The sequence below is a fragment of the Schistocerca serialis genome, chromosome 6 (assembly GCF_023864345.2).
Source record: "Schistocerca serialis cubense isolate TAMUIC-IGC-003099 chromosome 6, iqSchSeri2.2, whole genome shotgun sequence".
In the NCBI taxonomy this organism is placed as follows: Eukaryota; Metazoa; Arthropoda; class Insecta; order Orthoptera; family Acrididae; genus Schistocerca; species Schistocerca serialis.
The window spans coordinates 91834726-91978904 of record NC_064643.1 but is presented as its reverse complement, the minus strand read 5'-3'; the positions used below and the strand labels follow the sequence as shown (position 1 = coordinate 91978904).

Below are 144179 nucleotides of genomic sequence, written 5' to 3'. Positions count from 1 at the left end.
TGTCAACATCGTGTGGCGGACAGTGGACGTTAAGGCGAAGGTGCTTTCCTGTCTGGAAGTCTAACGCGGATAAACATCTAATGACACCGGAGTAGTTACACGCAAATTTTAATTGAGGCGACGACCATAAAAAACTGTAAGGGAGACATCGAGTTACTTAGGGTAGTGTAGGGTGCCACACTACTACATTAGCTAACAGTTGCACGTACACAGGTCGGCCATTATGTTTCTGTCTGTGACGTATTGTCGTAGGAATTACTCTAAACCAGTGGATCCGACCAAGATTTATCGGAGATTTTCCTCGATCTTATGGCATATACGTGTACTGTATTTCCGGTTGGGAACCACCCGTCCCAACCCCATTTTCCTAGGAGATCTAAGGCAGCCCGCTGTATCTTAGAGTTGAAAATGGAAAAAAAAAATCGAATTTCTCCGTCGCTGAGAATTCACAAATACTGTATGTCATGCGTTATTACTTGTTTATACGCAGAGGTCACGTGGAAGTGCAGGTATCGATTGCTGAAGTTGAAGAGGGGAGAGAACTGCATCAGTGATGTTAATTTTCGATGTAATGGAGAAATGTATGAATATTATATGAGGAAACGTTACGACAGTGTTCGCTTCTATTAAGCTTGGCACTTTAGGATCCCAGTGTCGGGCACACATGTGTCATCATAGTGACGAGCGAGTATTAATATTTCAGTTTTGCCCCGTGTCAAATTTAAACGTCGGCAGTTTGTGAGAGGAAGGAGAAACAATCTCATTCTTGTGTTGTTAAAAGGATACGTTTACCTACTAGACACTGACGTTGACTACAAGGCAAAAAAATGGTTCAAATGGCTGAGCACTATGGGACTTAACATCTGTGGTCATCAGTCCCCTAGAACTTAGAACTACTTAAACCTAACTAATCTAAGGACATCACACACATCCATGCCCGAGGCAGGATTCGAACCTGCGACCGGAGCGGTCACGCGGTTCCAGACTGAAGCGCCTTTAACCGCACGGCCACACCGGCCGGCACAAGGCAAAAAAGCAAAGCTCCGTAACTTGGTCCTTGTGAGGCAGTCAGGCTCGACCGAGCGCCTTGTCATCCTCTGCCACTCAGGGCCGTGGGGTCAGCACACCGCTCTCTGGCCGTTGTCGGTTTTGTAAGCTGCAATCCTCCCACCAAAATCTCTGGTGGTACCGAGAAACGTACTCGGGTCCTCCGCATAGCTGCCAGAAACGTTCGCCACTGAGCTACGAAGGTGGACGGCTCTGACTGCAATGGAACCTGCATTCACGTCAACACCGGCATGAAGTCCTGTATGCACACTCATCAGCAAGAGAGAGTGGAGGTGGGCGCTTGCTCCCTCCTGACATCTGGCGGTATCGATTGTTTATTCCTTACCAAATTCTTACTTGATTCGAGCAGTGACTGAGTGTGATTCTGCTAAACTGTAGCTTCATCGGTTTGTATACATCTCGCGTTTGCTCAGTTGTAACTCCGCCCAAGGAAAATGCAGTTTCCTCGGCGCGGCGGCCGTTTCGGAGCTGCTATGGAGTCAATTTTTAGATGTGTAATTTGCTATTTTCTGCGTGTTATTTTTGTTCCCGTCCAACTCGAGTTTCGCAATCAGCCTAATTTACTTTTGTAGGTTATGTTTTTAATTTTCAGTGTCAACCAAAGTCATTGGTGTTTGCAGACCAGTGATGGTGCTTTACCTCAATAAAGCGGAACGCGTCTTGCGAGAAAAAGACACATTTTCTTACAGTTATAACGACGGAAGGAAAATACCCTCAGCAACTGTAAAGCAACTACGGACAATGTGGTCACACTAACGAAGAGTTTTAACTGCTGTATGTGGCTTGACAGGCAACGGCCTTGCCGCAGTGGATACACCGGTTCCCGTCAAGTCAGCAAAGTTAAGCGCTGTCGGGCGTGGCCAGCACTTGGATGGGTGACCATCCGGGCCGACATGCGCTGTTGCCATTTTTCGGGTCGCACTCAGCCTCGTGATGCCGAGTGAGAAGCTGCTCGGCCGAATAGTAGCGGCTCCGGTCAAAGAAAACCATCATAGCGACCGGCAGTGCGGTTTGCTGACCCCGCGCCCCTCCTATCCGCATCATCAGGTGAGGATGACCCGGCGGTCGGATGGTCCCGATGGCCACTTGTGGCCTGAAGACGGAGTGCTATATTTCTTGACAAATTTAACTTTTCAGTCGCGAAACGTTTTCCCATTCACCGGATGTGAAAAACGACCATTTTAGGACCTTGCCACCCCTGTGATAAATTTCTGCGGATGTCTACAATAGCATTCTAACATATCCTTTCCCTTCCGATCACTCTTATCCACTATCTGAGTTCGTCAACTAAGTTTAGACTACTTATTTTACTTCAATTAGTAGTGGCGGAAACCGTATAGAGAGTGTTACAACATGCACTGAGCGTTTGTGTTCTTATCTCGATCTTGTTGCCCTAGAGACAAATAAAAAACTGTCCGCTGGGATGTGGCTGAAAAGAACCGAGCTTTACATATGGAACAGTAAGCCGAAAACAAAGATCCATATATTTGGACAAGGACATTGACTTTATGAATTGTAAATAACTGTAAATAGCGAGCGCTTATCTGAGGAGACAGTTCCTGATATGGGTAATCAACAAGTGACCTCACGGATAGTATAGTACAGTAATACCTCTAAAACTGATGCAACAGCGACGTTAACGAATGTTACGGGCAACATTCTTGGTTCAGTCTGAGTGAAAGACACACAGCCAGTTTATACGAAACCTAAATGCAATTCATATTAATGTTGCGGAAGGAGAAGAAGTAGAGGAAACCAAGGATAATTTCTTACAAATGAAAGTAAAATTATTGAGAAAAACTGTGTTTATTAACCACGAAACGTACTAATGCTACCTTCATCATAGGTACCAACAGCCTCTTACTTGAGAGAGCACATTTTGTAAGTTTTATTTGTTGGCACGCAAGTGACTTTCACTTGCATGGGAATACTTTCTGTATTCATGTTTCAGTGATTTCCGATATCATATGTTTCCACGAGGAAAAAGATTGTGGATGGGAGGTACAGCGCTACTGGAATCTTTTAGAATTTACAGCTATCATACATGTTTATTTCCAAGGAGATAAGAGGCGAACAGTGAATTAGTTGAGAGATTATAAACCGCAAGCTTTCAGCTAACTACGACTTTACGGTCTGTGAGGAAGTGTCTAGCATTAGGCGAAGTAACGATCGCTACTGAAATGTACCTTAGTGCACGCTCTGATTCCCGTAAAACACAAATAATCAAAGGAGTTTTGGGATTTCACGACAAATGGCTACAGCTGCACTTCCTTCTAGCCTGTGTCTTTCACATTTTCCGCCTTTTTGAAACTGTAGGGCCCCTTTTTGAAACTGAATGGCCTACTGATTTGATATGTCTGTCTGTGTGGCGGATCGGGATGGAAGTACATTTTTGCGAAGATGATGTAATTATTTGTTGTGAAGGTGTGGGGCAGCAACCCTCCCAGGCCCCTCGCTGAGAATGCCATTGATCCGACTGCAAGTTGTAACTGGAACTCAAATGTATTACGGACCGTGATCGACAGTAACAATGAACGAGGAGTACACACTGCTAAAATAGTTAGGGTCCTGCAGAGGTTAAAGCTCTGGAGCTCTGAAATAAATCCAGTGTACAGAAGCTCCATCTAGGACCCAACGGAAGGACTGAAGCTACACATCTTAAACGACAGTGGAGTTGAGGCTGACGTCCCACCAACGGAGTTCACCCTTTCATCTCTCAGCATGTACGGTGCCACTAGCTTACATCTGTGGAAAGTTGACTGTTACATCAATGGGCTCTGATGATTTTCCTATACGGACATCAGTTTACAGGTTCACAGTTAAATATAGCTCAAAATCCTAATTGACTGTAAGAAGTAGACAAGAGCTTGTTATTAAAGACTGCTAGAGATGTAATGTTGAAGGGACGCTCAAGGAGTTTCCACTCGACGACAGTGCAGTCCAGAGTCGGTATGCAAACCAGGCGTTGAGGCAGTCATCACACCGACGCACCCGTTTGGTAAAACACTGTATCCTGTTGCGTGAAGAAGTCCGCAACTGGCTGCTGCACGTCCTCGTTCGATAGGAATCGTCGGCCTTTCAAGGCGTCTTTTAAGGGACCGAAGGCGTGATAACCGCACGGCGAGAGGTCACGGCTACAGGATGGGTGATCAAGTGTCTCCCACTAGAGTTGGCGTAACTTCTGCGTTACGGCGTTTACTGAATAGGAGCGTGCGTTATCACGAAGCAGAACTATCCCTTGGCGCACAGTTTCACAGTGGTGGTTTTCATAGACAGGCACACATACACATTATTTTGAAATAATTTACGTGTTTGCTGCCGTGTGACGTCGTGCACCACCGCCGATATTTCGACAGGAGCACACCCTGCCATTCTCAAGGCACAAATGCAAGGAGGAAACAATGTGCGAGGGAATTTGAACCTCGGTTCACAGAGGAGAAACAAGGAAGATACCGCACAGAGAACAAGTAACGGCAAAGTCAACACACAACCAAAGATAAACAACATCAGAAATATCGATAGTGACTATTAATAAACAGGTGAGGTAGCCCCAATTCTGTTCCACTGTTTTTTGATAAGAGAGAGAGCCGGATTCTAAGCAGCATTTAGACAAAATCCACCATCTCTGTTTATAAGGTTGCTTGATAGTTTGATTTCAACAGCTTCCTTAATGACACTATCCCAATAGGTGGACGTGCAAGCCAAAATCCCGGTATTGTTGTATTCCATAGGATGACCGGTGTCAAGGCAGTGTTCTGCAATAGCGGATTTGCTAGGCTGTTGCAAGCGTGTGATGTTCAATACACCGGTCTTCCACAGTCCTGATTTTCTGACCAATATATGACATGCCACAACTACAAGGACTACGATAGACACCAGCCTTATGCAAACCAAAATCATCTTTACGGACGCCAACAAGGTCTTAATCTTAGAATTCCCTCGCACATTGCTTCCTCCTTGCAGTTGTCCCTTGAGAATGGCAGGGTGTGCTCCTGTCGAAATATCGGCGCTGGTCGACGACGTCACACGGCAGCAAACACGTAAATTATTTGAACATTCAATTCGCCGGGAAAAGTTAAGGTCTCACATAAACATTACACATTCTCCGATGCATGCATATCGGGGTTTTTCCTTTAGCAGCCAAGAAAATAATAACAGCTCGTCGATCCTGTTCGGACGCATTTGGTAATAAAATCGCATTAGTTCACGTTTCCGCGAGCACGTCAGAAGGACACAAATGCCACACCACGTGCATGTATACTCGCTTCGGGGTCATGCTACGTTTCATACTCGTTGCAGCAACGCCCTCAAATGGAAAGTTTATGATCGCCCTTGTAACATATTACACTTGTTGTACGGGTGAAGTCGAGTTCGTGATAGCGACCATTTAAACACTTTAAAGTAAGATGGGAAGAATCTATGTACGCAGTGATAGGTCAGGAGTAGGTCAATATTTGACCATTTTAGATTCGAGTACCCCTCATCTGTTCTTTCCCATTCCACTGCTGTCGCTCTGTGGAGAAGCCGGATTTCCGTACCTTTTTTCTATACTTGACTTCCATTGCGTAGACGCTTCTCATTGCCGATTTCATTTCACTTCGATCTACGTCTACACACCTACTCAGCAAACTACTGCGAAACGCATGGCGAAGGGTACTTAGCACGGTACAACATGTCAGGGTATCTTTCCGTTTCAGTCGAGTATGGATGGCCTACCTTCAGCAGTCTCGCAATCCAGGTTCCTCAACGTAGCTGTGATGCTCTCCACTGTATTAAAGAAACCTGCCATTACTCGTGTCGTTAGTCCTATGTTGTATGCGTTCCCCACAAGTGAACAATATTCTAAGATGAGATGCACATTGATTCCTCTGTAGAGTGACTGCATTTTCCAAGAATCCTGCCAGTGAATAGTAGTCTGTCATTTGCTCTGATTATGAATTAGCTAATGTGATGGTTCCATTACAATTACCTATAAGCTGTTGCAGCCAGGTATTTGTACGAGTTGACTGATTCCAGTTGTGACCCATTTATATTGTAATCGTGTTTTCTGAAGTGCACAGTGATACATTTGTAACATGTAAAGGAACCAGTTTTATACGTTATCGAGATCTGTTTGAATATTTGTGAATATTTTCATTCAAATACTACTTCACTGTAGATAACAACATGTTCAAAAATTACTTGGTGGCTATTAATAACTGTCACTATTCTCTGCCATGAGTTTGTTGGCGGACGCCTGAAATTAATTCTACTTCTGTCGATTACTCTCCATCCAAGACGAGATGCTACGTTCTTCTCCACCAGGAACAGCCTCAATACACCCATTCATTCAGTTTGAACACGCCATATGATCGTACTCTTGTCAATAAGCGTTTGTGTGATAGTGAGTCAAATTCATTTCCGAAATCCTGAAATACTACATTCACACGCTTGTCTTGCTCCACGGTTTTCAGGCTGTCATGTGAGAAGAGCGAGAGTTGGATATCTCATGACTGGTGTTTTCGAAATCTATGCTGTATGGCATAATTCTGTACATAGGTTCTGTAAGAGTTGTCGGACAACGATACCGGAAGGTCCTTTCACGCCACCCTTCTTGTGCGCTGACGTGACACATGATACCTTCCTACCGCACAGCGCAGTTTATTTGTCTGTTGGATCTACGGTTTATATTATGTTTTCCCAGAGGGACTACCTCAGCTGCAAATTATGTATAAAAATTGACAGCGGTCCAGTCGGACTCTGGTGACCGTGACCCGCCCAGTTTAAGGGTTAAGCACGATCTCCGCGACGGACCTCTGCCAAGTCTATTATGATACAACTAGCCAAGCACGTAAGAACTTCGACGCAACTCTGGACTTTCAAGGCAAACTCATTACAACAACAACGTCAAAGTACATGCACTTTATACCGACCAGTACTTTTCAGCTCTAGAAATGTCTGTCGTGCAAGGATTTGATCGGTGTTGTTTCCAGCTCTAATGAAGTGCATGTCCTGCAGAACAAATTTGTGTTCTTTTTGCACACAGCGGCAGCGATGATGATTACGGCCACATGGCAACTGGAGCAAACTCGAACCCTGCGCAGCGGCTAATAATTTTTTCACGTTGTAGCAACAATAACTACGACTTCAACTACAGTACCAGGAACTACTGGAACAGAGGATGACTAAAAACAATAGGATGTTTCACGGCAACTGCTACAGCGGGATGCGAATTCTCTGCAGCAGACACCACTCCATGCGCTGCAGCCAGAAAAAGAGTGCTAGGACAGTTACCAGTAACTCATGCACCTTCATTTCAAGGCACGAGCCGTTTGCGACGTTGTAACGCAATGCCCTTGTCCTTCGTCTAATGACTCTGAAACTTTAAACGTAAATAAGCAGCAGGAAATCACTATGCAGATTCGTCTCTCAGGCGAGAATCGTTGAAGGCACTACTGGCAGTGTACACGCCAAGGTGAATGACCTCTGCTGTACCTGCAGCAATTACCAAACATTTCAATCAACAAAGACGTCGGTATAATTTGCACTTGGCACAATTAGATTTTTTATAACTGATTACTTAATTATTAATTATTCTGTATAGACCGTGGTCGTCAGTTCGTCTCTAACATGTAACCAGGCATTCCGCACATTTTACGTTACGTTCAAAACGACACACATGCTGTAAAACATTGGGATAAACGCTTTTTCTACTTACAACACAAACAGTAGCAAAAATAGTAGCGACAGTCGAATACAACAGAGTTTACATCGGTTCAAGGAAAACAGAACACCAGAGACAAATATAGCCAGGTAGATTTAACTGAGAGCCTTGGCAGGATTGGACGCCAGCAAAGAAGTGGGACAGGCAGGGAGAGAGAGAGAGAGAGAGAGGAACGTAAACAGTACAAGTAATGAACAGGTGGAGACGGAAGGAGACGATGCTAACAGAGAAACTAAATGAGAAGGAAGGGATAAAAATATTTTGAAAACAGGAAAGGGGAACGTATATCACAGCTAGGAGGAGAAATGATCCAGAAACAGTGGAACATTGTAAAAACTACTACACTGTATTAAGAAAAGTTATTAACAAGTACAGAACTATGTCCATTATGTCTGAGATTAGCACATCTGATGACAAAAATAAAAAAATTTAGAATATTGTTAAAAGGTAAAGATGGAAACCGAGAGCTCAGGAAGACTGTATTTCTATCAAACTCAATGAAAAGTTTGTTAACAAGATATCAGAAGTAGGAGAAATTTTAATAATCATTTTTAAGTGTTGTAGAGAAAATAGGATCCAATTATTTATCAGAAAACGCAAGGCAGTATACGGAAGAGGCTACACCTACGCAATTACATAAAATTGAAATTACACCCACATCTCCTACTGAAATTAGGAAATTAATAAATTCACTGCCTGCCGGAGTAGCCGAGCGGTTCTAGGCGGTACAGTCTAAAGCCGCGCGACCGCTACGGTCGCAGGTTCGAGTCCTGCATCGGGCATGGATGTGTGTGTGATGTCCTTAGGTCAGTTAGGTTTAAATAGTTCTAAGTTCTAGGGGACTGATGACCTCAGCAGTTAAGTCCCATAGTGCTCAGAGCCATTTGAACCATTTGGATAAATTCAATCAAAAGTAAAATCTCACATGGAATTGATGGCATTTCCAACAGATTTCTAAAAGCTTGTTCCCAACAGATAAGTAGGATTTTCAGCCACATATTTAGTAGCTCACTGAAACAGGGCATTTTTTCAGGTAGACTAAAATACGCTATTGCTAAACCATTGCATAAAAAAGGGGATAGGTCTGATGCAAACAACTACCGGCCAATCTCACTTCTGACAGCTTTATCCAAAATTCTTGAGAAAGTAATGTATTCAAGAGTACCATTCATGTTTAAGAAAATGAAGTACTAACAAAATGTCAGTTTGATTTTCAGCAAGACTTTTCAACAGAAAATGCTATAAATGCTTTCACTGATCAAATATTAAATGCATTGAATAAGCAAACATCATCCATCGGGATATTTTGTGATCTCTCAAAGGCATTTTATTATGTGATACATGAAATTCTTCTTAATAACCTTAAGTATTATGGTATGAGTGGGAGAGTGAACAAATGGTTTAATTCATATTTAACTGGAAGAAAGCAGAAGGTTGCAATTAACAATACAGATAGTCTACAAAAACCAGCAGAGTCCTCTAACTGGGCAGGTATCAAGAATGGTGTCCCACAGTGTTCAATCTTGGGTCCTTATTGCTCTAAATATAAATTAATGAGTTGCCACTCTATATTCATGAAGTTGCAAAGCTAGTTCTTTTTGCTGATGATACAACAAGTATAGTAATCTCACCCAACAAACAAGAATCAGCTGAGGAAATTGTAAATATTGTCTTTTGGAAAATTTTTAAGTGATTCTCTGCAAAGGTACTCTCATTAAATTTTTAGAAAACACAGTATATACAATTCTGTACAGTAAGTGGCATAACACCGTTGATAAATGTAGACTATGAACAGAAGTCTGTTGCTAAGCAGACTGTTCAGAATTTCTGGGTGTGTGCATTGATGAGAAATTGAATTGGGGGAAACAGATTGTTGATCTGTTGAAACGGTTAAGTTCAGCTTCTTTACGCTGTTAGTGTTATTGCAAATTTTGGTGATATAAATATCAGTAAATTAGCCTGCTATGCCTGTTTTCATTCACTGCTTTCATATGGCACCACGTTTTGGGATAATTCATCATTAAGAGAAAAAGTGTGTAATCAGAATAATAGCTGGAGGCCAACAAGATCACCTTGCACATATTTATTTTAGGAACTCGAGATATTCACAATACCTTCGGAATACATATATTCACTTACGAAATTTGTTATCAATAACCATCCCATTTCGAAAATAACAGCGAAGTAGGTAGCTGCAACAGTACAAGAAAGGATGATGTTCACTATTCTGGGTTAAATCTGACTTTGGTACAGAAAGAGGTGAATTATGCTGCCACATAATTCTTTGGTCATTTATCAAATTGCATTAAAAGTCTGACAGATAGCCAACCAACATTTAAAAACAAAATAAAAGGATTTCTGAACGACAACTCATTCTATTCAATAGAAGAATTTTTAGAGATGAAGCAGTAACTGAAAAAAGGATTAATTAATTAATTATTTTGTGTAAAGAAAACTTATGTTAAAGCGACATGTTCCACATCTTTATGAAATGTCGTGTCTATGAGGGAAAACGTCCTGTGGGGAGACCGAGTCGTAGATGGGAGGACAATGTGAAGGCTGATTTGAGGAGCCTAGGTATTGAACGTGAAGGGAAGGAAATATCCCAAGACAGGGACAGATGACGAAAATACGTTGCTGCGGTAATGGAGTCTCGAGTCCGGTATGACCAGTGTGTGTGTGTGTGTGTGTGTGTGTGTGTGTGTGTGTGTGTCTATGATCTACATCTACATCTACATCTACATCCATACTCCGCAAGCCACCTGACGGTGTGTGGTGGAGGGTACCTTGAGTACCTCTATCGGTTCTCCCTTCTATTCCATTCTCGTATTGTTCGTGGACAGAAGGATTGCGGTATGCCTCTGTGTGGGCTCTAATCTCTCTGATTTTATCCTCATGGTCTCTTCGCGAGATATACGTAGGAGGGAGCAATATACTGCTTGACTCTTCGGTGAAGGTATGTTCTCGAAACTTTGGCAAAAGCCCGTACCGAGCTACTGAGCGTCTCTCCTGCAGAGTCTTCCACTGGAGTTTATCTATCATCTCCGTAAGGCTTTCGCGATTACTAAATGATCCTGTAATGAAGCGCGCTGCTCTCCGTTGGATCTTCTCTATATCTTCTATCAACCCTATCTGGTACGGATCCCACACTGCTGAGCAGTATTCAAGCAGTGGGCGAACAAGCGTACTGTAACCTACTTCCTTTGTTTTCGGATTGCATTTCCTTAGGATTCTTCCAATGAATCTCAGTCTGGCATCTGCTTTACCGACGATCAACATTATATGATCATTCCATTTTAAATCACTCCTAATGCGTACTCCCAGATAATTTATGGTATTAACTGCTTCCAGTTGCTGACCTGCTATCCATGGAACAAATATTAATGTAATGTAATGCACAACTAGGATAAGATGGGAGCATTTGCTTTGCTCATTGACCGAGAGAGAAACTGGTTATATAGTTGATTTGAGAGAAAAACTGGTCATTTTCGTTGATTTTTACGAAAAAATGCTTCAGATTTTTCTTAAATGCAACTAGGTATTGAACTATGCGGAACAGACTTCGGCCTCAGAGGAGTAGGTTGAGACTCCCTTCCTTTTTCTTTCATTTTGTTGACGGGCAAAACTAGGACACTAGGCAGCGGAGACCTTATGTTGCGATTACTGTGAGACGGCAGGAACGTGCTGTGGTGCGTGTGCACCGAGGAAGCGATGGCGTGAGAGTGGTGTATGTATGGCAGTTATGTGACTTAAGTGGCCGCAATCATCCTAACTGGCCGTACGAAGCAGTGACACAGTGAGGCAGACGAATGCTGCAGATGTACCGCACAGGCCTGCACTAACCTTCTGAAGTTTTCACTGCTCGCGCCATGCTAGATGACGTCGCAGTAGTGGAGTCACTGAGCGAGAGTGCACAAGTGTACCTTCCACATCCTCTGGAAGCACAATCTAAAATTTATTTCCGAAAACAAACACTAAACTATTTCTAATCCAAATAAAATGTCTCCTCTTCTTTATTCCTTATTTAGGCCCCAATACGAAGTTCCCACCTCAGTTTAAGTAATAACGGCGACATAGTGATCATTCCTGTAGCTTCTTAGTACATTAGTTACAGAAAAGTAAGTAGCTAATAATACCGTAATGCTATGGAACCTGTGTTACCTGTCAAGTCACCATTTTGAGACACATAACGTTGACATTCTTTCACACGTCACTTTGAATTATATGAACTTGTGCTGTGCCCTCTATCCGCAATGCCGCAGTACATTTTACTTGGTATGTTTACGTTATCGATGGATGACTTGGAGGGTGATACCTGTTTACTTTATCAAAATACACCTCGTATGTGAATACAGGAAGTGACGTATAGTTTGCTGACGTGGAGAATCCAAAGTACGGGATGGTTATAATTAAATGTCCGCCACTTGAGAGAGCTTCAATGAAAAACGAGTGATCGTAGAACAATGAAACTTTGTGTACACATTTGTAAAGGCTTGTGGATGAAAAAATTACGAATAAACCATTGAAAGAAACACATTCTAATTTGTCCATGAGGGGGAGACGTTTTTGATTTGAGTACCATGTTTTACGTTCCAGGTTACAAGCGTTGCTCAGTGTGACGGCAGTTTGGATGTGAAGTTTGTACGGGTACCATTTCACAACTGTTCGCAGCAGTTTTCGAACGGTGGGCCATGGAATAATGTTCAGTTGTCGTGGCGCAGCTCGAGCACTGCTTGAAGATCGCATACTGAGACCAGCATTCTCAGCAGTGGCAACAATAACTTCTTCAATAATTTGTGGCTCAGTTGGGGGTCAACAGCTCCCAGTAACAATTCTCTTAATCGAGAGTTAATTCGAACTTCTCAATCAAGCGATATCTGGCGCTCCGCAAGGTAGTGTCACAGGCCCTCTGCTGTTCCTGATTTACATAAATGATCTAGGTGATAATCTGAGCAGTCCCCTTAGATTGTTTGCAGATGACGCTGTAATTTACCGTCTAGTAAAATCATCAGACGATCAATTCCAATTACAAAATGATCTAGAGAGAATTTCTGTGTGGTGCGAAAAGTGGCAATTAGCACTAAACAAAGAAAAGTGCGAGGTCATCTACATGGGTACTAAAAGGAATCCGATAAATTTTCGGTATACGATAAATCGCACAAATCTAAGGGCCGTCAGTTAGACTAAATACCTAGGAATTACAATTACGAGCAACTTAAATTTGTAAGACCACATAGACAAAATTGTGGGGAAGGCGAAAGAGAGACTGCGCTTTGTAGGCAGAACACTTAGAAGATGCGGCAAACCCACATACGAGACAGCCCACATTACACTTGTCCGTCTTCTGCTGGAATACCGCTGCGCGGTATGGGATCCTTACCAGGTAGGACTGATGGAGGACATCGAAAAAGTGCAAAGAACGGCAGCTCGCTTCGTGTTATCACGCAATTGGGGTGAGAGTGTCACTGATACGATACGTAAGTTGGAATGGCAGTCACTGAAACAAAGGCGGTTTTCTTCGCGGCGAGATCTATTTACGAAATTTCTACCACCAACTTTCTCTCCCGAATGCGAAAATATTTTGTTGACACCCACCTACGTAGGGAGAAATGATCATCATAATAAAATAAGGGAAATCAGAGCTCGAACGGAAAGATTTTTCCCACACGCCATTCGAGAGTGGAATGGTAGAGAAGTAGTATGAAAATGGTTCGATGAACCCTCTACCAGGCACTTAAGTGTTAATTGCAGAGAAACCATGTAGATGAAGATGTAGATCATATTCATCAATCCTGATGCGGAAAGAGGACATCTCTACATTCCTTTAATGTGTCGGTGCCCGCGAAGAGCAGCTTCAATACTGCTGTTGTTTTGGTGAAACAGATTTACGAGTGAAGTCCTGCTTACCTTGTCGAAACCCATGCTGAGTGTCTATAGCTGTAATGCACACTGATACTTGGTTTCAACCCTACGTCGCCGTACCAGTCCCTGCGCATAACGGTGAATCAGGTCACTAACTCTACTAACAACGCAAATCCTGCAGCGCACAGAATCTGATCATCATTGCTAGAAAGTTGGGTGCACATACGGTAAACAGTTTTCCGTCTACACTGGCTCTAGAAGCGAGACTCTAATTATAACGACACAGTAAAAGATAGACTTAATCGAAAAAAATCACATTTCATTGCACTGACACCCGGAAGGCTGAAGTTTTTGATCTGCTATCCTGATTTAGGCTTCCTGTGATTCCCGGTAAGTAAAATAGACTATCAGTATAGGTCTAGTCGTTGTGTTGAATGCGAGCTGACGCCTATAAACCAGAGAAAGAAGTCGATAGCTTGAGACTACTACATTAAATATAAATATGAGAGTATGCTGAAGTGTCTCTGAAATTCTTGTATGTGAAAACTCTTAAAGCTTTTTAAATAAAACAACATATTTGGAGGCCTCTGACGCTTGAAGGTCCCAACTGTAGCGTGTAATATGGCGGTGTGCAACGAAACTGTGTCGGTACGTGAGAGCCAGCGTGCTGTAATTGAGCTCCAAATTCGAGGAGTTCGTCAACACATTCCGCATTGACAATGCCAGACCATAAACAAGGGCTGTGATATCTGCAACAATCGACTTCTTGGATTCTCTGTCGTCGTTCATCTGCCACAGTACTTGGCACATTTCGAGTTTCATGCGTTCCAAAAACGGAAACAAGACCTTCGAGGACTTCCCTTTTATAACGATGAAGCGGTGCTAGCAGAGGTGAGGTTCTGGCTCAGTCAACGAAGTCAAACATTCTACAGCGATTGTATCAACAAACTGGTCTCTCGTTGGGACAAACGCGTTTGTCGCCAGAGTGACTACACTGAGAAATAAATGTGTAGACATGAACACTAAAGATGGAGAATGTTAATACCATTTGTTTTATTTCAAAATCTCTAAGAGTTTTCACATACAAAATTCTGAAGCATTACTTTTCAGCATGCCTTTGTGTATGTAGTCTATTGTATCGTGTCAGTATCAATGTTTCTTTCTACGATTCCATATGAAATCGAATGCAACTGGAAAACGTATAGTAAACAATGAACGAGATTCGTCGGGACATTTCTGGGACCAGCGCACAATTACTTTTTTTAAGAAACACTACTGTCATAATGTGGCCAATTCTAGAACACCGCTGAAGTGCTTGGAGCCCCTACTAAGTTCATACGAGTCCTTACCAAATTCGTACGAAGGAAGGTGCTGGAAAAACTGCAAGTTGTACTGCTATATTGTAACTGGTCGTTATAGCTCATACGAACATTTGTGAGTTATGCTTTAACGGGGAGCTTAAGGCACAAATGAACTTTTTTCTCATTAAGTTGCTGGGCGTAAATTTGGGGAATAGATATTCGCTGTTGACTGTGTATCCATTCTGCTGCCTCCGTAGGTTTTATGGGATGAGCTCGGAGTCATCTAGACAATCATTTTTCCTTGGCACTGTATGAGTGCAAAACAGGAGAGGATGCGACTAATATTCTTGCGAAATACATTGCGCCCAACGCTTTCGATGGGTTTTCGGGGAATGTACTGTACATAAATAGTTCCTTCAACAAGACTTTAGTTGACAACTTGTTGCCGGCCGGGGTGGACGAGCGGTTCTAGTCGCTACAGTCTGGAACCGCGCGACCGATATGGTCGCAGGTTCGAATCCTGCCTCGGGCATGGATGTGTGTGATGTCCTTAGGTTAGTTAGGTTTAAGTAGTTCTAAGTACTAGGGGACTGATGGCCCCAGAAGTCAAGTCCCATAGTGCTCAGAGCGATTTGAACCATTTTTGACAAGTTGTTGAAGTGAGGAGTAGGGCGCTATGATAATGTTGACGTTAAACTCGTGCTTCCTATTGTTCGATGACTTTTCTTCCATCAGATTACCAAATATAGGGCTTCGGGAGAAGAAACCATACGTTTTGTTTCTACATGAAATATCACGATAAACTATGAAAATTTCAAACCGAGATTAATCACACGTTTGGCAAGATTTCTTCAAACCAAAAACCGATGAGTATGTATCTCATCCCGAGATCTTGGTAAAATGGCAAAATATATTTGATATCACCACTAGTTCTACAGTATAAATTATTGTCAATACAAAATAAAAACTTGTATTACAATTACCAACTGTTCTATGGTTGAGATTTACTGTTTTACAGTGCAGTCGTTGCACATGTTCGACATGTAGTAACATACTCGTGAGAAGATCGAAAACAGTCCAAACCACCAGTCTTAACGTTCTCGATTGCTAACTAGAGGCTTTCTTCACTCCACTGCCCTACATATGTGATTATTAAGTAATTTCTAGACGTCATAGGCAAATAAATAAATGTAAAAATTTTATTATGAGAGTTCATCTTACGACAAAGAAAATTAGCGTCTTTCCGAGGTAGACAGGTGATGCAAGTAGAAATACGTGTTGCAATATGACAGTAAATGGGAAGTAATTGTACGCACAGATACTCCACACACACGGTTATAACTGATTAAAATACATATTTACAAATAACGATTTTTGTTTTAAATAGATCTGTGATTTTCCAATAACTTCAAGGAATGCAACCAGGTGACGTTGTCGACAATCGCCGATAATTCGACGGGTGACCACCCTATCATTTTCAAGGCATAAAGGCAGCAAGTAAGCGCTGTGCAAGAGAATTTGAAACCTCGGTTAGCGAAGGAATTCCGTAAATTCTCGAAAACAGGCAGCCTCGGTTGCAAAATCTTATTTATTTACAGGAAATTACGCGTTTGTCGTAAAAATTAATGTGGAAAACCAACATTCGTCAATTATTGCTGACATATAGTGGTTTTGTACATTAATTTTTATGCCAACCTGATGGTGCCCAAAGAGAACGAAACGCATCATTTCCTGTAAATAAAAAGGACTTTGCAACCGAGACTGCCTTATTTCAAGAAACCCACAACCGGTCGCTGTACCAGGCGCCCAGTGTCGAATGGAACCAGTTTTCAATTCCGGAAAGTTAAGACGCACGCACACACATACAACACATACATACACACACACACACACACACACACACACACACACACACACACACACGCACCGCTTTTGACAAGGGAGAGAGCGGCATTCCTCAGAAAATTTAAGCAAAAACCTCAATCTCTATTTACAAGGTTACGTGTCGAAGGTTACGAACAATGTCGCAACAGCCAGAAGTGTGCGCCAGAATTTCGGTGGTGTTACATTCCATAGGATGACCGGTAGCGAGAGAGTGTTCTGCAATAATCGAACAGCTCGGCTGTTGTCAGCGGAGGCAGGAAAACACATTTCACATCACATTTCCGCAAAATATTATCACTCTTGTTGAAAATGCTCCCATCGTGAGGCAGAATGGCCGTAGGCCTTGGCGCCAGCACGGTATTTTCAGTGGTATTGCAGTTGTGGCATGTCATATGTTGGTGAGAATATGAGGACCTTGTAAGACATGTCTACTGACTACTGAGCATATGACTACAACAGCAGAGCAATTTGGCTGTTCCAGGGCCTTGTCTTGGCACCGGTCATCATTTAGAGAACAACAACACGGAAATTCTGGCATGCACTTCCAGTTATTGAGATGGTGCTATTAAGTGAGCAGTAGAAATTAAATAAGGAAGTTACCTGATAAACAGAGATGGAGGTTATTGTGTAAATTCTGCTCCCTCCCTTGTCGAGGAACAGAGGGACAGAGTTAATGCTACCACGCCCGTTGATGATTAATTTTAACTGTCGATAATTTCTGGCGTCGGTCGTTTTTGGTTGTGTTGTGCCTCTGGTATTTTCAGTGTATGTGTGTGTGTGTGTGTGTGTGTGTGTGTGTGTTTTCTTTCCTCTAATGCTCTGCAAACCGGTATTTCAAATTCCCTTGCTCAGCGCTTACTTGCTGTAGTTTTGCCTTGGAAATGACATTGTGGTCACCTGTCGAAATATGAATGTTATCGATGACGTCACCCAGCTGCGTTCCCGTAAGTCATTTGAACTTTGTTAACGCCGGGAGGAACTCAAGTCTCACATCTGCGAATATTTTACACCATAAATTTTAATATATACCACAATTTTTTTGCTACCAAACACGAGAAATACATAACTGCACATACCGTTTGCCTCTCGAGACCCGGACTCAAGGAAGCAGTGGGACAATGAGTGACGCACTGAAGTCTCTCTTGACTCAGTGAAGCGACACCGGCAGATAGGCACCATATCTCGACCACTGTCTTCTCACGATTCACTCTCAAAAAAATTCAAATGGCTCTGAGCACTATGGGACTTAACATCTCAAGTTCAAAAATGTTCAAATGCCTCTGAGCACTATGGGACTCAACTGCTAAGGTCATCAGTCGCCTAGAACTTAGAACTACTTAACCATAACTAACCTAAGGACATCACACACATCCATGCCCGTGGCAGTATTCGAACCTGCGACCGTAGCGGTCGCGCGGTTCCAGACTGTAGCCCTTAGAACCGCTCGGCCACTTCGGCCGGCTATCTCAGGTCATCGGTCTCGAAGAACTTAGAACTACTTAAACCTAACTAACCTAAGGACATCACACACATCCATGCCCGAGGCGGGATTCGATCCTGCGACCGTAGCGGTCGCGAGGTTCCAGACTGTGTAAGTAGGCTGTTTAGGTTCTTATATTGGTAACGCCACGTAGCGCTCTGTATGAAAATCACTGGCTGTGCTGTGTGCAGTCTGTGGCTGGATGGCATTGTTGTAATATTCGCTATTGTAGTGTTGGGCAGTTGGCTGTTAACAGCGCGTAGCGTTGCGCAGTTAAGAGGTGAGCCGCCAGCAGTGGTGGATGTGGGGAAGTGAGATGGCGGATTTTTGAGAGCGGATGATCTGGACGTGTGTCCATCAGAAACAGTACATTTGTAAGAATGGATGTCATGAACTGCTATATACACTCCTGGAAATTGAAATAAGAACACCGTGAATTCATTGTCCCAGGAAGGGGAAACTTTATTGACACATTCCTGGGGTCAGATACATCACATGATCACACTGACAGAACCACAGGCACATAGACACAGGCAACAGAGCATGCACAATGTCGGCACTAGTACAGTGTATATCCACCTTTCGCAGCAATGCAGGCTGCTATTCTCCCATGGAGACGATCGTAGAGATGCTGGATGTAGTCCTGTGGAACGGCTTGCCATGCCATTTCCACCTGGCGCCTCAGTTGGACCAGCGTTCGTGCTGGACGTGCAGACCGCGTGAGACGACGCTTCATCCAGTCCCAAACATGCTCAATGGGGGACAGATCCGGAGATCTTGCTGGCCAGGGTAGTTGACTTACACCTTCTAGAGCACGTTGGGTGGCACGGGATACATGCGGACGTGCATTGTCCTGTTGGAACAGCAAGTTCCCTTGCCGGTCTAGGAATGGTAGAACGATGGGTTCGATGACGGTTTGGATGTACCGTGCACTATTCAGTGTCCCCTCGACGATTACCAGTGGTGTACGGCCAGTGTAGAAGATCGCTCCCCACACCATGATGCCGGGTGTTGGCCCTGTGTGCCTCGGTCGTATGCAGTCCTGATTGTGGCGCTCACCTGCACGGCGCCAAACACGCATACGACCATCATTGGCACCAAGGCAGAAGCGACTCTCATCGCTGAAGACGACACGTCTCCATTCGTCCCTCCATTCACGCCTGTCGCGACAACACTGGAGGCGGACTGCACGATGTTGGGGCGTGAGCGGAAGACGGCCTAACGGTGTGCGGGACCGTAGCCCAGCTTCATGGAGACGGTAGCGAATGGTCCTCGCCGATACCCCAGGAGCAACAGTGTCCCTAATTAGCTGGGAAGTGGCGGTGCGGTCCCCTACGGCACTGCGTAGGATCCTACGGTCTTGGCGTGCATCCGTGCGTCGCTGCGGTTCGGTCCCAGGTCGACGGGCACGTGCACCTTCCGCCGACCACTGGCGACAACATCGATGTACTGTGGAGACCTCACGCCCCACGTGTTGAGCAATTCGGCGGTACGTCCACCCGGCCTCCCGCATGCCCACTATACGCCCTCGCTCAAAGTCCGTCAACTGCACATACGGTTCACGTCCACGCGGTCGCGGCATGCTACCAGTGTTAAAGACTGCGATGGAGCTCCGTATGCCACGGCAAATTGGCTGACACTGACGGCGGCGGTGCACAAATGCTGCGCAGCTAGCGCCATTCGACGGCCAACACCGCGGTTCCTGGTGTGTCCGCTGTGCCGTGCGTGTGATCATTGCTTGTACAGCCCTCTCGCAGTGTCCGGAGCAAGTATGGTGGGTCTGACACACCGGTGTCAATGTGTTTTTTTTTCCATTTCCAGGAGTGTATATTATGACTTTCGAACACTATTAAGGTAAATACATTGTTTGTTCTCTATCAAAATCTTTCATTTGCTCACTATGCCTATCAGTAGTTAGTGCCTTCAGTAGTTTGGATCTTTTATTTAGCTGGCAGTAGTGGCGCTCGCTGTATTGCAGTAGTTCGAGTAACGAAGATTTTGTGAGGTAAGTGATTTGGAAAGACATAGGTTAATGTTAGTCAGGGCCATTCTTTTGTAGGGATTTTTGAAAGTCAGATTGCGTTGTGCTAAAAATATTGTGTGTCAGTTTAGTGTTGATCAGAATAGGTAAAGAGCGAAATGTCTGAGTACGTTCAGTTCTGCTCAGCTGTTTGAAAATCAAATAACGTAAGGGATTTACCAGCACAGTAATTCACTAATTTTTCTAAGGGGACTTTTCATATGTCGACCCTTAGCCGGGGATACCTCACTGGAATCTTCTGATTTTTTCTTGTAGTTTGTGTAATTAGTGTAGCTATTGTTTATTGCTAGCACGTAATCATAGAAAAAATTTCCTTTGTAGTTGTAGTTTTTCATTGTTGTACAGTAAAGCAGTTGTGGCATGCATGTAGATTTGCACCAAGTATTTCGCAGCAGCGCTTGCAATTAACTAGATATTATTTTCAGTGCTATGTTAATGTGTTTTCTTATTTTGCTCTTCAAATTGTGCTTTTCTGTGTTATCGTGTGAAATATTCTGTCAATAATGGCGTGTGAAAAACGTAACACTAGGCTCCAAAGAAAACTGAGAAATAATAGTGCCGACGAGCGTAGCTTATCAGCACCACTGTGTAATGAATTAACAGACATTCAAAGTGGTAATTTGCTAATTGTGCATAGGGAAATACAGCGGGCGGCAAATAATGGCGTAAACAGTGAAACAATTAGTGAACAGGGAAGCATTATCAATCTATTGGTCGGCAACCGCTCGCCTGAGGAATCCGAAATGACAGGAGACAATCTCGCAAATACTGTAGTTTCAGGTTTTGGGTCCTCACCATTTTATCAAATAAGTCAAGACACATTTTCTGCTTGTCAAAATGTGAATGTTGCCGGTTCAAATTCACTGCCGAAAAGCACTGAGGTACATGTTTCAGACACCAGTGCACTGTTATTACAATTAATACAACAAATGGGACAAATACAGCAAAAGCTTCAAAAGTTAGACACAATGGAACAAAATCTTCGAACGTTAGACACAATGGAACAAAATCTTCAAAAGTTAGACATAATGGAACAAAATCTTCAAAAGTTTGACACCACGCTTGAACAAACACGGTAAGATTTAACTACTGAGTTACATAAAATCTAATCGAAATGTCAAAAAGTCTGTAATGACGTAAAAACACAAATTTGTGAGCATTTCCAACCAATTTTTTCGCGGCATGAAAATACATTACAGAATCACGAAGCAGCCATAAAAGAACTGTAAACTATTGTTCATGAAAATTATGAGACCTTGCAAGCTAAGATTGACTCAGTTGCATCTACCGATTCGGTTACGCAACTTGCAAAAACTCAGGAAAACTTAAAGGACACAGTAGATACGATTTCAACACAAATGGACACTCTGAAGCTTGGTTCAGAAAAACACACTGAGGAAATAAGTTCACTATCGGAGAAAGTAGCCGAACTTTCGGATCAGTTCACTAATTTATCTACAAAGGTAGATGATAATCTGAATGACACAAGACCTGTATCCTTCACTGAGATAGAAGAGTACGAACAAATTAGGAAATTCAAACAAAATCAGAATCAAATTAATACGCAAAACCAAAGAGAAATCCGGGAAGTACAAGATCAGTTGACACAGGTAATACAAGAATTACATATTTCAGAGGACACTCGCGCTCCAGTACGGGAAGAGGGACATAGAAATACGGAACAGCCACAAAATAATAACGCAGGGCACTTCGGAAATTATGTAGGAAATTGGCAAGATACGCCGAATTTTGAGGTGGAACCGCTGAAACGATGTAACAATGACCGACATGCGACTCGCCGACATGATGATTTTGACTATAAGCTGTTTATTACTACACATAAATTCCAAACATTTAAGAATTCCAGCAACGACATTCATCCACAAGCGTGGCTTCATCGATTCTCTCATTGTTTTCCTCCCAACTGGTCATTAGAACACAGATTAGAATTTATGTGTGGCTATTTAGAGAATGAACCAGCTGTAAGAATGCGATCGGTCATTCACGATTGTCACAGTGAAGGAGAATTTTATCATGCCTTCCTCTCAGCATTTTGGTCTAAAGCTACACAAGACCGAGTAAAACATAGCATCATAATGATGAAACATTTCGAACAATCGGAATTTTCTAGTCTTGTCAAATATTTTGATGACATGTTACATAAGAATCAGTATCTTTCAAACCCATACAGCCCCTCAGAACTCATCCGCATTTGCTTAATCAAATTACCTGAACATTTACGACACATTATTTTGGCAGGACTTTGCAAGGACATTGAAGCTTTTCAGGGACTGTTACATGAATTGGAAACTGACATTGACAATCGCGGGACGCGAAAACAGGAACACAACAATTACAGGTCACAACCGTCACAATTCCGCGATGAAAGAAATAATAACTGGACATGACAAGGCTATTCTCACAACACAAATCTTGACCAAAACAGACACCACCCATACGACAACCGTTGGCAGAATAATAGTTACAGAGAAAGATCGCATTTCTGTAGTAATGACTATCACAGAGACAATCAGAGAAACAGACAATATGAGAACCAAAATAATTATTATCAAGGGAGACAGAATAACTTCAGACGCAACGGTCCACCGCGCAGTTACGATTCAGGGACAAATTCTCCACCACATGACAGACAAACAAGAAACTATGGAATCTACAGACTTGACGACAGACGATATAATCGTAGCGACAGACCTGAATTTCATCAGAACTGGCGGGATTCAAACAAGGCAGGGCCTTCTCGTCAAGGTGTATTTGTAGAAGTTAGGTCTCCTAATCCCAATAACGACGTGCGCCAACAAAGAGACAGACAATGACTCGCACTGCAGGCAGCCACGTGCGCCGGCTGGCTCCGAGAAAGATAACATAGACGCTAACCTTGAGAAAAATTTTAGCATTCGTTACCGACTTACACAACATGATAATTGCTTTGAAGTTGAAACTCTGTGCACTAGGAGGGGTAAAAGGATTGCACAACATTTCACTTGTAAAACCGTTTATTGAAAGATAATCTGTTTTTTTAACTTAGTCTTTGCTATAAAATTTTTCACTTTACAATACTAGTATGCTTTGTCAGACTTAGAATCTGTTAACACGCAAGAATGTTTGAAGTTAAATATCCAGTCAAAAACCAAGAGAACTTATTTAAACCGAATTTACAAATGCATTGTTATAGTGAACAGATGACACAGTGTTATTGTGTGTGTACATTCTTGCTTGTTAGTTGTATGATTACTTAACGACTATAAGGCTCACATACTTAGAGCATATACCAGTACTGTTGACGAGATATTAATGCAACATTTTGATTTACTTGAAAATACATTCTGGACTTAAAGTACTTTCTGAGAGATACCAGATGACACAGTGGTTAGTTTATTTGACAGCTACACGATTATATCACGACGCTACTAATGAGTGACACGATTTATATTATTGCTTTTGCGCTGTATCTGTTTTATAACTGCACAGTTTTTCTGAATTCTTCTGGAAAGTAAAACATGTTTTAGTAGTAACTTTTGTGATATAGCTACAATGAGACAGTCTTTTCCATAGCACAACAATACGTTACAGCACAGTACTTTCTTCATCACGGCAATAAGCGTAATAACTAGGATATCTATACGCAAAGCATTTCACTTTTGTTTATGATGAGGTGAGTACATTGACTTCAGCAGAACTTTTCTTACAGAGGACGATAACTACGACACTTCCACAGAATTATCTTACAGCAAGATGCACATTTAGCACTACAGGACACGCATTTGAGTGATTAATTTTGTACTTAAAACATTTATTTTTAAAGATTTTTGAATTACAAAGAAAGTTTTCTGTGATACATTTCATTCCATTGCTGTAATCTGTAACGCCTGAGGGTATAATTACATTAATCCTCAGGGGGGTACACGCTTACTTTGTGTACCATGTGTGTGGCAAGCACAAGGAGCCCTAGCTAATATGGTGTTTCCTTATACAACTTTACACATCGGTACCATATTTCTCCAACACAGAATTACACAGCTATCTGATTATTTAACAGAGAAACAAACATTTTTTTACTACGTCAGTGACAGATGTTTACGCAATTACACAGTTGGATAACTTCACACTTATGAAACTGTATTTTGTATGTACTTTATGAACTCTTCATATTTTTTCAGAACCATTGTGATACTATGAGAGCTTTGAATGATGTATTTGGTATGAGATCATGATTTTTAAAGTACGTTTGAAGTAGATGACACTATTGAAATGAGCAGAGAATTTTTTTAGGTTTTGAAATTATTGCAGAAAGCTACGACGTTTTTGAGATTTGGCTGAGTTTTTATGATGTTGTTATCATGATGACAATGTGTATTGTGCTGTTGAGGTATGTTTATGATCAATAAACTGATGCCATATGAGGAATTTGATTATGCTATGTATTTATTATGATGAAATATTGAAGTGTCGGCGAATATGTATATAGATAATAAGGTAAGGAATAATGAGTAGTGGTTGGGCACTCTGATTTGAGAAAAAGGATGTTGCAAACCAAGAATCATACTTTAAGTGTTATGAAATGTGTGAATGTATCACAATGCTGTCGAAAATTTTTTGGACACTGTTATATTTATAAGATTTTGTTTCTACAGATTTGTAATGCAAATATTTCGACCTATGAAATCTTATTTATATCAAACTGTCACTGTAGCGGAAACTGATGTAAATATTTCGGTAAGGAAGATAGGTCACCTTGACATAATGCATTGTAAGCACCCAGCTGTACGACAGTCGCCTGGAAAAAAGCCATTAGTATGTGCCTTTCAGAGGCACAGGTAGAGAAAAAAAAGAGGCCATTATCCTCGCTATTGATATTCCTTTGTAGAAAGCATCACAAATACGACACACTCATTACTTGGAAACATATTGTACTTTGTACTACTTACTGAAATGCTTATGAACTGATGAGAAATATTCTTACATCTGCACACTTGATTATGACAAGTGTCTTTCTACGAGAGTTGAGAGAATTTCTACTAACTTATGAAATGCCACATGACTATTGTATGATACTTTTATGCTTCGCTTTAGATAGTTGCTTATTGCATTTGATATCTGGTTTCCAGCTATCTTGCAGCATTGGTTATATAAAATAAAATTAAATGTATTTGCTAATGTGAAAACTTTCTGTCAACAGATGTATTAAATAATAATTTTATGATCCACATTCTTCGAAAAAGGAGCACTTGGAAAGGAAAGAACAACAAGAAGGAACTAATAACAGTAACTGCATTTTTTGTAGAATAAGCATTTGTGCTGCACCACTTTAAATACATAGACATTAAGATGTGAATATATATTTCCCTTATCTGCATTGTTGTCTTTAGTGTAATATTTTTTCAGCTTGAGCTTTGTCATGTTTAGGTATAAGTTATAGCATTTGCTGCTGCTGTTTGCCAGGCATAGTGTTACTGAATTTGACTTTGTATTACTCTGTTAAGCCAGTTTTACTATGGATTTATTTTTCTTGTTTGCTGCACGTTGCCTTATATTACTTGTAATATTGCAATTGCTTTGATAATTTATATATACTGCTGCTTGCTTTGACAATTTCCATTTTTTTGTCATTGCTGTTTGTGCTGCTGCATTGCCTCGTCCCTTGGTATATATATCTGAGCTTAGTAGATTTAAGTTAGCTTAAGATGGGGTAGGCTATATAAGAGAACAAATTGTGATGAATTGGAAGAAATGCATTGAGAAGTTATAAGAAAATGGTTTGGCCAAAAAAGTATTTTGAAAGAGGATATGAATAAAAATGTAGGGTTTACAGACAACAGGTTTAGGTAGGATTTTGTTGGAAATAAATGATGAGGTAAGATAATGGAAATAAATGATGAGGTAAGATAGTGGAAAATAAATAAGGAAGTAAGAAAAATGTGAACAGAAAGCATGTTTGGATAGGATTTTTTTGGTGGAAACAAATGTTGAAATAACAGGAAAGATCTATGGAATGAAGTTTTGGGTTGGACTGCAGTACCAAATGTTACACTGAAAATGAACCCTGTCTTTACTTTTGTATTATTCCGCTATGTGTCTATGTACCCTTGTGTATTTGTCTTTTTCCTGTCTTTATGTGTTTATCTGAAAAGACTTATGTTGTAGAGTTTTTCTAGTACTCAGTTACATTCACTATGATGAGGAATACTGTTATCCTCAAATATAATTTGCATTAATAATATGTCATTTTCTTTGTAAAGATGTTTATACATTATTAATTCTGTTCTGTTTCAATTCTCATGTGTGAAATTAATGTTTCAAAAACTATTATCATTATTTTATTTATTTACTTATGTCATAATTCCTGTAACACTGATGTATATGTCTATTTCTATTCTTTTGTAAAGCCTGTATTACTACAAATGTTATCTGTACTATTGTGTTCTTTAATGATGTATTTTGTACCTCTGTAATTGTATTCTTATGTTGTAAATTTATAATTGTATAGACACCAGTTCTTCAAATTAAGTTACATTTCCCTGCACACGTTTCTGTTGGTCATAGTAATGCACTATATGTAAGAAGTTGGGACTGATAGTGTTTGCACGTGTGTTAATAATTCAGCAAGGGACTGGTTAACAGCATTGCTGATTCTAAGGACATTAAAAAAAAATTGTGAGTGCACAAGTGGTGGTTTATGGACTTGCTATTGCTTGTTCTAAGGACAATTCCAAAAACTTTGTGAGTAGACAGGTGGTGGTTCATGGACTTGCTATATTGTCCACAAGACTCTTTGATGGTGATTGTGCACCTGCACAGTTGCAACGGATGGCTGCTAGCCATCTCTACAAGGACTGCAGTGGGTCTACACCTTTGATGACTTATCAATAGCATTATTTCTACAAGGACTACAGTGGGTCTGCACCTCTGGTGGCCCACCAATACCATACACTCTACCAGAACTACAGTGGGTCTGCTCTTTGATGACCTACCTACCAACATTCTTCAAAACTTCGACTGACTCTGCGGTGGGTTTGCTCTTTTGTGGCCTATTACCTGTCTGCACGTCAAGAGTCAGCACTGTCTTTCCATTGGAAGGACAACACTACTTCTTCAAGACTGCATGGAAATCCACTACTTTCGTGTGCATTCTCTTTTACCGCTCAGACTTTGAGAAAAAAGAACACTGCAATTTTACTGTGATGAATGATCAGGACTGTCTTTATGGACTGTGAGAAAATTTTAGCTTTTGACCAACATTGTTCAATAAGTGTGTGCATTTGATTTCTTTGTTATTGTAATTATGAAAATTTTTTTCAAATCTGTATTGGCCACTGCCCAAAACAATTTGCAAAATTTTTTGTGGGGAGCATGGGGGCTATGCAAGTGGCTATTTAGGTTTTTATATTGGTAACGCCATGTAGCGCTCTGTATGAAAACCACTGGCTGTGCTGTGTGCAGTCTGTGGCTGGGTGCCATTGTTGTAATATTCGCTATTGTAGTGTTGGGCAGTTGGCTGTTAACAGCGCGTAGCGTTGTACAATTGGAGGTGAGCCGCCAGCAGTGGTGGATGTGGAGAAGTGAGATGCCGGATTTTTGAGAGCGGATGATCTGGACGTGTGTCCATCAGAAACAGTACATTTGTAAGAATGGATGTTATGAACTGCTATATATATATATTATGACTTTTGAACACTATTAAGGTAAATACATTGTTTGTTCTCTATCAAAATCTTTCATTTGCTAACTATGCCTATCAGTAGTTAGTGCCTTCAGTAGTTTGAATCTTTTATTTAGTTGGCAGTAGTGGCGCTGGCCGTATTGCAGCAGCTTGAGTAACGAAGATTTTTGTGAGGTATGTGATTTGAGAAAGGTATAGTTTAATGTTAGTCAGGGCCATTCTTTTTTAGGGGTTATTGAAAGTCAGATTGCGTTGCGCTAAAAATATTGTGTGTCATTTTAGTGTTGATCAAAATAGGTAAAGAGCGAAATGCGAAATGTCTGAATACATTCAGTTCTGCTCAGCTGTTTGAAAATCAAATAACATAAGATGTTTATCAGCACAGTAATTCATTAATTTTTCTAAGGTGACGTTACATCATTTCTTTGCCACGTAATCCAGTATGTTTTTTAAACTGCTTTTAGACTTCAGTTTAGGGTATCCTTTCAGAAGCTTGTCGTATGTGTCGAAACCTCTTACGTAATAATCATCGTACATGTTCTCCCGTGTGTTGTCCTCAAACGCCGTGATGATACTTGCAACTTTAACCTTCTTCTTGGGAGATGGTTGGTATTCACTGCCACTGCTTCCATCGCCTCTTCCCGCACTTACCGTAGCACTACCGTTTGCAATGAGTTGTTCGTCATTATCATCCCTATCATCATCATTATGTGTTAGTGTTACAACAGTATCTCTTTCTTACTTATGCTCATATTTCTGCACTATAATAGATACCAGAAAACATGCGAATGATTCGTCTTCTACACCACCAATACCATCTTCACAAAGAAGGGTTCTTCGTAACTTCGTCTCAACCAATCACAATACATTAGCAGGATTGATTACCAATCTCCGAGCCATCTGACGCTTCAATACACAAATAATGTCACAAAACGTAACTTCAGAGGCACACTGCACCGTCCCTACTGGTCCCGACTGGCGTACCGGCAGGTCAGTGTGCAATGTGGCATGGTATACGCAGAGGCCTCTAACGGACGACTGCAGAGTTTTGCAGATGCGGGAGTATCACTAGTGCAATAAGAGACCCTTACATTATTTCTCACACGATTTTGGTGTATTTGTGTTTGTTAGAGCTCAGGTACTTTCTGGTAAGAACTCCTCGACGTCTCCCACAGCACGAATCACTTTTCTTAATACCTGCACACGTGAGCGTGGATACCGCCTAACACTACTCTCATGTTAGATTAAATACCAGCCCTAGTACAACTGAGCATCGCTCGCCCGTCCCTCGCCTGCTACCACGCCACGTTCCCTGACCCCAGATCTGCTCTGGCAAGACATCGCCCGTCGCCACACACGGGCAGTCGACGCGCTCCGCGGACGAGGCCACAGTAGCTGTGACGTAACGGATGACGCTTGGCGGCAGCGACCCACCAGACCAAAGGCGGCCGTGGGGCAGTGACTGAACAGTTGGCCTGCTGCAGCGCCTCCACGACGCAGCTGCCCAGAGGTGAGTGGCGTGCGCTCTTCTGCGACTCCATCTGGCTTCGGCTATTTGTGCTTCAGGCGATTTTGTACGACTGACGAAGGTTTTCGTGTACTATTAGGATCACAGTTTTGCTTTGTTTGTCTTGGGTAAGCAAGTGTGATCTTTGAAACCTTAATAGTATACAAGGTTCCGTGTTCTGAACCTAGATGGGCCGTTTAGATCTGACTGACCACCGTGTCATCCTTTGCCAGTGGTGTCATTACATGCGGATAAAGAAACATCGTGAATCTCTAACAGTGTCGGGGCCGCCCGAATTGCCACCCCCGCCGCCCCCGCCATTCAGCCCTCACACTATTCGTTTCTTTTGTCAGTCGACTCGACTGAGTCGAGTTATCCAGTAGTTGTGCTATCCTATATAGCACACGCGACCTCGTCATCGTATTTTATACGTTTCTGTCTGGCACATGGATAGCTAGCACATACCTACGAGAAAAGCCGTGGCCATTCCAGTGATCTCGATACGTTATTCTGTCTCTCATTTGTTCGAGAAAAGTCCCGAATATTCTACTGTTTCCTTCTACAGAGAACCTTCGATACGTAGCGTTATACATACGGATTATTATCCGAATAGGAAGCTAGTTTACATTCAGAAGCAGAAATATTAATACTGAAGAATGAATAACTAAAAACTCCTATTTGTAGCAAGTGCAAGTTTGAAGATTAGTTAAGAGTGAGTGTGATTAGTTGATTGTGAAGTATTAATAACAAATGTTTAAATGTGTATCAGTTTCTAAGGGACCAAACTGCTCAGGTCCCTAGACTTACTCACAACTTATGCTAAGAACAACACACACACCCATGCCGAGGGAGGACTCGAACCTCCGGCGGGAGGAGCCGAGCAATCCGATACGGGGCGCCTCAAACCACGTGGCCATTCCCCGCGGCTTATTAATAATAGTAATTCATAGTAATTTCTCAGTAAAAACATTGTTACGGGACTCGTAACAATATTTTTACTAGTAACGTAACAGTAGTTTTAAACGAGTTAGGTATGAGAAAGTATTGATGCGTATATCTCCGGTAATAGATTCGAGGAGATTCCTAAAAACTGCGATCATGATGATGATGCTATGACATAACGGAAAAGAACTGTTTTTATTCCAACACTGGACCTTGTTACAACTGACATGAGAGAACGTTTTGATGAAGAAAATATTTATCATTTAAAATTCAAGATATTTTTGCCCTCACAACTACTGAAACATGACGGTAATGATCTGGCACATATATTGAATCAATGCTTAACTCAACTACGATTCTTTGAAGAAGAATCACTCTTTGTGATTAAAAAGAGGGTAATGGGAAAGATTCTTCAATACAAGCAAATGAGCATAAACGCCTTTAATGATCGTGATTCTGTTATGCAAGCGCCGTCTGTTTGTCCTAGATCTGACTATCCTACTTTGCACACGCTGTACAAAATATTAGCTTGTCTACCTGCGTCTATTGCTACATTAGAAAGAAGTTTTTCAACACTGCGGCGTACAAAGACATGGCTGACGTCGACAATGAAGGAAGATCGACATAATGGCGTAGTTCTGTTGAACACGCACCCTGACATTGATTGTCCTACTGACGATGTAATTTACCAATTTTCCAGGAAGTATAGGCCCATAGAATTCATCATTTACGGAATAGAATCACAACTGTAACAATTTTATGTCATAAGATGGCATTGTCTTGTACACGTGTATTATCAGTTTAAATAAACCTTCCTTAAACTTTGCATTTGACTTGCTTATTTTTTTATTACGGTAAAAGTGAAGGTAGCTCAAGATATCCTTAACGCCCCGTTCTTGAGGTTTTTCTGTATCCGCCACTGGTCCCAAGCGACTGGTAAAAAGCGTATGTGAATCCTTCATATAAGAACGGCAATAGAATAGACCCGCAAAATTACAGACCAATATCCCTATCATCAGAATCCTTGAGTATATTCTCAGATCGAACATAATAAATTTTCTTGAGGTCGATAAGCTTATGTCCATGAACAGCATGGTTTTCGAAAGCGTCGCTCATGTGAAAATCAGCTAATCATTTTCTCACGTAATATACTGCGAACTATGGGTGAAGGGCAACAGGCAGATTTACATATTTTTATATTTCCGAAAGGCTATCGTCAGGAATGCCTCAGCGAAGTGTGATAGAACCGCTATTATTCTTTTCATACGTAAATGATTTGACAGACAGGGTGGGCACCAATCTGCTGCTGTTTGCTGACGATGCTGTGGTGTACGGTAAGGTGTCGAAGTTGAATAGCTGTAGTGGGATACGAGATGACTTGACAATATTTCTATTTGGTGTGATGAATGGCGGCTAGCTCTAATTATAGAAAAATTTAGCATAAACAAACGGGTAATGGTCGGAGATCATACCGAGTGAGGTATCGTTATGGTTAGTACACTGGACTCCCATTCGTGAGGACGACGGTTCAAACCCGCGTTCCGACCATTCTGATTTAAGTTTTCCGTGATTTCCCTAAACGCTTAAGGCAAGTACCAGGATGGTTCCTTTCATAGGACACGGCCTATTTCCTCTCCATCTTCCCTAATCCGAGCTTATGCTCCGTCTCTAACGATCTCGCTGTAGACGGGACGTTAAATACTAACCTCCTCCTTCAGACAGCAATGGTATTGTCCTGCTTGACACAGTCACGTGGTCTAAATAACTGGGCGTCACTTTGCAAAGCGATATGAGCATGTGAGGATTGTGGGGGAGGGTGGTGGGTTGGTTAAGGGGAAGTCGAATTGTCGACTTCAGTTTATTGGGAGAATTCTAGAAAAGTGTGGTTCACCTGTAAGGGAGACCGCATGTAGGACACTGGTGCGACCTGTTCTTGAGTACTGCTCAAGTGTTTGGAATCCGTTCCAGGTCTGATAGAAGGAAGATATCGAAGCATTTCAGAGGCGAGTTGCTAGGTTTGTTACCGGTGGGTTCGATAAACATGGGAGTATTACAGAGATGCTTGAGGAACTCAAATGAGAATCCCTAGAGGGAAGACAACGTTCTTCTCTAGAAACAATTGAAACAAAACAGCCCTCGGTCACTATTTTTAACGAATTAACCGGGTTTCAACACTGCTAGGAGTGTGCTGGCCGAAGTGGCTGATCGGTTCTAGACGCTTCAGTCTGGAACCGCGCGACTGCAACGGTCGCAGGTTCGAATCCTGCCTCGGGCATGGATGTGTGTGATGACCTTGGGTTCGTCAGGTTTCAGAGTTCTAAGTTCTAGGGGACTGATGACCTCAGATGTTTGCTAGGAGCGTCTTCCTCAGAATTTAAGTCAAAGAATGGTCTATAACATGGTCACAGAATTATGACTAAAAACGTATGATGCAGAGTATCTTACGGTAGTCTGTTTTACAACCTCCACCACGCAAGTAACGAGCAGCACTTAGTGGCTCGCCATCACAGCTTCCTTTATCTTAAATATCTTTGTGACTAATGCCCTTTCAGGATATTTATTATGTTATAAATTACATGCAAGTACTGCCAGTCTTTCACGAGGATTCCGTACTTATACTCGGTATCATACGTTTTTAGTCATAATTCTGTGACCATGTTATATAGTCCATTCTTTGATTTAAATTCTGAGGAAGACACTCCTAGCAGTGTTGAAACCCGCTTAATTCGTTAAAAAATAGTGACCGAGGGCTGTTTTCTTTCAATTGTAACTATTCACGGCCTCTGAACGTGCAGCCATGTACAAAATTTTGCCTCTCTAGAAACATTGCTGATAAGATTAAGAGAACTATCATTTGAAGCTGACTGCAGAGCTATTCTACTGCCGCCAAGATACATTTCGGATAAGGACCACGAAGATAAGATACGTAAAATTAGAGCTCATATGGAGGCATATAGATTACGTTTTTCTGTTGTTCTCTTTGCGAGTGGAAGAGGAAAGCAATTGACTAGACGTGGTACGGGGTACCCTCTGCCATGCGCCGTAAGGTGGACTGTGGAGCATCGACGTAGATGTAGATGTATATGTAGACATGCGGTCGCTCACCGCTCGCCCATTCGTTGTCGGGTTTCTTGACTCTGGAACCGCTACAAATCGATCAAGTAGCTCCTCAGTTGGCCAAAGTAGGCTGAGTGCATCCCGTACCAGTCTTCCCACCGAAGAAAACTCCCTGACGTTGTCAGTTACGGAGGCGAACGAGTGTTATTAATGGTTCAAATGGCTCTGAGCACTATGGGACTTAACATCTGAGGTTATCAGTCCCCTAGAACAGAACTACTTAAACCTAACTAACCTAAGCACATCATACACAACCATGCCCTAGATAGGATTCGAACCTGCGACCGTAGCGGTCGCGCGGTTCCAGACTGAAGCGCCTAGAACCGCCCGGCTGCACCGGCCGGCTGTTATTAATGGCAAGTACTTATATACAATCGATATAAAATACCTAAAAGTTTCAAAGGTTTAGCGTCTTCCTTCAAAGTACTCATGCGCGTTGTGTGTAACACGTTACCAGCGATTGTGGAAGTAGTAGGAAACCTTTAGCAGCCACAGTTCTGTTGATAGTTGTAGCGCTCTATTCCGCTAAGAATCTCTAGCAGGTGTGAAGCGAATGCTACGAGGTCTTTCAAGTCAACCCGAAGTTACAACGACTTTTGTCCGGCAGAATAGTTGAGGGTACAGCTGTTCCCAGTCCCAAGTCGGTCACAGCTTGAGCTGTATGTACCCGAGCGTTGTCTTATAAGGTGGTGTGTGGGCTGTCGCCCGTTCTTTCTCAGAGATGGTCACAAGTATTGTTCCAAAAAATCAACAGTAATACAGCGTACTGAGGGTTTGCTGCTGGGGAAGGACACGTGTTATGGGATAACACCACAGTGGTACGCGGAAACCAGCATAACTTCCACATTACTGGGTCTCTGACGAACATTCCATCGACACTGTGACCAGTATTGACACCATTCTTTTGATTTAGCTAATGACTCTTCCAGCGTAATGATACGGTACAAGAAAGAGTTCCAACTGAGTGCGAGCAGCGTGCTTCCTCCAGATGATGTGGAACTCATGGTGAAGAAGTTCTCTCGAGCCCAAACGTAACTCCAGAGTGTGAAGCACAGTCCTGTGGGCTAATCCTGTGTTTCTGGCCAGCTCAGAAGCCGTTTGGCGTCCATCACTGTCCAGCAACACGGGAGGAGCTGACACTTCCTCACTCATACGGTCACGGGCTGACAGACGACTATCTGTCATGTTTCGGGGTCCGTCGATGAAAACTTGTCACTGTTCTATAAGGCAGTGTAAATTCCTCGCAAGTCCCTTTAAGCTGTTAAAGACACTGTCGTGCTCTACAACCACTTGTGCATTCAATTTTTATCCAACTCCGTGGATCTCTTCTTTGTAAAACATCGTGACAGCACCGCTACACTAACCTTCACGTAACTGTGCATGTGCGTGATGTAGGAAGGAAGTGTCAGTTTGCGCTGAGGTAAGGAAAGTGCGTATATCTAAGATAAGCCGCATTATTTTATTCCGTTGAGTTGCATCATCTGACTGAAATAAGATGAGGTGTCAATAAATAGACTCTCACTAACGGGGAACTTTATATACATTTTAAATATGAAATTATGTAATTAACTATTTACACTTCGATGCGTACTTTTCTAGTGAAATTTTAATGATCCCTCTCATTCCAAAGAGTATCCTGTTTCCTTCTCATACATCAAAATATTTCCACCTATCAAACAATTTCTGTTCCCTTTCATTTATACGACCAACTCTTGAGTACTGCTCGAGCGTTTGGGATCCCTATCAAGTCGGATTGAGCGAGGACATAGAAGCAATTCAGAGACGGGCTGCTAGATTTGTTACTGGTAGGTTTGATCATCACGCGAGTGTTACGGAAATGCTTCTCTAGAGGAAACGAGGCGTTCTTTTCGTGAATCGCTACTGAGGAAATTTAGAGAACCAGCATTTCTGGCTGACTGCAGTACAATTTTACTGCCGCCAACTTACATTTCGCGGAAAGACCACAAAGATAAGATAAGAGAGATTAGGGGTCGTACAGAGGCATATAGGCAGTCATTTTTCCCTCGCTCTGTTTGGGAGTGGAACAGGGAGAGAAAATGCTAGTTGCGGTACGAGGTACCCTCCGCCACGCACCGTATGGTGTACTGCGGAGTATATATGTAGATGTAGATTCAGCCGAGCGAGGTGGCGCAGTGTTTAGCATACTGGTACTCACATTCGGCACGACGACCGTTCAAGCCCGGATCCGGCGGCCAACCAAACCTAAATGGTTTTCCGTGATTTCCCTAAATCACGCCAGGCAAATGTCGGGATGGTTCCTTTAAAAGGGCACGGCCGACTTCCTTCCCCATCCTTGGCTAATCCGATGGGACCGACGACCCCTAAATCAACCAACCCTTTTGTATTGCAAGTATACAAGTATGGATGCCGCAAAATAAATTCGTCTGCCAGAATAACAGTACGTATGGTACACCAATCAGACAGAATGTGGTTTATGGCAGTTCTCAAAATCCCGCCTGAGAAACAACACACAAACAGTTAAAAATACGAAAATAAAGTGAAATTTGTCAAAGAGAGACATGATTCGAGACCGCCACTGTTATGTTAGTTAATGGGGTTCATCGATCGAAAGAGACTGTGTATCAGTGCTGTTCAAAAAAATATTGTTTCTTGAACAATGAATACGGTTGGAAGTTCTCCATCGTGTTTACTATAACAGTTATTACACTTAGGTCTACAGTCTTCATTAGGTCTACTATCTTCATTTGATAAATCTGAATTTACAAGAAGTCAGTGAAACTTGAATGTCTAAACGACCAGTCGCGGTCTGCCGAATTCAACTCGAAAAAAAAAAAAAAAAAAATTCATTTTCAGGAATTGTCTCTGCCGTCGGTATTTGTACGGATCTGTGAAGTATCGTGTAGCCTGCGCTTCTCTGATAACTGCTGGCCCACTGGTTATTACTCGGCCGTTTGCTGTTTGTTTACGACCTGCAACACATTTCGCAGAAGTGCCGCCAGTGCTTTGATTTTCTGCTCCATAGCCCTTTTCTCTCTGCGATGAGTGTATTTCTAACCTTTTACTGACCACTCAGAAAAAAGATGGCCTTAATTTTACAGGGTTGCACTCACATGTAGAACGAGCACTAAAACGAAGGCTACTTCTTGGTTCGCAAAGTAAGTGCGGTTTCATATTCAATCCACAGGCTCTAGAAGGGGTCATAGGAAAGGTAACAACGGCCTCATAAATGTGTTTTTCCATTGCGTTCATAGACAATAGAAATGCCGTGAACAGACGACGTACAGTTCCGTCTCGCTTAAAAACGGGATAAACTGCATTATTGCGGGTAAAATATACGAGTAGCTCAGGTGAATAACTTCCCTCTTCAGTCGCAAATAACGTTATTGTTACATTATGCACGGCGTTTCGGTTGCTGTGAATCCATTGTCAGCATCACCTGTTATCAGCAGTGAACATTTCTTATCGGTTTATCCCATCTGTGACCCTCACGTCCAACATGGAACCATTATCTCTGTCACAGGGCCAACAGCTATCCTCATCCCAGCCAGCTTCTATTTGCTATTTTCCATTTTATCTGCTGTCTTTACCCTATTATTTCTCGCTGTTTCCAAGACCAGTAACCTTCTTCTCCAGATCTAATAACTTCACCGTTGCTTCACTTTACCGTGAGTGGTGAGAAAGGTACTTGACGAATGTTAACAAAACTACCATTACACTAACACCTATGTTCATTACCATACCAATTATTATCATTATTATTACTATTATTGTTAGGAAACGATAAACAGGCGATTTTCAGTCTTTCTTAGGCTTCCTCTTATTCTCCCAATATTTCTTTATATTCTCCCCGAAGGCCTTCTTTCTTTCTTCGGCCCACTTTGGTCGGTATGGTTTTGGTTCTATCTCTGCAGTAAACTCTCACTTATAAATTTTATTTCTGAATGTATCTGTGTCTGATGTATTTGTTGCATCAATTTTTGCTTGTGTCAAATCCTTCTTAACTTCCGTTACCAAGGGTATCGATGCTATAAGTAATGTCACAACGTCCAATAGACGCTTAGTTAGTCTGTTTCCAGGTAATATGTCTATAAATTATTATTATTCTGTGTAACTCGTGAACTATGTACTCAACAATGTTAAGAGCTAGCACGTTCTCTGGTGATTCGTGCTTACGTGTAAGAGATGATATGGAGGTCGTAGTTCTGCCACGCAACGTAAACGAATAAGTAACCGAATAAAAGTACTGCATTATAAGAACATTTACCTTTATTCTCTTGCCTGTAAAAGCTAAATGTTTTGCTAAACTATATCTGATTCCAATGAAACCACTTAATTGATTAAAAATAATGGATGTAACAAGCAAATATATACAGCAACTTGTTACGCGACGAACATGGTAGCTAGAAACTTCTTAGATTATACAGATGCTTTTCTCTCTCTTGTTTCCCAAGGCCCTCATCGAACCTGTAAAATAACAGAGTACAGCTGTGAAATGCCTCACCTAATAACGGTACATACCAATTAAACAAGAAAAATTTAACACTAAAAGAGGAGCTAAACAAGAGAAAGTATCTCATCAACTCTAATAATTTACAGAAGATTTACAATATGCCTTCAGCGGACTGGACTCGGGTGGTACGTGAATGACAATTGCGAGAAATAAATTCAACCGCCTGAGATTTGTCGACGACATTGTGCTCTTGCCGGATAGGCCAGATGAAACAGAAGGGAAGCTAAAGCAAATCAGTGATGTGAGAAATCAAGTTGGCCTCCATATTACGAGTAAGTAGTCGTCGAACCTCGTGGTTTAGCAATACAGCATGTGTTTGGAAACCGAGTGATCGCAGCATCGAATCCCGACCAGTACACGGAGTCCGCCTCTGCTCTAACCTTTACCTCTGAACGATGTGACGAGTCGCCAGGAATGACACGTGGTTCAGACTCCACGTTAAACCGTAGCTCCTCTTCCCACGCTTGGGTAACTGGTATAGATTGGGGACACGGAAGTTGCTGAGCTTGCATCCAGTTGAAAGACGCACTCGTTCATGGAGCTACACGGGACTGTTATTATTAGTATATTACAAGCGAAAACACACACAACACTGGTGTCATTATCTACAATATTTAGTACTTATTTCAGAAACTGGTTTTCAGCTGTTACGCCATTATCAGATACAAAAATAAGTATATAGTGCAGTGAAATTTTGTAGGATCAAAGGTTGTAAACTAGTGAATCTACAGACTATCTCAAATTCCAGAGTTGAAAAAGTTGATGTTAGATTTAGCAAAAAACGAGAGGAATTATGTCAGTGTAAATGCGATCTCAGATTATTTAACTACGATAAAATATGTGACGTAACTAATGAACTATATCCAAATTTCAACATTGTTCATAGCACAAAATAAATTGAACAACAAACTTTGATGACATGTTCCAACGGCGCGGCTGACCAACCTAATCTTGTCTTTCACACGTCGTAAATTACAAACAGATAAGATACATTAGTGAGATTAAGCAGTTAAGTAAAGCGGCTGTGATTATATAAAGCAAATTTTTTTAACATTGAAAGAGATGATTTAGTAACTGAAATAAAGGAAAAATTGGACATGTGAGTAAGAGGGGCAACTTACAACATGGCCCGGAGGGGATTATGAGTAGTATCTGCAGTTAGAAGTGACTGGTCATTCATTTCTATTATTCCCACGTAGTCTGTCTTCCTTCCTTTACAGATGCGATGGAATACTTCATGTGGCACCTTGTAACTATGGCATTCTTTAAGCATGTGGTCTGGAAAAGTAGATTCTTCTTTTCTAAGTTTCCAACTCCTGTGATGTTCCTTTCAGCTAGTGCATATTGCCCTGCCAGACAGACCTACATAGATTTTGCCATAATTACAAGTAATTTTAGACACTGCACTCTTTTCCAAAGCTGGAGTGCTATCTTTACCATCGGGCAAAAAGTGTCCAACAGTCTTGCGCACACAAAATTATGTTTTTAATTTCCTGTCTACATACAGTAAGACCTTACCTAAATATGGAATGTGCACCGTTTATTTTTTCCTTGAGGCCGTAGTTCGAGGACAGCTTAAAGATGAGTACACCTGTCGTTTCTACTTTCTGTGAATTGTTGAGTCCAGCCAGATAGGAGAGTAGCCATTGTTTGATGCTATTCGTTTGGTTGCATCCTACAAAATTTCACTGCATCACATATTTATCATTGTACCTGCTGATGGCGTAGCTACCGAAAACCGGTTTATGCATGTAGGACACTTTGTGTCATTTAGCATCAGTCAGCAACCAGTAATTGGTATCCATTCTAAGAATGGATGCAAACAGTATTGGAGCTAGAGATCTGTTACGAAGGGGGATATACCGGTATCAAAGACGAAAGATTTTCAGTTTGTGTACCTTAGCATATGGCTGTCACATTTGGTCTACATACATAAACATCAATATAAATCAGTATGAACCAGAGTGTATTGCAACACAGTGTGTTCAGCAGATTGCTCAAAAAACTGTATACTCGCGACCTTGCGTGGGCCTACATTCAAGGGGCACACAATAGTAACGTTTATGAAACTAAAACAATTACTTTACTTCGAAAGAGAGTCAGAGAAGAGCTGTCTGTTCGAAGGTGATTTGCACACCTGTGGAATCAAAACTGCTGCTGGATAACATAAAATACCATGTCATGGCATCCCGCGTCCTGTGACATGCTTCGACCTCCGTTGATAAGATATTCACAAGACGATCGAGGAATTGCTGCTGAAGCCAATCCAACTCTTCGACTATGACCTTCGGGGTCATCCAGTGTGCAAGAAGGGTTCCTGCAAAGGCGACCTGCATATTTTAACTGATACAGCAAAAGATACGGCAGGTCATTCTATTCGGTTTATCACTTGCTGCTGAAGGAATATTTTCACAAGGTGGGCAAGGTGTCCTCGTGCATTATCGCCTTAAAAGATGAACCTAATTCCGCAATGTTGGCTGTAGGTCTGGGTAATAGGTTGAAGGATGCTGTAGCGATACCGCACAGGCCTGAAATGACCCAGGACAGAGCTGAGAGGCGTCGGGCATCCGGACGCTACACCAGCCCAAAAAGGCTACTGGTCAACTTTCCCGTTGAACCCGTGTGACTGCATGTGTGAGGCGTGCGCTGGATCCTAGCTGCTTCCACACCACTTTTCAGTGACGATCATCAGGTGTCAAGCAAATCCTGCACTCGTCAGTGAACAGAATCTTAAGTTGCTGATCCAGGTTCTATACCAGGTGTCCCTTTGTTCATTTTCTTCACGCGGCAGAATTGTACCGAGAGAGGTGGTGCAGTGGTTACAGACTGGGCTCGCATTCGGCAGGACGACGGTTCAAACCCGCGCCCGGCCATCCTGATTTAGTCTCAAAATGGCTCTGAGCACTATGGGACTTAACTTCCTTTTCGTTTTCCGGTAATACTTTCCCCTTCTAGAGTCAACCATTTTGTTGTCAATTTGGTCCTTCTGATATCAGATCTCCTCATACCAATTTCCGCTCATTACCACCTAAGGACTTAACAGAACTACTTAAACCTAACTAACCTAAGGACATCACACACATCCATGCCCGAGGCAGGATTCGAACCTGCGACCGTAGCGGTTGCGCGGTTCCAGACTGTAGCGCCTAGAACCGCTCGGCCACTCCGGCCGGCGCTGATTAAGGTTTTCAGACATTTCCCTAACTCATTTCAAAGAAATGCCAGGATGGTCGCTTAGAAAGGACACGGTCGATTTCCTTCCCCATCCTTCCCTAATCCGATAGGATCGACGACCTCGCTGTTGGTTCCCCTCCCCCAAATGAACGAACCAACCAGCAGCAGTATTATACTTTTGTTCGAAACGGCAATGTAGTGGACGAACTGAACTGTTTTGTAGTGTTTGGGTCGTTACAGCCCTCCAAACTGGCAACATAAAGTCACTATAATTATTTATTACGTCCAATATCTCGAACGTAATGAATTACTATATAAGCATTTAACAGAGCGCATACGAATGCTTTCATTTGGCAACATGTCAACTAGTAAACAGTTCGGACTCTTGCTGCATTCTAGTCGGGGTGTTGCAAACCATGATTTGTCATCAGCTGGTATTGTTGACGTCGGGCAACCAATTTGAGCAGATCTACAGTGTTGTGTGTCTCAAGCTATCGGCTGAATTTTCGGGTGACTTCCCTAGCTGACAACTCTTGGTGACTTAACGTGACAATGTGCTAAAGGCCTAAGTTTCAAACCATGCTTCGAGGCGTGCACACGAGCTGCATTGTCGTGTTCACGTCTGGAGACCCAGCGCGCGTCACTGAGCTGCACTCAAAGTGGTTTACTTTTACTGCAGTTCAGCTGGATTTCCTTTAGTGAAAAAAGTATTGAGAAACAGGTTTCCGGTCACAAAACTAAAACAATACATGTCATAACGAAGCTGTAAAATGTTTTCGAGTAGTTTATAGCACGTAGGGGCAGGGTTGAAGAAATACGTTAAAAAACGAAACAAGAGGAAGCGATGAACTGGCCGAAACTCAATCACTGAGGTGGTAATGAGCGGAAATTGGTATGAGCAGATCTGATATCAGAAGGACCAAGTTGAGAACAAAATGGTTGACTCTAGAAGGGGAAAGTATTATCGGAAAACGAAAAGGAAGTAGATGGTAAGTCAGTTTGTAGTCATGTGGAGCACTATCATGGCCAACAACAGCGTGGGACAGAGACCGAGAAGCTCGGAGAGGCCTTTTCCCAGCAGTGGAGCACTAATGGCTGACGACAGAAACCACTACAGCGTCTCTCATGAGACAGGAAAGGTCAGTTTCGCGCTAAGTCTAGTCAAACCACATCGCCGTAGTCCGTGTCAAAGGGCTCAGTATCAGCGTGTCAGCGATTTCAGACGGGACAGTCACGTGTCGCTCTATTATGGGTTTGTCATATTTTGATGTGCCGAATAAGGTGATAAAAATTAGAGAAATTTGTACGCAAGCTATCGTAGACTACATATGCCAGCCCGTGGACTGAAAATGATAATGTGACCAGCATCAAACGAAAAAAAAATTACTTTTGAATGGGTAAAAGAAAAAAAACACTATGTTACTGACCACAGGTATTTCAACCAAAATTGATGTTTATTATTGAATGCTAGTTATCATGTCTGGGGCCATAGCAGTGAGATGTCGCGTAACTATACAGGGCGAAGAAAAATTCACGCACTTCGACTTCGCAGCGTGATTCCTCACATGCTAGCAATACAAAAATATATCTCACAAAATTTCGCCCTGCGCATATTTCGGGCAGTAAATGGACGTTAAAGATTGGCAGTCTGACAACAGTGTAATCACAGGTGCGATAACACACTGTCAGCATCCAGCAGCTGTGCTCTGCAATTGGTGAACTGGACTGCCTTTTGGGTTATCTTGCACGAGGTCGACGGTTCGATTCTGGGTCGACGCTTATTTGTTTCAATTACCTAAATGGCGTCTGCCTAGTGTGACATCAGGCGTCTTAATCGTCATGCAGCGATTACAGTGGGTCTTCTAGAAAACATTTACAGTTAGTTACTACGAACACGGAAACAGAAGTGCAATCGTTTTCAGTTGTCAGTTTTTAAAGAAGCCCTCTGCATGTCGTGGACGCGAATCGTTTCGCACCACTGCATCTACCAGATTCCAAACTTGTTTGGTGTGTCCCCTCCCTCAATGATCCCATCGGTTAATACCAGCTATAATTCCTGCCGTGTTCAAGTCCATTACATTTCGTTAGTGCCTTACGTCACTAGTGCTTTGCAATAATTTTGATGGGACCGTTGGGAGAGAGTCCACAGAAAACAGGTTTGGAATCTAGTAGATTCAGCGGCGCAAAACAATTCGCGTCCACGATGCGTGTTCATAGTACGCAATAGCAAATGTTTGTAGAAGAACCACTGTAATCGCTGTATGACGATTAAGACGCCAGTTACCGTACCATGCAGACTACATTTACCTAACAAAAAACAAATACGCCTCAGCTCAGACTCTAACCCTCGACCTCCTGCATGCTAAACCTAAAACGCTATCCCCTGCACCAGCTGCACAGCACTATCGTATATACTGACAGAGGTAGTTAGCGTACGTGTGATTACAGTGTTGCCAGACTGCCAGTCATTAATGTCCATTTACTGCCCGAAATACGCACAGGACGAAATTCTGTGAGAGACATTTTTTTATTGCCAGTATGAGGAATCGCTCTGATAAGTCTGAATGCGAGAATTTTTCTTCACCATGTGTTTTGTGACGATACGATTCGCAAGTAATATTCATTACCTTCAACAATTAAGTGGTGTCGCTGGAATCACATATAGTTTAGCAAGGCATTTTGATTTTTATAGGCGCAAGAATAAATGTAAATGTGCATTCAGTGCGGTAATGATGATTCTATTTAGTTATGCATTTGTGTTACCAGGCAGAATTATGGTCTACAGATACTCTACTACACCTTAGCAGTGCCGCAGGGGAGTGTCATAGGACCGTTGCTATTCACAATATACATAAATGACTCTGTGGATGACATCGGAAGTTCACTGAGACTTTTTGCAGATGATTCTGTGGTGTATCGAGAGGTTGTAACAATGTAAAATTGTACTGAAATGGAGGAGGATCTGCAGCGAATTGACGCATGGTGCAGGGAATGGCAATTGAATCGTAATGTAGACAAGTGTAATGTGCTGCGAATACAAAGGAAGATAGATCCCTTATCATTTAGCTACAAAATAGCAGGTCAGCAACTGGAAGCAGTTAATTCCATAAATTATCTGGGAGTACGCATTAGGAGTGATTTAAAATGGAATGATCATATAAAGTTGATCGTCGGTAAGGCAGATGCCAGACTGAGATTCATTGGAAGAATCCTAAGGAAATGCAATCCGAAAACAAAGGAAGTAGGTTACAGCACGCTTGTTCGCCCACTGCTTGAATACTGCTCAGCAGTGTGGGATCCGTACCAGATAGGGTTGATAGAAGAGATAGAGAAGATCCAACGGAGAGCAGCGCGCTTCGTTACAGGATCATTTAATAATCGCGAAAGCGTTACGGAGATGATAGATAAACTCCAGTGGAAGACTATGCAGGAGGGACACTCAGTAGCTCGGTACGGGCTTTTGTTAAAGTTTCGAGAACATACCTTCACCGAAGAGTCAAGCAGTATATTGCTCCCTCCTACGTATATCTCGCGAAGAGACCATGATGATAAAATCAGAGAGATTAGTGTCCACACCGAAGCATACCGACAATCCTTCTTTCCACGAACAATACGAGACTGGCATAGAAGGGAGAACCGATAGAGGTACTTAGGGTACCCTCCGCCACCCACCGTCAGGTGGCTTGCGGAGTATGGATGTAGATATAGATGTAGATTCTGAGAGTGTTTGCTTTCTGTTAACATTGTTAGGTGCATAATTTGTGAATTATACAGAATAATCATGATAATAATAACAATATATTCATTATACTTCTCTATTATGTAGTTCATAATTTCAAAGTGATAATTACTTTTCCCTACATCTACATCTACATACATACTCCGCAATCCACCATACGGTGTGTGGCGGAGGGTACCTCGTACCACGCCTAGCATCTTCTCTCCCTGTTCCACTCCCAAACAGAACGAGGGAAAAGTGACTGCCTACATGCCTCTGTACGAGCCCTAATCTCTCTTATCTTTGTGGTCTTTCCGCGAAATATAAGTTGGCGGCAGTAAAATTGTACTGCAGTCAGCCTCAAATGCTGGTTCTCTAAATTTCCTCAATAGCGATTCACGAAAAGAATGCCTCCTTTCCTCTAGAGGCTCCCACCCGAGTTCCTGAAGCATTTCCGTAACACTCGCGTGATGATCAAACCTACCAGTAACAAATCTAGCAGCCCGTCTCTGAATGGCTTCTATCTCCTCCCTCAATCCGACCTGATAGGGATCCCTAACGCTCGAGCAGTAATCAAGAATGGGTTGTATTAGTGTTTTATAAGCAGTCTCCTTTGCAGATGAACCGCATCTTCCCAAAATTCTGCCAATGAACCGAAGACGACTATCTGTCTTCCCCACACCTGCCATTACATGCTTGTCCCACTTCATATCGCTCTGCAATGTTACGCCCAAATATTTAATCGACGTGACTGTGTCAACCGCTACACTAGTAATGGAGTATTCAAATAGTACAGGACTCTTTTTCCTATTCATCTGGATTAATTTACATTTATCTATATTTAGAGTTAGCTGCCATTCTTTACACCAATCACAAATCCTGTCCAAGTCATCTTGTATCCTCCTACAATTATTCAACGACGACACCTTCCCGTACACCACAGCATCATCAGCAAACAACCGCACATTGCTATCCACCCTATCCAAAGGATCATTTATGTAGATAGAAAACAACAGCGGACCTACCACACTTCCCTGTGGACTCCAGATGATACCCTCACCTCCGATGCACCCTCACCATCGAGGACAACGTACTGGGTTCTATTACTTAAGAAGATTACTACTTAAGAAGGTGACATTCATAAATAGTTCTGATGATTTTGCTCTGTCAGATTGTTTTGATAAATAATTTGTAACTTAGTGAGTTCAGCCTGGCAGTCTGTATTATCAGATTATCAGATTTATTTCCTGTTTGTTTGGTTTTCTTAAGAGGCTTTGACGAGGCAAGAGTCAATGACAGGTAGTGTGCTAGTCGTAATAACCTTTTTACACAGGAATTTTACACCTATGAAAGTGTGAATCGCCGGCCGCGGTGGCCGTGCGGCTCTAGGCGCTTAAGTGCGGAACCGCGAGACTGCTACGGACGCAGGTTCGAATCCTGCCTCGGGCATGGATGTGTGTGATGTCCATAGGTTAGTTAGGCTTAAGTAGTTCTAAGTTCTAGGGACTGATGACCTCAGATGTTAAGTCCCATAGTGCTCAGAGCCATTTTGAAAGTGTGAATCATTTACAGGTGGTACGTTTTTACAGATATCCTTTGAATTTGAACTCGTTGAGGTCATTCTTTGTAGGTGTGATAGTCTTCAGGAACATTCGTGTCATTAGTGCATGGAAATACCATCGGAAGGGCAAGCTGAAGTGTTGTATTCAAGATGCAGGGACTAGGTGTAGCTGTCTCCCCATTCGCTGGTTGTTGCCATATACTGTGTGTAAACTTTTAGATGGCAGACCTCTCCCTAGTCCTTAATCGGTAGAAGTCGGTAAAAGTCGGAAGGCTTTGTTAGGCACGCAGTTTCTACTGCTGCCAACATTACGTAGCTGATTGTGTTGTACAAGGTCGTCATTGTCGTCTGTGTGCTAAACATTATCAAAATGAGTGAAGAGCAGTTGCTGGCCCATCTCGGGAGTCGGCAACAACCCCTACCGTAGGCCTACGGTTAGAAGGAAACCAGTATTACGTAGCGATGCTCGCCAAATTATATTGTGCATGATTGAATGCTGCGAAAGGGAAAGGGAGCAGAAAAAATTGCTTCACCCCATTTGCAAATCTTCAGTGAGAGCTGCTACATACACAGGACAAAGCATGCATAGCATTGGAAGGTTCAAACAGTTTTCCAAGAATCATCCTGGCGTATCACCACAAACGCCTGGCAAGAAAAGGTGAGCTTCCATTTCAGATATTTTGTTCGCGATCACTTTGAAGGAGCCTCCTATTTCGTCCGAATTACCTTATATTTCGTTTTTCCTTGCTACCGTATTGCTTTGTATGGAAACACCACTGGTTACTATATTATTTCGAAACGCATTCATATTACAGTACTTTGCAATCGGATGAATGGTTTGTGAGCGCATAGTAGACAAATATATATATATATATATATATATATATATATATATATATATATATATATATATATTTCTTTTACGAACAACATTTAAATCGAGTTTTACTTGTTTTGCTTCCAAGCCTTTCGTCTGCTTTCGTGTAAGCATGACGCGCAATTTGTACTGCCAGCACTGTAACTAGTAGGCGTGCCTTGCTTGTGCCCCCCCCCCCCCCCCCAGCAACGGCTCCACTCTCACAATTAACACACTGTACTGCCGCCGTTGTTAATGAGGCAACAAACTCAAACCGTTTTATGTTAAAATAAAAAGAATATTTATGAACGCCGCCTCAATACAGAATGACCTTTTCGATCCCTAGGTTTACACCATCGTCTTATCTCGGCACTTTACAGCGTTGGATTTCTGCGTGTGCGTTTGCTGGCAACATTTCAGACTGCCGTTCGCGTGCAACACATTCTGTTGAAAGCAGTTAGGAACTGACTTATTGCTGGTGTATGTGCCAAAGATGGACAGTAAGCATATACCTGTACGGTGCTATCCAAAAGCAGAAACCTGTGACACATTTCCAGTTTTTTTACGAGAACACGCTGAAAAGCAATTCCTCGGAACTTTTTATGTGAAAATTCTTAAATTTTTTAAAATAAACACACGTTATTAACAGTCTACATCTTTATTCCTCACGTCTACATATCTGCAGCCCTCTGCCGCCAGAGGACTCCGATTTATATATGGCGGTGCGTGAACTACGTCGGCGCTGTAATCGAGTTTCGAATTCGACGAATTCGTCCACGCACGGGGCACCCCATCTTTCAGCACGACAACTCCAGGCCACAAACGAGCGCTGCGACATCTGCAACTGTCCGACGCCCTGCGCTCACTGTCGTCGATAATTCTGGCTCCAGCCGATTTTCATGGTGCAAGCAGAAGTGAGGCTGTATTTGCATCAACAAAGTCAAACATTTTGCAGTGATGGTATCAAAAACTGGTCTTTCTTTGGGAGCAAAGTGACTATGTTGAGAAATAAATACGTAGACATGGAGAACAAAGGTGTAGAATGTTAACAACGGTTGGTTTATTTAAAAAGCTTTAAGAACTGTCACAAAAAATTCGGAGGCATTACTTTTTAGTACGTCCACGTATTTATTGAACTCCTGCTAGTTACTATGTGGTTGTTATGCGTAACATTTTGATCTCTTAAGAACCAGATTTCCACTAGCTGCTATGCAATGCCCACTCGAAGTGCGATACTCGAACAGAGTAATTTGCACATAATGTCTGTTAAGGAAACCCAAAACATCGGTTATAAGATAGCGTATAACATAACTTGCTGGTTCTTTGTGAGTAATCTTTTGCGGAATAATTTGCGTCCGTCTTCAAAAGTCTGCCAATTCAGGTTTCTCAACATTTCCGTGGTGCCCGCCTTTCTGCAAAAAATAGTTCAAATGGCTCTGTGCACTATGGGACTTAACATATGAGGTCATCAGTCTTAGAACTACTTAAACCTAACTAACCTAAGGACATCACACGCATCCATGCCCGAGGCACGATTCGAACCTGCGACTGTAGTGGTCGCGCTTTCCAGACTGAAGCGCCTAAGCCGGCCGCGGTGGTCTAGTGGTTCTAGGCGCGCAGTCCGGAACCGCAGGGCTGCTACGGTCGCAGGTTCGAATCCTGCCTCGGGCATGGATGTGTGTGATGTCCTTAGGTTACTTAGGTTTAATTAGTTCTAAGTTCTAGGGGACTTATGACCACAGCAGTTGAGTCCCATAGTGCTCAGAGCCATTTTTGAAGCGCCTAGAACCGCTCGGGCACTCCTGCCGGCAAAACTGTTTCACCCAGGCATTTGTATGAGTTCAATAATTGTAACTGTAAATAATGATGTGGTCTTTAGGAAGTCTCCTTTGTAAGCACGAATAACAAGTTTACCAGCAAACATTCCTTGGGCACTTCTGGAAGTATCTGAGCTTCTGTGGACCGCTCTCGATCAAGATAACCCGTTACGTGATGCCTACCAAGAATTCCTCAACGGTGATAATGTTTGTTTGCTACTCCATTTAATCTTACTTTTGTTGACATACGTTATCGTAGTACCGAATAATCGCGCTTTGCCGACCGACCACCGAGTCATCCGCAGCGCATGGCGTCATTCGGATACGGTTTTTCAGATACATGGGGTCAACAAACCGATTTCATGGCCATTGTTTGCTGCCCCGACCTTGGAGCTTCTGCTTCAAATTCAGATGGCTTTTCAGTTGGTATCACGATGTTAAATGAACTTCTTTGCAGTCGTAACACGACGTAAAAATCCCTGGCAGTACTGGGAATCGAATTCGGGTAGGCCCCTTATCAGTCAGACGTGCCGACAACTTAAGCTCCGGAAGTGGACGATACCGGGCAAACGCTTCTTTGAAGTCAACAAATACAGCGTCACGCCTGAGTTTCTTGATCAGTGGCTTTGGTAATGGCGTCTGAGAAAAACGAGGCTTCCGTTTCACGTGATCAGTGTTTTTGTTACCCATGCATGTAGGTCATTCTGTTCGAGTTACTTTTTTAGCTCCGAATTTGTAGTTAGATTTTACGACAGATGGACGTCAATCAGATTGGACGGTAGTTCCGTGGTTCATTTCTGCTACCCGTCTTCAAGACCACTTGGACATGGGCTTTTCTCCAATCACAGGGCACAGTTTTTTGTTCAGGGGATCGGTAGTGTATTACGCTGATAATGAGATTCATATCGGCTACCGTCCAATCTGCTCGGTTTCAACAACCTTCGGAAATCCAGGAATATGGAATCTGTCAGCTGCCCTTCATCCACGGTCGCAGGATATCGTGCGAGATAAGGGAAAGTTGAGTTCACACGAGCGATGCTTCCTGAATCCGTATTGATTTGTGGGTAGAAGCCTTTCTCTCTCAAGGAAATTTGTTATTTTCTGAATCAGAATACTTTCAAAAAATCCGCAGAAAATCGACATTGAGGATATTGGTCTGCGGTTTTTCGAATCAGTTCTTTTACCTTTCTTACGTAAGGGGGTCACTTGTGCTGATTTCCAGTCATTTGGGAGTTTCCGTTGGGCGTGAGATACGCGATAAATGCACGCTAAGCATGCAACCAATGCCGAGGTGCGCTCCTCTGATACCTGTATTATCGACGATCTGATATCCAGAGGAGGAAAATCGTATACGGATTTTTCCACTATCATCTCTGTCGTAACTATTTGCTGCACTTCATGTGGAAACAGTGTCTCTATTTTTACTTCGTACTGAGCTCACTGTCGACAGACGTCTAACATCTTATACAATTACCACTATTACTTGCAGCGTATATCTATACGACTGCGTAAAGACAAGTCGTTGGTTTACGTTGTTACCAAAAATCTCGAAAAGTTCGTGAATGACTTACTTATCATCTTTACACGGTACTCTAGTAAACATTCGGAAGGACACAGGCTACATGTTTTAAATATGTACAAAGAGGAAACGTTCTTAGCAAAATCTCGAAAAGTTCTTGTGCATTTTACTTCAAATTTCTACAGAATAACCCCGTAAACATTCAGACGGACTTAGGCTACACGTTTTTTTTTAACAAAAATGTACTGGTTTTTCCGTTAAAACCTGCTGCGAAAAAGAAAATGCTGTGTTGTGAAAATGTGCTGTTCGTTTTATTTCTCGTAGTTAGTTTTAACTACGATAGCATATATATTCTTTCTCCGTTGCTGGATTGGTCAAGTTTCTTCCTTACTGTCGGGTTCAATAGAATACTGGGAAGACCTACTTACGACTTACCCGCTTATACTTATTACCTGAATCGTCTGAAACTTTGTAATGATACATGTTTGCAGATAAATAGTAAGCGAGATGATGTCATTTAGGTGCTATCCTCACAGAGAGGAGTGGGGAGAGGAAATGGACGTACAGGAGGAGGAGGAGAGGTCCGGATGGACAGTGAGAGGGGGGGGGGGGGGGGGAGATAGAAGGAGATGAATAGAGAGAGGGTTAGAAGGCGATTAGGACTTGTATCCAATTCCCATACACATTTAGCAATTGCTAAGCATTGCGCGTTCGCTAGGGCACAACATTTTCATCCTGCGCCTACAAAGGAACACGACAGGCTAGTTTGAATGTTCTTTCTGTACCAGTGTCTTAGCGCCACATTCAAGGGGGCAGTGAACTGTAGCACCATCGCATAGTGTCCACATTACCCTTCCTATACAAAAGACACGTCCCCCAGCAGCCGAGGGGAAGGATGACTGGTCCCACGACGAGGTCGCCAATAATTTCGGACCACATACTGAAGCTAAACCGGTACTGATGGTTCGCTGATTTCACACTTTAGGAGTTTTGCGTAGCCCCTGGGCGGGCGTTGTGGAGATTGGCAATACCACCACTCGTGAAGGTAGCCTCATCTGTGAACAGGATGAATTATAGAAATTGCAACACTGTGGTGGCCTCTGCTACGAATTAGCGACAGAACCGTCGCCACGGTGGTTCAGTCCGCAGATAAGAAGGCCTGAACTGGCTGTAAGTGACATGTATAGTAGCAGCTGTCTTGGAGAATGTTCCTCACGATCGCCTCGTTTATCCCATGCTGGCGGGGCGTCTCACTGGTGCTGATACCAGGATCACTGTCAAAGGCCTTTTATTTCCACTTGCAAGTGGTACTACCTACGCTACGCTTATCCGTCCTCTTTTGCAGTACTGCTGCGCGGCCTGGTGTCCTTGCCAGGTAGGATTAACGGAGCACGTCGACAAAGTTCAAAGAAGAGCAGCACGTTTTTTACTATCGAGGAATAAGGGAGAGAGAGTGCCACTGCCATGATAGAGGATTTGGGGTGCAAATCAGTAAAACAAGGGCATATTTCGTTGCGGCGGAATCTTCTCACGAAGTTTAAATCACCAGATTCGTCCTCCGAATGCGAAAATATTTTGTTGATGACGACCTAGGGAGAAACGATCATAATAGTAAAATAAGGGAGATCAGATCCCGCACGGAAAAGAACAGGTGTTCGTTACTTCCGCGCGCTGTTAGAGATTTAAGAAACATAGAATTATTTCGAAGTTCGTTCAATGAACCCTCTGCCAGGCACTTAAGTGTGATTTGAAGAGTATCCATGAAGATGCAGATGTACATCTAGATATGTACCTGTGACCCTTTTTGCTACATATTCTCTGTAGGATCGTTTCCAGTAGTTTTTTTTCTTATTTACCAAAATCACCATGTACACTTACATCAGCTCTCTCACTTAATGTTGCAGCTTTTGTACACAGATAATCACAGTTTCTTAATGAATGGTTGTCATACCACCATGTCCTCTGCAGTAAGGAACTTCGACAGTAAAGTGAAAAATGTGAAGTCAGCGGTGCGTTCCTGTGAGGTACGCTGTAGCCCAGATTCAGTAAATGGCCAAGAAAGCAGGATGTAAGGTGTTTCACAGTGGTTAGCACACTGGCCTCGCATTCGGCAGGTCGATGGTTCAAACCTTCGTCCGCTGACCCAATTTCAGGTTTTCCGTGGTTTCCCTGAATCGCTTCAGGCAAATGCTGGGATAGTGCCTTTGAAGGGACACGGCCGATTTACTTCCCCAAGCTTGACAAAATCCGCGTTTGTGCTCCGTCTCTAATGATCTCGATGTCGACGTGACGTTAAACCCAATCTTCCCTACTTACAGTTTTATTAGCATGTTTCCGTCGCTGGAACGTCGAGCGCAATGTGGTGGCTGTTACCGTCTCTCTCTCCGCACTCACAATACGGTGAGTCCCCCCTCCCAGAAGTAGATACAGATGTCTGTATGTTAGGCGCGCCACAGGTGCGTCAAATATTCTTGTTACGGTCCGTTTACTGCATATCAGCATAACAACGTCTTCTGGTAGCGCAATAACTTTTCCGTCCACAGCCCCATTGTGTACTTAACGCTTCCTCGAACTACGTTACGAAATATGACTACGCTATCTTATCGTACATTTCACTGTCCACCTTAACAGCTTGCGTATTGTAGGCAACCATTTTCCGCCCAGTCTCAACTGTAAGACAAGAGAACTCCAGTTTTCTTTTGTACAGAAGAGGGGCAGCTATTTTGCTACTGGACAAGACGGCCCTCATGCGTCGAACCGTGTGTGAATGAAGCACCATACATACCATAGAAGGAGATGAATAGAGAGAGGGTTAGAAGGCGATTAGGACGTGTATCCAATTCCCATACACATTTAGCAATTGCTAAGCATTGCGCGTTCGCTAGGGCACAACATTTTCATCCTGCGCCTACAAAGGAACACGACAGGCTAGTTTGAATGTTCTTTCTGTACCAGTGTCTTAGCGCCACATTCAAGGGGGCAGTGAACTGTAGCACCATCGCATAGTGTCCACATTACCCTTCCTATACAAAAGACACGTCCCCCAGCAGCCGAGGGGAAGGATGACTGGTCCCACGACGAGGTCGCCAATAATTTCGGACCACATACTGAAGCTAAACCGGTACTGATGGTTCGCTGATTTCACACTTTAGGAGTTTTGCGTAGCCCCTGGGCGGGCGTTGTGGAGATTGGCAATACCACCACTCGTGAAGGTAGCCTCATCTGTGAACAGGATGAATTATAGAAATTGCAACACTGTGGTGGCCTCTGCTACGAATTAGCGGCAGAACCGTCGCCACGGTGGTTCAGTCCGCAGATAAGAAGGCCTGAACTGGCTGTAAGTGACATGTATAGTAGCAGCTGTCTTGGAGAATGTTCCTCACGATCGCCTCGTTTATCCCATGCTGGCGGGGCGTCTCACTGGTGCTGATACCAGGATCACTGTCAAAGGCCTCTTGTTTCCACTTGCAAGTGGTACTACCTACGCTACGCTTATCCGTCCTCTTTTGCAGTACTGCTGCGCGGCCTGGTGTCCTTGCCAGGTAGGATTAACGGAGCACGTCGACAAAGTTCAAAGAAGAGCAGCACGTTTTTTACTATCGAGGAATAAGGGAGAGAGAGTGCCACTGCCATGATAGAGCATTTGGGGTGCAAATCAGTAAAACAAGGGCGTGTTTCGTTGCGGCGGAATCTTCTCACGAAGTGTAAATCACCAGATTCGTCCTCCGAATGCGAAAATATTTTGTTGATGACGACCTAGGGAGAAACGATCATAATAATAAAATAAGGGAGATCAGATCCCGCACGGAAAAGAACAGGTGTTCGTTACTTCCGCGCGCTGTTAGAGATTTAAGAAACATAGAATTATTTCGAAGTTCGTTCAATGAACCCTCTGCCAGGCACTTAAGTGTGATTTGAAGAGTATCCATGAAGATGCAGATGTACATCTAGATATGTACCTGTGACCCTTTTTGCTTCATATTCTCTGTAGTATCGTTTCCAGTAGTTTTTTTCTTATTTACCAAAATCACCATGTACACTTACATCAGCTCTCTCACGTAATGTTGCAGCTTTTGTACACACATAATCACAGTTTCTTAATGAATGGTTGTCATACCACCATGTCCTCTGCAGTAAGGAACTTCGATAGTAAAGTGAATAATGTGAAGTCAGCGGTGCGTTCCTGTGAGGTACGCTGTAGCCCAGATTCAGTAAATGGCCAAGAAAGCAGGATGTAAGGTGTTTCACAGTGGTTAGCACACTGGCCTCGCATTCGGCAGGTCGATGGTTCAAACCTTCGTCCGCCGACCCAGATTCAGGTTTTCCGTGATTTCCCTAAATCGCTTCAGGCAAATGCTGGGATAGTGCCTTTGAAGGGACACGGCCGATTTAGTTCCCCAAGCTTGACAAAATCCGCGTTTGTGCTCCGTCTCTAATGATCTCGATGTCGACGTGACGTTAAACCCAATCTTCCCTCCTTACAATTTTATTAGCATGTTTCCGTCGCTGGGACGTCGAGCGCAATGTGGTGGCTGTTACCGTCTCTCTCTCCGCACTTACAATACGGTGAGTCCCCCCTCCCAGAAGTAGATACATATGTCTGTATGTTAGGCGCGCCACAGGTGCGTCAAATATTCTTGTTACGGTCCGTTTACTGCATATCAGCATAACAACGTCTTCTGGTTGCGCAATAACATTTCCGTCCACAGCCCCATTGTGTACTTAATGCTTCCTCGAACTACGTTACGAAATATGACTACGCTATCTTATCGTACATTTCGCTGTCCACCTTAACAGCTTGCGTATTGTAGGCAACCATTTTCCGCCCAGTCTCAACTGTAAGACAAGAGAACTCCAGTTTTCTTTTGTACAGAAGAGGGGCAGTTATTTTGCTACTGGACAAGACGGTCCTCATACGTCGAACCGTGTGTGAATGAAGCTCCATACATGTTTCATTAGCCAACTGAGTCGTTTTCTTTGATTGACGTGCACGAGACGCAGTGTCAGCCTATCTCGTTTTGCTCTGTCGTTAGTGGTCAAGGCTGCGCAGAGGTCAGAAACGGAAAGAGCGAAGTCTGGCGGTTTCATGGCTGGTTACGTCATTCGCTGCCACAAGGTCGCGAGCTGATCACAGGTCTGTCTGTGTGTCCAGGGCCACTTCCCCGTCCCTCATGCCTCGGCTGTCACGCACATCCGCCGAACATTTACTGAGTGGACGAAGACTCCCCACTGTAGCACGGCACCGTCCAAAACCTGATAGCAATGCAGTACGTACACACACGACGCCGTGGTAGGATATTTGTGACCGATCGGAGCCGCGTTGTAGCAGCTCGACATCTTCTCTTCCGCCCATTTTTCTCGAAGTTCGAGGCTTCGTTGTGAAAAACTTGTTCGAAGTACTGCCATATCTGACCACTACTCTATCGCATCTTTCGGGCAGCCTATAGTTCCCTTGGCGGAAGAACTGGGCGTCTTTTGAGGACATCGATGAATCGATGAATTTTGCACTTGTCCCTGTGACCAGAAGTGCTGGTCAGCCAGGCCGTGTGCCACTGATCGAAGAAAGTGGTAGTCACAGGGAGCGAAGTCTATAGCAAACGGCGGGTGTGGCAGAACTTCCCATTTCAACTTTTCCAACTATGTTTTGACGGGTTTTGCGACATGGGGTCGAGCATAGTCATGATGAAAAATCACCTTTCAATGTCTGTCGCTGTAGTATGGCGGTTTGTCTTTCAGTCCTAGGCTCAGGCCCATCAAATGCTTTCGATAACGATCTACTGTGACTGTTTGCGTCAGTTTCAGTACCTTCGAATACCTTCTCTCTCTGCCACCGGCATGCCGATCTTAGACTTCAAAATCACCACTCCTGAAGGGTTGAAACCATTGTCTGCACGCACTTTCACTAATAATTGCCTCACCGTAGGTCTTACCCAGCATTTTGTAGCCTCCTTCCGCTGATTCCTTCAAGTTACACCAGAAAATTAAAACATCCCGCAAATGACGAGAAATGGGCTCCTAAGCTGACATATTCAGTCGACAATAACTTAATGATGAAACCAGAAATCGACTAATATTACGATGAAGTTATGTTTAAAAACGCCTAAGCTCATTGTATGGCACGGGCGACTTACTACCTGAACCACCACTTGCGGCTACTGCCGTCTACTGCAAATTTGTAGACCTAGCACACGAAGGTGAACTACAAATACTAGAGACACCGAAACTCCTCATACATTTGCCAAATTACAGCACTGGTAATTAAAATTACAAAAACAGGAAGGATAGCAAAACGAAAACTTATTTCACGCGTGCAACATAGTAGGAAGAATAAACAGTTAAATTTGTCAGTAGTTTGCGAAATTTCCCACACAGAGCTGCCAGCTTCGTCAGCAACAGTGTCTCTTAGCCACTATGAGTCCTCTTTCACCCCTGGGAACCAACATTTTTTGTTCAAAATGTTCAAATGCGTGTGAAATCTTATGGGACTTAACTGCTAAGGTCATCAGTCCCTAAGCTCACACACTACTTAACCTAAGCCGAGCGTTCTAAGGCGCTGCAGTCATGGACTGTGCGTCCGACCCCGGCGGAGGTTCGAGTCCTTCCTCGGGCATGGGTGTGTGTGTTTGTCCTTAGGATAATTTATGTTAAGTAGTGTGTAAGCTTAGGGACTGATGACCTTAGCAGTAAAGTCCCTTAAGATTTCACACACATTTGAACACTACTTAACCTAAACTGTCCTAAGGGCAAACGCACACACCCATGCCCGAGGGAGGACTCGAACCTCCGCCGGGACCAGCCGCACGGTCCATGACTGCAGCGCCTTAGACCACTCGGCTAATCCAGCGCGGCCTACATTTTTTTTTTTTTTTTTTTTTGGAAGACTTTAAGAAGAGAGCCTTGGAGTCAGCAGCCATCAAAACAGATCTAGTTTGGAGAATTGGAGAAATATGGACGACACTTCCACAGTGTGACTTCGCGGACAAAATATACTAATGGAATTTTTACACCACCGTTCATAAGAGCAAGTATGGAAATGTTGAAAGTTGGTTGCCTGAAAATCCTGGATGTTGTGGCTGGACGGAAGATTGAGTGCTCTTTGGGGTATTCATTCAATCGAAATCCCAATCACAGCAGTACGTATTTTCAGTCTCTCGAGTTGTCATCACTCGTCCCAGACAACGAGCATGCTTAAAACTCTTGCACACAGAGCTCACACTGACTCGGATTCTGTTATTTTGTCTAAAGAGCTGCCCACCTAGGGAACAGTGTTCACGGAAAATGGATATTCTAGCCAGCAGATTAACAGGGCGCTACCAGTAAAATGCCAAAAACCAGGAAATGGATATGATGTAAAGCACGCCAGCAAAATTTCGTTCTTCTTCCATTTCTTTGGAAAATTTCATACAACACAGCCCAATCGTCTCCAAGATTAGTTCCAAACGAAGACAACACAGTACGCCAATTTTCACGGTGAGCGACAAGCCTGAAGACAGCTGACAGTGAAAGTGCGTTGGCTCTATCAGAACCGCACGCAAATACGCTTAAAATATAAACTCTCGTCCCAGAAACCATGGTATGAGCTATTCACAAGCAAAATTGCACTCATCGCCACAAGAGCCATTTGAGTGATCACTCATTTATATGAACGTTTTTCGAACAACGATGTTAACAAAATGTTGCCAACCTCATGATATGTACCTCTTTAGGCGCAATGTAAGTTCTACTTGAGAATGATAGTTGATATTATAAGATAACGACTTGAAAAACCGTAAGTAACACGATCTTTATTTTTTTCATCATCTGACTTCTCGCTGTGCTATGTTTCCTGCTTCCTGCTTCCTGCACCGAAATTCAGGTCTGCTCGTATCTTCCAATATGCTTTGCAAAAGCCAGAAAATGTTCTTAGTGTGGCGTTTGACACTGCACCACTTGAATGGTTTCATCTGTTCATATTGCTCTGTTCCACTTTGCTTTGCCCACTTCACTGAAATCTCACACCTGCACTTTTAATAGCTGTGCAGCAGTATCAGGTCAGTAGAGCCCATTCAGGGAGAGCTGTGACTGACCGCTACTTGTTCCAGTGAAAGCATTCAGCGTTCGCGTTACACGTAGGGATGTCGAAAATCCTTTGAGCACGCTGTGGAGTTGTCCGAAGGGCTGACGTCACAGCAGTGCGTGCGTCGCCCGTGAGAAACCCTGTACTATGAACTTGGGCTGCAATGCAACCGACAGGTGGCCTAGCAGATTCATACACAAGCTGTTTCAACAACAATAACGGTTTCAACAGTGTTGAAGGACGACGAAAAACATAGTCATCTCAGGACTGGACGTTACGTTCAGTAGTACACTATTACGAAGTTAGACGGACTTACCAAAGTACAGATTCCGACATAAAGTAAGAGTCACATCCAAAGTAAACGAGACGAAAATTGAACACAGGGTACACAGAAGAAGTAAAAATACTACTGGTAGCGCAATAAGAAATCATTAATCGCCGTTGATACAAATTTTGGGTATTCCCAGTTCAAGCCATAACAATGACTGTGTGTCTAAATCAACAATAAAATACTCTCTTTTATTTTCTGTAAGAACTGTTTGGAAAGCTGCACATAGAGAATTGAATATTTGAACAGGTCTCTAAGCACTGCCTACACAGAACAATGTACAATAACCACATTTGGGTATTACAGCCATATCTGTTGCTACATCAGTATGTACATATAGGTGGTGCATAGTGATCTTGAATTATTTTCATTCAGATTTATAACAAAACGCTCTTCTCTCTCCTCTGTAATGAAGTCTGGTTCCCACATTCACCCTTAACTTTTTTCATCACATGGAGGCCACACTTTTTCCACTCCTCTTTAAGTTCTGTAGGTTTGATTCTGGCCCAAACTAATTTGTTAGCATTTAATTAGCAACGGTACGGAGTAACCCGAAGAACAACTTCCTCGGCATTCTTAGCAATTTCATCTACTGCTCATTCGTCGTGCCCTACTCTGTCTTTCTTAATGGTATCTGGTAGTTCTATCTTCAATGTACCGTCTTCAAAAGTGATATTTTTCGATTTTAGCAATTCTGATACATTTTGCTTATTGGAATTTGCATTCGGAAGTTTTTCTTTTCCAGGAGAATTGTACAGCGCATTATACCACATGAAACCGAGAAAGAACATCTTGAAACCACTTCTCTAACGTATCTTCCTAAGCTGTCACCATCACTCCGGCCGGCAAAGATGTAGCGCGAAGATCGATAGTAGGCACTGGATCAAATGCACCTATCACGAAAGAGGCCAGAGTTGCACCTCAAGCAAAAGGCCGCCAACGCCCTCTCGTCAGCAAGTATTTAAGCTGCCGCCCTGACCGGAGGGTCTCAATCACTCACTAGCTCAGTCTCTGACGGACTAATTCTCTGTCACCCACATTCTGGTTTGGCGTACGTCATTCATTAGCATAGCGGGACTTGTACTTTACCCATAGCGATACTGAAGTTTGTAATAGGCAGAATATTGTCTTGCAACAGGACTCTATGGCAGTTAAGTAAAATCTACGGTTCATGTAAATAAAGAACCGTATTAATCCACGTGTGAGTTTGTGTTGTAGAAAGAGGATACTGCCCACCCATAGCAACATCCTCTGCCTTGATTCCTGCGGTACAAGACTCTACAGAAAGTTCACAAGCAGCCACCGAAGAAACCAGCTTTGTTCCCAGTATGTGTGATAATGAGGCCTTTACCTATTTTCCGGTAGATAATCCGGACAGATACGCAAGTTTTGAAGATTTTATGGCGTTATCTACCCAGACGTTAATTTCGGTGTGAGCTGATTCCATCCATGTCCCCTCCAAATACTAAATGCGGCTTGCTTCATCTCTCAACAATTTAATGGTTCGCAGAAAACGCCACCTCCATAAAATGATGCCAAGCCTGGCTATTAGCATGCTGTCGTGTCCACACCAACGAAAATAAAATTCATTCTTTTATTTTAACAACTTATAAAATTTCGTTCCCCGAAAACTGCCCAAATCTGGACCTTCATTCACGGCAGCGAGCACTTTGCCAGCTATTCATTCACGGCAGGGAGCGCTTTGTCAGTTGTTTACAGTTGGTTACAAAAAAGAATTTCATGTACTCTTCTTCTCTTCGCGTTCCTGTCGAACTCAGCAACACCTTCTAAATGCTTCTGTCGTGTTTTTACTTTGTTTGGAAATTTCAGAGTGACTGTTTCCCTGTACTCAATTATCACACGATACAATGAAAAACGACCAGGACCTGCAGTTGCAACTGTTTTGAAAATAACGTCGGCTCAGATGGCTCTGAGAACTATGTGACTTAAAATCTGAGGTCATCAGTCCTCTAGAACTTAGAACTACTTAAACCTAACTAACCTAAGGACATCACACACATCCATGCCCCAGTCAGGATTCTAACCTGCGACCGTAGCGGTTGCGCGGTTCCAGACGGAAGAGCCTAGAACCGCTCGGTCACAGCGGCCGGCCAATGTCGGCCATTGACTCCTTTGGATACCACATTTTTTACTCATTAAGAGCCAGGCGACTCTCTGAACAACGTAATGGTTTCTTCTTTGATCGCTGGCATATCGACCCCGCTCGCTGTGTCCCTGAAGGCTGACTTGATGAGTCTACTCGTATGTGATACTAACGAAAAACATGCGATGCTACTGGATGGCCACAGAAACAACGAATGCTGAATGTGATTTCAAAAACTGGTACTTGCGCTAATCATCAACTGGTCTTTCAAACAACTTGTGCAACGGATTCTAAAATCACCGCTGTATAACAAGACACACTACCGAGCTTATACCTGCAACGTACGCGGCCACACTGAGCGAGCACAAACTGTCTTGTCCGCCCCTCGACGGCAGTGCTACAGCCACGCTCCTTGGTTTGTTTACAGGCTGTCTCTCGTTTCGGTGAACAAAGCACAGGAAAAGGTTGCGTTTCAGATGGGGTAACTCTTTAAAGCAGACGGAAATACAGCAGTAAGTCACGACAGTGAAGAATATGTTTCTGGTCCTATTATATCGATTTCTTTTTCTTCGCATTACCGAAGTACTTTGAAAAGTTGATCATTCGAGCGGCTCTCGTGGTAAAATGCGCTGTTTTGTGTCCGAATGGCTGATACTACTGTTTCATCTAGCTATTTATATTCGAACCAAATTTTTGACTGTTACTGGGCGTCTGAGTTCACGCACTTAGCTGGTGGGTTCTTTAGTTCCACCAGCGATAGTGCTGCCCTCCGATGAGTCTGATCAGTCTGTCAATAAAATCTGAACGCATGCTCGGAATACACACTGTGCGTTAATAAGTTGCGGTACGGTGGAAGTCTCTGCCCGTCTTCAGAGGCTCACCTGAGTATGACTCGCAGGTGCCCAGTCGAAATATCGTGAAGACGACTGGCTAAGAGTACGAAATCCTTCGCATTAATTAATATGCTGTTACGTTTGGAGACTTGAACATGAGCTCCAAGTGCAATTAATGCACATTCCACTTTATGAGTTGATCATACACTGAAGGGCCAAAGAAACTGGTACACCTGCCTAATCTACATCTACATCTACATCTACATTGATACTCCGCAAGCCACCCAACGGTGTGTGGCGGAGGGCACTTTACGTGCCACTGTCATTACCTCCCTTTCCTGTTCCAGTCGCGTATGGTTCGCGGGAAGAACGACTGTCTGAAAGCCTCCGTGCGCGCTCTAATCTCTCTAATTTTACATTCGTGATCTCCTCGGGAGGTATAAGTAGGGGGAAGCAATATATTCGATACCTCATCCAGAAACGCACCCTCTCGAAACCTGGCGAGCAAGTTACACCGCGATGCAGAGCGCCTCTCTTGCAGAGTCTGCCACTTGAGTTTATTAAACATCTCCGTAACGCTGTCACGGTTACCAAATAACCCGGTAACGAAACGCGCCGCTCTTCTTTGGATCTTCTCAATCTCTTCCGTCAACCCGACCTGGTACGGATCCCACACTGATGAGCAATACTCAAGTATAGGTCGAACGAGTGTTTTGTAAGCCACCTCCTTTGTTGATGGACTACATTTTCTAAGCACTCTCCCAATGAATCTCAACCTGGTACCCGCCTTACCAACAATTAATTTTATATGATCATTCCACTTCAAATCGTTCCGCACGCATACTCCCAGATATTTTACAGAAGTAACTGCTACCAGTGTTTGTTCCGCTATCATATAATCATACAATAAAGGATTCTTCTTTCTATGTATTCGCAATACATTAAATTTGTCTATGTTAAGGGTCAGTTGCCACTCCCTGCACCAAGTGCCTATCCGCTGCAGATCTTCCTGCATTTCGCTACAATTTTCTAATGCTGCAACTTCTCTGTATACTACAGCATCATCCGCGAAAAGCCGCATGGAACTTCCGACACTATCTACTAAGTCATTTATATATATTGTGAAAAGCAATGGTCCCATAACACTCCCCTGTGGCACGCCAGAGGTTACTTTAACGTCTGTAGACGTCTCTCCATTGATAACAACATGCTGTGTTCTGTTTGCTAAAAACTCTTCAATCCAGCCACACAGCTGGTCTGATATTCCGTAGGCTCTTACTTTGTTTATCAGGCGACAGTGCGGAACTGTATCGAACGCCTTCCGGAAGTCAAGAAAAATAGCATCTACCTGGGAGCCTGTATCTAATATTTTCTGGGTCTCATGAACAAATAAGGCGAGTTGGGTCTCACACGATCGCTGTTTCCGGAATCCATGTTGATTCCTACATAGTAGATTCTGGGTTTCCAGAAATGACATGATACGCGAGCAAAAAACATGTTCTAAAATTCTACAAGAGATCGACGTAAGAGATATAGGTCTATAGTTTTGCGCATCTGCTCGACGACCCTTCTTGAAGACTGGGACTATCTGTGCTCTTTTCCAATCATTAGGAACCCTCCGTTCCTCTAGAGACTCGCGGTACACGGCTGTTAGAAGGGGGGCAAGTTCTTTCGCGTACTCTGTGTAGAATCGAATTGGTATCCCGTCAGGTCCAGTGGACTTTCCTCTATTGAGTGATTCCAGTTGCTTTTCTATTCCTTGGACACTTATTTCGATGTCAGCCATTTTTTCGTTTGTGCGAGGATTTAGAGAAGGAACTGCAGTGCGGTCTTCCTCTGTGAAACAGCTTTGGAAAAAGGTGTTTAGTATTTCAGCTTTACGCGTGTCATCCTCTGTTTCAATGCCATCATCATCCCGTAGTGTCTGCATATGCTGTTTCGAGCCACTCACTGATTTAACGTAAGACCAGAACTTCCTAGGATTTTCTGTCAAGTCGGTACATAGAATTTTACTTTCGAATCCAATGAACGCTTCACGCATAGCCCTCCTTACGCTAACTTTGACATCGTTTAGCTTCTGTTTGTCTGAGAGGTTTTGGCTGCGTTTAAACTTGGAGTGGAGCTCTCTTTGCTTTCGCAGTAGTTTCCTAACTTTGTTGTTGTACCACGGTGGGTTTTTCCCGTCCCTCACAGTTTTACTCGGCACGTACCTGTCTAAAACACATTTTACGATTGCCTTGAACTTTTTCCATAAACACTCAACATTGTCAGTGTCGGAACAGAAATTTTCGTTTTGATCTGTTAGGTAGTCTGAAATCTGCCTTCTATTACTCTTGCTAAACAGATAAACCTTCCTCCCTTTTTTTATATTCCTATTAACTTCCATATTCAGGGATGCTGCAACGGCCTTATGATCACTGATTCCCTGTTCTGTACATACAGAGTCGAAAAGTTCGGGTCTGTTTGTTATCAGTAGGTCCAAGATGTTATCTCCACGAGTCGGTTCTCTGTTTAATTGCTCGAGGTAATTTTCGGATAGTGCACTCAGTATAATGTCACTCGATGCTCTGTCCCTACCACCCGTCCTAAACATCTGACTGTCCCAGTCTATATCTGGTAAATTGAAATCTCCACCTAAGAGTATAACATGCTGAGAAAATTTATGTGAAATGTATTCCAAATTTTCTCTCAGTTGTTCTGCCACTAATGCTGCTGAGTCGGGAGGTCGGTAAAAGGAGCCAATTATTAACCTAGTTCGGTTGTTTAGTGTAACCTCCACCCATAATAATTCACAGGAACTATCCACTTCTACTTCACTACAGGATAAACTACTACTAACAGCGACGAACACTCCACCACCGGTTGCATGCAATCTATCCTTTCTAAACACCGTCTGTACCTTTGTAAATATTTCGGCAGAATTTATCTCTGGCTTAAGCCAACTTTCTGTACCTATAACGATTTCAGCTTCGGTGCTTTCTATCAGCGCTTGAAGTTCTGGTACTTTACCAACGCAGCTTCGACAGTTGACAATTACAATACCGATTGCTGCTTGGTCCCCGAATGTCCTGACTTTGCCCCGCACCCGTTGAGGCTGTTGCCCTTTCTGTACTTGCCCAAGGCCATCTAACCTAAAAAACCGCCCAGCCCACGCCACACAACCCCTGCTACCCGTGTAGCCGCTTGTTGCGTGTAGTGGACTCCTGACCTATCCAGCGGAACCCGAAACCCCACCACCCTATGGCGCAAGTCGAGGAATCTGCAGCCCACATGGTCGCAGAACCGTCTCAGCCTCTGATTCAGACCCTCCACTCGGCTCTGTACCAAAGGTCCGCAGTCAGTCCTGTCGACGATGCTGCAGATGGTGAGCTCTGCTTTCATCCCGCTAGCGAGACTGGCAGTCTTCACCAAATCAGATAGCCGCCGGATGCCAGAGAGGATTTCCTCCGATCCATAGCGACACACATCATTGGTGCCGACATGAGCGACCACCTGCAGATGGGTGCACCCTGTACCCTTCATGGCATCCGGAAGGACCCTTTCCACATCTGGAATGACTCCCCCCGGTATGCACACGGAGTGCACATTGGTTTTCTTCCCCTCTCTTGCTGCCATTTCCCTAAGGGGCCCCATTACGCGCCTGACGTTGGAGCTCCCAACTACCAGTAAGCCCACCCTCTGCAACTGCCCGGATCTTGCAGACTGAGGGGAAACCTCTGGAACAGGACAAGCAGCCATGTCAGGCCGAAGATCAGTATCAGCCTGAGACAGAGCCTGAAACCGGTTCGTCAGACAAACTGGAGAGGCTTTCCGTTCAGCCCTCCGGAATGTCTTTCGCCCCCTGCCACACCTTGAAACGACCTCCCACTCTACCACAGGTGAGGGATCACCCTCAATGGGGGCAGTATCCCGGGCAACCACAGTCGTAGTCCGATCAGAGGATGCGTGGGAAAAGCTGGCCGTCCCCGACAAACCCCCATCCGGGCCCCCACAGTGATGCCCATTGGCAACAGCCTCAAGCTGTGTGACCGAAGCCAACACTGCCTGAAGCTGGGAGCGAAGGGATGCCAACTCAGCCTGCATCCGAACACAGCAGTTGCAGTCCCTATCCATGCTAAAAACTGTTTTACAAAGAACTTCTGAACTAATCTACAGAGAGCGCAAACAAATCGACAAAATTTAAACGGTTATTAAAATGCAAGATTGCCTAGTAAATGCAGTAATGCTGCTACTTGCGCACTGCTGACACTGCTCGGCGGCGGAAGGAGACTAAGCGAAATTACACTATTCAGGTACTAAGACGCGATGCTACAACTCTCAAATACTATAATACGCCCGAAATTTATGAATTAAACAATGCAAGTACCAAAAACACGCAAAGAAATTAAGAATTAAACTATGTAACAAACGAGTGAGCTAGGAGTATACGACTTGCTGCTCAGCTGCTTATCCAACGGCGGCAGGGAGCACACTGACTGTGACCAACCGACACTGGCCGTTCAAAACAAAAACAGTAGACAAACGACTACGCGAATTTACACTATTCAGGTACTAAAACGCGATGCTACAACTCAAATACTATAATACGCCCGAAATTTATGAATTAAACAATGCAAGTACCAAAAACACGCAAAGAAATTAAGAAATAAACTATGTAACAAACGAGTGAGCTAGGAGTATACGACTTGCTGCTCAGCTGCTTATCCAACGGCGGCAGGGAGCACACTGACTGTGACCAACCGACACTGGCCGTTCAAAACAAAAACAGTAGACAAACGACTACGCGAATTTACACTATTCAGGTACTAAAACGCGATGCTACACTCTCAAATACTATAATACGCCCGAAATTTATGAATTAAACAATGCAAGGACCAAAAACACGCAAAGAAATTAAGAATTAAACTATGTAACAAATGAGTAAGCTAGGAGTATACGACTTGCTGCTCAGCTGCTTATCCAACGGCGGCAGGGAGCACACTGACTGTGACCAACCGACACTGACCGTTCAAAACAAAAACAGTAGACAAACGACTACGCGAATTTACACTATTCAGGTACTAAAACGCGATGCTACAACTCTCAAATACTATAATACGCCCGAAATTTATGAATTAAACAATGCAAGTACAAAAAACACGCAAAGAAATTAAGAAATAAACTATGTAACAAACGAGTGAGCTAGGAGTATACGACTTGCTGCTCAGCTGCTTATCCAACGGCGGCAGGGAGCACACTCTCGTGTGAGGCCCCCGCGAGCATGCAGAAGTGCCGCAACACGACGTGGCATAGACTCGAATAATGCCTGAAGTATTGCTGGAGGGAACTGAGACCATGAATCCTGCGGGGTTGTCCATAAATCCGTAACAGTACGAGGGGGTGGAGATCTCTTCTAAACAGCACGTTGTACGGCGCCCCAGATATGCTCAATAACGGTCATGTCTGGGGGATTTGGTGGCCATCGGAAGTGTTTAAACTCAGAAGCCACTCTGTAGCAATTCTGGACATGTGTGGTTTCGCATTGTCCTGCTGGAATTGCCCAAATCCGTCGGAATGCACAACTGACATGAATGGATGCAGGTGATCACATAGGGTGCTTACGTACGTGTCACCTGTCGGAGTAAGGTCTAGACATATCAAGGGTCCCATATCACTCCAACTGCACACGGCCCTCGCCATTACAGAGTCTCCACCAACTTGAAAAATCCCCTCCTGACATGCAGGGCCCATGGATTCATGAAGTTGTTTCCATACCCCTACACGTCCATCCGCGCGATACAATTTGAAACGAGACTCGTCCGAGCAGACAACATGTGTCATCGACAGTCAATTGTGGGTGTTGATGGGCCCAGGTGGAGCATAAAGCTACAGCTACTGTACACGAATGGGCCGCATAAAGCTACAGCTACTGTACACGAATGGGCCTTCGGCTCAGAAACCCCATATCGATTATGTTTCGTTGAATGGTTCGCACGCTGACACTTCTTGATGGCCCATAATTGAAATCTGCAGCAATTTGCGGAAGGGTTGGACTTCTGTCACGTTGAACGATTCTCTTCAGTCATCGTTAGTCCCGTTCTTGTTGGATCTTTTTCCGACCACAATGACGTCGGAGATTTGATGTTTTACCGGATTCCTGATATTCACGGTGCACTCGTGCGATGGTCGTACGGGAAAATCCCCACTTCATGGCTACCTCGGATATGCTATGTCCCATGGCTAGTGCGCCGACTATAACACCACATTCAGACTCACATAAACCTTGATAACCCTCCATAGTAGTAGCAGTAACCGATCTAACAACTGCGCCAGACACTTGTCTTATAGAGCGCCGTATTCTGTCTATTTACGTATCGCTGTATTTGAATATGCATGGTTATAGCAGTTTCTGTGGCGCTTCACTGTAATATAGCACGGCACTCCGCTACCGTAATACGCATTGGTATATTAACTGCAAGTCAGCTACCAATTCATATTTTACAATCATCACTTTTCGCAGGCTGTTTTTGTTTTCCATCTCGTAGGCTCCAGAATGCCGAGTTTCCTCTCTAGTATCGCAGATGATCAAAAAACACGTGGCGTGAGCAAGATTAACTGAAAAGTGATGGTACATGCAAACTTTGCTTTATTACGTCATCCGTATTGGTCACAGGTACCACATACGAGTACTAGCTGAGGGTCCCGTACGCTCTGAAAAGATGGTATCGTGACAAAACTGTTGCGATTATGTATATTATGCAACACGGAATGACGACAGCGTCGGAATATCTGCAAACCAAACGCATTGCGCGTAGAGAGTTGGGAACTCCCAACAACAACGTCAACAGTGAAGTACATGAATTATTCCGTCAGACGTCTTCGAGAGATCATGCAAATTGCTGTTAGATGCACTGCATCCGTAAATTCAGTCTCGTGGAAGACGAATGGTAATGCAGTTCAGTGGAACAACTTCAACTCTGAGACAAGGGAGACGGTATCTATGATTACAGACTGTATATGATTACAGACTGCGTATCCTGTCTTCACACCATCAGAACTGCAGAGTAGAATATTAAGTGTCAGAGGCCGATTGAATGAAGCGTGACACATTCTGACTGGTCGTCCGGAGAATCCCGCGTGCCGGCCGTTGTGGCCGTGCGGTTCTAGGCGCTTCAGTTTGGAATCGCGTGACCGCTACGGTCGCAGGTTCTAATCCTGCCTCGGGCATGGATGTGTGTGGTATCTTTAGGTTAGTTAGGTTTAAGTAGTTCTAAGTTCTAGGGGACTGAAGACCTCAGATGTTGAGTCCCATAGTGCTCAGAGCCATTTGAACCACGCCAATCCCGCGTCCGGCCATCCTGATTCAGGTTTTCCATGATTTCCCTAAATCATTTCAGCAAATTCCGGGATGGATCCTCTGAAAGGGTACGGCCGACTTCCTTTCCCATCCCTCCTTGATCCATTTGGACCGATGACCTCGCTTTTTGGTCCCTTCCCCCAAATCAACCAACCAACCAACCGTCCGGAGAATGATTCTGAAATTTGGAAATAATGAGCTGGAATTAAGTGTGGACATGCTTTATGAAAAACTAACAGGACATCCAGCTTTCCATTCGTGTGAAACATAGCACATCACTCTGCTTCGACGGAAAACTCTAATTTCAAGCACATCGAATCAAAAATGCACTATAAGACATGAAAAACGCTGCAACACGAAGGAATTACCAAATTGGAAGATGCGATGTTCACGCACAGACAAGTAAATTATTAGAATTTCAGAAGAATTCGATAATTTATTCAAGAGAAAGAGTTACACAAATTGAGCAAGTCAGTAACGCGTTAGTCCAACTCTGACCCTCCTCCAGGGCGTTATTCGGCTTGGCAGTGATTAATAAAGTTGTTGGACGTCTTCTCGAGGGATATCGTGCCACATTGTGTTCTACTGCTGCATTAGATAGTCAAACTCCCGAACTGGTTGGAGGGCCCTGTCCATAATAATCCGAATGTTCACAGTCGTGGACGGATTCGGCGACCGTGGTGGTCAAGGTAGCTTCTGGCAAGCACTAAGACAAGTAATAGAAATTGTCAGTATGTGCGGGAATTATCTTGCTGGAACGTAAGCCCAGGTGGTTTTCCCATGAAGGATACTAAAACGGGGCTTACAGTATAGTCGACGAACCGCTGTGCCGTAAGTCTCCCGCGGATGACAACCAAATAGGTCCTGCTGCGAAACGGAATGATTCGTCAGACCATCACTCCTGGCTGTCGGGGCCGTGCGCCGGGCGACAGTCACGTCACTATCCCACCTCTGCCGCCGGCCGGAGTGGCCGAGCGGTTCTAAGCGCTACAGTCTGGAACCGCGCTCCTCGGGCATGGATGTGTGTGATGTCCTTAGGTTAGTTAGGTTTAAGAAGTTCTAGGGGACTGATGCCCTCAGCAGTTAAGTCCCATAGTGCTCAGAGCCCACCTCTGCCCAGGGCGTCTCCAGAAGTGTCTTCGCTGGTCATCTGAGGTCAGTTCGATGGGGGACTAATCGCTGGAGACCATCTCCGATAAATGAGTTTACATGCCGAATCCGAGTGATCCCGACACAACTGCAAACGGGTTTGTTGGTGTACAGTGATCAATATTAGTAGGCGTGAATTCAGACCCCTTTCCGTGAGCCGCCTATTAACGGTCCCTGTGGTCACTGAAGCACCAGCTGCACAGAGGATCGATGAAGAATCCGTGGCCTTAAGTGCAACTGCTGGGTCGCCACGTTCTGTCGCCTCTCGAGGTCGACCACTCCCTTCTTGACGCTGTGTTCGGCCATGGTTCACCCAGTCCAGCCAACATTGTCTGATTCTGGCATCACGTCTGTTCAAACGTCGAGTTATTCGGCGATTAGTCCCACCGACTTTTTTGAGCCCAAAGACACATTCTCTCTCAGAAGCTGACATCTGCGCATATCGTTCACGAGCCTGTCTGAGAGGCGTAGTTACTGTCCAACAAAGTACGCGGATGAAATTCGCAAAGATTTCATCCTCTGGTATCGACATGTTCTCTGTTTAGTACCTGTTGTGTACATAGTTCCGCGTAGTCAGCGCGTACACAACTTTCCCACTAGAGCACGCTCCGCTAAGCACAACAGCGCGGCGCAGCGCTCGTCCGTCTCCGCACTACGAGATGGCGGTGCCATAGAGATGGACCAAATTCTGCTTCCGCCGATCCACGTATTAATATGTAACGCAGCCAACGAGATTGCTGCTAACGTAGAACCTTTTCTCCTCGCGGATCACACTCTCGCAGTGATACATGAACGCGCAAGGTATTATAACGAGTGTACAGACCTCCGATAAGTTCTAGAGGGTTGGATCCCCTCCTTCGAAAGCGTCAGATTGCAAAGCCTGGGCTACTCTCAGGGTGGAATCTCCGTCTTCGAAGATTGTGTGTGTCTGTCTGTCTGCCCGCTGCTGTCGCTGTTCGTTCGTTCGTTCGTCCGTTCGTCCGTCCGTCCGTCCGTCCGCCTGCTGGCTGTCCATCGCCGTCGTCGTAACCGCTGCCGCCGCCGCCGCCGCCGCCGCCGCCGCCGCCGCCTGCTGTTCGTCCGCCTGTTCGCCGCCGACGCCGACGCCGACGCCGACGCCGCCTGCTGTTCGCCGCTGCCCATCGCCGACGCCGCCTGCTGCACGTCCGTCTGTCCGTCGCCGTTCGTCTGCAATGAGTACTCCCACCTCCACCGTCATCTACACCTCCCCCTCCCCCTCTCCCACAGTCACTTCCTGGAGTGCCGCCTCTGGCCTCCCTCCTTCCACCTCCCCTTCCCTTCCTCCACTTACCCACCCCCCTATCTCCTCCCCTGCTGTATACCCACACCTCTACACCCTTCCTCCAGCCTCCACACCCTCAACAGCTCCCACTACTACCCCCGCCCTCACGTACGCCTCTGTTGCCGCCTCTGCTGCCGCCCCTCAGGTGGTTGGCTTCCCCTCTCTCACCGACCCCGTCGCTTCGTCTTCTGCATCTCCCGCACGCATCACGTTGCGCCGAGCCACCATCGCCACCACTGAACCAGCTGCTTCTCCCGGTGCCTCCACTACGCCACAGGGATCTGCCACCCGCCACCTCCCTCTCCTCCCCGTCCCTCTCCCCTCCTCCCAGCCTCCAGTCTCCAAAAAACCCCAAAAGCGCGTCCTTACCGACTCTGCTCCCGCCACTTCCCACAAAAAATCAACGCCACCTCCCCCTCCCCCTCCCCCTCCCCCTGCCGTCACCATGGACACCACCCCTCCTCCTGCCACCCCTACCTTGGCCCCCACCCTCCACACCTTTGTCCTGTCCACTCCCGATCCTAAGTTCCTCGACGCTCGTACCCTCACCAAGGAAATACGAAAGTACTTACCTGGTGCTCCCATCTCCCAACTCATTCCCCGCAGGGACTCAGTCCTTATCAAGTCCCCATCCCCATCCGTTCACACAGACCTCCTGCGAAAACTCCCACGAGTTATGTTTGGCCCCCACGCCTCTCTGACACCCTTCCTTTCCGCTTCCACTCCTCGTCAGCCCCAGCCTCCCCGTCGCCCCCCCACCTACACCGCTGTGATCACCAAGCTCAGCCCGGTGATCACAGAGGATGAAGTGTTGGTAGAATTGAACTCCCACCCGGACTTGGACATCCGCTCTGCTCGCCGTATCCACAATGCCTCTGGTCCCACCTACCTCATGCGGGTATTCTCAGAGTCCGCCCCGTCCATAGACCATCTCCTCACCCAGGGTGCCCTGATATACCACCGTCGCCACCCTGTTGAATCCTCCAAATCCCCTCCCCAATCCTACCGTTGCCAACGGTGCCTGATGTACAATGACCACCTGACTCCCAACTGCAAAAACTCCCCCACCTGTCCCCATTGCAAGGCCTCCCACTTTCTCAAGAACTGCCCCAACCTCGCTGCTCCTCCTTCCTGTAATACCTGCAATGGCCCCCATCCCACATACTCCTACAAGTGTAAAGCTAAACCCCCTCCAGCCACCCCTGAACTTACAGTCCCAGTTCGTCCCGTCGATCCTCCTGTCCATCCTAACAATTCCCTCCGTCCACCCCCCACGGCCGAGGACATCATCCGGTTCATTACCGTTGTACTCCAAAACATTCACCCTTTTCAGCGCCCGCACACCTTCCAACAAATATCCCTTGCTGCTCGCTCTGTGTTCCACCTGAACACCTTCGCCACTTACTCCCACAACCAAGCCCACTTCACCTTCACCCGCCTCGACACCCTAGTTTAAGTCTCTTCCCTTCCCTCTCTTCCCCCCCTCCTTCCCGTCATGGCGCGGCACGAGTCTCGCATCCTCTTCCAGAACATTCGCTCCTTCCGCTCCAACAAATACCTCCTCATGCACACCCTCTCCCACCACCAGGTCGACGCCTTCCTCCTGAATGAAACCTTTCTCCAGCCCCACCATTCTGTCCGCTCCTCCCCCTATATCCTCCACCGCACTGATGCTCCTGGTCCTCGTGCGCAGGGTGGAGTCGCGATTGGCCACCTTAAGCATATCCCCGTCCGGCCACAACCTCTCCTCAATGACCCCACTGAACACCTTATCCTTAGCGTCTTCTTCCCCTCCCTCACCATTACCTGTGCCACCATCTATGTCCGCTCCACTGCTCCTCTTCCTTATGACTTCATCTCACACATTGATCACACCTTCTCCACCTATGTGATTGCCGCCGACCTCAACGTCCATAGCCGCACTCCTGCTGCCCTTCGGCGGTGGCATCAGTTCCTCTCCACAATCCAGGGTGACCTTGTTCCCATTCCTCAGCACACCCGACCCGAAAGTAACACCACCCCCGATGTTGTCATTGCCTCCGCCAACCTCCTTGGGCGTATCACTGTCGCCGTCCTTGACCCCACAGGTAGCGATCACCTCCCTGTCCTTCTCACCATAACGTCTGCAAACCGCCCCCCTCCAGCTCCGCAACCTGCACCCCCTCCCAAGGTCGTCCATGACTATCGCCGTGCCAACTGGGCTGCCTACCGGGACTCCATCTCCACCCAGGTCGAAAGCCACCCTCTTACCTATCGCCATCCTGACGACATCATCCGCGCCTCGTCCTTCCTTCAGACGGTAATTACTGACGCCGTGGAGGCCCATGTTCCTACTAAAACCATCCACCCACACCGTCCCACTCTCCCTCCACGGGCTGTCCTCCTCCTACGTGAATCCCGCCGCCTCTATCGCTCCTTCCTCCGCACTCGTGACAGGGATACACTCCAACGCCACCGGCAAATACAGCGACACGTACGGAACCTTATTACAGCAACGAAACGCCGGGACTGGCGCCAGACCTGCACACGACTCAATGCCACCCTCCCTATCAACTCCTCCAAGTACTGGTCTGCCTTCCATCGTCTTACTGGTTCCCTTTCCGCTCCCCACTACCCCCTTCTCCATAACGATCGCCCCCTTCCAGACAACCTCAGTAAGGCCAACCACTTCGCTTCCCACCTTTCCGAGGTCTTCTCCATCCCCGATGATCCCCACTTTGATTATTCTCTTTTCCCCACCGTCATGGAACGTGCTGATACCTCAGTCGCTCCACTTGCTCCTAGTCTCCAGTACTTGGGGCAGTTGCCCCCCTCGGACATCAACACTCCCATCACAGCACAAGACATTAAACTTCTCCTCCAGTCCAAACGCAACACGGCCCCTGGTCACGACTGTGTCACCTACCGTCACCTTCGAGAAAGCCCCTATTCCTTCCAAACTGTCCTCGCCCATCTCTATAATGTCATCCTCTCTACTGGCTTCTACCCTGACCTGTGGAAGACCTCCCGCGTCCTCCTCTTCCTCAAACCCAACAAACCCCCTTCTGCCGCCTCTTCCTATCGTCCCATCTGCCTCACCTCCGTCTTCAGTAAGGTCCTTGAATCCATCCTCTCCCACCGTATCCATCGGCACCTTGCTCAACACCACCTCCTCCCCCTTACCCAGTGTGGCTTCCGACCCTCCTTCTCTGCTGATGACCAACTCCTCAACCTTGTTCACCTTCTGTCCCTCCAGCTCAACTCCCGTCGCTCCGCCATTTTTGTTTCCCTTGACCTCCAAAATGCCTATGACCGTGTATGGCATCCCGGTCTCCTCTTTAAACTCCAAACCTACGCCCTGCCTATCAATTTTGTCCGTCTGGTCGCTTCCTTCCTCTCGCACCGTCCTTCCTATGTCGCCCTCCACAACACCAACTCCCGTATCTTTTATCCCACGGCTGGCGTCCCCCAGGGTTCTGTCCTCTCCCCTCTCCTTTATCTCTTGTATACAGCTGATATGCCCAAGCCACCCCCACCAGTTCACCTTCTCCAATATGCTGATGACACCGCCTTCCTGGCTCTCTATCCTACCCTTCAAAGGTCTCAACGTACCCTCCAAACCCACCTTAACCAGTTCACCACTTGGTGTAACCAGTGGCTCCTCCGTCTCAACCCCTCCAAAACCCAGGCAATCATCATAGGCCGTACCACTCGCTCCTTTCGCCTCCAAGATTTCTACCTCACCCTTTATGGTCGTCCTATCCAACTCACCCCCACCCTGAAATACCTTGGCCTCACCCTTGACCGACACCTCACCTGGACCCCTCATCTCCTGACCATCCAGCAGAAAGCCCATTCCCGCCTCCGCCTGCTGAAACTCCTGTCCGGCCGGACATGGGGATTGCATCCTTCTACCATCCTCCACACCTACAAATCCCTCATCCGTCCTATCCTCTGTTATGCCAGCGTCGCCTGGATCTCCGCCCCCACCCGCTTTTACAAGGCTCTCCAAATCCTTGAACGCCATGCGCTCCGCCTTGCCTTCCGTATCCGCCTTCCTTCCCCCACACGGCTCCTGTATGAACTGATCCCCTTCCCCCACCTCCTCTTGTTCCTCCAACATCTCCGCATCCTTTACATTGTTCGCAGGGTTGATCCCCCCCACCCTCTGGTTTCCTCCTTCCTCTCCACCCCCCGCCCGTTGCCGCGCCTCTATCGCTGTATCCCTCCCTCTCTCCACCTCCACACCCTCCATCTCCTTCATCAGGGCAATTTCCAACGCCTCCCCCTCCCGGATGACGAACTTCGCCGTGACATATACCCTTCCTTCCAACTATAACCCGGCCTTGTTCCCCCCCCCCCCCTCCCCAGGGCCCCCTTCTCCTCTTTCCTCCTTCTCCCAGAGCGGATTTTCCTCCATCCCCCCCTCCCCTGAGACCCTGCACCCCATACTTGCCTCTCTCCTTCCCACATCCCTCCCTACCTGGCCCTCTTCCGAGCGCCCCCCATTTCCCCTCCCCCATCTCTTCCCCTCCCTCCCTTCTTCAGGTCTCCCTCATCTCCTTGAACCTGGCAGATCCTCTGTATTGATCAACATCAGTGTGCCACGTCAGTGTTGTGTTTCGTGCTTTTCTCGTGTGCGTCAAGAGGTGTGATTTTAATTGTGTGCTGCCTTGAGGTTCGCCGTCAGTGCTACGCTGTGTGCTATGCCAGCCGTCAACACCTTTATGCTCCAGTCATACTGTGCCTTGTGTTTCTTTTAATCGTCGCAGTGTGTGGCCTTTTGTGTGTGCTACTTTTAAACAGTTTTTTATCTCCATTTTACAGTCACCCCGTTTTTTGTATATTGCCTTCCATGATGTTCTCCCTTTTTATATCTATGTTCGCCTTCTTCTCTCCTTTGCTGTTTTTAAATGTCTTCTATTGTTTTGTTCTATGTCTTTCGGCTGAAGAGCAGCGCATATGCTGCTGCCAGCCCGCCCCGATAGGGGAATTGAAATACAATAAAGAAAAAAAAAAAAAAAAAAAAAAAAAACTCCGATAAGTTAGTCTGCATTTGTCTGCATCAGTCTGTACGAGTTCTATATTTGTCTATACCAGTCTATAGTGAAGTTTCAGTCTGCGCCTAATAAGATTACCATGTGTCTGTAAATAGTCATGAAGATAAATGTATAGAGACTTTTCAGGTAACAGAGATATATCTGAGAATAAGATTAACGTATCAATACCAAAGGAACTTCAGATTGTCAGTCGTAAATAGCATCGAGAATCAAGTTAAGTAAGGTTTATGCTGGTTATTATTTTAATAAATGTGTGTGAAAATTAATCAAGTTCTGTTTAAAGTTGGTCACCGTCAGTCTGCTACTCTATGCGTGCAAGTGGCATTTCTATCGTCTGACCTAACGGCAGAAGATAAACATGCAACGATAAGACCACGAGACATATTGCTGACACTCGCCTACTTCGTTAGAGCGACAAGTCAAATAATCTGATGGTGTGTGTACTGAAGGTCTTACAGTACGCACACCACACTACCACTGACAGCTGCGCGGTGCAACTGCGCTGCAGAGTCAAACGTTCATCCATCGGCCGCCAAAGTTTACAGTTTTGCATCTTACGTCAATGCCTGTATGTAAATCAATTTGCGACCATTCTGCATAACTGAAGTTCAGTCTTTAATAAGACTGTTTTGTTAACAATTATGACAGGAAAAATATTAGGTGCTAATAACTCACCACGTACAATAAATCAGGAGGGCGACAGAAAATGGGTATCTAGGAGGTGCAGAGATCAACTTTCTGTGAGATGTCTGTATTACACTTCACAAAAAGGACGTTTTCAAGGTTCAAGAAATGTTCAAAGCAATCTGTTAACCTACTCCATGAACAACGGATAAGAAATGGGGCGCCATAGTGATAACAAAGCTTCTCACCATCAAGTTCGAAGGCGAACTTCTTGGGAGTTACAAACCGTGTGGGACGTTCAGCTAGGCATCCACTATTAAGGAATACGTGTAGGAAAGTATTGGTGTAACGGGGTGGGATGTGATGGCGTACAACCGAATGCGAAACAGTCTGTCGCGGAGCTATCTTGAAAATGACTATCCTTTAAGGCGTAGCTGTATGTAGTGCAATAATATATATTATACGCACGGTGAAAGCGAACATCTAAAGGCTGAATTTCGCACGGTGAAAGCGAACATCCAAAGGCTGAATTTCAGGAGGGATAGCTGTCCTAAAGGAGTATGATTTTCATACGCAGGCCAGGAATCAAGCAAAAGTAAGTTATTTTGATCAGCCATTGGCCAAAAGCAGGGCTTATACCATAGTTGTAGTTATCTTACGCTCATTTTCCCACTCTCGCTTGCTGTGACGTAAATATTCCCTATTCCCCTTTCAGGATTACGCACACGAAAAAGAATCGTAGTGGGTTGAGTACCTCCAATTTCTATCGGCACAATAACTAACTTACCAGCCAGTTTACCATCCAGATTATCAATCGGCATAATTCTATACGAATGCGTTAAGGCACTGATGTTAGTTGATCTTGAAGGATCTCTCTTGGTACCTCTAATTTCCAGAGTTCCTTTCATTTGCATTTCCTCATGAAATCCCGATTGGTCGGCATTGTAAACAAATTCCTTACCGAAGGATAGGACAAATTTGTTTATCTGAACTACAAATTTTCGGACCGATTCCGCAGTTTGCTGTGCATCGTCGAGTTGACGCTATGTTTTTAGGAGAAAACTGCTTACGGCAGTCGAGGTATTTTGCAGTTCTGTTTCAACTGAGGTACAACAAATGCTTAAGATTAAAAAAAAAAAAAAAAGAAAGTCTCACTATATAGTAAGATGAGCAGCGCTCTTGTATCATACTGGTGGTATTAGCTCGAGCAAACTGTTCACCAAACAACCCTTTACGTCTACGTGAATGTGACATGGTTCTCACTGTCAGTACATGCTGGTGATGTTAAGCATAATCTCTAAAGACGAACCCAAAGAGAAATCTTGAATCACACGATATGAGCCGACAGAGTGAAAAAAGAGAAAAGCCTGAAATGAAACGATTTTATTTTTCAGCCTAAAGCGTCTGTTATGTTACATTTGAACAAACTTGTACTACGCGAAAATTTAGGATACAACCTACAAATTTCTTTCCGTCGAAGCAGTCGGTTGCATACCGATCGAGTGCTTCTTTGTGATCCAAATCGTCTCGTAATCATCCCATGGGAACAGTCACATAGTGCTCACACATCTATGTCTGCTCGGGTACCATTACACCTGTTACACCTGTCACTCACAAGAGTTGCTCTACACCTACACACCATAGGACACATTGCGATGTATAGCGGAGGGTACTTCTGGTACAACAGTCATTTTACCCATACCTGTTCCATCTGCGAATGGCGGGTGGGAGGAACGCCTATCCTGGGCACATATAGAGTGAGTCACTTACTATTGCCACCAAGAATAACTCCGAAAGTATGACAGGAGCTGAAACGCTTGTGTGAAAAAAGTGGCATCGGACAACGGGGGCCATAATATGACGTTGGTGTTTTGTTGCTAGGTGGGGTCGTGTCAGAGATATGACGGTCAACTTAGTTTTCTTAAATCGGCTGCTATACTTTGGTACTTATTTTCGGACAGCGGCTATCGCTTATTTTCTGACATCGGCTATCGAGACGAATCCAATGATGTAACAGTAAGGTCTCTGAAGGTCAACGAACATCACAAACGTGGCATGAACGCCTGTTTACGGAACGTGTTCGACGAGTTGACCATTGGTACCAATGTAGTGCTGCAATTTTCTTATCATGGATGAGCGGTATTCCTTATCACATCGGCACTTGTCGGAGTACATGCTCTGACAGTTCTCTCTTGCATATTTTCTGGTGTAGTTGGAACGTCTTTATAAACAATATCTTTTACGAATCCTCACAACAAAAAATTCAGAGGCGTCAAGTCTGGCGAACGAGGCGGCCACGACTCATCTCCCCCGCGTCCGGTCCAACGATTTGGGAATTGTCTCTGCAACGCATTTCTAGCCAGCAGCGTAAAATGTGCCGGCCATCCATCGTGTTGATAGCACATTCTGTTCCTTGTTCGTAAAGGTTTCTCTACTAATAGCAGACCTAATGTTTCTTGCAGGAATACGGTGTTCTTCCTACCATTAAGATCTCCTTGGATGAAATAAGAGCCTATAATTCTGTCCTCCAGAATCCCACACCATACATTCACCGACCACGGTTTTTGGTGTGCAGCTTGCCGCAACCATCATGGATTTTCAGTTGACGAATAATGCATGTTATGAAAATTAACATTTCCATGGTCCGTGAATGTAGCCTCCTCAGTAAATAAAATCAAATTAATAAATGTGTCATCCCTATGAATCTGCAGTTTAGCCTATCGGCATAATTCAGCGCGACGCGTATAACCCGTGCCAGTTAATTCTTGGTGGAGACTGATATGGTAAGGATGGTATTACGGCGATGCAGATCACGAACAACACTACTTTGACTCATGCCAGATTCCCTTGCGATTTGACGCGAACTAACACTAACACAAGGATCTCAAACCACAGTGGCAAGAGTAGCAACTTCCGTTTCCTCATTAGTAGCTTTCCTTTGCCGAATATGTTTCTGATGCGTTAAAGATCCAGTTGTTCTCAATTTATCATACACATATTTAAATGTACGACGTGTAGGGTGAGTACATTGAGGATATCTTTCAGCGTATAAGCCTCTAGGTCTCACTTAATTTCGCTGGCATTCTAAGTAACTGACAAGCATATCGACTTGTTCTTCGAAGGAATACATCATCCACATTCGCTTGATTCGACGATACTAGTCTTACGTTCGTATTAGTATTGTATTGCGAAACTGTGGAATAGTGTTTACATGTCAATGGGATGTTAGATGGATACGCCGTATTCGGCGAATATTTACAACCGGCATGTTATAACAGAGAGAATTGTGAGAGCACATGCTTCGATAAGCGCAGAAGTCATAAGGAATACCACTCAACCCATGATAAGAATATTTTAGCGCTGCATTGATACCAATGGTATTCACTTCGAACACCTTCTGTAAATGGACGTTCATGCCATCTTTGTGACGTTCGTTGACCTTCAAAGACCTTACTGTTACACATCGTTGGATTCGTCCTGATAGCTGCTATGAGAAAAGAAGTACCAAAATATAGCATCCGATTTAAAAAAATAAAGTTGACCTTCATATCTCTGACGGGACCCACGTAGCAATAAAAAATCGAAGTTATATTATGGCCCCGTTGTCCCATGCAATATTTGTCCCACAAACGTTTCAGCTACTATCATACTTTCGGAGTTATTCTAGGTGGCAATAGTCAGTGACTCACCCAGTATATATATATATATATATGGTGCCACATATCTGTAGACCTGCTGAATCCATGGTAAGCAGGTGTCTTTCAGAGGTAAATCAACACGCTAGTAACCAGGAGGTCAAGACGTTTAGGGGATTTGCTAAACAGTGAGACTAGGCGCTCGCAGGCTCGACCGAACAACCGCTGTCGCGTAACTACAATATGGTACAAACACGGCGACGGGAAAATCGCAATTCCTCTCAGCACCTCCGTGGATTTCATCGAGATAGCTTGTTTGGTGGTGCTTCTACTACGAAGAAGAGCGAGAAAGCTGCTCAGATATCGTTACTAGGTGCGCTATGTAGACATACTGCAAGAGAAAGCTTACAATGAAACAGTTTGTTCTTAACCATAGACTTTCTCGTGCTCGTAGAACGGTCGAATGTTCTTTTGGGATTTTGGCTAAAAAACGGAGACTGCTTCATCAGCCTATCGATGTGGACGTCGGTTTCTCGGACTTAATAATAAAAGCCTGTTATATTCTACATAATATAGAAAGAAGAAATGATGGCGTATGAATTGAGGACGAGCCATGTGAATGCCTTCTGCAGCGCTGTGAGCCTATAGGAACAGTTGCTAATGCGCTCGATATGCAGATAAGGGATTATTTTGCAAATGACCATGTGACTCCATAAAGACCAGTACCTGGGCAATATTAGAAAATATAAATAGCGGTAACGGCAACGGCTACATGAATGAATAAAATTTGTGCTCTATGAATGTCATCTGTGCCGCAACTCTCGTTATGAGTCTGTTGCTGGCGCACAGAACATGTCCGTCTGCAGCACAGTACGAGAGAGACTGAGAAACAGCGTCTGAACGTCGCTGGTATACGTGGGCCAGTGTCAGTGGGTGTTATTCATTCAACATCTGCTACCGTCGCGACGCAAGTCAACTAGGGCCTGTTGCGTCTTTTAATTCGCCGCCACCGTTTGAACGTAGATGCGCATGATCGTGTTACAGCCTCCAAGTTTCATTGTTGCGAAAAACAAGTAGCACGACCGAAAATTGCGAATGAGCGCCTAGCCTTGAGGGCCCGCCGAAAGCGCCGTACGAAATGCGGTGCGAAGCTGACTGGACTTAGGGTGACACGCTGGTTCCATCAGGGGAGGAGTTCGACACATGAACCAGCAAGAATTTCACAAAAAAATCGTATTTTGTTTATTTGTGAATTCAGACTGTTGTATTTCGTGATCTATCAAATATTCTTGGGCTTCTTACCGTTTGAGTTTAAAATCACTCCTGTGGTCGTTCTTCTACCTTCTGGAGATCAAATTTAAATTAGATTTCATCGTACTGTCTGGTTCTCGCTGCCTGCAGCTTTTTTCTCCACTGATAGCCTTAAGGAAAATTTGCAATCTTCGCTATCATCTCCGAGTAGAAAAAATTTCGAGATTACTGTCCGCTGGAAACCCACAAGTGAAGCATCAACAAAACCCGTAACAGAAGTCAATATCACAAAGACTGCCTCTTGTCTATATGACTTTGAAACCAAGCAAACATCTGATTTCTCTCTCTATCCATTGATCTATTGTTGTTTAACCATCACTTTATGCATTTAAATGTAGCCACAACGGTCAGTTATAAGAGCGGTACACATTTTGTTCTGAAAAAAAAAAGCTGATCCATTACATTCCACTCTTTCCATTGCAGTATTTGTATGTGTGTGTGTGTGTGTGTGTGTGTCTGTGTGTGTGTGTGAGGGGGAAGGGACTGGGTGAGTGTTTCGGCTTCGTGGGAACTCAACGGTGAGTTTATCAGCGCCCCTTGTTCATGTCTTTGTTGTTATACCTCCCAAGAAGGAATGAAAGGTGTGGTTTTCTCTGCACTGCAGTAATTTAATACCATATCAATATACTTACTGTAGTGAGTGTAGTTCAATAGATGTAAAATGCCTGTTCAGATGTATGGGAGGGCCTGATGCCCCTATTCTGTCCAGGATAAATAAATAAATATATAGTATCTAAGCTCAGATGAAGCTGCAAAAACCAATAATTTGCAGAATCTGTTTCTATGTTACGAAGAAGTTGAGTTATTCATTTAACGAGTCATCGTACACATTATTATGAAGCTTGGCTAAGAGTGTCTATGAACTATTAACTCATCTTCTATAAAATTATGTATAGCCTACCGGCTATAGGACGCGTATGGATTCATTGCAGGTGGTAAGGACAGGGAGTGCTCTGAAGTAATTTTGACTACGTTTTGCGATGACTTGAGCAACTAGCTCGGTAGCCCATACACAATGGGAATATTACAGAGGTTGTAGCTCCAAACTGGCCTGACCTTACCGAGTACGCCAGTATACAGACAGGGATTAGTGATCACGATGCCACACAGTCGATGGTTACTGAAGTTAATAAATCCGTTAACAAGACTAGGTGAGTATTTTTGCTACAAAGACCAGATAATGAGTTATTAGCATCCCTCTTAGGAGACTGATCGACATCATTTAGTTCCGTTACGGTGGACGTAGAGGAATTACGGGAAAACTTTAAACGGACTGTAGATGGCATCCTGGGGAAGTATGTGCCGAGTAAAACGATCAAGGGCGGGAAAAAACCGGCGTAGTTTAATAAAAAATTCGGAAACTGCTGAGGAAGCAGAAGCTGCTGCATTCTCGGATCAAGAAAGAACGCGCAAATGACGACAGACAATTGTTAAAAAGATTGATGCGCGAAGCATGTAGCTACCACCGTCACATCTTAGCAAAAGATCTTGGCGAGAACCCGGAAAAATTCTGGTCCTGTTTAAAGTCAAAGTATTCTGTCCAGGCCCTCATTCAGAACTCTCATGTGGCAATAGAGTATAGCAAATGGAAAGCCGAAGTTTTAAATACCGCATTTAAGAAATCGTTCATGCAGAAGGATCGTACAAACGTAAGACGTTCGACCTTCGTACAGAGGTATGGAGGACGTACTAATAGGCATCCAAGGCGCAGAGAAGCAACTGAAAGAGCTGAAAACAAATAAGTCCCCATATTCGGATGGAATCCCAATTCGGTTTGACACAGAGTACCCTATGGCATTGGCTTCGTACTTAGTTTTCATTTATCGTCAGTCTCTCCCAGCACATACTCCCAAGTGATTGGAAAGGGCGCTGTGGCTCCTGTACAAACGAAGGGCAAAAGAACGGACCCGCAGAATTAAAGACTAAATATATCTAACATTGGTTTGCTGCAGATTTCTTGAACATATTTTCAGTTCCAATGCAGTAAACTTCTTTGAAACGGAAGAGCTTCTCACCATAAATCAGCTTGGATTTAGAAAGCACCGCCCGTGTGAAACGCAACATGCCCCACACGATATGCTGAGAACCATGGATGAAGGGCAACAGGGAGATTCCATTTTCCCATATTTTCGCAAAGCGTTAGACACTGTGCTCCGCTACAGACTATTAACGAAAGTACGAACGTACGGAACTGGTTGCCAGATACGTGGGTGGCTGGGGAACACTTCCTGGGTAGTAGAACCCAATGCATTGCCCTCGACAGTGAGTGTTAATCAGAGAAGAGTGTATTGTCAGGAGGGCCTCAGCTAAGAATGGTAGAATCGCAGTTCTTTTTTTTTTTTTTAATTTATAAATGATCTGCCGAACAGGGTGGGTACCAAACTGCAGCTGTTTGCTGATAACACTCTGGTATACAGGAAGATGTTGGTAATGATTAGGAGGATACGAGATGACTTAGACTGACTTTCTAATTGGTGTGATGGACGGTAACCTGCTCCCACCAGGTCGGATTAAAGGAAGACATCGAAGCAGTTCAGAGGCGGGCCGCTAGATTTGTTACTGGAGGGTTCGACAAAAACGCGAGTATAACGATGTTTCGGGAACTCGAACGGGAATCCTTCACCTTACGACGACATTCTTTACGCGCAATACTGAGAAGATTTAGAGAATAAGCATCTGAAGCTGACTGCAGAACTATTCTCCTGCGGCTAATGTACAGTTTGCTTAAGGACCACGAAAATAAGAAAATTACGGCTCCTACGGAGGCACGAGGACAGTTATTTTTCCCTCGCTCTATTTGCGAGCGGAACAGGAAAGAAAATGACAAGTAGAGGTACAAGGTACCCCTCGCCACACATCGTACGTTGGCATGCGGAGTATATACGCAGATGCAATCATCCTTGCGCTATTTATATTACTGTAAAGCACACATTTATTCAAGATGAATACGAAATCTTGCCACAGGGCTGTAATAGTAGTTAAGGGAAACTGGTTCAGTGATTTGGTGTTATAGAACTTTGTTACAAGTTCCGCAATATGTACGGCAATGAATTGTGCACATTCATTGTCCCAACAGAATTTTTATGTATTACCTGGTAGAAATTGTAAAGAAAGACATTAGAAATTGTTGACTTATATACGCAGATAGTGGTGTTTGATGATTATTTGTCTGTAGATTTAATTTGTGTTAGTGTATGGTCTACTAGGACTAAAGTGGTATATAACTCCGACTTGTGTTACTACAGTTCCAAGGACTTGGGTCGATTCTAGCACATCAGATTCAAATTTCGTATTACACGACCATGAACAGCACTAATTTCTGCCATCAATACTTTGCCGTCGCTCCTCAACGGCTTATATAATTTGTAAGTGAGGATAGGTATTATTTTTTCTTTTGTTGGATAAATGAGCAGTATGTAACTTTGGAGGAGCAATAAAGCTGTTCTAATACGCGTCGTGCCTAACGTTCTGTTCTGCTGTTATTTCCCTCTTCTTTCACACACACCAATATTATATCATTCTACGTGCGTTTATAGGACAGTCAACAGCAATGTGCAGACGCTCATTGCATATAGTTAGTGATACAGTAGAAGATCCATATAATTTATGGTAGGCGCTGCCCAGCTGCCCAATTGAAAAAAATAAAGAGCTAGCAAATTCAACGTTACCACCGCTTTCATAATCAGCCAGCGCACCCATACTCAAGTACGTAAACACGCTGTTAACTTTACTGCCTCATTCGAGTGTATGTTTTTCCAAGAACTAATCACTCAGAGAAAACAAAAATAAAAATGTCTGCGTGAATCTTCTTGTCTCGCGGTCGGCAGTAATTTATAGTGAACTGCCTATTCATATTCATACAGCGGTTTACATATACATGAGTACTCGTTTCTCGTGAATAATACATAACAGATATAGCGTGATTCCTACGGCAATCAATAAAAATTTTCATGCTGATCCAAATACATTGTTTCCGAGACTGTCACACCGTGCGGAATATAGCCGCGAGGTCGAACAGCGGGCAGTAGAAACCGGAGCTACTTTCGAGTGCGGCTTGGTCGCGTGGCTTGCTTGCGTAGTTACTTATACAATGGAATACGCGCTTCGTTATTTGCTACACTAGTATTTCTCAGTAGAAGCTTTTCTTAATTAATTTACATGTTATGAATCATCAGTCTTTCTTTCACTGGTGCCATGTACCGCGCTAACGCAGGGTCGGCATTGTTAGGAACGGATTTGGCAAGGTTAGTGGAAAGGGGTGGCCGGATGCCCTTCCTGCCGCCACCCCGTACCCCCCGGGACGGAATTAGTGTACCCCCAACTGTCTGCGTCTAGTGGAATTAATGGAATATTGCCAGCGTGTTCAGATGTCTGTGAGTCGTGTAACTGAGGCGGAACATAGGGACCAGCCCGGTATTCACCTAGCGGGATGTGGAAAACCGCCTAAAAACCACATCCAGGCTGGCCGGCACACCGACCGGTAATTTGCCGGGCGGATTCGATCCGGGGCCGGTGCGCCTGCCCTAGTCCAGGAAGCAGCGCATTAGCACTCTCGGCTACCCTGGCGGCACATGTTACGAATTATCTGTATTCAGGGCATTTCATTATCGTATGATAACCCACAGTCAGCAGGTTCTTTGGGGCAAAGAAATATTGACGTGTATATAAGGTGTCACGAAAGAATTACCGAAGTCTATTCACTTGAAATCTGATGCTCAACAATAAATTAGAAAGTGCAGCAAATACGAGTACATCTATACCTACATCCTCAGCAATTCTCAGCAAGCCACCTGACGTGTGGTGGAGGATATTTCTGGTACCACTAACTGATTCAGGAATAGCGCTTAAGAAGACTGATTGTCGGTAAGCGTCTATATTACCTCCAATTTCTCGAATTTTCTCGTCGTGGTCATTTCGCGAGATGCATGTGGGAGGGAGTAATAGGTGTCCGACTCTTCCACGAAAGTGCTCTCTCGAAATTTCGGCAGTAAATCTCTCCGTGATGCACAACGCCCCTCTTACAGCGTCTGCCACAGGAGGTTGGGGCATCTCCGTAACGCTCTCGCGCCAACCAAACGATCCCTTGGCGAAAAACACCGCTCTTCTTGGGATCTTCTCTACCTCTTCTCTCAGACTTACCCGGTAACGGTCCAAGATTGACGAACAGCACTCAAGAATCGGTCGAACAAGCGCCTTGTAAGCCACTTCTTCAGTGGACGAATTAAATTTCCGTACGATTCTTGCTTTGAATGCCAGTCAGGCATCGTCACTTACTGGTATTTGCTTTATGTGGCCATTCCACTTAATGTCCCTCAGGATAGATACGCCTACATATTTTACGGTGGTTACTGTTTCCAGCAGTTTGTCATGAATATGTTAGTTGTACAGTAGTGAATTTTCTGTTCCTAATTTTGGGTAACATGCTACATTTATTAACGTTCAACATATATTGCCAGATCCTGCGCCATTCAACAATCCTCTGTAGGTCCATCTGCAAATCGGTACTTTCTTCTGGCGTTGCTACCGTATTACTGACAACGACATCCGCGAAGAGACGTAAAGGGCTTATCGACGAATTCTGTGTTTTTTAAAACAGGAACCCCCATTTTATCACATATTCGTGTAATACGTAAAGAAATAGGAATGTTTCAGTTGGACCACTTTTTTCGCCTTGTGATAGATGGCGCTGTAATAGTCACAAACATATGGCCCACAATTTTAGACGAACAGTTGGTAACAGTTAGCTTAATAAATTAAAATACAGAACGTAGGTACGTTTGAACATTCGGTTGTTCCAATGTGATACATGCACCTTTGTGAACTTATCATTTCTGAGAACGCATGCTGTTACAGCGTGATTACCTGTAAATACCACATTAATGCAATAAATGTTCAAAATGATGTCCGTCAACCTCAATGCATTTGGCAATACGTGTAAAGACATTCCTCTCAACAGCTAATAGTTTGCCTTCCGTAATGTTCGCACATTCTTTGTCAATGAGCTGACGCATTTTGTCAGGCGTTGTCGGTGGATCACGATAGCAAATATCCTTCAACTTTCCCCACAGAAAGAAATCCGGGGACGTCAGATCCGGTGAACGTGGGGGCCATGGTATTGTGCTTCGACGACCAATTCACCTGTCATGAAATATGCTATTCAGTACCGCTTCAACCACACGCGACCTATGTACCAGACATCCCCCATGTTGGAAGTTCATCGCCATTCTGTCATGCAGTGAAACATCTTGCAGTTATATCGGTAGAACATTACGTAGGAAATCAGCATACATTGCACCATTTAGATTGCCATCGATAGAATGGGGGCCAATTATCCTTCCATAATGCCGCACCATACATTAACCTGCCAAGGTCGCTAATGTTCCACTTGTCGCAGCCATCGTAGATTTTCCGTTGCCCAGTAGTGCATATTATGCCGGTTTACGTTACCGCTGTTGGTGAATGACGCTTCGTCGCTAAATAGAACGCGTGCAAAAAAGTCTGTCATCGTCCCGTAATTTCTCTTGTGCCTAGTGGCAGAACTGTACACGACGTTCAAAGTCGTCGCCATGCAATTCCTGGGGCATAGAAATATGGTACGGGTGGAATCGATGTTGATGTAGCATTCTCATCACCGACGTTTTTGAGATTCCCGATTCTCGCGCAATTTGTCTGCTACTGATGTGCGGATTAGCCGTGACAGCAGCTAAAACACCTACTTGGGCATCATCATTTGTTGCAGGTCGTGGTTTACGTTTCACATGGGGCTGAACACTTCCTGTTTTCTTAAATAACGTAACTATCCGGTGAAAGGTCCAGACACTTGGATGATGTCGTCCAGGATACCGAGCAGCATACATAGCACACGCCGGTTCCGCGTTTTGATCCCAATAGCCATACATCAACACGATATCGACCTTCTCCGCAATTGGTAAACGGTCCATTTTAACACGGCGGAATGTTACCTGACACCACGTACTTATAAGTTTGTGACTATTACAGCGCCATCTGTCACAAAGCGAAAAAAGTGGTCCAACTAAAACATTCGTATTTCTTTACGTACTACACGAATATGTGATAAAAAACGGTGATTCCTATTTTAAAAAACGCGGTTGATATCCGTTTGACCTATGGCAGTGGCATCTAGCGTGGCAACCATAGCGCCTTCTGGTTTCCCCCTTCAAGCTAGACGAGTTTCGTTCTTTGTAGTTTTTTCGTTTAACGCTTACTTTGTGACATATTTGGCCCGGTCACTATCAATGGACCATCCTGTACACATTGTAAACAGTATCGGTCCTATCATACTTCCTTAGGATACTCTCGAAGTTACCTTTACATCTGTCGATTTCGTTCCATTAAGAACGACGTGTTTGGTTCTCTCTGGAAGAATGTTCCGATACTCGGTATGCTCGTATTTTTCGTTTCACTTATCGGCAGTGCGAGACAGTGCCAAATGCCTTCCTAATGTCGAGGAATATGGCATCAACTTGAGCGCCGATGAATATAGCCGTGTGGGATTCGTGGAGGGAAAGAGCGAGGTGAGTTTCGCAGTATCCCATGTTGATTTTTGTAGAGGAAGTTTTCGTTGCCCAAAAACTCCATAATATATGATCATAAGACATGTTCCATAGTTCTACAACAGATCCCTCCTGCGACCCTTTTGATCCAGTCGCTAGGTACCCCTTGTTGTTGCAGTCACCTGCAATAATCTGCTGTTAGAAGGGAAACAAGTTCTTTCATATAATATCTATAGAACCTTACAGGTACCTCATCTGGTCCTGATGCTTTTCCACTCCAAAGCGATTGCAATTGTTTTTCTTTACCGCGATCACTTATCTCAATATCTGCAATTTAGTAATACTGGTATACATGCAAATGTCCGACGTGTTACTCGACAACACAGCATTACGTAGAATAAGTTTTTGTCAAAAGTGAAACAGTGGTTCGCATTCTAGCAGTGCTTAGGGGACAATACTCTTGGAAGCGAAGCGAATTTACGCGATGTGGCTGGAAGCGGTACGCAAAAAGCAATTAGTTTTCTCGTTCATATAGCGTAGGCTCTTCTCCTGGTAGACTGTACCATTCAAGGTTTTATATATTTTAGACTCGGAATGTGAGCGACCCATTAAACGATGTACAGGATATGCATTAAACATTACTTCACCATATGTCAGGTGAGGTGCATGTCTGTTGATTCCTAGTTCCTCCTCTCCATCCTTCCCTAGGGAAGAACGTTCTACTGTGTACCGTTTAGAAAAGTTCTGCTATCGCTGTGCCGTGAAGGGAGAAAAAGCAAATGCAGGTCCGATGAAGAGCGCATGACGTGGAAGGAACGATACAAAACGGAAGTCCTCTTGCAGAAGATACAGGCTATAGGTACTATGTGAAGTGGCGACCATAAGTAAATGGTACAATTCATAGTAATTGAAACTCCCATATTCCACACAAGCTTCATTCAGATCTTTCAGCATGTTATTCACTGTCCGCTCACTTTCTGCCACTAATACCATGTCTTAGAATGTATATTTGCTGATGACACGGTATTAGTGGCAGAAAGTGAGCGGACAGTGAATAACATGCTGAAAGATCCGAATGAAGCTTGTGTGGAATATGGGATGCAAATAAACACAGCAAAAACAAAGAGTATGGTCATCGGTGCAAGACGCAGACTGTCCAATATTAAAATAAGACAATCTACCATTAGCATTTAAATATCTTGGAAGCACACTAACTGAAGACTTGAGATGTCACCAGGAGGTGAAAACTCGATTTGCCATAGCGAAGGAGGCATTCAACAGAAAGAGGAGACTCTTATGTGGCAAATTAGATAAAGGTCTAAGGAAAAGGCTTGGCAAATGTTTTGTCTGGAGTGTGCCACTATATGGGGCAGAAACATGGACGCTGAGACGAGAGGATGAATAAAGGTTAGAAGCATTTGAGAGGTAGATGTGGAGGAGAATGGAGATAATAAGCTGGATGGAAAGAGTGAGTATTAAAATAGTATTGGAAAGGGTTGGTGAGAGAAGGTGTCTGCTGAAGGTTGTAAGAGAAAGGAAAAAGAACTGGTTGGGACACTCATTGAGAAGGGAGTGCTTGCTAGCAAATGCTTTTGAAGGATTGGTCTGCGGGAGAAGTCTGAGGGGAAGAAGGAGATACAAGATGATAGACGACATCAAGGGAAGAGGAAATTATGCAGACCTGAAGAGGATGCAGAAGACCGGACAGCCTGGAGAACCACCATGCGAAAACCTGCCTTTTGGCAGAACACTGACGATGATGAAATTTATGCAATGTAACCCGGCCCAGACGTTTTCCAAAGGAGTTCAACATGCCTACGAAAACAAGGACAGCGACATCGCGTGCACCGAATTCTTTTTAAACTACTACCACTCAAATCGTGAACAGTCTAGTCATCTGTTGTCCGACTCTTACAGTGTTATGCTGTAAGAGAACAAACACGTATGTGTAATCTGCTATGAGGCTAAAATATAGTTTGCCAATTTGTGAGGGTTTTCTTTCCATGTCGTGCAAAGATTCCAGAACGAGAATAACATCATCTGCACCAAAAGAGCGAGAGGTATGTTTCACCAGATATGCATCAGATGCTCCTCACTCCCTGTCAGCAACTTGTACCGACGCGAAACAATTTACTGCCTTTATAACAGTTTGACGAAGAGAACCTGGGGCAATTAACGATATCAATCGATTGGAGAATAGCGCAGTTCATTCACGTTTCGAAGAAGGTTCATAGGACGGATGCAGACGATTAGAGGCCAGGCCATTATCACTATCAACATCTATTGCAGAATAGTGGAATATATGTTTTACACTCATGCATTATGACGTTTTTGGAGAACGAAAATCTCTTCAATAAAACCAGAATTGGTTGCTCAAACAGAGATGTTTCGAAACCAACCAAACTTGCTGTGTTGATCCGAGAGATCCAGAACGCCTTAGACAATGGCGTGCAGATTGATTCTGTATTATTTGATTCTAGGGCGGCATTCGATGTAGTTCTGAACGGCGCTTAATGAACAAAAGACGATCTTATCGAGTCTGCATTAATTACTTACTAGAAGACATAACTGAACATGTTCTTCTCAATGGGACGAGTTTGACGGACGGCAAGATAATTTTGGAAGTACGTTAAAGGAAGGTTATAGGGGTGTTATTGTTTACAAACGATCGTTTGCGGACGATACTGTATAGCAAGGTTTGAACGGCAGAGGTCTGCAGGAAAACCCGGAAAGGATCAATTATTGGTGCAGGGATCCCTGCTAAATGTTGCTGATAGCTCATAAGTAATAGTACTGTTCGGTTGTACCATTGTTGATAAATCCGTAGAAAGAGTAAATACCGTAAAATACCCAAGGATAACATCCAGTAGCTACAAAAAGTAGAATGATTACATAAAACTAAAGGAGATGCCCTGCTGAAATTCATTGGAAGAATCATAAGGAAATGTAATTTGTACACAAGAGACGTGGCTTACAAAACACTGGCTAGACCGATTCTAGAGTATGGTTGATCAGTCTGGGAGCCTTACTAGGCCGGATGAGTAGAAGAGATGGGGAAGAGCCAATGAAGAGCGGCGTGTTTCATCACAGGATGTTCTAGTAAGCGCGAAAGCGTTGCCGAAGCGCTCAACAAACTTCAATGGCAGGCGCTACAAAGAGAGGCGTTGTGCGTCACGGAGATATTGACTTTGCTTCGGCTCTGTTCCAGATGCGGCCCTGGGGCGCGGTGCCGTCGCTGTCGGCGTGGTGCTGGTGCCTGGCTGCGGTGCTGCAGCTGCAGGCGCCGCTGTGCGACGGTCTGCGGGCCCTGGCGCTGTTCCACTACCACGGCTACAGCCACTGGGTGATGTTCCGGTCACTGCTGCTGGAGCTGGCCCGCCGCGGCCACCACGTGACCGTGCTCTCTCACTTCCCCCAGGACAACGCACCGCCTACCTACGAGGACCGCAGCCTCAAGGGCGCCGTGCCTCCCATCGTCAATACCTTCTCTATCGACTTCGCGATGAGCTCCAGCATGATTAAATTCATCTGGTTCGAGATGCAGTCCTTCTGCAGGCCCAACTTCGAGCATCCGGTCACCAAAGAGCTGATCAAAAACAAGGAAAAGTTCGACGTCATCCTTCTCGAGGTAAAGAACATCTTCCGTCCTGGTTCGATGGAGCTCTCCCGTCGGTCTATCCAATGCGAGCTTCTCCATCTCTGTTTAGCTGTTTCAACCTTAACCATTTGAAAATGCTCGCTCTAGTCAAGCGTCTATAATTTTTACCCACGCCGTTCATTATCAGACCAATTATTCCTTGATGCTTCAGGATGTGTCCTATCAACCGATCCCTTCTTTGACTAAATTTTTAGTATAAATTCTTCGCTCTTCTATTCCGTTCAGTACTTCTTCATTACTTATTCCATCTACGAAATTAATATTCAGCATTCTTCTGCAGCACCACGTTTCAAACGCATCTGTCTCATCTGTCTCATGTGTCGCTGGTGTACAAGGCAACATACCTACAAACTGCTGCAGGTGTTCGGGCCGGACTGCTTCGCAGCCTTCCACCACCACCTGGGGGGAGTCCCAGTGGTGGGGATGACGAGCAGTGTGATGCTGCCCTGGGGAAACCCCCGCGTGGGCAACCCCGACAACCCGGCCTACATACCCAACTACTTCATGCCCTTCAGCTCGCGCATGACCTTCTGGGAGCGCCTCGCCAACACGGTGTCCACCCTTGCCACGAGCGTCGGCTTTGACCTCTTGGTTCCAGGACCAGTGGACGAACTGAACAGGTATGAAACGAACGCTTATGGCTCCTCTTGCTGACAATGCTCTCCAAACGTAAAGAATAGAACCACGACTTATTACAAAAGATGCAGCTCCATGCACTGTAAATGTAGTGCAGAAAACTCGCATGATATTGAAAACGATTGAAATTTTTTGAATCGATTTTTTATAGTTATCAATCTGCCAAGTGGATTTGTGGTTTCCTCTTTCTTTCCCTATAGTTTGCTTGCGTTTTCATAGCTGTGTAACGGTTACAAATGACGCCTACCTGCATTGAATATTCTAGTGGATAACTGCCTTTGTTAATATTCTCCTCTAGTGATCCTTCCAGTTAACTATTCCTCCAACCCATAGCAGATGTTGCACTGACCTGCCCCTTCTTCTAGTAGGGCTCTTCCATATTCTTTTCTGACCTATACTGTCTGGTATGTCTTCATTTCGTAATTCAGTTTTCCATTTAATTTTACATTCTTATGTATCACTTCATTTAAAATTCTTTCAGTGGAGGTATTTTACCAAAACCAATGGCCTTCCTGCAGTGTTAATACCGGTTCCCCATCAGGTCGTCGAAGTTAAGCGCTGTTGGGCTTGGCTATCACAAGGACAGGTTACCGTCCGGTCTGCCGAGTGCTGTTTGGAAGCGGGGTGCACTCAGCCCTTGTGAGGCCAGCTGGGGAGCTACTGGACTAAGAAGTAGCGGCTCCGGTCACGGCCGGGAGAGCGGTCTGCGGACCACGTGCCCATCAATATCCGCATCCAGTGGCGCCTAGCAGCCGAGGATGATACGGCGATCGGTCGGTGCCGTTGGTCCTTCCGAGGCCTCTTCGGACGGAATATTTTGTTTATGAAAGCACTGGTCGGCTGTGCCCTTCTATATCTGATATCTTTCTGGAGTCAATTTTTTCACTTCGTCTGCCACGGTTTTGTTTCTACATTGGTGTTATGCAGGACATCATACTCTTCATCACATTGGCTTTTGTTCATCGTTAATCCGTTTACCGTGCTAGGTGTGTTGTCCGCTCCTTTAAACAGCTCCCCTGTGTCTCCTTTACGTTCGGCGCTGAGGAGTCCTGTGTATGCGAACTTTAGCACTGGTTCTGTTCAAAATGCGTGAATTCCTAAGGAACCAAACTGTTAAGGTCGTCGGTCCCTAGACTTGCACCCTACTTCAACTAACTTATGCTACGAGCAACACACACACCCATGGCCGAGGGAGGACTCGAACCTCCGGCAGCAGGGACCGCGCAGTCCGTGACATGACGCCTCAAACCACGCGGCCACTCGGCGCGGCCAGTGGTTCTGTTCCCCTGCCCTTTTACACCTGTTCCGAAATTTTCTTTAACTTAGTTTATCGCATGTTCAGTGTACAAGTTGTTAAGCAGTTGTGATAACCTTCAACCTCGCCTTCCACATCTTTTAAGATGGTCTCGTCTTTCTTGATCTTCAGTTTCTATTATTAACGCACGTGCTCTGTATGTGTATGTATAATTTAGTTTTCAAGAAAATGTTAACCTTTTATTTACCCTACACTGTGAAACACGTTCTCTAGACCAAGAGCGCTGGAAGATATGTAGAATTTTATGGTCTCTCCTCCATCACCAACAGAAATGTCAGAATCGTCTCCCTGATATCCTCCCTGAAACCTAGCTAATCTTAGTCCAAAAAATCTTGTAATTAAAGCGCTATAAATCTAAGTAGTTGAACGCTCATTCTGTTCGTAACTAGCTTACATTATCACTAGTCAAATTTCTGTGAATGAGTGATTGTTTTAATATTGTTATTCAATCTGTTGACCATACAGTCATCTTCTGTACATAGATATACATAAAATACGTACTGAGGATAACAAGATTAATGTTAAGCTACCGAGCAGGTCATGCAGTGATGTTCCTGGTAGTAAAATAACAGTTATAAGTAGCATGTATAATATTAAAAACATTTCAGTCACAATTTTTACAAAAAGTTCTCGTTAATTGTGTTTACCTTATTTGGTAGGTGGAAACGATGCAACTCTCTTTGTTCGACTCTTAATTAACTCTTCTTACTGAACTGTTATTTGACAGCACAGTATTAGTGGACTGCTTTACAATAACCTGAGTATACTTTAATACGAAAATAGCATACTTTACGTGATAGCGTGATCGCAATATAAAGTAGATGCTGACAGGAGACATCTGTCGAGTTTTAACTCTTTCGGGACGTTCCTTGAACCTGAAACGTAAATTACTAAAGTTAATCGAAAACTTTAAATGTTATAACGCGAGCACGAAAGCACATTTCGCCCATTAGCAATCGTTTGTTCTTTTAAAGACTTTATTAACTTTGGGCAAGTTATTCTCTAAGGTTGATATACCTCTACACGGTATTTATTGGTACGTGGCTTCTGCATTATATCTGTTTTCTCCGATACGATAGGGCTCCTGTCCACTGCATCTAGTTGCCGTTACATTCCATCTAAATTTCATACACCGACTGAATTTCTCACACAGAGTCTCTTAACGGACAAAGAAATTCATTTCTGAAACTGCCGAGCAGCACATGGTGGGCTCGTTCACCGTAAACAATGATGCTGGACAAAGTAAATCGACTTTCCATTGGCTGTCCTGCTGATTTAGTAACAGCTACATCAAAATAAAATAGTAATGCAAGTAAATAACTGACTCTCTCAGTTAGCTGCCAAAATGAACGATCCACTCAAAAATCGTCTCAGTAATTCACAACAATACGGAACCGTGCTTCAGACGTTTTTTTTCTATACACATGAAGAAGTATTCGAAGTAAATCTAATACACAGAAGAAAAACCAACCAACCAATTATAAAAGTACTGTGCAGTGCAGACTTAGCAAACTGCTTAAAGTCTGCAGCATTCGATAGTTCTGATAGTTGTATTAATAAATGGTCTACACTGAACTACAACTATTTCCTTCAGTGCTGCGTTGTATTATGCAACTTACACACACTGTATCATTAAAATATAAAACTTGTATAGAACTGCCCTACCTCCTGGACTATCCAAAACTGAAATACACAGGATAAATTTCTTCATTAATTTGATTAGATTCCTTGAAGGTTTGTAGTTCGCATTTTACAACAGGTAGCAAGTTGCACGTTTATGCAGTTAATTTTATATGTTACTTTTGTTACCTGACTAGAACAGATTATCGCTTCACTGTAAAATTCATTTTCATTTCAGGGAGTATTTTGGGAACGACGTACCAAAGACGCTAGACCTGGTGAAGAATCTCAGCCTTTTGCTGGTGAACAGCCACTTTAGCATCAACTTTCCTCGACCGCTGCTGCCGAACGTCGTAGAGGTCGGCGGCATACATGTTCCGACAGCTGCGAAACCACTTCCAAAAGTGAGTCTGTACCTCATAACGAAATTACAACCGAGACCCAGTGACGGCACTTATGACTGAATGGATGTATTACACTCCATATGACAGTGTTATGCTTCTGAATTTGTTGATACTCTACAATGTTTTATATAGAAAAAATTCATACTTAAATTAACATAGAGGTCAATATGTCCTGAGCCTTACTTACTTTGCTTTTTGTCATTATTATTTCTTGTTTCTTCATCCAAGGGGACTTTTATCACTGACTGAACCAATCCACTGAAATGTTCTGAGGTCCACATAAGCACATTATATAAAACAGTCGGTTAGTTAAAGCTAGCCCTAAAGTCACCTTTGACTGTGTCTGCAAAATTATACACTACTGGCCATTAAAATTGATACACCACGAAGATGACGTGCTACAGATGCGAAATTTAACCGACAGGAAGAAGATTCTGTGACATGCAAATGATTAGCTTTTCAGAGCATTCATACAAGGTTAGCGCCGTTGGCGACACCTAAAACATGCTGACATCGGAAAGTTTCCAACTGATTTCTCATACACAAACAGAGTTGACCGGCGTTGCCTGGTGAAACGCTGTTGTGATGCCTCGTGTAAGGAGGAGAAATGCGTACCATCACATTTCCGACTTTGATAAAGGTCGGATTGTAGCCTATCGCGACTTCGGTTTATCGTATCGCGACATTGCTGCTCGCGTTGGTCGAGATCCAATGACTGTTAGCAGAATATGAAATCGGTGGATTCAGGAGGGTAATACGGAACGCCGTGCTGGATCCCAACGGCCTCGTATCACTTCAGTCGAGATGACAGGCATCTTATCCTCATGGCTGTAACGGATCGTGCAGCCACGTCTCGATCCCTGAGTCAACAGATGGGGACGTTTGCAAGACAACAACCATCTGCAAGAACAGTTCGACGACGTTTGCAGCAGCATGGACTATCAGCTCGGAGACCATGGCTGCGGTTACTCCTGACGCTGCATCACAGACAGGAGCTCCTCCGATGGTGTACTCAACGACGAACCTGGGTGCACGAATGACAAAACATCATTTTTTTCGGATGAATCCAGGTTCTATACAGCATCATGATAGTCGCATCCGTGTTTGGCGACATCGCGGTGAACGCACATTAGAAGCGTGTATTCGTCATCGCCATACTGGCGTATCACCCGGCGTAATGGTATGGGGTGCCATTGGTTACACGTCTCGGTCACCTCTTGTACACATTGACGGCACTTTGAACAGTGGACGTTACATTTCAGATATGTTACGACTCGTGGCTCTACCCTTCATTCGATCCCTGCGAAACCCAACATTTCAGCAGGATAATGCACGACCGCATGTTGCAGGTCCTGTACGGGTCTTTCTGGATGCAGAAAATGTTCGACTGCTGCCCTGGCCAGCACATTCTCCAGATCTCTCACCAATTGAAAACGTCTGGTCAATGGTGGCCGAGCAACTGGATCGTCACAATACGCCAGTTACTACTTTTGATGAACTGTGGTATCGCGTTGAAGCTGCATGGGCAGCTGTACCAGTACATGCCATCCAAGCTCTGTTTCACTCAATGCCCAGGCGTATCAAGGCCGTTGTTACGGCCAGAGGTGGTTGTTCTGGGTACTGATTTCTCAGGATTTATGCACTCAAATTGCGTGAAAATGTAATCAAATGTCAGTTCTAGTATAATATAATTGTCCAATGAATACCCGTTTATCATCTGCATTTATTCTTGGTGTAGCAACTTTAATGGCCAGTAGTGTATCATTGTACGAAGATAGGGCAGCAGATTTGACCTCATAATCGTTCAGAAGCCTGAGAAACTAGCTTTTCTTAAAACGGAACACAAATTTAAGAACTTATTGAACTTATTACTTGTTTGAACACCTAAAACCGAATACAGATACACCGACGGAAAAGATTCCTAACTCGAAGAATGAGCGAGATAAGCAACAGTTGGTAAGCGTGTTTCTACATCTGAAAGTTGACGTCTATTCAGATTTCGCGCCGGCTGTATAAGAGTGGCCCTAGTAGCGCCACTATGACGACGCAAATCAGGCTTGTTTTAAATACGCCCTGTAACGGTCGTCTCAGTTAGTTACTGTTGAGATTGGACGTAGCGACTTGATGTTAGTCAAGAATGCCTTTAAGACGACGAAGACACCATTATCAACAGGTCACCGAGTCTGAACAGGTTCGTGTATTAGGGCTACGAGATTACTGCAGAAAGATTTTGCAGGAATGCAGCCACTGTACATATTGCGGTCGCAAAAAGACCGGGCCCCGGTCGGTCACGTGACACTACCGAGAGGGAAGATCATCGTTTCCGACGCGTGGGGCCGGCGCATCGTACCGCACCTGCAGCAGCAATCTGAGCAGCAGTTGGCAGCAATGTGTTACAACGAACTATTCATCGGCTACTTGAAGGACAGCTCCGAGACCGACGCCCTGCAGCGTGCATTTCACTGACCCCAAACCACCGCCGTTTCCGACTTCAATGGTGTCAAGCGAGAGCTCATTGGAGGCCGGTGCAGAGGTCTCTTGTGTTCTCTGATGAAAACTGGTTATGCCTCGGTGCCTGTGATAACCGTGTGTTAGCTAGAAGAAGGCGCCTGCAAACAAACTGTCTGTGGCCTGGACATACTGGACCTACACCTGGAGTTATGGTCTGGGGTGGGATTTCGTGCGACAGCAGGAGCACTCTCTTGGTTACCCCACGAAACCTGACTGAAATTTGTACGACAGTCTGGTGATACGACCTGTTGTGCTGCCATTCATGAACAGCATCCCAAGAGGGGCTTTCCAAGAGGATAACGCGCGACCACATACCGTTGTTGTAATCCCACATGTTCTACACAGCATCAACATACTGCCTTGGCCTGGTTCAAATGGCTCTGAGCACTATCGGACTTAACATCTATGGTCATCAGTCCCCTAGAACTTACAACTACTTAAACTTAACTAACCTAAGGACATCACACAACACCCAGTCATCACGAGGCAGAAAAAATCCCTGACCCCGCCGGGAATCGAACCCGGCAACCCGGGCGTGGGAAGCGGGAACGCTACCGCACGACCACGAGCTGCGGACTGCTGCCTTGGCCTGCTCGGTCACCAGATGTGTCCCCAGTCGAGTACGTATGGGTCATCACTTGACGACATCTCCAGTGGCATACACAACTAGCACTAACCGTCCTTGTACCGATGGACCAAGTGCAACAGTCATGGAGAACCAGCCCACCAGCAGACATCCGGAACTGTACGAACACAACCCTTTCGTGCTTGCGTTCAACATTCTGGGGGTTTCAACGGTTATTAATGTACCAGCATTTTACTTTTGCAGGAACTACACTCGCGCTTACATTAACTTGTGAACACGCAACGTTAATCACTTATATGCATTACCTAGACATATAGATTACCGTAGTTTCACTACTATACATGAATTATTTCTTGTCGTTAGGATTTTATTTTCCGTCATAGTAATTTTAAAATAAGGAGAAATGTCTCTTATACGGTCCATCAAGATCATTCCTCTGTAGAGCTCTGCATCTGTTTACTGTCGATGTTCAAACGATAATGAATCTGAAGAGCAGACAAGCACAAACCGCTGAAGAAACAATATCGTGAAACGCACAATGATGAATTGAACGGCTTATCACGAAGATCTTGATGTTGTTGTCGCTGTGGCTTTTGATATGCGACTCCACTTTGCGGAAGCCTCGAACACCAAGTAGCATGTTTCAGTCCTATTTCGCTGTGCCTATATCAAGTCACCGGGATTCCTTATTTGCATTTAGATGACGAATAAGGAAAGAAAAAAACATAACATAGCAGTTTCTATTTCGTGAAACATTTAACCCTCAGCCCCAATTCTTTAAAGAATCAGCTCCCCTGTGTAAAAAAGTTTCAGATGTCTGATTAGTTTACAAATGAGTTAAAGTGTTACATATTGGGCCTCCAGGATGAATATTGTTAGTTTCGGATTGTTCTCTCATAGACGAATAAAAAAATCAATAGTGTTTCTAGTTCGTTGGAAATTGCTATGTTCTCTCATTATGAAACACTGAATGACTATAGTTTGGGTAATTTGCGCTCCGTGTTAAGAAAAGCTGATGGTTTCTCAGACTTCTCAGTGGTTACGATGTCATCCCTCCTGAACCGTGTATCGCACCATGTTATAATTTCGTTGGTATGGTCAGTGGTGTATGTGGATAAAATGCGCAAAATGCGTTGCTAACAGAGTTAGTAGTAAAGATATAATAAGTTAAAATGTGATGCCTGATGCAGAAGTTTGATTGCATCAACAGAGAAGAGCTAGTAAGCTATATACTTCTATCCTTTCATTATTTCGTGGAAGAATAAGCGAGGAAAAGTTTGAAATTATGTTTAAAGTACATTGAAAATTGTAACAAATATCATTCTCAATATTTAGATGAAAAAAGTGTGGGTATTTTGCCTCAACACATCGACACAGTTGGTCACTTTAATATTTAACTTATTGTATTAAATCTTTACCTTAATATTATACCTTCTAATGAGTAGATTATGACAGTATTTTAATATTTTAAAGGCAAACTACAAGTAGGATCGAGTGACACAACAGTTCTGTCAATATTAAAAAACCTGCAGAGCGTCTGTTTACTTCATTCACAACGACTGACCAATGGGTTATCATCGACTGCGTAATTAATGTTTACAAAAAAGTGAAAAGGCCGCTGCTCCAATAAACTCATTTGTACATTTAGTAATACAGCTATGATTATGTCACAACTGCATGTGTTATCGTACACTGATTCAGGCAATGTTTAGCTTCTCCTATATAATACCTCTTTTCTGAGTTATGTACCTGCTGGCCATGTCATTTGCTACATGTTACTGTTTCTTCATCGACATTTCGTCTTTAAATTATTTAACCTTCAAACATTGACTGTACATAAACTCTGAGTTTTATAGCCGAATGACCTTGCTGGTTGGTAGAACACAGAAATTTATGTATTCTGAAACAATGTTTATTCTGTTTTATCTTTTGAAGCTGGGTTATTTCCCTTGTAATGTATGTGTACGAAACAACCTTAAAATAACAAAAAACATATCAGATATGATTCAGCTACTTTCGTTTCTAGTTTAGCATCGTCACAACAGTTCTGTCAATATTAAAAAATCTGCAGAGCGTCTGTTTACTTCATTCACAACGACTGACCAATGGGTTATCATCGACTGCGTAATTAATGTTTACAAAAAAGTGAAAAGGCCGCTGCTCCAATAAACTCATTTGTACAACACAGCCTGATTTTTGAATCTCTTTAATGGTTTGTGCCATTCTCGATGCGGCAAGCGAATGAATAGACTGTAGTTTCTACTTTGCAGTAAAAACTATAGTCCTCTAAGCACATAGACTTGATTGTGTGATAAGCAATTTCAGTGTATTTTTATGTCCAACAAACCACACCGTGCTTGCACAGGAATGTAGCTGCTCAAATAACATGCGTTTTAGATCAATTGAATTTTAGTTAGATAAAGAGTATGGAGCGTGTTTAAAATCCATATCTTTGATGTGACATCCCATTCAGCTGTTACGGAAGAAGTGACACAAAGAACTGTTGTGCGCATATCTCGTTTTTGTTTGCCGATCGCTAGTAATCGCTCCTGTTTAGTAATGGTTTTCGCCACCATTTTAAAAAGATGTGAGCTTTCATTTACAATTACTTTATTCACGGTTTCAACATTTCAGTAGCCTCATACGCACGTTCGAAAATAACCCAAGTGCCCGCCTGTACATGTATAATAATGGGACTTCGTACGAGCACAGTACGAAAACATTTATTTACGGGATGGAAGAGTAAACTACACCACTCGCAAAGGCGCTATACTTGCTGTGCTGTAATGACGTCGGCTCAGTTCATAATACGTGTGAATCAAAGAAACGTAGGACCTCTCGAGTTGAAGAGCAACGTACGTTTAGTCTGACTCTATTAAGCTTTGCATCTTTTAATTATGAAAGTTTTTTGATATATCTTTGAGACGACGGAATGTCTATGGAGTGAGCATAATGTACTGTGTATTAAGCCACAACTGTTCCTTAAATAGGTCTACAACACAATGTTCTTACAATCTTAGTTCAGACAGGTCGTTTAGTATTAAACCCACCTGTCGTGTTTTTACACATGTATTAGTAATAGTGACGCCGAATAATTGTTATTACTATAAATACAAATCGATGAGAAAAAAGCAACATTTACATTCTATATGTAGCCTCAAAGTTATATGACCTGGGAGGCAATTTATGTTGACGACAGAAATCCTTTTCTACGTGTCCAAATGGTGGTTTCTTAATTATTCCCTCTTTATGATTATCTCGTCGCAACTGCCCTGCCCAGACAAATTATTCTCGAATCAGAGTTAACAGCTTAGCTCATAGATAACCTATTATGAAGATGCCACCAATTTTTCTCACACATTATAACAATAACCAACATTTGCTCATGTGTAACGTGACAATTCATCCCTGTATCTGCAGCTTTAAAAAAAAAATAAAATAAAATAAAAAAAAGGTAGCAAATGATTCACCTGTATTCGAGCCTGCAAATTCCCGAGTAACAGTAAAGGAATATTGCAGTTTTTACAGCGCCGATTACTGAAGCCTATTTATATTCGTTTCTTTCCACAATTTTTAAATTATAACTAATATTTTTTTCAACTGGACGAACTTCCTAAAATACCACTTAATACGTATTTATTTAACGTCTCTTTTTATTTTTTACTACAGTGTTGGCCGGCCTTGGTGGCCGAGCGGTTCTAGGCGCTTCAGTCCGGAACCGCGCGACTGCAACGGTCGCAGGTTCGAATCCTGCCTCGGGCATGGATGTGTGTGATGTCGTTAGGTTAGTTAGGTTTAAGTAGTTCTAAGTTCTAGGGGACTGATGACCTCCGATGTCCCATAGTGCTCAGAGCCATTTGAACCATTTGAACCACAGTGTTAGGTCCAATGAGCTGCATAATAAATTTTTTATTTGATTACAGGTTTTCAGCTCAGATTCGTAATCAGGTACCTCAGCAACTGTCATAGGCTTATACGAATTTCCTTGTAAATCAAACCATGAGTTTGAATAGTGACCAGGTATTTTTTCTGTTTGTGGTTCCACTGCGCGCTTGTATTTGTTGATCCAAATATCTAGCTACCCTTAAGGAAGGTGGGATTTCAGACACGCTTAGTTTCTAAATGTTTTTGACACTGGGTAAAAAACTCAGCATACATGTTTTAATGTAGTACATCGCAAGCACTAGTGCTCTATTCACAAAATACCCCTTCTAACTGAACATAACAGCATAGGCCAAGCCTTTAGGGTCAACTAACACTGGTGATACATGAGCACAAAAGGAATACTGTACTGATAGATATATTACGCCCTCGTTGGAAAGTAAATTTACATACATTACACTTACTAATTGTGAAATACTTGCACTTGAGTAGAGTACACTCACGTGAAAAAAGTCATGGGATAACTCCTAATGCCGTGTAAGATCTCCATTTGCAGCAGTTCGACCTGGCATGGACTCAGAAAGTAGTTGGAAATTCGCTGCAAAAATATTGAGCCCCGCTGCCTCTATAGCCGTCCGTAACTGCGAAGGTGTTACCGGTGCAGGAGCTTGTGCACGGACTGACCTCTCGATTGTGTCCCATAAATGTTCGATGAGATTCCTGCATGGCGATCTGGGTGGCCAAATCATTCGCTCTAAATCTCCAGAATGTTGTTCAAATCAATCACGAGCAACTGTGGTCCGGTGAACATGGCGCATTGTCATCCATAAAAATCCTATCGTTGTTTGGGGACGTGAAAACCTTGAATGGCTTCAAATGGTCTCCAAGTAGCCGAATATAACCGTTTTCAATCAATGATCTGTTCAGAAGACCCAGTCCATTCCACACAAACACATCCCACACCATTATGGAGCCACCAAAAGCTTGCACAGCGCCTTGTTGACAACCTGGATCCATGGCTTCGTGGGGTCTGTGCCACACTCCCACACTCGAGCCCTACCATCAACTTTCAGCAACTGAAACCAGGACTCATCTGACCAGACCACGTTTTTCTGGCCGTCTAGGGTTTGACCGAATGGTCATGAGCCCATGAGAGGCGATGCAGGCGCTGTTGGCAAACGCACTCGCCTCGGTCGTCTGCTGCCATAGCCCATTGACGCTGAGCTTCGGAGCTCTGTCCTAGCGTCTACTTTCGTCGTACGTCCCACATTGATTTCTGTAGCTATTTCGCGCAGTGTTGCTTGTATGTTAGCACTGAAAACTCTACGTAAACGCCGCTGCTCTCGGTCTTTAAGTGAAAGCCGTCGGCCGCTGCATTGTTTGCGCTGTGAGGAAATGCCTCAAATTTGGTATTCTCGGCACACTCTTGACACTTGGGATCTCGGGATACTGAATTTCCTAACGATGTCAGAAATGGAATGTGTCATGCGCCTAGCTCCAACTACTATTTCACATTCAGTGTCTGTTAATTCATGTCGTGTTGTGGTAATCACGTAGGAAACCTTTTCACACGATTCACCTGAGTCAGCTCCGCCAATCCACCGCCCTTTAATAGTTGGTGTTCATATCGCTATTCCGTGATTTCTGTCTCCTCAATGTCGTATGTGGTGTCTGTGGTGTCACTGCCAGACACCACACTTGCTAGGTGGTAGCCTTTAAATCGGCCGCGGTCCATTAGTACATGTCGGACCCGCGTGTCGCCACTGTCAGTGATTGCAGACCGAGCCCCGCCACACGGCAGGTCTAGAGAGACTTCCTAGGACTTGCCCCAGTTGTACAGCCGACTTTGCTAGCGATGGTTCACTGACAAATTACGCTCTCTTTTGCCGAGACGATAGTTAACATAGCTTTCAGCTACGTCATTTGCTACGACCTAGCAAGGCGCCATTATCAATTGCTATTTATCTTGTGATGCATGTACCGTCAGACCGATGTTCACCAATTATGGATTAAAGTTAAGTATTCCAGAAGCTACGTACTTTATTTGCTAGCCTCCATTACTTGACTTGTTCCAGACCTCACGCCAGTCTGCGTGAGCTTAAACGCGTGCCTTTCGGCTTCCTCCTAGTGGATTGGCCGTCTTGCCTGTCCACAAAAGTGTCATCTTTCTGTCGTGCGATTATGAGAAGAGGGACGGGGTGAACAACACTTAGCTTGTGATTCTTCAACTTCTCCCGGCGTATTTCTTGCTCGAACAGCCCACGGGTGTACTGCCGGTCCATAGTGTCCAACGGGCACAATATTTCGGCGATCAGACATGTCGCCATCGTCAGATGCGCTGACGAACTCGGTCCGCGGTCCGCGCCCACGGGGCAAGCGGATTTAGGACGGCCGCCCGCCCTTACGAGCTCAGTTCGTCAGCGCACCTGACGATGGCGACATGACTGACCGCCGAAATATTGTGCCCCTTGGGCACTATGGACCGGCAGTACACCTGCGGATGGTTCGAACACTTAGCTTGTCCTCTCGAATGGCACGGAGGGAGTCGCCGGACTTAACGTCCAAATCCGGCGGTCGGATTATCATTAACAGTGTTAGGAGGGTTACCTATCTCCAGTTGTGAACTTTTTCATGCCTCAGTACGGAATGGTGATTTATGGTATTCACCCAACAAAAAGCCCACTCCTTGAGACACTACGGAGAGGTTTGGAACTTAGTCCAGGACAATGACGAAAAGTCTGATGATCATATGTTTTACGCCACCGCCTCACAGGCTCTTGCTGACAAATACAGCCGGTGAAAGTTTCTTCCAACGCCAGAATTCAAGTCGGCTTACCTCTGAGTCCGGTGGCACCACAGCGACGTGATTTTGCGTCCTCGGCAACGAAGGTAGATGTTAGAGATAGCGTATCTGAATCTCCACGCCGTGGATATTTCTGCGGTATGAGGGTGCTCAACGATGTACACTTAGTTGAGAAGGTCTTGAGATAGCATATGCAGATATGCAGATGACGGTAGTACCGTGTACACAAAATATGAAAGGGTACTGCATTGGCGGAGCTGCCATTTGTGCTGAGGTAATTAATGTGAAGAGGTGTCCGACGTGATGATGGTCACGCAGACTTGGAACGCGAAACGGTAGTGGGAGTTACACGCAAGGGACATTGTGTTTCGGAAATCGAAAGGGAATTCAACATTCCGAGATCCACAGTATCGAGGTTATACCGAGAAATTGCATGCATTAAGTGTCAGTACGGGCAATGCATTGGTCGACGGCCTTCACTTAACGACCGACAGCAGAGGCGTTATCGTATAGTAGTAGTAGTATGGTATTCTGCCTTACGGCAGGTCTTGTCATGAATTAAGCCTCGTCCACTTTTGTCTGTCCATAGCCAGTCTTTTCATTTCAGAATAATTGTCTCCTTTGATATGGTCCAGCATTTGATATCTTCTTTTTCCTCTTCCCCTTTTTCCTTCCACCATTCCTTCTATTCCTTCCTTCAATAAACAGTCCCTCCTCAAACAGTGTCCAATCCAGTTCCGTTTTCTCTTTCTGATGACTTTCAGCATGTTTCTTCTCCGACTCTTCTTAACACTTCTTCATTCTTTACTCGGTCTTCCCATTTCACTTTTTCCATTCTTCCCCATATCCACATCTCTAGTGCCTCCAATCTTCTTTCATCTTCCTTCCTCAATGTCCAGGTCTCCGCACCATACAGTGCAACGCTCCAGATGTAACATTTGGCAAGTCTTTTCCTCAGATCTTTTTTTAGTGGTCCACAAAGTAATTTCTGTTTCCTCTTGAATCCATCTTTTACCATTGCAATTATTTTTCTAATTTCTGTTGTGCAATACAAATCATTATTATTACACTTCCCAAGTAATTGGAGTTACTCACTTGCTTTATTTCCTCTCCCCCTACTTTCATACGGCATTTCTTCCCCTTTCCTCCAATTACCATTCTTTTCTTATAGTTGTTTTTGAAATAACCGCTGAAATCCATGTGGGACGTACGACGAACACATTCGTCAGGACAGCGCGATCTAATGTGGCGTTAGTGGTTACTGCAGCAGAAAATCTGCGCGAGTGCCTTTGCTGACAGCACACTGCCTGGACCGCATATTCTAGGCTAGTGACCATATCGTTTGGACACTAGACGTCTGGCAAACCGTGGTCTAGTCAGGTGAATCCCGATGTGAGATTGGTGAAACCTGACGAGATTACGGAAGTGTCCAGTTCCACCCGTCTGCTTTGAGACCCATGACGTCATCAATATGGCGGAAATGTCTATTCTAAGCGTCTCCAATATGGCGCCTATGATGCCACTACATACACACGGCAACAAACACGAAGATACGTATAAAGAAGAGAATAACATCTCCCTCCAAAAATACAATCGAAGTAACGGGGCTGCCGCGGGAAATTGGGGGTTTTAGGGAAGGGGCAAACTAAATATAACAGTAAAAAAAGACACACCACGATCCCAAAACACACAAAATGACGAAAAACAAAATTACAAAAATCTACAGGAATAGGACACTTCCCTTGACATATGTAGGTCAAGCACAGCTGACAATACCAAAACACGAGTAAATCATAGCTATTGATACCAACACCTACAACTACGAAAACCAAAACCATAACTACAACACGTCAAACATTCAAAAGTCAAACATCCCTTCGTAAATTAAAACACATTCAATACACAATAAATACACAAAACGTTACAACTCGAGAAAAATAGACCCCAAAAACCAATTATTTACCACCAACCACTTTCGGCGCTGCAAAGTGTAGATCGGCCATCCCAAACACACACACACACACACACACACACACACACACACACACACACACACACAGAGGGAGCCATAAAACCCAACAAGACGACATCTACAAACATAACCAACTCATAAACTCTGCGCAGTAGTGACGTCACAACACCCTTACGTCATGGATCAAAGCAGACGGGTGGAATCGGACGATTCCGTTGACCCGACCTGACTGTAGAGTTCGAATATGGCGCAGGTCTCATAAAATCATTAACTGAAGTTCAACAAGGCATTGTGTAATCTGGTGGTGACTCCATAATGGCGTGGGTTGTGTTTACATGGAATGGTCTGGGTCTTCCGGTTCAAGTCAACCGATCACTGACGGGAGAAGGTTGTGTTCGGCTACCTATAGACCATTTGCAGCCATTCATGGACTTCCTGTTTCAAACAACAATGGAATTTTTATGGTTGACAGTTCGCCATGTCACCAGCCACAGAACATTCTGAACAATTCGAGCGAATGACTTGGCTGCCCAGATCGCCCGACGTGAATCCCAGTCGAACATTTATGGAGCGTGATCGAGAGGTCAATTCGTGCACAAAATCCTGCACCGACAACACTTGTGAAATTATGGCCGGCTGTAGAGGCAACAGAGCTCAGTATTTCTGCAGGTTACTTCCAGTGCCCTATTCTACATCTACATCTACATCTACATTGATACTCCGCAAGCCACCCAACGGTGTGTGGCGGAGGGCACTTTACGTGCCACTGTCATTACCTCCCTTTCCTGTTCCAGTCGCGTATGGTTCGCGGGAAGAACGACTGTCTGAAGGCCTCCGTGCGCGCTCTAATCTCTCTAATTTTACATTCGTGATCTCCTCGGGAGGTATAAGTAGGGGGAAGCAATATATTCGATACCTCATCCAGAAACGCACCCTCTCGAAACCTGGCGAGCAAGCTACACCGCGATGCAGAGCGCCTCTCTTGCAGAGTCTGCCACTTGAGTTTATTAAACATCTCCGTAACGCTATCACGGTTACCAAATAACCCTGTGACGAAACGCGCCGCTCTTCTTTGGATCTTCTCTATCTCCTCCGTCAGACCGATCTGGTACGGATCCCACACTGATGAGCAATACTCAAGTATAGGTCGAACGAGTGTTTTGTAAGCCACCTCCTTTGTTGATGGACTACATTTTCTAAGCACTCTCCCAATGAATCTCATCCTGGTACCCGCCTTACCAACAATTAATTTTATATGATCATTCCACTTCAAATCGTTCCGCACGCATACTCCCAGATATTTTACAGAAGTAACTGCTACCAGTGTTTGTTCCGCTATCATATAATCATACAATAAAGGATCCTTCTTTCTATGTATTCGCAATACATTACATTTGTCTATGTTAAGGGTCAGTTGCCACTCCCTGCACTAAGTGCCTATCCGCTGCAGATCTTCCTGCATTTCGCTACAATTTTCTAATGCTGCAACTTCTCTGTATACTACAGCATCATCCGCGAAAAGCCGCATGGAACTTCCGACACTATCTACTAAGTCATTTATATATATTGTGAAAAGCAATGGTCCCATAACACTCCCCTGTGGCACGCCAGAGGTTACTTTAACGTCTGTAGACGTCTCTCCATTGATAACAACATGCTGTGTTCTGTTTGCTAAAAACTCTTCAATCCAGCCACACAGCTGGTCTGATATTCCGTAGGCTCTTACTTTGTTTATCAGGCGACAGTGCGGAACTGTATCGAACGCCTTCCGGAAGTCAAGAAAAATAGCATCCACCTGGGAGCCTGTATCTAATATTTTCTGGGTCTCATGAACAAATAAGGCGAGTTGGGTCTCACACGATCGCTGTTTCCGGAATCCATGTTGATTCCTACATAGTAGATTCTGGGTTTCCGGAAATGACATGATACGCGAGGAAAAAACATGTTCTAAAATTCTACAAGAGATCGACGTCAGAGATATAGGTCTATAGTTTTGCGCATCTGCTCGACGACCCTTCTTGAAGACTGGGACTATCTGTGCTCTTTTCCAATCATTTGGAACCCTCCGTTCCTCTAGAGACTTGCGGTCCATAACACGTCGTACTGCTGCCCTATGTCGGACATAAGGAGATCCGACAAGATATTACGAGGTGAGCCGGGCACGGCTCGCGTTTGTCCCATTTATTGTTTGTAATCTTCTCTTATGGTACTGCCACCTCGTTTTCTTATTCCATTTCCTGGAGTCATTAACTTCCTGCCTTACTTGCGCGTGAGCAGCAGCAGCAGCGAGTATCGATAAGTACACTGTCGTAACATCCCTGCAGCAACCGATAGTATTTCCGGGTCGTCGTGTGTCTGGCAGTCAGTTGGAGACGGACCACCAGTGCAGTTGGCACGCGGCAGCAGTGAAGTCGGGAACGGAGCGCCGGTGAGGCGGCGATAGCCAGTGCCCGCCGACCGCTGGCGACACACACGAACTGTCCGACGGAGGGAGGTTGGAGCGGGACGACCGTTGGTTGGTCGTTCGGTTGGTCGTCTCATCGGCCGACGTATATTTGGTTCTTTTACCATTTCCTGGCCTGGGCAGTTGGTCGGTTGGCGTGGAGCAGCGAGGAAATCTCCGTGGCGCGTAGTTTGACCGAGCTCACTGGCTGTCTCTATGCGGTATCGAAGTTTGTGGTGCTGCTCCCATTGCTACGAGGTTCGTGGCTCACTGATCCTGGGCATTAAAGTTGAGTTTTGACTACGAGTAGGCCACGAGTGTTCACGTTGTGTCGTTTGCAGTTCGTTGTCGGCTGTTGGGATATTCCCGCAAGCAACAACATGTGTTTTTAAGTTCGCAAATTTCAGCCACCCACCGGTGGAGTTTAACTGTACTTGGTTATTCGAAGTGCACTAGCGGAATCTTCTGCCTTGTGGCCGTTAACGTTCCGGTTACCTGCCCTGGCCGTTGACGTAAATTCAGGCAGTGTATTTTCCTCATCGTGTTGTTCCTGTCCAGCACGGTGTGTAGTTTGACAGCTCAATCTGTAACCGGTTGTGGGCGCCAATACCGTCTACGATGTTCCATTGAAATCCCTGTTGTGTGCTGGTCGGGTAAAGCGGAGGTTATCTTGGCGGTGGGTCCGTTGACTGTCTGTCGATTGGGTTATCGTCGGATCGACAATGGTTGGGCCAACTGCCTGTCTCACCTAAGCGAGCATTAGTGTTTGAATTCCAAGACCGACCGTCGGAACTTCTGAGCGCCTTTGGGTGTACTGCCTTTTCTTGTTTGTTCTTGTTGTTTGTACTTGTATGGCTTCTAGCCTATTTTTAGATTAAGGTTGTTCAAAAATGGCTCTAAGCACTATCTGAGGTCATCAGTCACCTAGAACTTAGAACTACTTAAACCTAACTAACCTGACACACATCCATGCCCGAGGCAGGATTTGAACCTGCGGCTGTAGCGGTCGCGCGGTTCCAGACTGAAGCGCGTAGAACCGCCCGGCCACAACGACCGGCTAAAAGTTGTTTTTGCCCTTAAGGCGTCAGATGGTTTGGGCTTTCAGCCTAATTTAAGAACTGTTTTTCGTAGAGCCTTTGGCATTTTAAAAATTAATGTTATTGAGTCTTAAGTGTTGGGCCTTCAGCTGATTTTGAATTTAAGTTGTTTGCTCTTAAAGTGTCAGATTCTTGGGACCTTCAGTCGGTTTTGAATTAAAGTTGTTCTGCTCTTAAGGTGTTAGATGGTTTAGGCCTTTAGCCTAATTTAAGAACTGTTTTACGTAATGCCTTTGGCATTTTTAAAATTAATATTATTGAGTCTTAAGTGTTGGGACTTAAGCCGATTTTGAATTTGTTTGCTCTTAAAGTGTCAGATTCTTTGGTGCTTCAGCCTAATTAAGGAACTGTTTTAAGGTAAGACTTTGCCTTTTAAATTTCTGATTTTGGTAGAGTTATAAGATATTTGCTTTCAGCCCTTTTTAAATGAAAGTGGTCTTGCCCTTAAGGCATGAGATTGTACGGCGCATTCAAGCCGCTAATTAAGTTCCTAAACTAAAGCTGTGTCTTTTTTTTTTTTTTTTTTAAGAAAACTTTTTCTTGGCTCCTGTAATATTTGATGAAATAAAATATTGTATGTTGGAGTGTAACTGACAGCCGTTTATTTTGGCCCCTTTCCACGACTTAAACTACCTGTCCTATCCTGCAGGTTTAGCAGGGCGTTCCACGAGGTATCCCATGATTTTTATCGGCTCAGCACATTTGACACTGCGCTTAGTGAGATAAATGCATGCGTATAATTACAATAAGTGTTAATATGAAAGGAGAGAAAAATGAGACAGACTCGTTTCAACTTCCCCAAACAGCGTTTAGCCTTGTAAAGGATACTCTGTGAGAGGTAGACTTTTGTTTCCTGTCATTAATAACTGCGACAAGTGGAGAAGCTTAAGCTTCTACATCTACATCTACATCCATACTCCGCAAACCACCTGCCGGTGTGTGGTGGAGGGTACCTTGAGTACATCTATCGGTTCTCCCTTCTATTCCACTCTCGTATTGTTCGTGGAAAGAAGGATTGTCGGTATGCCTCTGTGTGGGCTCCAATGTCTCTGATTTTATCCTCATGGTCTTCTCGCGAGATATACGTAGGAGGGAGCAATATACTGCTTTACTCCTCGGTGAAGGTATGTTCTCGAAACATCAACAAAAGCCCTTACCGAGCTACTGAGTGTGTCTCTTGCAGAGTCTTCCACTGGAGTTTATCCGTCATCTCCGTAACGCTTTCGCGATTACTAAATGATCCTGTAACGAAGCGCGCTGCTCTCCGTTGGATCTTCTCTATCTCTTCTATGAACCCTATCTGGTACGGATCCCACACCGGTGAGCAGTATTCAAGCAGTTGGCGAACAAGTGTACTGTAACCTACTTCCATTCCTTTCGGACTGCATTTTCTTAGGGTTCTTCCAATGAATCTCAGTCTGGCATCTGCTTTACCGACGATCAACTTTATATGGTCATTCCATTTTAAATCACTCCTAATGCCCTACTCCCAGATAATTTATGGAATTAATTGCTTCCAGTTGCTGACCTGATATATTGTAGCTAAGTGATGAGGGATCTGTCTTTCTGTGTATTCACAGCACATTACACTTGTCTAAATTGAGATTCAATTGCCATTCCCTTCACCATGCGTCAATTCGCTGCAGATCCTCCTGCATTTCAGCACAATTTTCCATTGTTACAACCTCTAAGTGCTAAATGTGTGTGTGCGACAGGAGCTGCAGCAGTTCCTGGACGGGGCGCCCGGTGAGACCGGCGCGGTGCTGTTCACGTTCGGCTCGCTGGTGCGGGCGGACACTCTGCCCACCGACACGCTGCTGGCGTTCGCCGAGGCCTTCCGCCAGCTGCGGCCGCAGCGCTTCGTCTGGAAGCTGGACGCGGCGGCCGCCGCCTCCAGGGGCGTCGCCCTGCCGGACAACGTGCTCGCCGCCACCTGGCTGCCGCAGTTCGACGTCCTCAGTGAGTGGCTCTCCCCTCGACAAAGTGGAAAACGCGTGGAGGTGGCACCTCAGTCAGTTACGAGAGTAAACACTTCCAGGATCGGTCACAAGAAGACGGGGCACCATTTGAAAAGCAGCACCGTATTCTCGAGCTTACGGCCTTTTCTGTACCTTATAAACCAATGTGGCTTTTGTGATGAAAACTCCACGCGAACAGGCCATGTAGGCTCGACAGTGTCTACCGGGTGCTGTGTCATCCTCAGCCCACAGGCGTCACTGGATGCGGATATTGAGAGGCGTGTGGTCACACACCGCTCTCCCGGCCGTATGTCAGTTTACGAGACTGGAGCCGCTACTTCTCAGTCTGCGAGGTGCCGGGGCTAGCAGTGTATTTAACACCTAATTCTTCTCGGATATTCATATGGAAATGATGCGCTAAGCCCCCCCTTTTCTAACTGCGAGTTTTGCTGTTGCACATTGATTAAGAAGAAACGCGACTGACCTGCAAGTGGAGTAGAAAAGAGTTTGACTCCTGGAATAATTTAATTTTATAGAAATTAATTTGATAAAGGAAAGTTTCATTAACGTAGTGAGAAATGAAAGGGTTGCTTTACCGATCCACAGAATGAAAGTTCTGTCCAAAATAACAATTTGATTTATTATGACTAAACTCAAAATAATAAACAAAACAAATGAAACATTTACAATACGTCAACTTGGATACTCAAATAAATGCTGTGAAGGTGAAGTTGTCCATAAAGTAGATTGTGACACTTATGACCAAGTGGTGTGTGCAGTCAATTCTTTCCAACTCAAATCTTAAGAGAAACACCCAGCCAACCCAACATTAATTGCTGCTACAGTAGTGAGAACTCAGACAATGAACACCCAAGACAGAACGTAGTTAGAAAAGACGATTATCACCTAGCAAAATTCCCTAATCTGCCGGTGCTGCGGACATACATTACCAAGCTGTCTTCTTAACTGCAAGAACACGATATGGCGTACCGGAGGCGATGGCTGGTTGCTTCGACATCCCGTCGTGGTGATGATAATGTCGCGAGTATAGCCAAAAACAAATTAACCTGGTCTGGTTGTTCCAGACTAAAGACTTCCTAGCAATACAAATGCGTCTCTGAGGGAGACGAAGAAGGCCCGCCACATAGTGATTGATTTTAACAAGCGAAGTCACACAGTAACTCCGATACAGTCAACTTTAGCCAAACTGCTCAATATGGACAACATAGACCGCTTGTCCGCAGAACGCTCAATTGCCAACTGTACTCGGAAAGTTACGTTGAAGTAGAAACTTCAGCAACTTCGTCAAACAGTTACAATTAAATGAAAACATATTAGACAGCCAACGGAAGGCAGGCTCTCCAGAGCAGCGAGAGGTCAGTCTTGTAACCTACTCCGACTGAAAGGCGAGAGCCGACTCTCTCAAGAGCACCCGTACAAGCCGAACACAGAACATTCCCGCCCCTACGACAGTGGTCGTGCCAATCAACAACTCAAAAACCGGCGGAAAATTCCACTCTATTGCCGAAGCACTACAATTCCACCAATGGAGATACTTGGCGCCAATTTCTGCGCCGACTTTGCTACGTCACGGAGCTATGCCCTGAGCAAGCTAATCACAGTTACGATTTTGCAGAAAACGCTTTAATTTGCCCACCAAGACTGCCTGGGAACACAAGTCATTCCCACGAAACGCTGGTAGCCCGCCAGAAAGTGTTTTCACTACGTTTTTGCGAAGTAACGGAATCTCTAGCCCAGCCGCTCCTTCAGGCCCCTGTGGGCGTGTCGCTCCCGCTCTTACGACAATGTCGGCGTCTGGAAAGCATCCACTCGACTCCCTCACACCCGTCGGCTTAACCCTTTCAAGATCAGCAGAACCAGCCTGTCACCAGACCACCCGGGTGATGAGAGACGCTGCGAGGGAAGTCCGCGTGTGAAGGAGTAGCAACTTTTCACCACATGCAATTAGAGAGGAAAATCGAATTACTCAGAGTAAGATAGAAATATGAGAGCGGGCTCATGCAACCTCTCAAGTCAAGTAGCTCCTCAGTTTGCCTCACAAGGACTGCGTGCATCCCGCTTGCCAACAGCGCTTGGCAGACCGGATGGTCACCCATCCAAGTGCTAGCCTAGCCGGACATCGCTTAACTTTGGTGATCTGACGAGAACCGGCGTTACCACTGCGGGAATGCCTTTAGCTTCGTGTGATGAAAGTTGCATAAAATAGCGTGACCAGTAGATTTGCAACCGACAGAGCACGCTCAGGAAGAGTGGTAATGGAAATGAGAGTTAGTGTCATTGCCCGGGAGATCCCTTGCGGGGCAGGTCCGGCCGCCTTGGTGCAGGTCTTATTACATTCGTCGACGCCACATTGGGCGACCTGCGTCCCGGATGGGGATGAAATGGTAATGAAGACAACACAACACCCAGTCCCTGAGCGGAGATAAATCTCCGACGCATCCGGTAATCGAACCCGGGACCGTAGGACGGCAATCCGTCACGCTGACCACAGGGCTACCATGGCGGACAGGAGGAGTGGTAGTGCTGGTGGATGCGGGCCGGCGTTGTAGGGGAAATGCCGAGTACTGCAGGGGAACTGCTACACTTCCATTTTTTTGTAAATGTTAAATGGAGCCCCTTCACACCCACATTTCCTTTGTACCATTTAAAAAGATGTACTGTTACCTGTAATTTGGTTAGTATCTAAAAATACATCTGCAGAAAATGCAACAAAAGCAGGGTTTCGTTTTCGCCTGGCTTGTTAACCACTTGTAACTTTCAGAGAAGCATCACGAATGGCTAATTTCGGGTAAAACCTGCACCTTTCTCTAGTTGCCATGTTAAAATTTACTTCTTTTGCCAAAACACAGGTGAGTTTACACAGTCTCACCTCACTAACATTTTGTGCAGACGCAATTGCGAGAGAAATCTCAAACAGTGGTTTACTGAGTTTATGAACTAAGGTCAATATCTTATGAAGAAGGACAACCTCGGTACACAAATAAAAATGTCGCTTATGTTGTTCCAAGACCCATAGATGGCCGATGGCCGTTAAAACTTACATTATGTCATCGGTAAAAGTCTGTAGTTAGTGGAATTACACGGTGGATAATCAAGTTTTGAAAAACCATAAGACAAAATATGATTAGTGGTATCATTTGCCAAAACGCCATTTCAGTATCACAAACCGTTTGTGAAATATGATGGATGTTGTTGATATTTTCACTCTGACTTCATCACAGGTGCGCACGATAGCTAATGAGTGTGCTACTCTTCTCAGTTCTCTCCAGATTGGTAGTTGGAGACCTCCACCCAAGACTAAAGAAAAATTCAATAGTCTACTTTAGCTAAATTTCATATGTAGCAACATATTATGTAATAGGCACCAAACGCAAAATCATAGCGAGCCCTATTTTTCAGTGTAAACTTTTTAGATTTCGCGCAGTTTCTTACTTCCACACAAATATCACAGTAATTATTACTGCTAACCAAATGATGGGAACATTATCATGAAAATTCCGGGTCCGGCCATCTTGATTTAGGTTTTCCGTGATTTCCCTAAATCGCTCCAGGCGAATGCCTGGATGGTTCGTTTGAAAGGGCACGGCCGACTTCCTTCCCCGTCCTTCCCTAATCCAATGAGACCGATGACCTCGCTGTCTGGTCTGCTCCCTACGACAAACCAACCTTTATCATGAAAATGAAATTTTACCAAATAGTGACAGGGTCTGTGCCGACCGGCAGAAATGGGGCAAACACTGTCGCCCTCCCCTTCTGAACAAACGAATGAACTCACCCAGCGCTTAGGACGAAAACCAGCCACTGGGCATCGGCCACCGGATCCTGCACAGTCTCTACCACTGCGTTATTCACAATTACCTCTGGCGTTTCGTAAGGTGAGCGCGCACAAACTACTAGACATACAGAAAGTGGAGATGGGTCAGTGGACAGAGCGTCGCGTATCTCGGAGTTTTCAACTCCTGTTACAGGTGGTCTGTATTGGTACCGTTTATGACACCGCAGATTTCAATGCGTGCACGCAAATCGTTCAGGCAGCTGCTACTACGGGAAGAAGCGATAGGAGACCGGTTTGAAAATGTGTTAGGAGGGTTGCCTATCTCCAGCTGTGAACTAACTTCATGCCTCAGTACGGAATGGATAATTTACGGTATTCACCCGACAAAAAGCCGTCAACGGATATAAGCCGCACCCCCAACTGTCGAGGAAGAATAAAACTAAGCTGCACACTGATTGAGAGCAGAAAAATTACCAGAAATTTGCTTTTCCTTACATCTAAGACGTAGGTACCATAAAGTTTTTGTTGTAACATGATGGCACCTAACTTACCGGTACCGTCTTCTTCACTATTATTATTATCAGTACGGATATTTGCTTCATTGCTGTCATTCTCATTCCCATCGTGATCTTCATTCTCTCGCACAGTTCGCCATCCAGCGCATTCGATATAGAGCATTTCTTGAACCCCTTGATGATGTACGAGTACTCCGAAGACATGGAGCGCCATGAAGCAAGAAACCACTCCCACAGAAGAGTGACTGATGGCTTCTTGTTCTTACCAGACGGTGTATGGACATGACCTTCTTCCAGGAACCAATCTGAATACATTTTTTCGGGGGCTGTCCTTGAATGGCTTGTTTGTGGCCACATCTAGCTCCTGCTATTTTCAAGGCATTCCTGTTGGTATTATGAAAAAGTCTGTCCTTCGTGCAGCAAGTTTATCTTTTACTTTAGCAGTTAGATGTCCTTAGCAGGTAGATCTCCACTAAAAGCATCTAAATTAGCGTGTATCGCTTAGCACGCAGTGACCCAGTTCAGTGATTCCATACAGCAAACAGCGAATCAACACTCAATTGCGCTGTCATTCAGCCGGTTACCTGGCAGCGATCATTAAGCCCTTTCGAAAGTTTTCTTTGGACGTAGTTTTTCTCTACAGAATGAGATAAGAGGGACAATTTTCGTCATCGCCTATAACAGCTAGCATCACAGTCATTCTGATTATTATTATTATTATTGCAGATTCCTCTTCATGCGATATCTTTTGCTCCTTTGATGTCTGCTGTCGTACTGCTCGGCCTGTCAGAAAATGCTGGTGTTTCGTCAACATTGCCATCTGGTCAAAAAGGTATGAGTGACACTTTCGCATATGGATGACATACCGCTGGAAGTTAACCAGTTTCTCCTCGTAAACTACTGGCATTCTGTGTGGGCGTAGTACTTCTCCAGAGAGCATATTTCTCCATATCAACGGATGATAACTACCAATACTCGCACGGAATTTTCGCTAAGACTCTTGCGATTTCCGAGGACTTCAGTTGGATTATTTCTCGTGAGAGAGGTATCTCGTGAGAGAGATTTTATCGTTGAAACAGCCTTCTTCCATTTTCCTTCTGAAGCATCCTAACGTCGGCCAGTGCATACTTTCTTCCGAACTCTCTGTTGATTGTGGTATACCTCACAACTGAAAGTTTGAAGCTTGCATCGTAACTGCGCCGAATTCCTTGGCTTGATGACACTTTTCGCTCTAAACGGTCATTCAAATCGACATTAATCAGGCTTTCTTACCGTTGTCCAACTGAAACGGAATAATACGCTAGTTAAACTAAGTTGGTGGACTGGCACAATATTGACGCCAATAAAATACCGGTAATAGTTTGCACTCTTACGTAGTAAAATGCCTTGCCGCCAGTTTCGGTTGCTGACGCTAGTTGTATGGACCTCATTTGTTTACAGCGAGAGTATATAAAAGGACAAGGGGATGAGGTAGCGGATAAAAGCCGCACCCTAACTTATCGAGGATGAGATCAACGAAAAAATTGCGGCTTATTTTCGGGTCAATACGGCTCCTCCCTGTTTCTGACACGCGTGTCCCCTAGTGCTGCGCTGTTCCAGGATGCGTATTGAGAAACTAAACTTCGAGACGTGCTGTATCCATTGATATGAGTCTTTTTCTGTATGTCTCATAATATACGATCAGTAGTCTGCTGATATACCAGACGTACTCATGAATAACCCTGTACATCTGTACAGGCCAAGTTCGCAAAAGCCAAGACGCTTGAGACGAAGATGTGTGAAAGTATAACAGTTACATTAAGATTTTTATTATGCCCCGGTCGCCAGGCATTTAAATAAGTTCATTAGATCTACATTCACAGTGACATTAGCAAAGACTTAGCACGGCACCACAAGATAATGTCAGCACGTCTAATACCCTGGTGGTTTTAATACGTGACTCACAGTAATTATAACCACAAAAAAAGTCACAGTGCGGAAGGAACACAATTCTGTCTGACGTTTCGCTCCACGAACGCGCTCCAACACCGCTACCAACTACCAAGACGGCATAGCATACCGCTCCAAATTCTCCACCAGTCCCACATGAAACGTGAAAGCCACCAAGTCTCCGATAGAAGCGAACTTTACGATCTATTTCTGCAAAGTGAGAGCTAGAGAATCCCGGGCAAGTAGTACGCCCTGCTAAGCCAGCACTTCGTAACAAGCGCCAGCCAATCATTGAGTGGCCATCACCCCTTTCTGACAACTTCTGCTATTTCCTTTCAACATTTGCTTTTATAAAATTCTACTTTTCTTATTTAAGTCATAATCGTGTCGATCGTACGTAACTGTTTCTCTGTTTTATACACTAAGTTTTAATTACCAATATATTACTCTAATTATGTCTGTTCTGTGATATGCTGAGACAGAATTTCGCGCGAAGTCTTTGCTAGCCCCACCCAGGAGGACCGATAGGTGACCAACTGCACCAGTATTCCCTGATCGTGTGGTCGGATATTTCAAGAAAACCGCAGTGATCTGCAAATGGCACCGTTAGTTACCGCTCAAGGCATCTGCCCTGTCCGAAACAGTAACAAAATGCACAGACCCCAAGAGTCTAGTTTCTTTAACGTATTCTAACAGCTGGAAGCCGCGATTGTATCGTTACAACCTGGGCGCATGAATGTATTTAATATATCCAACTTTCTTATTTTGTTTCACATCTCTATAGTATTTCAGCAATGGCAGCATGTTGCGGTTGCTCTGTTACTTGAATTGTGCCTTATCTTAACAGTAAAGAATAAATATTGGCAAACTTGAAGCTATCGCTTCGAAACGGCGTGCACTCCATAGTTTCAATTGGGTTATAACTAATAGTCCTGCTGGTATATGTAAAGTGAAAACGGAAAACGTTCGAAGTGCCATATACACTGAAGAGACAAAGAAACTGGTACAACTGCCTAATACCGTGTAGAGCCTCCGAAAGCACGCAGAAGTGGCGCACCGCGACGTTGGCATGGATTCGACTAATGTCTGAAGTAATGCTGTAGGGAACTGACACCATGAATCCTGCAGGGCTGTCCATAAATCGGCAAGAGTACGCGGGGTGGAGATCTCTTCTGAACAGCACGATGCAAGGGGTTCCGGTTTTTTTTTTGGTCATCTGTCTACTGACTGGTTTGATGCAGCCCGCCACGAATTCCTTTCCTGTGCTAACCTCTTCATCTCAGAGTAGCACTTTCAACCTACGTCCTCAATTATTTGGTTGACGTATTCCAATCTCTGTCTTCCTCTACAGTTTTTGCCCTCTACAGCTCCCTCTAGTACCGTGGAAGTCATTCCCTCATGTCTTAGCAGATGTCCTATCATCCTGTACCTTCTCTTTATCAGTGTTTTCCACGTATTCCTTTCCTCTCCGATTCTGCGTAGAACCTCCTCATTCCTTTCCTTATCAGTCCACCTAATTTTCAACATTCGTCTACAGCAACACATCTCAAATGCTTCGATTCTCTTCTGTTCCGGTTTTCCCACAGTCCATGTTTCACTACCACACAATGCTGTACTCCAGACGTACATCTTCAGAAATTTCTCCCTCAAATCAAGGCCGGTATTTGATATTAGTAGACTTCTCTTGGCCAGAAATGCCTTTTTTGCCATAGCGAGTCTGCTTTTGATGTCCTCCTTGCTCCGTCCGTCATTGGTTATTTTACTGCCTAGGTAGCAGAATTCCTTAACTTCATTGACTTCGTGACCATCAATCCTGATGTTAAGTTTCTCGCTGTTCTAATTTCTACTACTTCTCATTGCCTTCGTCTTTCTCCGATTTACTCTCAAACCATACTGTCTACTCATTAGACTGTTCATTCCGTTCAGCAGATCATTTAATTCTTCTTCACTTTCACTCAGGATAGCAATGTCATCAGCGAATCGTATCATTGATATCCTTTCACCTTGTATTTTAATTCCATTCCTCAACCTTTCTTTTATTTCCATCATTGCTTCCTCGTTGTACAGATTGAAGAGTAGGGGCGAAAGGCTACAGCCTTGTCTTACACCCTTCTTAATACGAGCACTTCGTTCTTGATCGTCCACTCTTATTATTCCCTCTTGGCTGTTGTACATATTGTATATGACCCGTCTCTCCCTATAGCTTACCCCTACTTTTTTCAGAATCTCGAACAGCTTGCACCATTTTATATTGTCGAACGCTTTTTCCAGGTCGACAAATCCTATGAAAGTGTCTTGATTTTTCTTTAGCCTTGCTTCCATTATTAGCCGTAACGTCAGAATTGCCTCTCTCGTCCCTTTACTTTTCCTAAAGCCAAACTGATCGTCACCTAGCACATTCTCAATTTTCTTTTCCATTCTTCTGTATATTATTCTTGTAAGCAGCTTCGATGCATGAGCTGTTAAGCTGGTTGTGCGATAATTCTCGCACTTGTCAGCTCTTGCCGTCTTCGGAATTGTGTGGATGATGCTTTTCCGAAAGTCAGATGGTATATCGCCAGACTCATATATTCTACACACCAACGTGAATAGTCGTTTTGTTGCCACTCCCCCCGATGATTTTAGAAATTCTGATGGAATGTTATCTATCCCTTCTGCCTTATTTGACCGTAAGTCCTCCAAAGCTCTTTTAAATTCCGATTCTAATACTGGATCCCCTATCTCTTCTAAATCGACTCCTATTTCTTCTTCTATAACATCAGACAAATCTTCACCCTCATAGAGGCTATAAATGTATTCTTTCCACCTATCTGTTCTCTCCTCTGCATTTAACAGTGGAATTCCCGTTGCACTCTTAATGTTGCCACCGTTGCTTTTAATGTCACCAAAGGTTGTTTTGACTTTCCTGTATGCTGAGTCTGTCCTTCCGACAATCATATCTTTTTCGATATCTTCACATTTTCCTGCAGCCATTTCGTCTTAGCTTCCCTGCACTTCCTATTTATTTCATTCCTCAGCGACTTGTATTTCTGTATTCCTGATTTTCCCGGAACATGTTTGTACTTCCTCCTTTCATCAATCAGCTGAAGTATTTCTTCTGTTACCCATGGTTTCTTCGCAGCTACCTCCTTTGTACCTATGTTTTCCTTCCCAACTTCTGTGATGGCCCTTTTTAGAGATGTCCATTCCTCTTCAACTGTACTGCCTACTGCGCTATTCCTTATTGCTGTATCTATAGCATTAGAGAACTTCAAAAGTATCTCGTCATTCCTTAGTACTTCCGTATCCCACTTCTTTGCGTATTGATTCTTCCTGACTAATGTCTTGAACTTCAGCCTACTCTTCATACTACTATATTGTGATCTGAGTCTATATCTGCTCCTGGTACGCCTTACAATCCAGTATCTGATTTCGGAATCTCTGTCTGACCATGATGTTCATGTCTTGGGAGTTTGGTGGCCAGCGGAAGTGTTTAAAGTCATAAGAGCGTTCCTGGAGCCACTCTGTAGCAATTGTGGACGTCTGAGATGTCGCATTGTCCTACTGTCCGTCGGAATGCACAATGGAGATGAATGGATGCAGGTGATCAGACAGGATGCTTAAGTGCGCGTCATCTTTCAGAGTCGTACCTAGACGTATCAGGGATCCCATATAACCCCACATGTACACGTCCCACACAATTACAGAGCCTGCACCAGCTTGAACAGTGCCCCGCTGACGCGCACCGTCCATGGATTCATGAGGTTGTCTCCTCACCCGTACACGTCCATCCGCTCCGAAAGCTCATATCGATGAAGTTTAGTTGAATGGTTCGCACGCTGACACTTGTTGATAGCCCAGCTTTGAAATCTGCGGCAATCTGCGGAAGGGTTGCACCTCTGTCACGATGAATGATTTTCTTCAGTCGTCATTGGTCCCTTTCTTGCAGGATCTTTTTTCCTGCCGCAGCGACGTCGGAGACACCATGCTTTAGCAGATTCCTGATATTCACGGTACACTCGTGTAATGATTGTACGGGAAAATGCCCATTTCATCGCTACCTGTGTGATCTGTGTCCCATTGCTCGTGCGTTGACTATAACACCACGTTAAAATTCACTTAAATGTTGATAACCCGCCATTGTAGCAGCAGTAACCAGTCTACAACTGCACCAGACACGTGTTGTCTTATAAAGGCGTTGCCAACCGCAGCGCCGTATTCTACCTGTTTACATATCTCTGTATTTGAATACGCATGCCTGTACCACTTTCTTTGGCGCTTCAGTGTATTAAATTTGTCAGGAAAATGAATCTCTGTTTGTTCATAACTTGTTTGTATAAAAAAATTCAGAAGGTGTTCTGATACCACAGAATCACCGAAAAAATAACCAGGGAAACTAGAAAACAAACAATTAAGAATGTTGGAAGTGCCACACGAGGAAACTGGTTTCAAGTGTCAATGAGAAAGTTTTTACAACCTGATTCTTGCAAGGGGGCAAACAGCAGCTAGACGTGTTCTGCGTATATTGTGACTGAAGTGGACGCTGTTCTGCCCTCTCAGGCCACCCCAAGGTTCGGGCGTTCATCTCCCACGGCGGCCTCATGGGGACGCTGGAGGCGGTGCACTGCGGAGTGCCGGTGCTGGGGATCCCGCTGTTCGCCGACCAGAAGCTCAATGTGCCCAACATGGTGCGCCACGGCGTCGCCGTCCAGCTCGACATCAACCACATCACCACTGACCAGGTCGTCGACGCCCTGCGGAAGCTCACCGCCCCAGGGTCTGAGTGAGTCACCACAGTCACCACAGTAGTTTTGCATCTATATGTTGACGCCTATGAGAAACCAGATCCTACCATGTTACTTGATGACTGCACATTACAGATTTTTCAGTGTTGTGAAGGTATTTTCTCAGAAACAAATCTAATTAAGGCCATGATATATATAAATGATAATTATATTATTATAGGTAACGAGCTGCTTGACTTTTTTTCTTTTAGGGGTTCCCTGCATTGCAATGTGTGAGTAATACCATGGGCTCTAAAATGCATATCTTAAGAGCTATGAGGCCTTCTTTAGCTTCGGTGTTGGGAAGTAAATTTGTTCTACTGCATGCTCTTTGCTTTCCATATGTTGAGAGGTGATGGGGTAGACCAAAACAAGGAAAAAAGTCCAGTAAACATGGGTTTTAAAGTGCATACCTCAAGAGCTGTGAGCACTTGTTCATCTACATATACATCAATACTCCGCAAGCCACACGACAGTGTATGGCGGAGGGTACTTCTGGTACCATTGACTGCCACCCTTTTTTCCTGTTCTATTCGTGAATGGCACATGGGAAGAATTATTGTCGGTAAACTTTTATATTTGCTCTAACTTCTCAAATTTTTTCATTGTGGTTATTTCATTAGATGTACGTGGTAGGAAGTGATATGCTGTCTGACTCTTCCCAGAAGGAAGTCTCTCAAAATTTCAGTAGTAAACTTCTTCATTGTGCACAACACCTCTCTTGTAGTGTCTGCCACAAGAGATTGTGCAGCAGCTCTGCAGTGCTCTCACAACAACTAAATGAGCCCTTCATGGAATCTTGTCTCTCTCTCTCTCTCTCTCTATGATGTGTTTGCCTTTGCTGAAGGCACAGCACAGAATACCATAATCTCTCCCATTGGAGTCAGTGACCCCATACACAAAGTACATATTCGCCACCAGAGGCCACAGTTCGCTTATAACAAAAGGCTCAAAAAATATCCCTCAACAGTCTCAAATTTTTCTTCGTGGAGTTCGGGTTAACTCTACAGGGACTGATGGCAGCATTCCAGAGACAGAAAAGTGTAAGTATGTTATTTCTTGTTTGACAAAGCATTTAACACTGTAAGTGAGTACAACTGATATATAAATATCTGTCTGTTTACAGTGTGTTCAATATGTGTCTGACCACTGCCTTCTGGGGTTTGCAGCTAAAGAGAATAATGGATTATATCAATACTAAGTTCACAGAGCACTGACAGACCTATATGTAAACAAGACCGCCTGGAGTAGATGACATTTCCTCAGTATTACTAAGACAGAAAGCCATGACAAAATTATTCCACCTGATATGCAAGATAAATGAGACACGCAAAGTATCCTCAGACTTCAAGAAGAATGTAATAACTCCAGTTTCACAGAAGGAAGATGCTGACAGGTGTGAACACTGCCAGATCATCAGTTTAATAAGTCATAGTTGCAAAACACTGACACGAATTATTTACAGAAGAATGGAAAAACTGGTGGAAGCAACCATAGTGTAAGATCAGTTTGGGGAGAAATATAGGAAAATGTGAGGCAATACTGAATCTATGACTTCGTAACTGCTCTTTCGTCCAACAACGTGCGTTTCTTATGGCCGTTTCATTTCGACTGACAATTGAACTAAGGTTGATTTCAAATATAGCCATAAGGTCGTGTCTTATTCTTAGCGCATATAACTGAGATAGTCTTTTACAAAATACACTCCTGGAAATTGAAATAAGAACACCGTGAATTCATTGTCCCAGGAAGGGGAAACTTTATTGACACATTCCTGGGGGCAGATACATCACATGATCACACTGACAGAACCACAGGCACATAGACACAGGCAACAGAGCATGCACAATGTCGGCACTAGTACAGTGTATATCCACCTTTCGCAGCAATGCAGGCTGCTATTCTCCCATGGAGACGATCGTAGAGATGCTGGATGTAGTCCTGTGGAACGGCTTGCCATGCCATTTCCACATGGCGCCTCAGTTGGACCAGCGTTCGTGCTGGACGTGCAGACCGCGTGAGACGACGCTTCATCCAGTCCCAAACATGCTCAATGGGGGACAGATCCGGAGATCTTGCTGGCCAGGGTAGTTATCTTACACCTTCTAGAGCACGTTGGGTGGCACGGGATACATGCGGACGTGCATTGTCCTGTTGGAACAGCAAGTTCCCTTGCCGGTCTAGGAATGGTAGAACGATGGGTTCGATGACGGTTTGGATGTACCGTGCACTATTCAGTGTCCCCCCGACGATCACCAGTGGTGTACGGCCAGTGTAGGAGATCGCTCCCCACACCATGATGCCGGGTGTTGGCCCTGTGTGCCTCGGTCGTATGCAGTCCTGATTGTGGCGCTCACCTGCACGGCGCCAAACACGCATACGACCATCATTGGCACCAAGGCAGAAGCGACTCTCATCGCTGAAGACGACACGTCTCCATTCGTCCCTCCATTCACGCCTGTCGCGACACCACTGGAGGCGGGCTGCACGATGTTGGGGCGTGAGCGGAAGACGGCCTAACGGTGTGCGGGACCGTAGCCCAGCTTCATGGAGACGGTTGCGAATGGTCCTCGCCGATACCCCAGGAGCAACAGTGTCCCTAATTTGCTGGGAAGTGGCGGTGCGGTCCCCTACGGCACTGCGTAGGATCCTACGGTCTTGGCGTGCATCCGTGCGTCGCTGCGGTCCGGTCCCAGGTCGACGGGCACGTGCACCTTCCGCCGACCACTGGCGACAACATCGATGTACTGTGGAGACCTCACGCCCCACGTGTTGAGCAATTCGGCGGTACGTCCACCCGGCCTCCCACATGCCCACTATACGCCCTCGCTCGAAGTCCGTCAACTGCACATACGGTTCACGTCCACGCTGTCGCGGCATGCTACCAGTGTTAAATACTGCGATGGAGCTGCGTATGCCACGGCAAACTGACACTGACGGCGGCGGTGCACAAATGCTGCGCAGCTAGCGCCATTCGGCGGCCAACACCGCGGTTCCTGGTGTGTCCGCTGTGCCGTGCGTGTGATCATTGCTTGTACAGCCCTCTCGCAGTGTCCGGAGCAAGTATGGTGGGTCTGACACACCGGTGTCAATGTGTTCTTTTTTCCATTTCCAGGAGTGTACAACCATACACAATGACTTGCCGATGCGTGCGGATACGTTGTGTTGACAAAGTACAGACAAATTTCAGAGAAAAATTCCTTTCCCAGTTTTCATTTGCTTGTCCAACAGTTTAGTCAATAATTATCTCCAAAGATTTTGTCTGTAGGAATGATGTTTGCAAAGACGCACGCGTATGTCGAAGCTCACGTCCAAAGGAATGTATAGCGCTTCCTGCCAAGGCCCGAGATAGTACACAGTGTTCCCATAGCTAGTACCCTAGTTTCCTTGGTTCGCAGCTGAAAATTTTCGGGTATTTTGTACCAGATGTGCTTCATTCAGACGAAAAGGCTCCATGAAAACTGTATAATGCTTTCAAATTACGTGCGAATTCTTTAATTTTATGCGCCCGCCACTTGTCGTTTATGAATTACATACATAAAAGTACATGTAGCTGCATAAATGTGTTTTGCGTTAAATATGGTTTAGCACTTTTGGATTCCCTTCAGCGCTATGTGTACTGCGTCCGATTTTCCGAAAACATCGAAACGTCAAGATGAACGTTTGCCTTTATGCAGTAGTAACCCAGTGAAGGTAGGAGCTGCACGGAGACCAAACTGGAAGGGAATAACAACCAGTAACTACGAACAAGTATGAGGAAAACGTAAGTGACCGTCGCCACAGTTGCACAAGATAACAAGCAGCCAACACATTACGCTTGATGGTTTTTCACAATAAGCTGAAAATGTGCGAACGACTGACACCCACAGATCGCAAAAAATAGACCAGGTGCAATAAAACGAATGCGTAAAGACAAACCTAAGACGTGGTATTACAGAACGCGATCTTGTAAATCACATTCTATGCAGTTCCGAAGATAGAACTTACAAATCCACAACAGTCCTTCCTTCAGTGATTGTGTACGTCTCGCTTGGATTTTGTGAGGATCGATGTTAGCACGTTATTACATAGACATAACAACAACATGACGTAAAACAAACTAAATACGTACAATTTTTTTGCTGCTTTTGCTCAAAGCTTACTGATGGAGATCAGCACTATATACTTCAAAAACAGGCTGACGTCCTCGAATGTCCCGTTTCTGCCTTACATTAATGATTCACAATTAATGTGTTGTCAGCGACAAGTGTAGTCTTTTACTTGTAAAACCATGGTTGTAGTTGCTTGCACCGGAAATTTTCAGATGTTCATAAAATATTTCATTCATTTCTCAATAGCCATCTGCAGGCCATTTGAATTCCTTTAAATCAGTGTAAGGTCGTCAGCTTAAAAATGTCTTTTTAATACCAAGAAATGACTGAGCTGTATGTGTTTACCTCAAAAATTCAGCTACAAATACCATCGTCAATGTTGATATTAAATACGTTGGGTGATCAGTTACGTAATTGTCTTTCTCCTTTATTCATTGATACTGAGTCGGTACGTTTTGTGGCTAGGTCTAACACAAAGTGTTTTCGAATATGCTCTGAATCATTGATGTTAGATGTAAGGGGTATTTTCTACACGACATTATATTCAATATTTATCAACGCTTGACGTAAAGGAAAAATACAATCATTAATCGAACGACCGACTATATGTTAAATACTTACGCAACATTGTAACAGCAGATGAAACCTAGCTTTATTCGTATGTGCCATGAACGAATCTGTATTCAATTGTTTGAATGTTCCAAGACGAAACGAAACCAACAAAAGTGGTTCATTTGCGAGGTCCTTGTAACAAAATGATCGCTTTTTTTTTTTTAAAAATCATCGATAAGATCATAAAAAAATCTAAAACGTCTCATCATTCTTCATTATAGCAATGTCTGCTGTCACACAGCAAATAAAACAATTGACCATTTGGCAGAGAAAAACGTTGAGTTAATGACTTATTGTTCGTGCTGGCCTTATTTACTACGTAACGGTTTCTTTCTCTCCCATACATCAAACAATAAATGCTAGGCAGCGAATTTCATTACGTCAAGTAGCTGCTTCGTCAGTCCAAACATTAGAGAGGAAAACAAAAGTGTTTCTAGAATCTCCTCTCCTCTACTCTCCTCTATTCTCTCTTCCTCTATCGTCCTCTTCTAGTTTATCCTCTCTTCTCCTGCCCTCTTCCTCCTCTCCTCTATCCTCTTCTCCTTTACCTGTCTCTCATCTACTGTATTCTCCTCTCCTCTACTGTTCGTTTGTCTCCTCAGTCCTTTATTCGTACTATAATCTGCTCTACTCTCTCCTCCTCAGCTTTCCTCTACCCTCCTCTCTCCTCTCCTCCATCCTTCTTTCCTCTATTCTGCTCTGTTCTAGTTTCAACACCTTACCTCTAGACTCATCTACTATCTTCTCCTCCTCCTCTCCTTTATTGTATCTTCCTCCCCTCTGTATTCCTGTTCCCTTGGCTAGCATTGCTGCCTCTGCATCATGGGATCCTGGGTTTGATTCCCGGTCGGGTTGGGGATTTTTTTACCTGGGGACTGGGTATTTGTGTTGCCATCATCATCATCATCATCATCATCATCATTATCATCATCATTCGTGACAATGGCAAGACTGGATAGCGTAAAAATTGGGCTATGTAAAAATTGAGACCTTTTATGGGCACTGATGAACACGCAGTTGAGTACCCCACAACCAAACATCATCATCATCTCCTTTGCCCTCCCCTATTTTCCTCTCCTTTTGTTTCTTCTCCTCTCTGCTAGTCTCCTTTTCTTTCTTCTTCATCCTTCTCTCCTTCCTTATGTCCTTTTGCAATCTCCTGTCTTCTCCTCTCATTTCCTTTCCTCTGCTCCATCCTCCTCTCCTCTATGCTCTTTTGCTCTAGTTTTAACTCCTCTAGTCTCCTTTACCCCTTCTCCTCTCCTCTACCTTACTCTTCTCTCTTCTACACTATCCTCCTCCCTTCTACTGCATACAGAACTCCTCTCCCGTGTGTGCTCTACCCTTCTGTCCTCCACTCTTCTTTTATCCTCCTCTCCTATCCTCTAGTTTCCACTCCTCTCCTCCAGTTCCTTCTAATCTTCTCCCCTCTAATGTATCTTCCTCTCTTCTATTCAGTCCTCATCTCCTCTGCTCCATACTCTTCTCCTCTACCCATTCGTACTCACCACTGTTCTCCTTTTCTAAACTCATCTCGTCTCATCTCCTGTCCTCTCCACTACTTTAGTCTGTCTTTCTCTCCTGTATCCTCCTCTTCTCAACTCTATACTCCTCTCCTTTACTCTGAGTTCCTCCTCTACTCTCCTTTGCTCTCGTCTTCTCTCCTGAACGGTCCTGTTCTCCCACTTCTTCTCTTCGTGTACTCTGAGAAACAAAACCTTCGAAAAGATTCCTTTCCTGGTTTTCGTATTAACTTAGCAGGCGCCTCTCGTATGAACTTATCACGGGAGTAAGCTGGAGTTGTCGTCGTTGGGTGTCTCAGGTACTGGACGCGGGCCAAGCAGCTGTCTGCACTGTTCCGGGACCGCCCCCGGCCGCCGCTGGAGGAGGCGGCGTACTGGGTGGAGTACGTGGCCCGGCACCAGGGGGCGCCGCACATGCGGTCTGCCGCGCTGGACCTGTCCTGGTACCAGTACCTGCTGCTGGACGTCGTCGCCTTCGTCGCCCTGGCCGCCGCAGCTGCGCTGGCCGCGCTCTGGGTCCTCTGCAGAAAGCTGATCTCTCTGGCGCTGCCGTCCACGAGGGGCCCGCGCAAGGCGAAAGCGTCGTGAGGAACTGCACAGCTGACTCCAAGATGTCACGTGCCGTGAGGAGCAGGAGACTAGTTCATCGGTGTGCGGACATTTGCCACGATTTTACCTGCTCCGAAGGGTTGCGTCCCTTGCCTCCTCCTCCTCCTCCTCCTCGTGGCTTACTGAGCTTTCCGCTGTTTCACTTAACTTAGAACCAGAACCTCTTTGGATTTTCTGCCACATTTATAGAGAGTGTTTCGTTGTGGAAACTATTAAATGCATATCGCATTGAAATCCGCACCAAATTTCGAGCCTCAGTAAAACTTCGCCAGTCTTGGAGATTTTGCGTTCGTCTAAATTATACTTGCCTTTTTCGGTGCTCTTGCATCAGCTTTCTGTCGTGTTTTGTGTACAATGGGGGTCAGTTCCGTCTCTTATTAATTTATTTGGTATGAATCTCTCGAGTGCTGTTGATACATTTCTTTGAACTTAAGCCACATATGGTCTTCACTTACATAGTTTGGAAGGATTGGAGACTGTCTCTTAGAAAGACGTCAACCGAATTTTTAGTTGCTTTTATAAATAGACATAGTTCGCGTTTAGTTTTGGTGAACTTCTTTGTTACGGAAATGAGCCTCGCTACGACTGTGTGTTCACTAATCCCTGTATCCGTCGTGATGCTCAGGATTATTTGTGGCTAAGAGGTCAAGTGTGTTTTCGTAACCATTTACAATTTGAATGGCCTCGTGAACTAATTGTTCAAAATAATTTTTTAAAAAAGCATTTAGAACAATTACGGAAGTTTTTTTTCTATATACAATAGGATCTGAAAATTTTTGTCAACATATGGAAGGTAGATTGAAGTCACTGCCAGCTATAATTGCATGAGTGGGGTACCTATTTGTGATGAGACTCAAGTGTTCTTTGAACTGTTCAGCAACTGTTTCATCTGAGACCGGGGGTCGGTAGAAGGAGCCAGTTATTAATTTATTCTGGTTATCGAATATAACCTCTGCCCATACCAAGTCACAGGAACTGTCTGCTTCAATGTCGCTTGTGAGCTGGAACACACATTACATTATTTTTCTTTAATTTGTGATTTTTGTTTCTGTTGTAGTGCGGGTCATTACAATTACGGCTTTTCCCTCCAAAACCTAGGATGCTTTTTCTGTGACCCTGTAAACATCAGAGCTAAACAATGTAGAACAACATTCTGTATTACTTCATTTCCTTATCTCTAACATTTTAAAACTGTATGTCGACTTTAGATGACATGTCAATCATAGATGATCTTATCTCTATTTAGTGAACGTATTTTCAGTCATGTTTTGAACATTGTCCAGCTACACTTTACAAACTAATGTTTCGCCGCAAGGGATATCGCATTTTAGAGAGTAAATTAATCTGGAGTATGTCGTTCTTCTTTTCAAACATTCACATACCTATTTCTACTTTCCTTATTGTCTTTTGGGCATACAGTTGTAGTAATTAAAGTAAGCACAAATGCAGTGATCAAAAAGAAATGATTAGTGTACATTCGCATTCTCATTACATCGTTCCTTTCTTGTTGCTCTCATGGCGATGGACTGTTTTTATCCAAATCAGTAAGCGTGAAAGAAAGCTACCGTACAGACGGAGGGGTCTATATTTATACTTGGCAGAATTAATTAAATACTGACATAATGGTCGGTATTGCTTTCGTTTCCCAAAAGTTATAAATATTTCTATTTCGGAAAATAAGCTCTGAATTTGGCCAAGATGTTGAAGAAGAAGGTCCCTTACGTACTGGTTGTATCGAGTAAGATGTGGAGACGGCGGTTTGAAAGAGGTCAGAAGTAGTACGAGGAAGGGCGTCCCTTGCCTTAGGGATCGCTACCTGGCGAAGGGGCAAATGTGGCAAATGTCCGGCGTGGCAAATGTCCGGCATTCAGTTCATCAACTTCCGTGCTATATTTTTTTCTATTTATTTTCAATCCACGACCGCACACAAATAACCGCATCTTTGTTTAGGTTGTTCAGAACAGTATTTTTGTCGTCAACATACATTACCTCACACATCACTCGCCTTCAGCACGGGGTTAAGTTTACCCATAAGAGCTATGCATTTTTGGAGTGTCATTACAAAGCTAATGCAGACAGGTCCATTCAGATGTACCTTGGAATCTGTATACGCATTTCAAGGGCAACTTCACAATTTGTATCCGATATGTGGAATGGACATGACACTGCAGTGCACACTGCAAGGGCCTTTCGCTGGTTTGTGGCAAGTGTCACAGCTAAGAGGTCGCTATTCCTTTGTTATATTTTTTTTTTTTTTTAGATTTTGTGCTGCACTTTATTGTAGTGCCGAAACGGCTTCGTAGTACCCCGATAAGTTTCCCAAAACCACGAAATTAGGAGCTACAACATGCAGAAAATTAAGTATTTACATCATAAGCATGTTCATTACTATTTTCTTGATCTTTTTTAGTCGCTTTCTCTTGTAGGCAATCACAAAGTAGTATTCAACATTTTAACGGGTTTATTTGTCGCATTTTACTACATTAAAAATAAATATCAAGTAAAAGGAAGAGTTGAATAAGTATACAAAATCCATCTAACATTGAAAAAGAAAAATACACTTCATTTTCTTGTACAGACACTCTCACATAGAAGTGAATTTTGCACTATTTTCTTGCAGTAACTTGGTGGCTTGCAAAGTTCGTTGTTTATAAGCATATCACGTTGAGCGGCAGGCGAGTCGTCTTCTGCCAGTGGCGTTATCCAGATGCGGTGTCGTGCGGCGCGGGGTCGTATGTACGGACTTTTTACATTTATTCCAAGTACGGACCATATTATTTTACACGAGGTAATAAATTTCGGTTTATGATGATTAACTTGAAGGCCTAGAAAATAATAAGACAGAGGCGTTCAATCTCTTCGAGCCAGCGACGTCAACTGGCGCTTGTCTGCACGCATATCTGTCGTCGCTGCACCTTGGTCTGTTAAAGTGTTGTACAAAGTCAACATGACAGTTCGAATACTTTGTATTTCATACTCACATTCTTACATAAAACGACGAGCCTTTTTGGCTTGTTACTTTCTGACCGTATCACATTTATATGTCGCTGAAAGATTGTTTGGATTGTGATATTTCTTACTACTTTGTAGAACTTCAAAATGGTCGTCATACATTGTAATTGACTACACGGCGATTGGAATAAAAATAAAAGAGCTTTCTTAGGATAACTGCAAATTTTGTTGCGTTTCGTGTTTTCTACAAATGTATAATTGCGAATGTGGACTGAAAGTAAATGGAAATATTTTCAGATCTCTTGGACATCACAACGATCTCATCGCTCGTAAAAATGTTGGACTAGGTGAGAAAGAGATGGACGTTGATGGAACGGGAAACGTAGCTGCGAATCAATGCAGATACTCAGGGTTGACGAAACAAACGTGTAAAACCGGGGTTTGTTGTAGTGGTCTTCAGTCCTGAGACTGGTTTGATGCAGCTCGCCGTGCTACTCTATCCTGTGCAAGTTTCTTCATCTCCCAGTACTTACTGCAACCTACATCCTTCTGAATCTGCTTAGTGTATTCATCTCTTGGTCTCCCTCTACAATTTTTACCCTCCACGCTGCCCTCCAATGCTAAATTTGTGATCCCTTGATGCCTCAGAACCTTCTTCTTGTCAAGTTGTGCCACAAACTCCTCTTCTCCCCAATTCTATTCAATACCTCCTCATTAGTTATGTGATCTACCCATATAATCTTCAGCATTCTTCTGTAGTACCACGTTTCGAAAGCTTCTATTCTCTTTTTAACAACTTTATCATTCACTCGTTCATATATTTCTCTTCTTCTCAAAATATTATGGAACCTTTTCATTTGTGCAGACTTCCACATATTTTGTGTAATCCTTAGAAATGTTGCACAAATTGCTCCATAAATAATGTAAATCTCATTTTGGAAATATTTATTAAAATGATATTAATTCCCGGCGACTGTCTCCACAAAGGGAGGCCCTAAGCCACCGGGGGGACATTCAGGCACTGTACGAACCAGAATTTTCTTCTTAGTAACAGTTCACACCATCTCCATCTAGCGGAACCGACACATCAAGGTATTCTTGATGCAAAGACATTAAGTTCTTGAGGGTCTGTGTGGATCAACAGTCTGCCCCGAACACTAAAAATGTGACCAGATGTGACGATTGATTAAATTACCATTTTTGATGTTAGCGTTAACAAATTATTTGTATTCAGACATTTGAATAAACTTGATTTCCGTATACCAACACCTCAGTTTTCGTAAAAATGTGGGTCTTCCACTCACTTGTCTCGAAAATAAAGGCCGTAAATAAGTATTCTGATACGTTAGAAAACACCTACATATTTAAATACATATACCCGGGTCTAACTTTCAAATAGCTAAAGTCGTTAACTCCTTCGTCCATTTTCTTCAGTGCATTTGTCTAATTTGTCTAAATAAGGCCCGAGAGACAATTTGCGTATCAGTCCATTGCTGAAGAATTTGCAGTTTGCGTAATATTCAGTGCCTGTGTAAACGTACGTGCAATCTTTCGGATGGCGAATCGGACTTCTGACTACGTGTTCTAGTAAGCCCGCCCGGCTAGCCGCGCGGTCGAACACGCTGCTTCCCCAGCGGGAAGGCGTGCCGGTCACCGAACCACACAATAACCATAGTTCGGTGTGGGGCGGCGGTGGGGTGAGTGGACTGCTGTGGCCTGTTGTGGGGTTGTGAACCGCTAAGGGCTACGGTGGGGACGGAGCCTCTCCGTCGTTTCTATGTCGCTGGTTTAATACACACATACACACGTGTTCTTGTCACACAAACTGTTGTGCCAAAAACTCTTAAGAGAACAAATCACGTAACTTGAACACGAAAATAACTCCATTTCCAGTAAAAATGACATATGATGGACACGAGATGATGACAACAGGCCATGGCTGAGTATTTTTGGAAAGTAAGTAGTACTGTGTAACGGAAGTGGTGAGTGGTACACACTTTTATTTTTAGAAAGCAAATAAATGGTTCAAATGGCTCTGAGCACTATGGGACTTAACATCTGAGAACATCAGTCCCCTAGAACTTAGAACTACTTAAACCAAACTAACCTAAGGACATCACACACATCCAAGCCCGAAGTAGGATTAGACCCTGCGACCGTAGCGGTCACGCCGTTCCAGACCAAAGCGCCTAGAACCGCACGGCCACACATGCCTGGTTTAGAATGCAGTTCGATACATTGAATAAAGTCACCATCCGATCCAATAACATTTTATCACACAACAAAAAGTCTGATATTCATTTAGATTAATATAGATGGTATGAAGTATAATTTGCTCGAATTCAAATGTAAAAACGTTTAATGGTAAGCTGTTTCATACCAAAGCTTGCAATTCTAAAAATGTGTCATACAAATTTTATGATTTTGATAAACATCCATAGTCATTTTCGTTAGGTAGTATTATTCAGTTACCTAGGATCACCTACAACGTTTATATTGTCAGTTATGGAGAGTACTAATTACACATAAAAAGTATTTGCTTTTATGAATCGAGTTTAAACAGCATCTTTGTATAGCAGAGAAAATTGCTAGTCTCTTTATCTTTGGGACACTTCTTACGTAGTTCTTGTGAGAAGGGAAATGTACTTCAAGCTATACTGTGCCAATGGAAAACATCAAGAAAACTACGAAGAGGAGAAAGAAGGTAAGTAACAGCAATCTTACAAGTCTTGTGCGCTATTCGGCTATACAACGATAGTTCACCACTCTTTTTTATCTTCTCAATGTGTTCAGAATTACTCACGCAGACCGCGCCAGTGTTCACCATTGAGGCTCTTCGAACAATTTTAAATGTTACATTAGTCCCGTTGCAGGAGAACAGGATAGACTGCATTGTCATTCACATACTAATGTTCCCTTGCTGAAAACTGTCACTGGCCCTCGATGCAGAAGTTGTTTACCCTATTCACATATTCTGTCGTGGTTGGGGATATCGTGTATCTCTCTTTTGTCCCAGTATTAGAAAATTAATTCTGTATTCAGTGGTATTCAAATCAAACTGATGAGCCGCTTGGTCAGGGAGATCAGCCACAAGCTCAACGGACGAACTGTGAGTCACCCACAGTAAACAGCAGTCAGTTCGCTGTGGAGCGCTGCAGCTGGTGTTGAACCGGTACCAGGCGGTCGTGCGACCCTCCACCGACAACTGATGTTGCAGGGGAGTGCTGTGAACGCATCAGTCGGCTGTGTGTAAGTACACTACTGGCCATTAAAATTGCTACACCACGAAGATTTGCTACAGACGCGAAATTTAACCGACAAGAAGAAGATGCTGTGATATGCAATTAGTTAGCTTTTCAGAGCATTCACACAAAGTTGGCGCCGGTGGAGACACCTACAACGTGCTCACATGAGGAAAGTTTCCAACCGATTTCTCATACACAAACAGCAGTTGACCGGCGTTGCCTGGTGAAACGTTGTTGTGATGCCCAGTGTAAGGATGAGAAATGCGTACCATCACGTTTCTGACTTTGATAAAGGTCGGATTGTAGCCTATCGCGATTGCGGTTAATCGAATCGCGACATTGCTGCTCACATTGGTCGAGATCCAATTACTGTTAGCAGAATATGGAATCGGTGGGTTCAGGAGGGTAATTCGGAACGCCGTGCTGGATCCCAATGGCCTCGTATCACTAGCAGTCGAAATGACAGACATCTTATCCGCATGGCTGTAACGGATCGTGCAGTCACGTCTCGATCCCTGAGTCAACAGATGCGGACGTTTGCAAGACAACAACCATCTGCACGAACAGTTTTGACGACTTTTGCAGCAGTATGGTCTATCAGCTCGGAGACCATGGCTGCGGTTACCCTCGACGCTGCATCACAGACAGGAGCGCCTGCGATGGTGTACTCAACAACGAACCTGGGTGCACGAATGGCAAAACGTCATTTTTCGGGTGAATCCGGGTTCTGTTTACAGCATCATGATGGTCGCATCCGTGTTTGGCGACATCGCGGTGAACGCACATTGGAAGCGTGTATTCGTCATCGCCATATTGGTGTATCGTCCGGCGTGATGGTATGGGGTGCCATTGGTTACACGTCTCGGTCACCTCTTGTTCGCATTGACGGCACTTTGAACAGTGCGCGCTACATCTCAGACGGGTTATGACCCGTGGCTCCATCCTTCATTCGATCTCTGCGAAACCCTACATTTCAGCAGGATAATGCACGACCGCATGTTGCAGGTCCTGTAAGCGCCTTTGTGGATACAGAAAATGTTCGAATGCTGCCCTGGCCAGCACATTCCCCAGATTTCTCACCACTTGAAAACGTCTGGAAATGGTGGCCGAGCAACTGGCTCGTCACAATACGCCAGTCACCACTCTTGATGAACTGTGGTATCGTGTTGAAGCTGCATGGGCAGCTGTACCTTTACACGCCATCCGAGCTCTGTTTGACTCAATGCTCAGGCGTATTAAGGCCATTATTACGGCCAGATGTGGTTGTTCTGGGTACTGATTTCTCAGGATGTATGCACCCAAATTGCGTGAAAATGTAATAACATGTCAGTTCTAGTATAATATATACGTCCAATGAATACCCGTTTATCATCTGCATTTCTTCTTGGAGTAGCAATTTTAATGGCCAGTAGTGTAATAAGAGTGAGATGGGTGTGCTTGCAGACTTGACAGAATGGCAGGAAACAGCTCTCATGTTTGGACGTGACCTCGGATACACCGTGAAAACAGTTCCCCTATTTTTGATGTATCAACGTGAACCGTCCAAACTGTCTACAGCGAACGGTGTGCCACTCGTAGCCGCGAAACGCCGTCGTAGAGGCACTCAGACAGACAGGGGCTGTAGGCCGAACTGTCACGTCTTGTCAGTGACAAACGGATTCAAACGAAAATCACCTCTATAGATATCAACATCGGTTTTGGAAACAGAGATCGTACTGCTCGCTCTGTTCCTCCGTGACATCAATAGCGCTGGAGACAACGGGACTCAGGTTGATACCGTGATCCTTGACTTGAGGAAAGCAGTTGACGCCGCCCCGCACTGTTGTTTTGTGAAAAAAATACGAGCTTACCGAGTATCGGACCAAATTTGCGACTGGTTTCAAGCCTTACTTGCAGACAGAACTGAGCACGTCGCTCTTAACGGAACAAAACCGACAGATGTAAAGAGAAATCCAAAGCACCCAAGAAAGCGTCATAGAACAGTTTCTGTTTTCAACGTAAAAGTTGACCTAATAAAGGTTTCAGTTCCAAAACGCTGTAGAAAGACAACATTTGCACAGAATGACGCCAAATTTGAAAAGCACTTTACTAATGAAAGGGGAAACGTCACGAAAAAATAATTACCAGTAGATGAAAAGATGGCGTTGTAAGCGTGTTAACGTAGTTGCGATCGGCTGGGGTCAGCTATATATTGCAGATGAATCACAACACGACACGTATGGTTTCAGTTGGCCATTCCACCATCCGTACTGTTCAATGTACAGTATCATGGAACAAAAAAGAAAAAAAGAAAAAAAAAGGCAAACCGTCATGATGGAACACAAAAAACAAACCAAAAATTTTACCAACAGATGGCGCTGTGAGCGCCTTAACGAAGATGGGATCTGCTACAAATGACAACTCACGGCTATGGCTAGAGTTAAACATCAGACCATCCGCACTGTTCAGTGTGCGTGACTGCAGAAGTTCGGCGGCCAACAGCTGTGGCACTTTAGGCACGCCCATTCACCACGGCAAAATCGTACCACATCGGATGCGAAAAATCGGTTTTTATTTTTGCTTAGGCTGAAAACCGCACGAAAATGAAAGTAACATTGGTTTTTAATTCCCCCCGAGCTAGAAACCGCATAATTAGCAAACTAACGTCGGTTTCTAATTGTCAGAGAGTGGTGCAAGACATGTTCCATATGCTGTCCAACGTTTTCTGCCACAAGGTGAAATAGAGAAACGGCATGTTCCCCAGCACATAGGAGTGTCTTGGCCCTTGGGGGTCACGTTCAGAACGCGTTGCGAAATGCTTGTCTTCAGTTCAGTTACGTTCCTAATTGGAACACTAAACACAACATCTTTCAGATACACCGTAGCCAGAAGTCACAGAGATCAAGATAATCGGCACGGCCAGGCTATAGGGAAATGACGGCTGATAATTCTAGCATATCCGAAATGCTTCTGGAGAGGTTTGATAAATGGCGAAGCGACCGGCAGTTGGTCCTGAAAGTGAATAAAGGTAAGCCATTGGGCATACAGAGGAAAAGAAAGCGACTGTTGTGCAATTGTACTAGTGATGAGAAACTTCGGAAACAGTATCTCCCCTAAACTATCTAAGAATAACTATACGGAGCGACCCTAAAAGGAATGACCACAGAGCAAACCGTCTGAAAAGCAGATACCGGGTATAAGGCACTTGTTCGACCGATTCTTGAGTATTGTTCAAAAATCTGGGACCGTTACCAGATAGGACTGATAGAAGAACTAGTGAAGATACAATGAAGAGCGCCGTGTTTCGACACGGGTTCGTTTATTCGGTGCGAGAGCTTTACAGGCATGCTCAACGAACTCCGTTAACAGATGTTACAAGAGAGGCGTTGTGCATCACGGAGAGATCTACTGCTGAAATTTCTAGAGAAGGAAAGAGTCGGACAACGTATTACTTCCTCCCACATACATCTCACGAAATGATCACGACGAGAAAATGTTAGAAATAAGAGCTGATACAGAGGCTTACCAACGATTATTTTTCGCAAGCGCCATTCTCGAGTCTAACAAGGAAAGAAGCATCAGCTAGTAGTACCAGAAGTACCCCCCGCCACACACCGTTAGGTGGCCTGTCGAGTATGATGTAGATATAGACGAAGAAGTTGAACGGTAACTGCCAGTGATTACAGGTCTGTCTAAACTATTTTCCGAACATTTGGAAACGGGTACCTCACAATGCCTGCTTGCAGATGATGCAAAGGGTATAGTTGACGTCGGAGGTGGTTCTGAGAAGTTTTGTGGGTGTATTTCGTACCATTAACTGGTCCCTCACATTCAGGTTATAGGGTACGCAAAGCAGAATGTTAACTTCAGTATTAGGGGTGACCAAAGTTTTGCCCTCTGTTCTACATGTTCATGGTAACTACGCTGCCGACACTCCCACCTTCCAACATGGAAACAGCTGTATCACAGGGCTGTACGCGTCCGTTCCGTTTTGACGAAGTGAGGCACCCGATTTCATATCGAATGGCCCGCTAAATTGTTCCATTTCAATCGCACAGAAAATATTTTGGGACTGTCTGAAACGGTAGGTGAAAAGCAGGGATCAACATCCCCACAGTCTGGCACCGCTACGGGATCTCGTCATCAGTTAGTTTCTTCAGCTGGATATGGCTTACCTAATGTGACATGTGGACGCTCCACCTCAGTACACTTCTACAGGATGTCCAGGCTAAAAATACAAACAAATGCATATAACTAGGGTACTGGACATGCCATGCTTCTGGGTAAATATGCAGTAGATAGAGACACACTCTCCAAGATATGATCCTAACCGTCTCATGGCCAGCGCTGAATCGTACGATGTATGCGCACAAATGTTTACTGTGCAATATGCAGACGTACTTCTTACAGTCGCCACAGTAGCACACTTCGTTTTGAACTGTTGCAAATTCTACATGTACTCCTACATACTATAAACAAATATTGTTTTCCTTATGCTAGGACCTAGACCCATCGAGCTTGGCTTGATCATACACAAATTTCTGTAGAGTTCACGTCCGTAATATCTTACATGAGTGTGAAACGGCGTCAGTCGTCATAAAGTATAGAGCCGCATGAAGGAGATGATGGAGAGAACAGTGATGAAAGTTATTAAATGTCTACCCATGGTTCGTCCAGCACAGTAGAGTCGACCAGGTATGAGACCTCTTTCAGACCTATGTACATACAAATGTGGAGTGGATTGTGTCTACTCATTTCAGTTGTGTATAGAAAAAACTATATGGAAGTATCTGGAAAAAAATGTGAACTTCAGATTGATAGTACTTAAGACATTCTGATATACAGGATGTGTGGTTAGAGGTATATAAAAACGTTTCTTTATATTTCAGTACCTATTGAGGTTTATAACTTCTTTTGACCAACACTGTACACAGGAGTTCAAAGATTTCTGGGCATGGTGGTATAGTTCAATGTGGGCACCTTTTTTTGCATGTTAATAAGCATGACAGGTATTACGGCCCCTACTGCGGCGCAAATGCGTTGTCTCAAATCTACCAGATCGCGAAAATTCTTTCTGTAAGCAATGTACTTGATAAATGCCTAAGCACTCAAATCCAGCGGAGAAAGATCGGAGGTCGTGCGGTAGCGTTCTCGCTTCCCATGCCAGGGTTCCCGGGCTCGATTCCCGGCTGGGTCAGGGATTTTCTCTGCCTCGTGATGACTGGGTGTTGTGTGATGTCCTTATGTTAGTTAGGTTTAAGTAGTTCTAAGTTCTAGGGGACTGATAACCATAGATGTTAAGTCCCATAGTGCTCAGAGCCATTTGAA

At 44.2% G+C, this 144179-nt stretch overlaps 1 protein-coding gene across 1 annotated transcript; it reads left to right on the top strand.

Annotated features, from left to right (window-relative positions):
• Positions 1-29401: 29401 nt before the first annotated feature.
• LOC126484201 (UDP-glucosyltransferase 2-like) lies at positions 29402-136893 on the top strand. The gene is made up of 7 exons (XM_050107613.1): positions 29402-29527; positions 93161-93580; positions 93971-94230; positions 97420-97585; positions 114595-114838; positions 125617-125839; positions 132366-136893. The coding sequence occupies exons 2-7, from the start codon at positions 93161-93163 to the stop codon at positions 132652-132654; spliced, it is 1602 nt and encodes a 533-aa protein (XP_049963570.1). The 5' UTR covers positions 29402-29527; the 3' UTR covers positions 132655-136893.
• Positions 136894-144179: the final 7286 nt, after the last annotated feature.

Coding starts and splice junctions, on each gene's coding strand:
- LOC126484201 (XM_050107613.1), top strand. CDS start 93,161: ATGCGGCCCTGGGGCGCGGTGCCGTCGCTGTCGGCGTGGTGCTGGTGC. Junction 93,581..93,970: donor TCGACGTCATCCTTCTCGAG/GTAAAGAACATC, acceptor AAACTGCTGCAG/GTGTTCGGGCCGGACTGCTT. Junction 114,839..125,616: donor GCCGCAGTTCGACGTCCTCA/GTGAGTGGCTCT, acceptor CTGCCCTCTCAG/GCCACCCCAAGGTTCGGGCG.